The 117,795-nt window shown below is 33.0% G+C and overlaps 13 protein-coding genes and 1 non-coding gene across 32 annotated transcripts; 7 read left to right on the top strand and 7 right to left on the bottom strand.

The window, feature by feature from the left end:
- Nucleotides 1–2,945: 2,945 nt before the first annotated feature.
- Nucleotides 2,946–10,757, bottom strand: LOC140835189 (uncharacterized). Of its 5 annotated transcripts, XM_073200646.1 has the most exons (12): nucleotides 10,613–10,757; nucleotides 9,759–9,962; nucleotides 9,585–9,665; nucleotides 9,442–9,494; nucleotides 9,238–9,319; nucleotides 8,929–9,087; nucleotides 8,625–8,713; nucleotides 8,192–8,464; nucleotides 5,891–8,097; nucleotides 5,696–5,807; nucleotides 4,311–4,391; nucleotides 2,946–3,148 (listed from the first exon to the last, which is right to left on the bottom strand). In XM_073200646.1, the coding sequence occupies exons 1-12, from the start codon at nucleotides 10,656–10,658 to the stop codon at nucleotides 3,086–3,088; spliced, it is 3,450 nt and encodes a 1,149-aa protein (XP_073056747.1). In that variant the 5' UTR covers nucleotides 10,659–10,757; the 3' UTR covers nucleotides 2,946–3,085. The 5 variants fall into 5 exon arrangements, with proteins under 5 accessions (XP_073056747.1, XP_073056729.1, XP_073056738.1 ...); XM_073200628.1 differs by having other exon boundaries at nucleotides 9,442–9,665; XM_073200637.1 differs by having other exon boundaries at nucleotides 9,442–9,665; nucleotides 9,759–9,953.
- Nucleotides 10,758–11,160: 403 nt separating this feature from the next.
- LOC140835170 (uncharacterized) lies at nucleotides 11,161–15,712 on the bottom strand. 3 transcript variants are annotated; one of them, XM_073200603.1, is made up of 6 exons: nucleotides 15,553–15,711; nucleotides 15,347–15,459; nucleotides 13,409–13,660; nucleotides 13,018–13,161; nucleotides 11,807–12,496; nucleotides 11,161–11,596 (listed from the first exon to the last, which is right to left on the bottom strand). In XM_073200603.1, the coding sequence occupies exons 2-6, from the start codon at nucleotides 15,452–15,454 to the stop codon at nucleotides 11,357–11,359; spliced, it is 1,434 nt and encodes a 477-aa protein (XP_073056704.1). In that variant the 5' UTR covers nucleotides 15,455–15,459; nucleotides 15,553–15,711; the 3' UTR covers nucleotides 11,161–11,356. The 3 variants fall into 3 exon arrangements, with proteins under 3 accessions (XP_073056704.1, XP_073056713.1, XP_073056722.1); XM_073200612.1 differs by having other exon boundaries at nucleotides 13,409–13,704; nucleotides 15,347–15,712; XM_073200621.1 differs by having other exon boundaries at nucleotides 13,409–13,686; nucleotides 15,347–15,712.
- Nucleotides 15,713–16,666: 954 nt separating this feature from the next.
- On the top strand, nucleotides 16,667–19,640 carry LOC140835160 (NEDD8-specific protease 1). 2 transcript variants are annotated; one of them, XM_073200590.1, is made up of 3 exons: nucleotides 16,667–16,851; nucleotides 17,691–17,774; nucleotides 18,615–19,640. In XM_073200590.1, the coding sequence occupies exon 3, from the start codon at nucleotides 18,637–18,639 to the stop codon at nucleotides 19,306–19,308; it is 672 nt and encodes a 223-aa protein (XP_073056691.1). In that variant the 5' UTR covers nucleotides 16,667–16,851; nucleotides 17,691–17,774; nucleotides 18,615–18,636; the 3' UTR covers nucleotides 19,309–19,640. The 2 variants fall into 2 exon arrangements, with proteins under 2 accessions (XP_073056691.1, XP_073056684.1); XM_073200583.1 differs by lacking the exon at nucleotides 17,691–17,774 and having other exon boundaries at nucleotides 16,669–16,851.
- A 924-nt stretch (nucleotides 19,641–20,564) lies between these two features.
- LOC140835151 (arogenate dehydratase 2-like) lies at nucleotides 20,565–24,406 on the bottom strand. 2 transcript variants are annotated; one of them, XM_073200571.1, is made up of 12 exons: nucleotides 24,260–24,401; nucleotides 23,914–24,152; nucleotides 23,764–23,831; nucleotides 23,355–23,447; nucleotides 22,695–22,895; nucleotides 22,539–22,619; nucleotides 21,997–22,092; nucleotides 21,808–21,885; nucleotides 21,556–21,645; nucleotides 21,393–21,460; nucleotides 20,889–20,970; nucleotides 20,565–20,809 (listed from the first exon to the last, which is right to left on the bottom strand). In XM_073200571.1, exons 2-12 carry the CDS (start codon nucleotides 24,146–24,148, stop codon nucleotides 20,750–20,752), a joined length of 1,152 nt encoding a protein of 383 aa, XP_073056672.1. In that variant the 5' UTR covers nucleotides 24,149–24,152; nucleotides 24,260–24,401; the 3' UTR covers nucleotides 20,565–20,749. The 2 variants fall into 2 exon arrangements, with proteins under 2 accessions (XP_073056672.1, XP_073056663.1); XM_073200562.1 differs by having other exon boundaries at nucleotides 23,914–24,406.
- Nucleotides 24,407–35,260: 10,854 nt separating this feature from the next.
- On the bottom strand, nucleotides 35,261–35,367 carry LOC140815235 (small nucleolar RNA R71). The gene has a single exon (XR_012114306.1). It is a non-coding gene; the product is annotated as a small nucleolar RNA R71 (small nucleolar RNA).
- Nucleotides 35,368–39,815: 4,448 nt separating this feature from the next.
- Nucleotides 39,816–41,285, top strand: LOC140813256 (dof zinc finger protein DOF2.1-like). The gene is made up of 2 exons (XM_073171754.1): nucleotides 39,816–40,010; nucleotides 40,234–41,285. The coding sequence occupies exons 1-2, from the start codon at nucleotides 39,960–39,962 to the stop codon at nucleotides 41,020–41,022; spliced, it is 840 nt and encodes a 279-aa protein (XP_073027855.1). The 5' UTR covers nucleotides 39,816–39,959; the 3' UTR covers nucleotides 41,023–41,285.
- Nucleotides 41,286–50,687: 9,402 nt separating this feature from the next.
- LOC140835107 (interactor of constitutive active ROPs 3-like) lies at nucleotides 50,688–55,736 on the bottom strand. Of its 11 annotated transcripts, none has more exons than XM_073200482.1 (4): nucleotides 55,614–55,736; nucleotides 54,155–54,231; nucleotides 52,849–53,104; nucleotides 50,688–52,631 (listed from the first exon to the last, which is right to left on the bottom strand). In XM_073200482.1, exons 2-4 carry the CDS (start codon nucleotides 54,172–54,174, stop codon nucleotides 50,973–50,975), a joined length of 1,935 nt encoding a protein of 644 aa, XP_073056583.1. In that variant the 5' UTR covers nucleotides 54,175–54,231; nucleotides 55,614–55,736; the 3' UTR covers nucleotides 50,688–50,972. The 11 variants fall into 11 exon arrangements, with proteins under 11 accessions (XP_073056583.1, XP_073056640.1, XP_073056568.1 ...); XM_073200539.1 differs by having other exon boundaries at nucleotides 52,849–53,098; XM_073200467.1 differs by having other exon boundaries at nucleotides 54,155–54,282; nucleotides 55,614–55,731.
- Nucleotides 55,737–58,444: 2,708 nt separating this feature from the next.
- LOC140835099 (tetraspanin-3-like) lies at nucleotides 58,445–61,188 on the top strand. The gene is made up of 3 exons (XM_073200450.1): nucleotides 58,445–58,588; nucleotides 58,631–59,152; nucleotides 60,650–61,188. Exons 2-3 carry the CDS (start codon nucleotides 58,640–58,642, stop codon nucleotides 60,992–60,994), a joined length of 858 nt encoding a protein of 285 aa, XP_073056551.1. The 5' UTR covers nucleotides 58,445–58,588; nucleotides 58,631–58,639; the 3' UTR covers nucleotides 60,995–61,188.
- A 534-nt stretch (nucleotides 61,189–61,722) lies between these two features.
- On the top strand, nucleotides 61,723–62,841 carry LOC140835104 (LOB domain-containing protein 1-like). The gene is made up of 2 exons (XM_073200461.1): nucleotides 61,723–62,128; nucleotides 62,326–62,841. The coding sequence occupies exons 1-2, from the start codon at nucleotides 61,907–61,909 to the stop codon at nucleotides 62,680–62,682; spliced, it is 579 nt and encodes a 192-aa protein (XP_073056562.1). The 5' UTR covers nucleotides 61,723–61,906; the 3' UTR covers nucleotides 62,683–62,841.
- Nucleotides 62,842–66,611: 3,770 nt separating this feature from the next.
- LOC140835092 (ATP synthase subunit d, mitochondrial-like) lies at nucleotides 66,612–70,855 on the top strand. Its single transcript, XM_073200439.1, has 5 exons — nucleotides 66,612–66,885; nucleotides 68,705–68,786; nucleotides 69,688–69,752; nucleotides 70,240–70,326; nucleotides 70,451–70,855. Exons 1-5 carry the CDS (start codon nucleotides 66,715–66,717, stop codon nucleotides 70,550–70,552), a joined length of 507 nt encoding a protein of 168 aa, XP_073056540.1. The 5' UTR covers nucleotides 66,612–66,714; the 3' UTR covers nucleotides 70,553–70,855.
- Nucleotides 70,856–74,008: 3,153 nt separating this feature from the next.
- On the top strand, nucleotides 74,009–77,499 carry LOC140835083 (uncharacterized). The gene is made up of 6 exons (XM_073200426.1): nucleotides 74,009–74,637; nucleotides 75,396–75,584; nucleotides 75,731–75,970; nucleotides 76,113–76,330; nucleotides 76,412–76,666; nucleotides 77,015–77,499. Exons 1-6 carry the CDS (start codon nucleotides 74,301–74,303, stop codon nucleotides 77,291–77,293), a joined length of 1,518 nt encoding a protein of 505 aa, XP_073056527.1. The 5' UTR covers nucleotides 74,009–74,300; the 3' UTR covers nucleotides 77,294–77,499.
- A 2,085-nt stretch (nucleotides 77,500–79,584) lies between these two features.
- On the top strand, nucleotides 79,585–81,958 carry LOC140835076 (protein disulfide isomerase-like 5-1). The gene is made up of 4 exons (XM_073200412.1): nucleotides 79,585–79,897; nucleotides 80,390–80,448; nucleotides 80,548–80,723; nucleotides 81,606–81,958. Exons 1-4 carry the CDS (start codon nucleotides 79,772–79,774, stop codon nucleotides 81,698–81,700), a joined length of 456 nt encoding a protein of 151 aa, XP_073056513.1. The 5' UTR covers nucleotides 79,585–79,771; the 3' UTR covers nucleotides 81,701–81,958.
- Nucleotides 81,959–90,014: 8,056 nt separating this feature from the next.
- LOC140835070 (4,5-DOPA dioxygenase extradiol-like) lies at nucleotides 90,015–91,218 on the bottom strand. Its single transcript, XM_073200398.1, has one exon. It carries the CDS (start codon nucleotides 91,033–91,035, stop codon nucleotides 90,235–90,237), a length of 801 nt encoding a protein of 266 aa, XP_073056499.1. The 5' UTR covers nucleotides 91,036–91,218; the 3' UTR covers nucleotides 90,015–90,234.
- A 1,943-nt stretch (nucleotides 91,219–93,161) lies between these two features.
- Nucleotides 93,162–95,743, bottom strand: LOC140835062 (elongation factor 1-alpha-like). Its single transcript, XM_073200389.1, has 3 exons — nucleotides 95,609–95,743; nucleotides 94,506–94,983; nucleotides 93,162–94,405 (listed from the first exon to the last, which is right to left on the bottom strand). Exons 2-3 carry the CDS (start codon nucleotides 94,965–94,967, stop codon nucleotides 93,518–93,520), a joined length of 1,350 nt encoding a protein of 449 aa, XP_073056490.1. The 5' UTR covers nucleotides 94,968–94,983; nucleotides 95,609–95,743; the 3' UTR covers nucleotides 93,162–93,517.
- Between the last annotated feature and the right edge of the window lie 22,052 nt (nucleotides 95,744–117,795).

Here is a 117,795-nt window from a genome sequence, read left to right as displayed (position 1 = left end):
GTTAACCAGCATATTTCTAGGCGACCCAATTGGAATTCAAGCCACCCTTCGGTTCTGCAGGCTTTAAACGTGGACATAAACCTGTCCCGCCATTTCCAAATACCTACAGGATCCATCCTGGTCATTCCTTTGGTTTCCACTGCATGCCATGTGCTTACTTGTGTGTGATCATTATATTTGGCCTCTGTGGAAGAAGATACGGAGCAAGAATTTGACATGCGATTTATGTCGCCAGCATGGCGGTTTCCGCCCTTGTCGAGTCAAAAGAGACGTGAAGTTGCCGCCCATTCCCACCACCTACAAAGTCAGTAGTGGGAAATGGACAAGGAGGAGCCACAAAAAAAAATATTAGTAATTATAGTATATATCTAATTTTATTCGACATTAAAGTTTTGTTTAGTTAATAAAATAATTATATTTATAATTTAGTCCACTAAAATTATTTTCAATCCATTTAATTATAAAAGAAATTACTCTATCAACTGTAGTATTGTAAATAATGACCTCGAGTTGAAAAAAGTTATGAGAATGAGGATTTGAAAGGAATTTATGGTAAGAGATTTGAAAAAGCTTATGCGGCAGCGGGCCTCGATTGAGTTTGCACGAGGTGAAATGATTGTTTTTTGCTACTTAATTAGTTTATTCCGTTTATTATCTAGAAAGATTCAAACTATGACTTGGTTGAGTTTGTAGTTATTTTTCAGCTTATGTAGTGATGAAGTCATAGAAGATTAGATTTTTGGTATGTATATATAGAGTTGAGATTAACTTCTGTATGATATATATTTTTAGTGGATTTTCTGTTTTTCCTCCGCAACGTGAGTTTCAAGCAGAAAATTTCACCCGGAGCACTATGACGAGGAGAATCTTCCGCCCTAGCATGCTTGCCTCGCTGCTCCGGTAAATTTTTTTTTAAAGATTTGATTTGTCTTGTTTTAACGCTTAATGTTTTTACGGCAACAACTGAACGATCATTCTCAGCTATGAAATTTCTTAAGACCTCACTCTGGAATAAGATGAAAGAAGAGTTATTGACAGATTATATGATTATCTACATTGAAAGAAAATTTAGTGCAAGAATAGATACTGATTCAATAATCGATGAATTTTATTCGATGAAAAATCGCAGGACAATAGCTTATATTTACTTCATGTCACTATTGTTTATCGAGTGATTCCCTGGAAATGGATTAATGAATGGAGATCAAATTGACAAATGTAATTAAATGATCAATTTTATTGTTAAATTTTCGTAAGTATCGTTTTTTAATTTTTTTCGAGATATGCACGTGAATGTAATTATAAATTTTAACAAATATATTAACTATGTAGTTGTATGATTTTGATGAAAAACTAAAATCGATCAAAAGAACCTAGTTAGATGACTAAAAAATAGACATTGTCTAAGTGAAAAAATCAATATTAGAACAAAATACTCGATGTCCTATCACCAAACAATCTATTATTGTTTCAATTCTATCCATTTCTTAATGATTTTTTGACACTCTTTATGAAAGCAAAAACTAAGCGTATTTTTCTCAGTTGAAACTGGAGAAACTGTGATTTTTCATTTATCTTGATAATTTTCGAGCAAAGACCACATAAATTTATTTCAATTCTAAGAACTATCTTTTTCTAAGTTTCACATGCCAGCATTTTCTTCCAAGGATGATACGCATCGTGATGCAAGGATTAAATCCTCAACCATGCTCATCTTTATAAGTAAGCATTGAATGAAGAACGATAAGAACAGAAATTTTCAAGCCAACCACCAGCAAATTTGAAAGACGGATTCTTTTTAAAAAAATTAAAATATATGATTTTAAATAAGTAATTTATATATTTTTTAAAAAAAAACCTTAGTGTTGGTGGGGACATCAAACTTGTGTTTCTTTTGTAAACGATGATTTGGAGGGTGTGGGAAAAATAAGTGTGGGTGAATTTTATTATTTTTGTGGGTTTAATGAAGTGGATTTATGCTATCTTGATTTTTTGATCTTTATTCCAAAAAATCAAGATTCCAATTTTAAATCCTATGTCAGCACATCCTATCGAAAGCTAAGTATTTTCCAGTGGTTAGGCAGGGTTCCAACCAAAAAAAGAGAGAAATTTTTTTTTGCAAGTTAGTGCATAAATACTACAAATTTTGATATAACAAGACTGGAAATAGAAAATGTGCAATTACAGGATAAAAAATGTATTTCTTTCATTTTTTTAAAAAAAAATGACAACCATGCTAAGTTCATTAAAGTTGGGTAATGTATGGATTGTTGGTTGGGTGAGGAACATTGCATCCTGACCACCAGCAGTAATGTTAGAATGCAATAGGGTCCTCAATCGGTGCTAGCAAGGATACAAAAGGTGAACAGATTGATGTATTACACGTAAGATACCACTGTGAGATAATGGAGGCCTACGGATGGTGTCGCGCTAGTTTCCACTTGAAAAAAGTAGTGCACTACTAAAGGAGATTGAAGTAGCACTGGGTCGCATGGAAAATAGAACAAAAAAAGATATTATATCAAATTAATTTTGGCAGTATATATTTATATTAACTTAATGTTTTCCATATTTCTTTTAAATTGTAAAACGGGCGACAGATGAATCAATAGATGAGAAATTCATTTTTCACATTCACGTTCCTTCTTTTTACCTTTTGTAAAGTACCCCTCTACTGTGACTATTGGCTCTATCGAATTAATTAACTATATGTGGTGTCTGTATAGCAGTAGGAGAACCCCACAACTCATCGAGGCCTAAAGGTCCACCACGTTCTAGCTTCTAGCACCAGTTTAGAAGGGGCGCTAGAAAAACAAAATTGTAATGTCCATGAACATAACCAAATACAACACTCATATTGAGCACTAACCGAGATCACAAAGCAACAAGATATTGCATATATATCCTTTGAGTTTAATAGTGGAATCAAGCATTATTGGTAATAATTGAACAAAAGAATAGAAAGATTTCTTATTCTTTGTAAGGTAGCATATGTTGGTCGTAATTAACTGCCCTACTAAGTCAGTCTAGATTAGAACAGTAGTTACAATGAAGAACAAGGATGTTCGTAGTTGATTGTTTAGGGTCAGTGCAGATTGTTGCTGAATTTTGTGCAGTCAAATGGTCCGATCTGATTGTTCTTTTTGACCTGAAAGTCCAAAGAAGATGATTCTATATTATGGAAAATCGAGATGATGGCATGTTGAGGCCAAGTCACAGAATCAATTGCTATGTATTTCATTTTCGCCGCCTTCTTTACTTGTACAAGGAAAACTCTCCCATCACTAAAGAGTGTTCCTTTACAGATGTCATCCCAAACAAGCTAAACTTGAGTAGTGCATTTTGGTTTTAAACAAATAAATTTCACAACTAGCCCAGCTAGGCAGGGGCATAAGTAAAGATAAAAGGGAATCAAGCAGAAAGCACAACTAATTATATAACTGAGAAGCCAGAACAATATCTCCGATTATGATAAAGTTTTTGTCGACATTAACTGTAGCAGAAGGAAGGTTCTCCTCTCACTTTTAAGTTTTTTAAAAAATAATGGGAAAATGATAGCCTTGGAAAATATGCAATAATGCTATTGCAAACTAAAATAATTATTTTGGGCATTAATATCAAACTTGAAAAAAGAACTGTCAAAATAAGACATTCTATCGTAGTTGTGTTGCTTGAGGAGTGGAGATTCTAAGATAGAAAAGGAGGCCATGCATACTGCCCCTGATAGAAGAGGCAAAGGGAAAGCTAGATAGATTAGGAGAGGCAGATGGAAAAACTGTGATTCTAAGATAGAGTGTTGAAACCTTTTCTGAAAAGTGTGACAAGAATATATGAGAACACTGAGCCAAGAAAGAAAGGTAATATATCATACAGACGTAATACATGGAAGAAAGCTATGAGCTGATCCATGATTAACCAAACTAGGTTGATAAAAAAATCAATGTGCATTAGACTTGCACGGTAAGCAAAGCAAATTTGACGAACAAATATGATAAACCTTTTAGTTCAGAGAGTAAAGAGGAAAGGGAAACTGTAGGAAAAAAGATTAGCACATCTTTTCTGTCTTTTTTTTAACACCATAACATAAGGTTTCAGATCGATAATAGGGGTTCATCATCTAAATTTCCTAATCAACTACACTCACCAAGAGAGATAAAGTGATGAGCAAAAGAAAGAGAGCTAACTTCCAAATTATGATCTGATATATGACAAGTTTTTTTTTCCCTTTTACATCTACAGAAGCAGCATATATTAAGTAGCACAACATGATATACACATTCAAAACTGAGAAGATAAAGTTCAAGGCATACCGGAGACCATGGGCTTGGCTCAGGAAGAAGTTTATCGGGGGGTGAATTTTGTACAGCCCCACCCTTCTTGGTGAGGATTTGCTGTAGAAATTTCCATTTTTAGTCAATTGATAATGTCCCTCATGAATGAAGAGAAATGCATATCAAAGGAGCTTCAGTACAATTTTTTAGCAAACTTAAGTTGAGCACTGGCATTGCTCAACTGTCTTGTGATAATATATTTGATGAGTTGGTAATTAAAACCAATACAAGTGTATTCTTTTCATGTTCATATTTTCATATGCCATTCCAAAGAACATAGTCAATTGACTTAAAAATCTAACTTAGATTTCAGAAAAATATATAAAAAAAGCAAGCAGGTGAAAAAAATGCTTTAAACCAATCAGATAGACATAGACCGCAAATTTAGTGAACAATAAGAATGTAAAAGCAAAAGAAGCCCCAAAGGCAAAGAGCTCCCCATTAAGAATGTGCAAAATTGCCACGGAGTGAATAAGCATGGTAAATAAAACAAACACGAATATTTTGGCATCCTATAACCCTCGATATGTAGTGTGACTGACTAAGTCTGACACAAAATTCATACCCATCTACAAGCATAATTTTGACCGCACATGTTACTGACTATTGGGGCCTGAAGTTTTGATGGCCTGCTTAACAACCAGCCAGCTTTGTAGAAATGAAACGTGTCCATTACACTTATGAAACAACAATTGTTTTTAATTGTCAATGAAGCTTAGCGAATGAATTATCTCAGTGATAAAGAAGAAAGCAGAACTTGATAATTCTGGCCCAGTATATGCAGATGATAACTTATATCGACTTAGAATGAGTTCGATAATAGTATCCTTTAGACAATAACATACTCCCTCCAAGGCTCCATGCAACAAAAGAAGTTTGGTTTTATTTTCGTTTCTTGAAAAGTCAGTATAACCTTTTTTTTGTTATTTACTTATTACAGCCCTCGCCAAAGCCAGGCGGCAGAGTTAAACATTCAATGATAAGAAGAGAACAAAACTAGAAAGGAAAAAGGAGCTGCTACGAACAAGGATAAGATAAATCATACATTATAAATAAACTGTGAATTCGTGTAGGAAACAGGAGTTGTACTAAAGGATCTAAAGTGACAAACTGAAAACGACACCAACCGATTAAGATGTAACATGGATTTTATCTCTTAAAACGAAAATTGGATCATCATTAAAAAAACTCTCATGGATATGGTAGACAAGATTGTAAAGCAATTTAGCACAATTGAAAATAAAAAATTGCATCTAAAACCATTTCTCCAGCAGAAGGAAAAGTTGGTAACATTTTGGAGACAAAATGCATCTACTTTATGTATATCAGAAATGTCTGAAAAACAAATGACGGCATAAACTTACCTCTCCTGCTGCTTCAATGGCAGCCAACCATTCATCAGAAAATGCAATAGTACTTGGCGAAAGAATACAGGGATGACTTTTTCCACTATGTCCAACCCCATATTTATTGTTGCTGTGAAAGAGACATGATGAAAACATTTAATTGTGCAAAGAAGACGAATTTAATAAAGAAAAGAATTGGCTATTAATGCTTACTTTGTTGCTAATGCAGATTTAGCCTTATCATGGCCTGAGTTAGGACGTGATTCATGAATAGAATTAATAGTTTCTTGGTGAAATTCAATGGTATTGTCATCTGAAAAAGGTTCGATGCTTGCAGGATCTGTTATTGCATCCACAAAAGATGACCGACCACCAGTTCCATCAGAAACATTGCAACATTCAGATTTTAAGGATAATTCTTTAGCAGAAATACTGGTGTTTTTCACAGCACCGAAATGCATGACATTTGACCCAGCAACAGTCGCAAATATACTGCCCAATGAATCATCTTCAAGGGACTCATCAGAAGCAGTCCTTTGATTTTGCAAAAGATTTTTTATATGCAATCCATCATTAGTGCATGATATTTTTTCCTCTCCACTTCTAAATTTTGGCAATTCCAAATGCTCCCAACGTTCAATGCAGCATTCATTTAATTTATTCGTCTCTGGTGGCTGTGCAAGCATATTCCTTGAATCTGAGATATTTCTCTGGTTATCTATGTCAAATCCACCTTCCTGTGGTGACAAACTGGAACCTTTCCGATTCATTTGACAATCATCTTTTATCAATGGCATTGCCTTTGTCACCTCATTATACATATTTTTGGAAACTTCATGATCATTGGTTTTAGGAAATGAACTGCAAAGGTCTATCTCCAAGGTCCCATTGTCCAGATAAAGAGCCTCTGACATGTTTCCATTCGCAGGATCAAGCAACAAAACTTTTTCTGATTTACCATTCCTCAAATAGTTGCCATCATCCCCTGACCCATTCGCAGAAACCTCTGATTGCATTGTTTCCCTAGAAGGAATGTCAAGTTCAAAGTAGCTAGCTTTACACACATATATACCATCCAGATTGGAAGTTTTGTGGATTAATGTCGGGGAATTGCCAACAAAATCTACCTCCGCATCTGTAAGTGATTGTTCGATCACTTCAACTTTATCCGAATTGCAATCATGCTTTTCAACCAGAGTTTGATGGCTGTCCATATTAGTTTCATTCAGATTGTTTCTATCATTTCTGTCCAGGCCAACTGATGGATGTGTCTCGACAATTTCTTCTTGTTGAGGCTTTCGAAAATATGTTCGCTTCTCAGAAAACAATCCACCACTTGTATTATATTCATCAGTTATTGGTGAGTCCAGTTCCACTCTAAGACAATCATCTTGAATCAACGAAACTTTTCCACTCTCTTTGATGTCATCACCAACCTCGGGAACAAGATTGACCTTATTCTTGGAATCTGGAATAGGTAATGCAAATATAGTGTCCTGAATATTTGCCTCTCCAGCTTGTAATTTATCATCTATTACATCTATAGAATCGGCTTTTTTATCCTGACAGTCAGACCCAAAATCTGAACTTCTGACATTGGTTGGTCTGTGTTTCAAAGCTTCAGAGGTTGCCCCTTCATCACAGCTAGACCTCTGTAATCCCGACAATCCAACAAGCTCAATAGCTCTTTCCATTGTCTCAACACATCTCTTATCAATCTCAATGGGAGGATACTCAAGCTCATCAATCAGTGCCACAAATGGCTTACAACAATCGGGCTTACAGGTATCTTTACAGCCCCCTTGCATCATTTTAGATTTCTGCCCTTTGTAATAAGTTTCATCTTCAAGATGTGTTCCAAAATCGGCATCAGAATTTGTGGTGGAAACATCAAATGTAATTCGTTCTTGACATGCTTCATCAACAGCCTTCTTTCCATCAGATTTGTGGATCTCATTGTTATCTTCTGCAGTCGTTTCTAGATTTCTCCATCCACTTCCACGTGATAGACTTTCTACTGTACAACTGCGATTAACCACCTGAAAATTCTCATCATTTATCTCCAGTTCACAATTGTCAATTTGTGGCCGAATTTCATAATCAACCTTCAGGAAATCCACATTCTCCAGAGATATAGTTCTGTTGTTTCCTTTTTCATCAGTTTGTCCATCAACAGACTTATCACACATTTTTTCAATATTCAAAGCATCACATAAAACATCGGCAGTGGATGGCATAAAACGTCGCGATCTGGGGCATATGGATGTGCTATTGCTCTTAATGCTCTCTGTGATGTTATTAACAATTTCCGGAATTCTAATCATTTTGTCTCGCAACCTTGAATTTCCAGGTTTTTGAGACCCACGAGCATCGATGTCTGCATCTCTTGAAGACAAGCTGTTCGACGCAGAAGATTTAGGCTGCACCAGAATCAGATCCTCGAAATATTAGAAATGTGGAATCCTTCTGTATTCAACTTATAAAAGTCTACTTAATGAATCAAAATTGAGTTACCTGACAAAAGAAAGATAATGATGGTGATGGCATTCGCAAACCTGACGGTTTCATATTTTGATTCTGGGAAAGATGTGTAATCCTTCCACTACTTTGAGCAATTTGAGAGGAGGAGGCAGAAAAAGTTGCAAATTGATCCCAACTCTCAGATGAATGCAGCATTCCGGATGGATTAACATTAGCTGCAATGTTTTTTGAACCAGAATTACAAGCTTTGTCACCCAGTTGTAGACTTGTATTGGCTGACGAATATCTATTGACTGATGAGGTACCCTGTGAAATCTCAAGTTAACGGTGTAAACAATTAATGTAGGATATGATACATACTCATCACCGTCACAAGTGGTGAAAGGTCCAACGAAGTAAACTGGCTCAATGAGTTGGATATAACTAGTCAGAATCACAGAGCTGTAAGAAGCAGTTAGGTTCTTACAGAATTTAGTTCTGGATGGCAAGTTGGTTGCGAAGAACTATGTTTTGTTGCAGTTTGGTTCTTGTGACTTTTCAAGGATATCTTTGATCCTGCATTCATTAAATGTTTAAAATTGCAGAGATTATTGCAAATATGATGCTATCTGGAAAAAATATCCCAACAGCATGATATTACTAAGGGACCAATAATTCAAAACAATAAATATTACCAGAAAGAGCAATCAATATTCACTTGATCCTAACTATTTTAAGGTGAGAGAGAACAAATTCAGCTGGGAACAATTAAACTATCACTTAACAGTTACCTGGTTGAGTAATCTGGTTGTGCTTCAGATGGTTCACCCTGAGCGTGGAACTCTTAGTTGCACGAATTGAACTAAAGCATGTCACTGAACCAGGAACTTTTGGCAGCTTTAATCCCTTGGCTGCAGCTTTGCCAGCATTCACAGTTGCTGGCCTTTTTAGTGTATTATATAGTTAAGGATCGTATATTTTCAAACTACCGATTAAAAATGATAACAAACCAAGACTGATCTAAAACATACTCAGATCAGATCCACACTTCAACGTATAAAAGTACTTAAAATTTTATGTATCTAAAGAAAGATAAGGATATGATGAAGGTACAGGATGAGGAGATTCACCATATCTGGACACAGATTTGCGGCCAAAACGAGTTGAAACTTTGTGTGAAGCCTGTAAGTTCAGATGCGTTAGAATATAATTAGGGCAAATATAGTCTACACTCTTCAATAGAAAGGGACTTTGATCAAAGAAATATAGGTTCAGAGAAAAAAAACCATAGAAGTTGATATTACAAGTTTAGAGGAAGATGAATGGGCCTTTGCTGAAAAGCAATCTCTTATTCTCTCTTCACTCAAACCTTCATTTTTAAGTACTTTTAACTGATAATTTTCATGTTGTTGCAGATCTAGAGGTTCGGTAGTGGGCTGGGAACCACCTGGAGCGCCTTCATCAATGACCGGCAATTCTCTACGAGATGCACCAGTAATCATTGAGAGTTCTAGAGGATCCAAAACACCTGAGGAGATCAGTAAACTTTAAACTCCAGCTTCCAGTGAATATTACAAGTTCATAACAGTCAATTCAACAACAAACAGAGAAACATGGTCACCTTCTTCAGTGAAGAAAGCTCTATCCCATGCCAGGCTCTTCCGTAAATTATAACCCCCTCCCCTTTTTTTTCTTTTCATCTGCAATGGCTCCATATTAAGCTTCGAGGTTTCAGATTTGTTTATATTGATGTTCTCTTTGCAGCAGCTACCTTCATTAGATGCAGGACTTGGGCTTGCTAAACCGGCAACAATTTCTGATGATTCTAGCAGTAAAGAGAGTAGGGAATAGTTTCACCATCGTATTTTCTTCCAGTTTTTATTTTTCCATTTGGTGTTTTTACAGCAGTATTAATTTAAGATGGAATCAATAAAATCAACCATTGATAAATACTAAAGGCGTCAATATTTAACCACTGCCTGGTTCAGGCCCATCTCCGATTAGGACTGAAAACAAAAGAGTTTTTTGTGTTACTAAATGATTAGTTATTAGTTCAAATGCTATTACCATAAGCTAACTTTTATCTGGAATAGATGACTGTATAGTCCTTGACGTAGATAAAAACATAGTATGGGCAAAAATTTAAAATATTCGAACACAGAAATACATTCACATAACATTTCCTACCACGTATTAGAGAAATTCAATGTCTTGACTCTTTCATATGTTCCGAATTTTCTCCCAAACTCTCTACCGTGGTTCTCACAATCAGGTGAGTCCAACTCAAATCAGTTCACATACATGTGCATAAACCACGAGTACAGACAAAAAATACGAAGGTAGGATATTGAAACCATAATTGATAGAAATATTTGCATCTCCTTAACTTATCGAACCCTAAAAAAATTGTTCAAATGCAAAACGCTTTGGAATCACGAAAAAACACAGTAGAGGGATAAGAAAATGAAAACTGACTGTCAGATGGCGTGCGATTCTTCAATTCGAAAGGCATTGTTTCCATCTTTCCATGCAAATTGGATCTGAAGATGAAAATGAGGGTCTAACAGGATTCGTTATTACCCGATTTTGAAAGCACAAATCGGAGTTCCATTTATAATTGGTGTTTTTTAAATGGGTGTGAGCGGGAATATAACAGGTGCTTTAATATAGAAAACGCGACTTGAAAATGGAATAGATGGTTTTTTAATGGTTAAAAAGACAATATATTTATCTGTGAGACGAGTTGATATATACAATAAAAAATAATATTTTTGACATAAAAAAATTATTTCTTCATATGTAACCCAAATAAAATATTTGTTTCACAAAATTAACATGTAAGATCGTCTCACCAGGATTTTCTATTTAATCAATAGATGACATCCACCAAATCTCTCACCGAGATGCTTGCAAATTTAATTAAAAGGCGTTATACATTTTTTTCCTCACTTTTATATTTTTACTTAATTAATTATGATTATTTTTACTACTTTTCTAGAAATTAAATACGAAAAAAGTCGCAATTATTGTGTACAAAGATTATTAATAAGATGTCGAATGTGTATAAAACTAGTCACTCAATATATATTCTTATTCTGTGATACTGAAATTTAGTTGACATACATTGGAAGGTGACAGCACCCACCAAGAAACTCCAAACTACTTTACAAATTCATTTTCCTTGATAGTCTATTTGGCAAGTCCTGGGCGTTTGTGACTCTAGCTAATGTTGCATTCCCTGGAATTCCCACCTTCATTGGAATAATCATCGCCTGGATACCCTAAATCCAACGGTTCCATAGGGTCATCTTCATCACTTTCGTTATCCCCTCGGTTATGGCTTCTTTCAATATACACCTGCGCTTGCCTCCTATGCGCACGCAAAACACGCATGAGCACATCTGGAGTGAGTGTCACCCGTGAATTGTTCTCACGGCCTCGCCTGTTCGCCTCCATTATCTATCCGTACATACAAAATAAATAATCAGGATTTGATTTAGGGGTAGATCCATTTTAAAAGCATTGACCACGAGAGTGTCATATTTCGATCGCTGCATTTACACATCACAATTCAGCAAATTGCCCAACAAAAATAGCAGAAAATAGGATGGGTGGGGTGGGGTGGGGTGGGGTGGCTTTGGAGGTGAAAGTCTTGGTGTTATGTATTACCTCTTGAACATTATCAGGCAGAGGGCTAATAGCATTTGAAGAAGGAGCCCAAATCTTTATGTTCTTTTCTATTCCACAAGTAGCAAGAACCGGGGTTTGAGGATGAGGTTCGAGTTGATTTAGAATATGTCGATCACCAGACATCAAACGAACAAGTTGGCCACCCTTCTTCTTCCAGATAAACAAATGACCGCAATCTGATCCACTCACGACATAATCATCATCGGGACCGAAGAAATTCACACCCTTGACTGTTTGTGAGTTTCTATGACCAGAATAAACCTGTGCATCAGCTAATCCTTGAATGCGATCAGATGCTGAAGGCATAGGGTTCTGACCAAAACCCATGTTTTTTTGAAACAAATATATGAGCTCGTCATTGTACGAGACAAGTAGTTCACTTGTGTTTGAGTAAGCTAAAGCTGTAATATGAACATCATCCTTCTGAATTAGGTGGTGGCCACAAAAGGAGTTGACGGGACTTCCAGCTTCAGTCCTGGTGTTGACTTGGAATTTTCTGATGTCGTAAACACGTGCATAAGCATCGGCACCTCCTACAGCTAAGTAATTAGGATTTCTTGGGTCGATAACAATGGCATTCAGCCCAATAGGACCATACGAATTCAGAATGTTTTCTGCAAAACTGGAGCAGTAGAAAAGCTTGGTAGAGGAATTGCTTCTTAGATCATACTGAAAAAAGAAATAAAGAGCACTGAATGATACAAAACTGAAAGCAAAGGCAATTTTCACTTTTGGTCATGTAATTATGGGGGTGAGATTTAGTCATTTTCACATCAAGTTGATGATATTTTCAGAAAGATCTACCAACTCATAGATTTTTTACAAGAATAATTCAACATTACATCTGGGTAACAACATCACGGTTAAAATTGATGATAAAAATATTTCATGTTAAAATTTATGGTAAAACAATAATAAATTGGGGATTGTGATGTAATTTTCTGAAAGAAGATTTAAACTGCATTCCTACCATTATGTGATGATCAATTTTTTAGTTATTATTGACCAAACATTGTAAATTGGGAAATTTTGCCCACATTTTAAAACATACATAAACCACAGAAGAATAAATGCATGGCTAGAGTTAATGATCGGATACTAAAAATCTCCGGGCTCAACTGTTATGAAATTGAGAATAAATTCTTCCAAAAGAATTTTTTTTGAACAAGATTAAAAATTAGAAAGCTTACATGTCGGACAAAGGCATCCTCTCCACAGCTATAAAATATATAAGGGCTTCCTGGTTCAATTGCAAGCTTGTGAACACGACCCTGGTGTTTTGATAATCTTCGTGTTTCCACTGAACCATTCTCCAACAACTGGCTGAGCATTACCTGCATCAAAAAGCCAAATATGCGTTGTATATAGTAAGGAATACTGATCATTATACCGAAGACAGTGGAAGTGTAATTTATTATTACCGGGATCATTAAAAGGCGATTTGCACAGGTGTAGTGGGCTCAATATTTGACATTAATCTACTATTTATGAAGTGGCTGAGGTTTTCGGGAAATTCCGACATTTATTCATAAGTTTATATGATTAAAATTCAAATCCAGACACTTTAAATAACAACATTACCTGGCAATCAGCAGATGAAGTTACAATTTGGCGATCATCACTGAATGGCATGATTCTGGCCTGGAATATGTTGTCCATATGTCCAGATGGAAATGAAAATTTCAATTTTCTCTTCGCCCAGTCCCAGAGCATTACCTGTCTATCATCAGACCCGGACACAAGTAGCTCACCAGTAGAGTTGAAATCGATTGTATTTACACATCCACGATGGCCAGTTAGTTTGCCATACAAATCAATCTTCTCGATGAGAGTCTGTGTGAAGAAAGGAAAAAGACTCTCTTTGCATTATTCACTCTCTGAAGCATAAAAGATATCAAGATTTCAAAATTCGAGATTCTACAGCGTTTGCTCAGCCAGGAAGATATTGATTAAAATAAAAAACGATGAAAAGTGTGAGCATATCAAGTAAGCATTTTACTTCTTTAGGTTTAATCCTTAGAGATATGACTATCTAAAAGTTAAGCCTGCTGGATGAAATAGAGGAAAGCTTCTGGGAGAAATAGTAAAGAGAAAACTTCAAAAGAAAATTCAACAGGACTGCTATAGAACAACATGACCTAACTGGATCTCAATATGTGGCAGCAAAAAAACATTGAAACAAACAAAATTTTTGTGCAAGACAGGTATTAGATCTCCTCAATCACGGAAATTGACAACATTAGAGCCAAAGAAACCAAAAGGCAGAGACTGCCTCAACTAGAGTGACAAGGAAATGCTTTACTGCATGAGGTTTATTTTGGCTACATGTCACCTAATGGAGTTATGGGGAAGACGAGGATTCATCTAGCAAACTCCAAATAATTACAGTATAAGAATTTTTTTCATTCCAGCGATTTATCATTTAAAAAATTAAATGAGAAAAATAGAATGCAAAAGTTCATAACCGCCGTTGAGAAATTTTCAGATAAGGTGATTGTCCAAAGGGGTAATCCACGATGTATTACCAAGTCAATCATTTATGTACACTTGTCAACAGTGACATACAATTAATTGCTCAGTGATATGATACCAAGGGCCAAAGTGATGTATCAATTTAACAAAATGTCAATGATTTATTTCGATTGATTGTATAGAGAGGGTTTGCTCCAGGTAAAATCGCTCTGTCTGAAAATTAATCAGTGGCATTATATTACTCTTAAAGAATCAGCTAGAATGATATTTGTTAACCTCAAGAGAGCTTAACTTACTAGCCACTCTAATTAACTTAAATGTTGAAATCCTTGATGTTCATGCTTTCACTGTGATTTTACAATCAATGGAAAAATTAAATGTTCGAATTCAATAACAAATCCCACTAATGCAGCAAGAATTCACTTGTGAAAAGAGATCAACTATAATTGATAAATTTCCTTCTACATGTAGAACCAAAAATCTCTGGCTTAATAAATATGTCTGTCATTAGTGCCATTCAAAATAGTTCGTAAGATTAGAATCTGCGTGTTGTTTCCAAAGCCCTCAATCTATCAATCTATGATTGGCGAAAAATATGTAAAATATGGTTGGTTAAAGAAAAACATCATATAAATTACAATGTAAAACTCTTCTAGCTCGATATTAACGTAATGATATCTACTTTGCTGATAAAGCCTAATGTCAGGAATACAGTCTCAAGAGCATCAAGAATTCAGAAAATACCCCAATCAGCCTACTCAATCAGTTTTAATAAAATACAATATCAAACTTTACAACTTGGTGCATCTATTCAAAACCAACATTGAACACTCTAAGAACATTCATTTTCATACAATAAATAAAAACCTATTAATTGACCACAACCAAAGAACAAAAGCGTCATACCCAGATAGAAAAAAAAAACGAAAAACCAATCGTGAAAAGCAGCAAACGGAGGAATTCCACACACAAACACCCGCGCGCAGAGTATTTCATCAAACAAATGTTCCCAACACCGCACAACCACTTCAGATTAGAGGGAAGCACCTGTGAGGCCGAGATGCGGCGCGGGAAAACCCTGGGAGGGAATATACTCAGCTCTCTTTTAAAGAATTCGAGCAACCCATTTTCGGAATTCTTGTATACTCCAGCCATATCACCTGAAATTCACATAACAGAGCTGGGAAAAAAAAAACAAGAACAAGAAAAAAAGAAAACCGAAGAAAGATATCATTTTGGGTTCTCTGCGTTACCTATTTGCTAAGCACAGTAGAGGGACGGCAGAATTGAGATGAATAGTGAAAAGGGCAAGGGAATTTTGTCCGGAGCGCGTGGCATTTGTCGAAGAAGCATAAAGGCATGCCACCACATAAGAAGATTTACTGCACTGTATAAGATGATCCCCCATTCTGTGTGATTAATTTAGCTTTAAAAAGCATTGGGAAACCGTTTTGAACATGGATAACCCAACACATCTGGGCCGTCTTCTTTGGGCTTTCAACACTCAAGCCCAACACTATTTTTAAAAATAATTTGAGTCTCACAAGGAATGTTTGCGACTAAAAAAAAAAGATTATTAGTTTTTGGATTTTAAAACTCAGTTTTTCTATTTTTAAAATATTAATTTTCCGTTAGTTTTTCCTTAATTTAATTAAAATTAAAAAATAAGTCATATAGTGATTGTGATTTTCCAAAAATGATTATGATAAAATATTATTAATAAAATGAGTGAGTCTCATGTGAGATCGTCTCACGGATATTAATCTGTGAGACGAGTCAACCCTATCCATATTCACAATAAAAAGTAATACTCTTAGCATAAAAAGTAATATTTTTTTATAGATGACCCAAATAATAGATATGTCTCACAAATATGACCTGTGAGACCGTCTTACACAAGTTTTTGCCTAATAAAATTACTTATTTATGAAACACTACTTATTTGTAATTTTCAGTTTTTCATTTTTGTTTTCAAACACTATAAATTTCTGAATTTTCTCCATTTCTTTATAATATATAAATTAAATCATTTCTGCAAAACATAATCTTTTACAAACACTCCATAAATTCTATTTATTTTTTATTTACACACCCTAGCTATTCGGAATAGGGTCATATTATTATACATTCTCAATAGCCTTTGGATTGTATCTAAATAGATACTAGGTTTATATATGAATATGTTACGTTGTTCCATTCAATTTAGAAACTAAGGTTCTCTTGCCAACTTTAGATTTAGATATAAAAAAAATTATTCAATTTATTATTTGCAAAGTTTTATCATTCATAAATTAAATTTATTATGATACATTTGCAGCTATTTTTTTTTTCTTTTCTGAAAGAAAGTATATTATATATTCGGGATAGTTTCAAAAACTGAAATTGGTGAAAGGTTCATTTTTTTTACTTTGCTCCGTCACCAAATTAGCTGTTAGATCACATAATCCAGCGGTGCCACTTGGAAGCAGCGAGCTCCTTTTGCTTTTGCCACGATACCCAACTGTTGCTGGATTCCTCACTCCACAAGATAAGCCGCGGACTGGATCTTGGAGGTTATTTTATCTTCTACGAATTCTTGAATCACTTTTTTGAAACGAAAATCATTAAATCAATCGTTTTTTATATTTTGATTTGAAGTTTCTGAATTATGAGTAAATCAATGTGTGATATCACTACATTATATGCTTGATGAAATGCTTCAGTGGCTGTTAAATGTTTTGTGCCGTTGAATTCTTGTATGCTGATGGAGAAATTACTGCTCTCCTTTTTTACTATTAAACTACAGTTAAATTTGGGTGTGGAATTAGATTTCTTCTTAGTGCTGAGTTTGGTGATGAGGAGAGCGATGGAATCGGAAAGTAGAGGGGAATTTTGTTCTTTTAATTTGACTTAACGAAATTCATTTATATGGCTGCGTTTGGGGCCAATTTGGTGGAAATGAATGCTGTGATGGGACACAATCGTGAACATCAACATGCTGGAAAGACCCCGAAGGACTAATGTTTCAGTCATGAATTATGCAAAGGCTAAAGAATAAGGACTCTAGCTAGTTGCCTCATGCTTAGGACTCTAACTTACTTGATCCTCTAAGGGGTTAGTTTGTTGGGACTCTAGTTTACTAATTATCCATTTGCTTATTTGTCAAATAAAAGATCCTTGTCTATATATCGCGTCATGTGTGTTTTATTTGTAGAATTTGAGTTCATATTTACTAGTAGTCTTTGAAAGGACTCTTGAAGAAAAAAAAGCATTTTGCTAAAAGATATAGAGGTTTTATTTAACTACCCTCAAATTTCGCTAAAAGATCGAAAGGCTCTCTCTTTAACTGACCTCAATTTCCCAATAAACCATCCACTAACAAATGACATTCTATTCTTTCATCTGAAATCAGAAAGATTAATTACAATCAGCTCTAAGTCTATTGATTTCATGAGCTTGGATCATAGAAGAGGAATTTTAATGGATCTTGAAATTTGTGAGTAACTTTATTTCAGCTTTGGATTCAAAACTTCCGATTATTTTGATCTTTTGCTGTCATGATTGATGTTATTGTGATAATAGTATATTAGATTGTTTGGCATATGTATTTGTCGTTGGATATCAGAAATTTCAGCCATATGTTAGAATGACAAAGTTTCAACTATGTGATGAAAATTAATGAAATTCAATCCAAAGCTTGAATAAAATTTGTATCGATAAATCAAATTCATGTCATTAGTCTATTGAGTCAAAATTATGTGGTGGACCATTTAAAACTTTGAACGAATCATGATCAATTATATTGGGGAAGGCACACTTCAAGTATACGTGCAGAAACATTGAGTTCAACTTTCATATCTCAATGGCATCAATTATTGATTTATAAATTTTATAGGAATTTCCTCTTTTACGGATTATTTCACCCTGCCCGTGCAGGCAGTGCCTGCACGGGAGGGGAACGGCCCGGATCACTCCACATGAGTGATCCGGGCCCACCACCATGTATTAAAAAAAAAAAAAAAATTTGGCTCAAATTTTTCCGAACCGTTAGATCTACCCTGCGGGCACTGTCCGCAGGGGTAGGGTCTACTTTACCCTCTTTTACCCAGTGTACAGATTGGATGTTTTAGAATCATGCTTTATATACCTTCAAACTGTGCTTAGAAACTGTCCTGCCCTCTTCTGTAGTTGAATAAACAATTGGACTCTCGCCTGCTTCATCTGCATATATTTTTCCATGTTGTGAGATTCCTATGAAGGCTAAGATCCTATTTTTTAAATTTTTTTCTATGCAATTCTTCACGGTCATGATTTTTATTTTCTAATAAATTTCCAGGTGCTCGATCATCCTCTCAAACATGGAGAACGCAAATGTTGATGAAAAAATTCTAAGCTACAATGACGTCGTGTTGAGGCGATCTGATCTTGACATTCTAAGTGGTCCTTACTTTCTCAATGACCGCATCATTGAATTCTATTTCAGCTATCTCGCATCCTGCTATCCTTTTGAAGATGTCCTTCTTGTTCCGCCCTCTATCACTTTCTGGATAAAAGAGTGTCCAGACATCGCAAGCCTCAAAGATTTTGTAGAACCCCTTTATTTTTCCAGAAAGCAGCTGATACTCTTCCCCATCAATGATAATACTGATGTAACCATTGCAGAAGGTGGGAGTCATTGGAGCTTGCTTGCATTCGAGAGAAACGAGAACATTTTTGTACATCATGATAGCAGCGGAGGCATCAATAACACACACGCCAATAGGGTTTTTAGAGCAGTAATCTATTGTATGTCATCTGATGCTAGGTATGTTGACTGCTCCTTTACACCTAGGCAAGTGAATGGTTATGATTGTGGCCTATATGTTACAGCCGTTGCAAGAGAAATCTGTCGTTGGTATGGTAGTGATGAACGACCTAAGCATGTGAAGGATTTGTGGTTCTCTGCTGTTAAGGAGCAGATTACGCCTTTTCTTGTTTCTAAGATGCGTAATGAAATCTTGGAACTTGTGCAGAGTCTAATGGTTAAGTAGATTCTATTGAAATCTTGGAACTGGGGCAGACATAAGAATTGATGCATTGCAGATTTGTTGATCAAGTATTGTTATGAACAAGATTAGCACAGCATTGCAGGTTTCAGGTCTGTTTTTCTTTCTTCATCATCGAAGGAAATACTTATTGCCGTTTTGAGGTGCGAATGTAACATACAATTTGGCCCTGCAAGCTCGAATTGTACAGTTAATGCAACATTGTATTTGTGTTAGATTTCTATCCTTAATGTCGTGTATAAAGTTGAAACGACTAAAATGATTTAGAAGGTGTTAACAAATGAATTGTGAAGATATGCAATTTACTATTTTGGTAATTTAAATTATAAAAATATAATGTCAAATAGAGTTCGAGCTGCTAGATCCTTATTTGAATTTGACTTGTGCCTGCTCATGTTGGACAAGAGCTTCGACATACACTTCGAATCCATCAACACGTTAAACCCTCTTGTGTGTATAGACAGAGCAACGTCGGCAACGCTGCCTTTTGTTCTAAAACTGGTCAAATGAGCTGGTGACGAGTGGCACCAGTTTAGTTTTACTTGGGTTCTTTGTCAAATTTAAGCAGCTGTAGCAATGCAGTAACGAGGTGCTTATGGATTGTCAGAATACGTTGCCAACATGTTATTCCACATCTGGTGAAGATAAAAAACGGCCAAGCAACTTAGTTACGACGTGCTAACGGAATGTTCAATGATTTCCTTTCTCGGCCTCTTTTGGGTAAGATCCCATGTGGTATATTGCTTACGAGTTTAAAATTTTTGAGGTGTGAGTCCTTTAGCTGACATAATATTAAATTTATTTTCGAATGGGAAGAGTTCATCAACAGTAGCCTGCTGCTTGGGGATCGATCTCCAGTAACGCCCCGTATTGCACTACTATTGTCATGGCATGACACACCCCACCAAATTCCAGTCATAAAATTGACTCCATGTCCTCGCGTAAATCATCTATTCTTATTGATAGTTGTTGTAAGAAGTCTACATGCTTTGCATTCTGAAATTCTAAAGATATTTTTTACGTTAGAATGTCACATACATCCACACAGAGACTGGCTTATTTCAATAGAAATGATGCAATATTTTAATTTCATATAATAAAGAGGCTCGTGATCACTCATCCAACCAGTCCGCTTCTATGGTGCATCAGTCATGTCAAAGGCGCTTCATTTCCAAAAATATCTAACCGAAGAGGATTATAGGACTTTTGATATTAACAGGTGTAAACAACAAGAAAAAGGGTAAATAATGCGAAAAAATGGGTTTATTTCACAATTGTGTCAAAGTTTTTTCTTTTAGAAAAAACTTGCTGATGAACTTCCAATCGATGCCAATTGTGCAACTTCCTGCTCTGCTGAAGCTCAGTAGTCGATTCTGTTGGTATGAACAACAGTTCAGAATATTTGTGCTTACAGGGTTATGTTTGCTCAATGAAAGCTAGAGTCTGCAGGGTAACTCCCAAGCACCCTCAAAAATGTTGCAAACTCCTGCAAAAGTGAACTGTTACGGCATTCAGACAAAGAAATAGTTATGTCATGCAGGACCTTACAATAGACCATACAACACCTTTAGATGACCAAGGGCATTCTGTGCTCGGTTATCAGCCATGGATGCTTCAAAATCGATGTAGAAAAGATATGGGAAATATCTGTTCAGATATACAAATATTAGGGATATTTTAGCAAAGAATTGGAAGGTTGAAAGTGCACAAGGATGTCAGGAGCTTTGATAAGACAATATTGGTGACTGAAATAACATTGGCATTTCAACTGATACATCCAAAGATAAAACTATCGAATCATTTATATCATCGATTTACTCTAACTTTCCACTTTATGGATAATTCCTGTGATGCTAAAAATGATATCAAACTAATGAAAGTATCACTCGAGAACCAGCATTTGCCAGGTCACAAGAAAAACATGAGAATCAATCTACTTCTTGAAATAAATTAAGGCAGGTGCTCACGATACAATGATATGATAGAGTTAGAACTTAGATATTCATATGAAATATAATAAAAATATATAGAGATTTTATCAACTATAATTCGGAAATTTCTGCATTTACTTGGGAAATCCTATCGTAATATCATCGGTTGTCTGCAAAGCTTGCTTCTGCAATGGACGGCTTTCAATCTACGTCAGCAGGAAAAAACACAATTTGTAATGAGGCCACGGACAAAAAATCACAGGATATATCCTTAACAAGAGTAAGCATAAAATATTATCACCTTGGTAAGGTTGATATTCCTCATTGCAAACACAGCAAGTGCTTTAAAAAGCATTCCTGGACCTTCCTCAAGAGAGAAGACTATACTCGTCTGATAAAATGATTAATATTGATTAATGAGTTACTAGGTGCAAGGGGGCTGGGGTGAAAATCAAGGGAAACTTACTCTTCCAATAAAATCGATTTGAAATTGAGTGATAATTTATTTAGTAATCGCCAACAGTTGCATACAGCATACTTGAGGAACGCTAACCTTGAAAGGTTTGTCCGTGCCTGGTATAATAGGTTCCCTAGCCAGCATAAGGAATCGAGTGACATTGTCAGAATCATCCTGAAAGTAAAAACAGGACAAATGATAATATATCAAATTTGTAATTTATGTTTATGGCTTACGAGAACATATAAAAGTGATAATGTAACACTAAATTAACTTATAGATGACCTGTATATCTTGAGCCAGTACATTCAAACCATAGATCTTAGCAGCAGTCATGCTAGCAACTGCCCCAGCATCTTTGAGTTTATGGAAAGCAACGTACTGAATATTCAAAAATATATTATGTCAATGACTAAAATACCAATGATTAAAACTGAATGAGATGTACAAGTTCTTGAATTCAGTCACACAGTCAGGAATTCAAGAGATAGGCTTCGAATACTGGATACTGTGTTTAAAGCATAGATTTTGGATTGGAAAATACTAAAGAAAATACTTTCATCAATTCAGTTGAAAAAGAAGTAAATAGGTTATGTTTACATTGAGAGTTGTTTAGGCTTTTACTTCTTTATCTTCTGTATTATCATTTAGACTGTTATTATTTACGCTTATTTTGCCAAACCAAAAATCTGATGACCTCTGGTTTTCAATGCTATTTCTCTTGCTCTATAGCAAGAAAAATCCATGAAAAACGAATAAACCTAGCATGAGAGTCGGTACAAGAAATACTGCATATCATAAATATGTTCTACACAGCTTTCCATTACCTTAGCTGCACCAGCAGTATCATCCACAGCTTCTCTCACCAGTCCTAACTTCGTTAATGTGTTCTCACACTGTGCAAGTGCCTGAACATCAAAGGTTAAATTGCTGATTGCATGCCTCAAGGACAAACAGAATTAGTTTTATCCAAAGTGAGGGACCTGTGGATTGCTAAGAACCCTCTTTAAATCTTCAACCTTGACACCATGGTTCGCCAGTAAGCAATGCCTAACTGCAAGTTTCACTTCTCCAACAATATGCAATCTATGTCGAAGAAGAAGGTCATAGTTCCTATGGATGCTACCACCCAAAGAATTTTCTATTGGCAGTACTGCTCTATCAACGAGCCACGTTTCAACAACCTGTAAAATATCGACCCAGATGTACAAAAAAGAAATAGAGATGAACCACATATCCTTCATATAAATCTATTCAAGACAACACATTTTTACTTGAGAGAAAAGGATTCCCACCAGGTCAACGGATCAACTTTATAAGCAAACCATACCACTAAATGTATGATCTATGCTGAAAATTTCAAAGGGTGCTAAAAATGATTATGGTATAACAAAAAACAAAACTGGCATATCCCCCAACACCACCCCAACCCCCTCACTCTTTATATGTGCCCATGTGACACTGCGAAAGAGTTATGTTTTAGATGACAACCTTCCATAAACACCATCACCAATGATAGCAAATTGAAAAAGATGCAAAAGGGGAACCACTGAGATAACAGCCGTTTGTTGAATGATTCAATTACTACATGAATGACTCGCACCGATCATAAAACATACACCAAAATGCAACATATTTCTCACTTGAAAAGCAGTGTCAAATTGTTCACAGGGAACTGCTTCGCAACTCGGATACGCCTTCTCTGCTGCAGACTCGCTATTCGCACCTCGAACTCCCTGTGACATTAAAAAGTCAATTCACTCAAAAAACATTAACGGTGGAAAATTATAGGGACGCATCAACAAAATCAAGATGCAACTAAAAAACATATTGGATGAGCAAGGACGATAATAAGCCCGAGGGGAGAGTAGTCATATGTGTATCGTCCCCAAGGGACAGTAGTCATATATATGTGCGGTGACACTTGTATTCATAGAAAAATTGCACAAACAAATTAATTTGTTTTCAGCTATGGCACCTCAATGGTCATCCCTTTCCCGACACATTACAAGTACAAGCATCAAGTCTTTCCGGATAAACAGAAGGAAAAACCTGATAAGCAACACGGAGACGAGACCCTTCGGTTACAACATTGGTCAATTGCGCGGACGTCAAAGGCCCTAAAAACCCAAGAATTTCACAAATTTCACAAGATAATCCACAACAAGCTATAAAACAAAATCAAAACCAAACAAATTATACGCGGAAGGAAGGGAAGGGAATCTTGGGAATTGAATTCAAAGGGGTCGTCATCAATGAGCTTTTGCAGCTCAACTGCTCCGGTTTTCTGATTATTTTTGTCACTGGTGCTGCATGCGTGATGGCAGATTCTACGACGCCGTTTAGGGAGATTAACGGTGCTAAAGGGAGCCTGACTAGGGTTTTGGTTTTTGAATTGGAGAGCACAGATAAGGGATCGGGACACGGTGGCCGCCATTAAACTGAGATCTGAAGGTGACGAAAACGTGATACATTGATATTTATTCATCCATTAATGCATTAAATACGAATCAAATTTCAAAGAAAACTCCAAGTTTTCATGCTTTACTGCGAACCACCCCACGGAAATTCTAGGTAAGTTAATCAGGAACCTGATTATACCCCCCCATCTACACTTAAACTGAGGCTAATAGTAGAACGACCAAATAGGTGAGGTTGGAAATGGCACCTTTTTTTTCTTTTTCTTTTTCTTTCTCTCTATCTTGCCATTTATTCTTTAACCCCAAATTTCTATTTATTTTTTCTTTTCCATTCACATTTTCTTTTCTTTTTTGGTTTTTTTTTTGTCCTTTTTTTTAGCCTTGTGTTTTTTGATTATTTTTGTTCGACAAAAAATTATGTTAGACGGATCTCTTATTTTGATCATCCATGAAAAAGTATAATTTTTTATGTTAAGACATAGTTTGGTATACATAATAGGATAAACATGTGATATATAATATAAAGATAAGTTAATGATAAACGAGATATATGATATTATATTTAATGTTTGGTATGATTTTAATAAGAGTGATTAAATTTATATATTAGATTGTAATGACAAAATTAACCTTATCATAATAAATTTTATAATTTCAAATTTGTTGCTTGAGTTAATATCTCTTATCCGTTCATGCGCCGACAGTGCTTGCATGATTTATTTTTTTTTACCTAATTTTATATATTATATAATATGATAATTGAGCCCTTAATTTTGTGAGTTAAGTCAAATATAAATTTTTAAAGTTAACCGAGTGATAATAAAATTTATTGAGATTTATACAAATCATTTATATAATTATCTCGAGTTCATTTATATATTTATTATATTTATATTTATCTCTGTATATAATTATTTATCACGGGCTCATGATATTATCATGGACTTTCTAAAAAGGTACCAAACGTGGGATAAAAGAGGATTATTTATCAGTCACTCTCTTATCTCATTTACCAAATTATAACTAAGAGTATTACTTTTTATTGTGAATATCGATATGGCTGATCCGTCTCATGGATAAAGATTCGTGAGACCGTCTCACAAGAGACTTACTCTTTTGTTTCATTATAAAAAAAAAAAAAACTATTCAAATTTTTATATGACCTCAAACAAGTCTCGAGATAATGGAATTTGAGCTTTGCACAATGGATGAAACATGTTGGCTTCCAACCATCAAAGAATGTTCACTCTTTATTTGTTAAGAAGGATGATAAGGTTGTCACCACTCGAGCAATCATATTGCGTTTTTCCAAGTTCCAAAATCATATCAATTTGTAATTAAATTATTTTAGTGAGCAATGGCCAGAAATAATAATTCAGAAAAGGTACCCAAATTGCAGATGTGTTGGACCAGCCCAGTCCATTATAACCCAATATTTGACGACAGAAGTCGAATTTTGTAATGTTACACATAGATCAAAGCCCAAGTAAAAGGCACTACTTAATTGCTTTCGTTTCTACAAATGTAATATGTATATATTACTATTCAATTTTTATTTTTATTTTTACCTTAAATCCGCAGCGGCTACCCTTTGTGTATGTCGGATAAACCTTTGGACTTATGCAATAGCTTACAAACCACACTAATCAAGTAAATCACACTTGACAAATCATGTGCAACAGTTTCGTAACTATTGATCAAATGTCGATATACTCTTATATGATTTTGATCCTATGTAATGTTAGAAAGTGTTCGAAATTATATATCCTTAAAAAAATAGAGGTAAACATCCTAAAATTTAAATCTATTGCTGAAAACTTGTGTATATATTTTTCTGAAAGGTAAGATTTTATGCATTCGTCGTCAATCATCCTTTCATTTCTCTCTTATTCCGTCACACATACACTACTTAATTGCTTTCGTTTCTACAGATGTAATATGCATATATTATCATTCAATTTTTCTATGTTTCATCATATCCAATAGGTGCATGTCACCTCATCGATGATCACATAAGTGTGCACGTTAAGTATGCAGTATATCAAAAATATATATATTTGATGCATAATATAATCTATATATAAGTAGAGTTTTTGCTAAAAATAGTAATTTCCCGCCAAAATGTCATTTCTAAAAAAGAAAGATTTATTACTGCAATAAATGATCACTTCAATTATTGTTCATTGATTATATCAATTCATTTAAATTACCCTCAATAAACATGTATATTACCCTCAATAATAAAAAATGTTGACACCTAATGCATCGAGATTTTCATAATTTCAAAAATTTAATGTATGATATAATTCTTCTAAAAGCATCCAATTTATAATTTTTGTCCTTTAGGATGTCTTATTTGAATTTTAAATTATAAATAATGCAATATTATATATTATATTATAAACCAATTTTATTCTATTTATCTTACTAAATTTATATACTCCAAAATTGAATTCTGAAATGACACATCTTTCCAGCATCATATCCAAGTTGAATCTTTAATGTTCGTTTAAATTTAGATTTGTTCGTTGATATGAACTATCTACATATGGAAATAACGAAACATTAAGTTTGAAATCTGACTTTCATGATCGAGAAGTAAAAAATATTATTTTTCTATTTGTACAAAATTTTAATTATTACGTATTTACTAATGTGATAATTTTTTCTATATTACAAAGTTCACGGATACATGATAGTATAAAATGTCCCGTAATGGAAATGATTAAACCAATTCTAAAGAAAGTACGTATATTATTAGGAGACACCTTATAAAATTTATTGGCAATATTTTGGAATACACATAGTAAATGTTAATAAAAATAACTTTTCTGGCTTATACATAATTTATTTATAATCGCATATTTTATTTTTCTTTAGGAATAATAGGCTGATGTATATATTATGAATAGATTTTGTAGATAAAATCACCACCCATTTGGATAAAGCTATTGATGAAATAATTATTTTTATCATTCAAATGTGTCAAACACGTGTCATGTCACAAAATTGTTTGTAAATGTGGATTTGGATGAAATTATTGAATTTTAAAAAAAAATACTTCTCATTAATTTTATTGAAATTGATTTGAAAATATTTGCTTATCATATGTTAAAAAATAATAATATATAGCTTTTCAAAAATTAAAGAATTAAATATGTATTAAGGTTGATGATTGACATCAAAACACTAAACACAGTAAGCATCATGTCACATTGTCTTAGGCTAACACACTCAAAAATTTTGATATATGATAGTGATTGTTAGTCAAAAAAATTAATCGATATGTGTTGTATTTAAAAAAAAATTAAAATTAGCGAAAACATAGTTTTTATAATTATATTATTTTTTTCGATTTAAATGTCTATTCATTTTTCACTAATTTTTAATAATATCATCATGTGCATCGCACGGGTTAAATACTAGTATTCTTTGATATTTAAGTGTGCAGCATATCAAAAATATATATTTGATGCATAATATAATATTCTTTGATATTCTGCATCAAAGAATAGCTTAAATAAATAATTATTCTTATTTGTAACGTCCCCTACAATTCCAATCTCATACCTCGGAGTGTAGCAATTCTCAACGGAATCAATGTGTCACGACATGGCCCGTTCGAAAGAGTGGCGGCCACCAATTTCAATCATAAATACTATTTTAAATATCTTTCACACACATACGTATGTGTATTAATTACGCATATATAATTGGACGAGTTTTCGATATGCATTTAGAAGGGGACAAAACTTTTCAAATGTTTCCGACGATACGATATTTGGTTTCGTTACATGATGTGACGTTGGGGTCACATGCACAACGTTAATTATGTTAGTCAAATTCATAACCAATGTTAAATATAGCTAAGTTATTAGAAATTATACATATATTGAATAACATTATCTCTTAAGCTATTTTTTGAGTTGTGTTAAGTTTATATCTAAATCTTAACGTGATATCGGAGTCCAAATTGATCGTTATATATTGTACTGTCCTATTAGCCATCCGATGATGTGAAATTACTTGATAGTTGTATTAAATATCCTACATCGACTTGATTAATTATTTGATAGTCGTATATATAGACTTAAACAATCATCCATTTGAGATAGTTTTTTAGTTTTAGTTGGGTTCAGGTCTCAATCTTAACTCAGAATCACGATTATATATGTTTTAGATTGTCTTATGAACCACCCGATAATGTAAACTTCATGTTCTAGTCACTCATTAATGAGGGTGAAAAGAAGTGTTAAATGTCTCACATCGACTGGATTAAATCTTTGAAAGTTGAATATATTAATTTGAAAAAAAAAATTAAACTAATTTTTAGAGTTAAACTAAATTCAATTCTCAATTTTAACAAACTACTTTTATAAGATATGTCGTGGTTGGTGTGGATTTAAAACATCATTGTGACCACTACATGGACAAGTTCGTCTGAGATTAGTTCAGAAATCCCATATTAGAATAACGTTAATCAAATAGTATAATTAAAAAATATTTTCTCTTTGATAAAAAATATCAAAACATAAGATATCGACGGCCTTTTAAATTTCGTTCCGTTTTTCAAACTTTCTTACCATTTTGCAAGCTAATCGGGTTCATGATGCTTTACTTGTCTATCGGGAAATGGGTCCCACGCACTACCAACCAACGGATAAAGATGGGTGCTGATTAAGACAGTGTAGCTCCTTCCTCGTAAGTCGCAATTATTCCAAATCGAGCCCCCTACGTCTGCCACGTGTAAGGTAGATTTGGAATTGGAATTTTTCGATGGGCTCTACTCTTGAAATAGGTCTATGGTCTCACGAATCTTTATCTGTGAAACGAGTCAATTTTATCGATATTCACAATAAAAAGTAATATTTTTTCATGGATGACCCAAATAAGAGTCATGTCTCACAAAATACGACATATGAAACTGTCTGATACAAATTTTTGCCTTACCCTTGTTCGAAATAAAATTATTTCACAAATTAAAACTGCTACTCTTATTTTGGTCATCCTATCATTCTTTTGTAATTCCTAGTTTTTCTTAAACCTACTAAGTACACAATTTTTATAAGATTTTTGTAAAACAAAACCGTTTTACTTGCATTGTTTATTAATGTAGACACGATGAACTTGAGCCACAACAATTTCAAACCAAGTCGCATAAAGCTCGAATATGTGGGCGAGTAAATAACTGGGGAAGGTCTGGTGTTCACTTTGATTTTTTTGTTGCATCAATCTTTATACAAAAAATTCATGTGAGATTGTTTTACAAGTCAGAATGAGACGGATCTCCTATCCGAGTTGATTAATAAAAAAATATTTTTTTATGGGTAATGATCGAGACAATTCGTCTCATGGATATAGATTTATGATATCGTCTCACATTAGACTAATGATATTTACCACGAGAAAATAGCAAAAGCATCCATGAATTATGGTGTCTTAACCTCCTACCATATTTATTTTTTGGTGCATTATCTATCTGGAAAATATACTAAATATTTTTGAAATGTTTATTATTTTAGAAGAAATTGACTCGGTATCACGATTGTCTACACATTCTCGAGTCTCCCCGTGTTTTGTAGATGTTGAGTTCACATTACTACGGCCACCTTTTCCTTTAGTAATAATAATAATAATAATAATAATAATAATAATAATTAATCAGATTTATGACTTGGATATGTGTACGAAAGTCTTGTCCAAAATCCGACAAGAAAGGTATGAAAATCTTAGGCCTAGGATAGGTGCGGATAAGAGAAAAATCAATTATTGGATAATAAAATCACCGAGGAAAGAATACGTCGATGTGGAATTTCACTCCTTGATTTGAAATTCTGAATTCAACAAATTTGAATGGCAAGAGTCGTAAGAACAATAGTATCAGTTGTCTAATCAACTCAATTTATTCGTGTAAATTTGTTTATCTGATTAATTTTATATGATAAGTTTGAAAAGTACAAAAATAATTAAGGATAATTAATCAAGTCTTGTATATTTCATAATGAAACACTAGTTTTAGGATGCTGCTTACTCATTCTTACATACACGTCCATAAAAAAAAAATAATCAAGAATCTCATACGTGATAAATAAACTTTATACAATCTTGTTAAGATTGGAATTTGAACCTAACTCAACCCCAAAAAATTAGCTTAAGAGGGGAGGATTGTCCAAGCTCATATATACATTTTTCAGGTTATTTATCCAACTGATGTGAGAAAATTAACACATTTCTCACGTCCAAGAATGAACATATGGAGCGTGAAGTTTACAAATGACCTAATTATGGGCAAAACGGGTGGCCTAACTATAGGCAATTTAACACATAACGGTGGAACATGACTCTGATATCAAGTTAAGATTGGAACTTGGATGTAACTCAACCCCAAAAGCTAGCTCAAGAGGAGATGATTGTCTAAGCCTATATATACAACTCTCCGGTTATTTATCCAACCGATGCGAGATAATTAACAAATCTCTCGAGATAGGTTAAACTCAAATCCAGAATAAATTTTCGGGAATACCTATGCATATAATCTAATTCGATGCCAATTCATTCTATAATAAATCAATAGATCTCACAACACATTGGACTCGGAGCTCCAAATCCATGAAATTTTTCACATGATTCAATTTTTTTTTTTAAAAAAATGATGATATATAAGTTTGAACATGGAGATTGGGTAATCTTTGAGGCATGTTCCCAAAGCAGATTCTTTTCTTCAGAAAAATGACCACCGATTTCCATGTTTTCTTTCCTGGCACAGTTTTCGAACCTACTTTAGCTTTAATTTGCCTCATTTCATGTTTTGTTATGTAATGGACTGGTCCTAATTTTGACCAGTCAACCAACTGGCTTGACTGATGCTGATTGGCCAAAAGACACAATTGGCCCACGTAGTTTTGAGCAATCATCATAATAGAAATCCCCAAGACTATTTGATTACGTTTTTCATTAAAATATGTTGTAATTTATATTACTTTTATATTTTACAAAATAATCATTTTTTAATAAAAATGGTTTTTCATTAAAATATGTTGTATGATAATAAAATATGTTTTTTTTTTCAGTAAAATATGTTAATAAAAATGGTTTTTCATTCGACATGTTATATGATACAATCTTAGAAAATATAACTTCTCATAATGTTGACAAAAACTCGTGTGAGACGGTCACATGTGTCGTATTTATAAGACGGATCTCTTATTTGGGTCATCCATGAAAAAATGCTAAAAGTATTACTTTTTATTGTGAACACGGTAGGGTTGACTCATCTCACAGACAAAGATTCGTGAGACCGTCTCACAAGAGACCTACTCCATAATATTTATTCGAAACACTAAAATGTATGATGATATTGTAAGATCAAACGCTCGTCATTTAACAAAAAGATATAACTGATGAGAAATACTGTGACAAATAACAACAATATTTTAAAATGAATATCAATTTAAGTGGTATCTGTTGATCACTCTCAAACTATAAACAATTATTGTACTTCAACAATTACTCTTTCAATAATTGCAATTACTGCAACTCATGTGAATCAAACTTGTGATATGATATTATTGTATCTAACATATTCTCTTTTGTAGATTATGTATTCGGTGGAAAGAACACGATGATTTTATCATATATATATTTTACAAAAATTATATTAATAAACGAACAACTCGTAAATTAAAATCGGCCAAAAGTATGATAAATTTCTCTCCTTGTTAATTAGCTGCCAAGTTTAATTTCCTCTAGAGTTATTATTACGTCTTTTGAATTTTGATTATATATAAAGGGAGAGACAGACGACATTTTCATGGGATCCCAAGATACTAAAGAATGGAGTCAATCATTGTTCGTTTATGGCAAGCTGACAGAAGATGACATGTTAGAATATTTGTTGGGTGACATCGATTTTCTCACCAATATCAAGAATCTTGGCTTTTTTTTTTCTTTTTTTTTTTTTAAAAAATTGAGATGTTGTAAAAAGAAAAAGGAGAGGGTCGGGTATGGATTAGGGCAACGTGTCTTATATTTTTGGTTTTTTTTTTTAAAGTGGAGATATGTTGTAAGACGGTTATGGATTTTCATTCATGAGACAAACAAACATGTCATAATTACAATAAAATTAATATATTTTTTTAAAAAAATAATGAGTGAGTCTCATGTGAGACCGTCTCACGGATCATAATCTGTGAGACGGGTCAATCCTACCTATATTCACACTAAAAAGTAATACTCTTAGCATAAAAAGTGATACTTTTTCATGGGCGACCCAAATAAGAGATCCGTCTCACAAATAATACCCGTGAGACCGTCTCACACAAGTTTTTGCCAAAAATAATATTTCTTTTAACGGATGACCCAAACATAATATTTTTCTCACAAAAGTTTTTGTGTTTTTTTAATTTCTTGATTGGATGATAATTAAAGGTTCTTGATTAAAGATCGATCCGGAGAATCAATTTTCTATGTCACCCTTTCGTGATTTCGATTTGAAACTTATCATATATCTTTTTTTTAAAAAAAAAAAAAATTGAGAGATTTATTTATGATTTAATACATATCAGAAGATTGATTCTATGTATATATGTCATACATATGATATTGTAAGTCACGACAAAAACTTGTGTGAGACGGTCTTACAGGTCGTATTTTGTGAATACGAGTATCGATCCACAAGGGCTGCGTCACACTCTTTTTATTTTCAAGTAAAATTTCTTTAGCAACGATAAATTGATTTGATGATTGAACTAATGTAGAATAAACAATTCAAATAATTAAAATGCAAAGAAAATGTGTCAAGAGAGCAATGATTAATTTGGATTAAATCAAATGAGAAATGAATTTGTTGGGAATTATCAGTTCACCTACCACTCGTGTTTAAATAATTACACTCGACTTTTACTCGTGTGTTCGACAGAATTCCCTAGACTAATTAATATACTCTGTCGAGCTATATTAATACTAATCATAAACATGCAGTACTCAAGTGTCCTCAAGTATTTAACAGTTCAAGATTGCATTACATTCTATGGAATCCACTAGCTTTCATCCGGGTGAACTATCACTATCGACACGTACCCAATTCCGTATATCTACTAAAATTGTAAATTCGTGGTTTATACTATTTGATCGTATTGTTAATTATTCTATCGAAATCATTAACAACATGAAATAATCAAAGGAAGTTAGCTAGGCTTCGATTGAAATAAGAAAGAACAATAGCATAAACAAATCACTAATAAAAACGTCGAGAAATAATGTTAAACAACGAGTACGGGGTAGGATCCCCTCAAATCCCAACAAATCTAGAGTTTAGCTACTGAAATTCATGATAAAAACCAACAATCAATGTAAGAAATAAAATACTGAATAATGAAAATACTAAAGATGACGATGGATGACGACCACGACGCGTGAAAATCTCGAAGTCTTCGAAATCTCCTTTGCTCCTAGCCTCCTCTCCAAGAAAAGTGATGAAAAGTCTGATAAAGGTGTGTCAAAACGGCTGATCTCGTGTGTTAGGTTTTGGTGTAGGATAGAGTCCCTCAAAATTTGGAAACAAATCTTTCTCAATCTCGCTTCTCGCTAGGGCGGTATATTTTGACTGCCCTAGCGAGTAGTCCTCGAATAAACTTCCTCGGTCATGTCCCAGGTTTCGCTGGGGCGGTCATTTTTGACCGCCCTAGCGAGACACTCGCGCAAAAATCCTCGGCCAGACCACAATGCTCGCTGGGGCGGTCACTTTTAACCGCCCTAGCGAATCCTCTTCGACATTATGCCAAAGTTTCTCCCACTTTTTGGTTCAATTCCTACAAAATCACCACAAAATACACGAGGTCAGTCAAATGCTAAATAATGCTAAAATGATACAAAATTAAACTAAACAAACTAATATGATGCATGAATGCGACTCAAAACCAACACTAAAAACACGTAAAAACGAGTCCTATCAACCCCCTCATACTAACCTTTTGCTCGTCCTCGAGCAAAATAGGTTAAAGCACGAAATTCTAAACAAACAAAACAAACACAAAATACTCAAACAGGAAATAACCAACACAAGTAAATGTCAATGGTGAGTTAACAACTGTTATGCTCGTGCCTTAGTGAACTTTCCCACATACAAATCATAATCAAGTCAAATCCCAAACGGATACTCATTCTCATCTACACATAAATCTTGACACTAATTTGAATGTGTGTGTGTGTGTCATGATGGGTCTAGTCATTCGTACTTCAAATAGATCAATCATCCGATCATGCGAGTCACTCAATTAGCACTTCAATACAAGTCTCACTAGCATGCACCCCCGTGTCCATTTATCACTAACCATAATTTGAACTTTATTCGATTCTTAAGTGCAGAGAAGGGTGTCGAAAAGCAGGAAAATAAGCTCAAGTGGCTAACAGTCGGGAGTACACCGATCATTTTCATTGTACAATCGTCAAGACTTTCCTCGTCTCCTTACATCTCCAACTTTTAGCCCAGGAATAGAATTTCTTTCCTTTTATTTCGGCTCCCCCTCACCTTACATCTTCACAAATTTTTATTTTTCATTTAAATTCTTTAGTATTATTTATTTTATTGTTATTTGATACTCTCATTGTGTTGCAGACTTTTCTTGTGGTGCATGCGAAGATCACTCGAGTTTAAGCTTGAGCCTTTTGACCCCGAGATCGAACGCACAGCTAGACGTCGACTACAGCAGCAAAGAGCGAAGGAAAGAATGGAAGGCGATCAACAAAGAGAGGAGCCAAGGCGTATACCGATGTTGGATTATGCACAGCCGTCTCTTGATGGAGCACGTCCAAGCATCGTAAGACCAGTCATCCGAGTTAATCAGTTTGAGATCAAGCCAGCTATCATTCAGATGATTCAGAACACTGTCTAATTTGGGAGAAGTGCACTTGACGACCCTAATTCTCATATAGCTGAATTTCTTGAAATTTGTGATACTTTTAAGTTTAATGACGTATCTGATGATGTTGTTCGTTTGCGTTTATTTCCATTTTCACTGAGAGATAAAGCTAAGTCGTGGTTAAACTGTTTGCCTGTAGGGTCTATTACTACATGGGAAGATATGGCAAAGGCGTTCCTGATCAAGTACTTTCCTCCATCGAAGACTATGAAGCTTAGAGCCGACATTACTACTTTTGCCCAATATGAGCAAGAGTCACTTTACGAGGCATGGGAGCGCTACAAGGACTTGTTGAGGAGATGTCCACACCATGAGCTGCCTCTTGAGTTAGTTGTTCAAACTTTCTACTACGGTCTGCTTACTCCTAATCGTACTATGATAGATGCTGCTGCCTGTGGTAACTTACTGAGAAAGACGGCGGAGGAAGGATATGAGTTATTGGAGGAGATGGCTGCTAGTAGCTATCATCCTCAGTCTGATAGGCAGAGACGAGGTGCTGGAGTTAATCAAGTTAATGATTTGTCGGCGGTTTCAGCACAATTAGAGGCTTTGAATAGAAAGATTGATGGGATGAGCATGAGTGGGTCGGCTATGCGTCTGCAAGAAATTTTCTGTGATAAGAATGGGGGTGAGCATGATGTGCAGGATTGCCAAGATGGCAATCCATATTGTGTGATCAACATATTGTGTGATCAATATTTATTGAGAGCATCACTAATGAAGTGTTTGAATTTGTGGAATAGCTTATCACTTGACTAATGATTATGAATTGATTATGTCTACAAACATTTTCTCGGACGAAGATATCACAAAAAGTTTGTTTAATATGATTTATCTGACTAACATGATTTATATATTACTGCGTCAGTCCGAGAGTTTAGTTTATCTCATTATTTTAATGTGACCAATAATATTATTTTGTAGGGTGGCTTTTATCAAACTCGACGTTGAAAAATTTGTCGCGCTTCCTTCTCCGTTTATTTTTATTTTGAAAAATAAATTAGTTTCATTTTAAAATAGAAAAAAATTAATTACGGTTATATAACTTTCACTTGGGAGGTCAAATAAAATTTTAAAAAACCAGAGGAACAATATCATACTTATTTATACAGATATGAAATAATATCAAAATTTGTGTGACACGATAAAATAATATGAATTGTTTTTCAGAAGCAACGAAAAATTAGGAAACATCACTTTATTATTTCGAGAGACGTAATGAGAATGGAAAATATGATTTGGGTATAAAATAAAATAAATATAATGATGCTATTATTTTTTGTTTTGGCAAACAGAAACATATTCGTGGTATCTCTCTATATTATATATAATACTAGTGGATCGTGACACAAGCTATGCATAAGGTTTGTGGAAATATTAGAGAATGAAACGATTTTTTTATAATTCAAATATAATTTATTAATTTTTGAAATTGAAATTATAGTATAACAAATAAAATATAAAGAAAATTCTGGTATATATATTTAGATGATTATAAGGTGTTTTGAGCAATAATAATAAAAAAATTACCACCATAACAGAGTTAGTTAACAAATAATCTATATTATCTATACTTCTATACTATATTATTAAGTTTGAGGCCTTTAGAGTAACTAACTTTTGGTGTCATGATCTGTTTTACTAATTATATATATTAATAAAATGTTCAAAAATTTATTCAAGTTGCATTAATCTAGCGGATAGAGTCTTTGTTTCTTAGACATGAAGTTGTAGGTTCAATTCCTATTTGAGTTTTTTTATTCATTTTTTTTTCTATTTATTTCTAAATCATATATAAAAATTACAGTGTAGCCACTCACTATTTTTTATAATTACATTTTGATCCTTATTTAAATATAAACCAATTGATTATAAAATATATCGTACAAGCACGTAATGCGTGCGTCGGTATACTAGTTTTTATTAAGTTTGAGACATTAGAGTAACTAACTTTAGTGTCATGGTCGGTTTTAATAGTTATATATATTAGTAAAATGTTAAAATTTTAATGTAAGTTATATGTAGTTCATCGAATAAAGTCATTGTTTCTTGAGTTTAGGTTATAGGTTCAATTCTTATTGAGATAATTTTTTTTATTCATTTATTTTTTAATTTCTATATAAGATTACAGTGTAGTCCCTCACTATTTTTTATAATTAAATTTTGATCCTCATCTAAATATATCAAATGAATTATAAAAAATAATATAAAAGCACGCAACGTATGCGTCGGTACACTAGTATATTATTAAGTTTGAGACACCGAATAACTAACTTTTGGTGTCATGGACTGTTTTAATAATTATATATATTAATAAAATGTTAAAACTTTAATACAAGCCACAAATAGTTCAGTAGATAAAATATTGTTTTTAGGCATCAAGTTGTAAGTTCAATTCCTACTTGTGTTTTTTTATTCTTTTCTTTTTTCTATTTATTTTTTTAATTAATAATTTTTTATTCCTTTCTTTTTTCTATTAATTATTTTAATTCATATATCAAAATTGTAATGTAGTCTCTCATTATTTATTATAATTAGTTACTCTGCACACGCGATGCGTGTGTGTACAATCTTTTTATCATTATCGATGGACTAAAGTGATATTTGACAAATTATGGAGGTACTAAATTGATATTTGAATGGTTGAAAAAAATAAAATAAAAGTGTATGTTGAAATTTTAAAAAAAAACAAAAAAATAAAAGTGTAATATTAGTATCATATGAGGGTAAAATTGTAAAAAAAAAGTTGATGTCCTCTCTAGGTAGTTATTATCATGTCCTCACACTTAATAATACAATAATAATATAGATTATATTTTTATGCTCATTTAAATATAAACCAAATGAATTATAAAAGTTATTGTACAAACCTAGTATATAATTAGTAAGCAAGAGACCCTAATAAATGTAATTGTATTCTATTATGACCAAAAATGAAATTACAATTCTAACCTATTTCTAATAACTTAATTTTTACTAAAAACACCTAAAAATTTGGATGAAGAAAAAATTTCACAATATTATTATATTTTATAAAAATATTTATTTCATTTGTCTTATCAAAATCGACTCATAAAACCGTCTCACATGAATCTTGTATTTTAAATATTCATGGACGTACTTATCACGTGCCAAAAATTGCTAACACAGATAAAACGAAACAAGGCCTTAAAATAATTGAGGTGCAGCATGTTCCGAAATCAGCAAATTTGGTTAGAAGAAATCATTAACGTCACTTGGCTCACAAGAGACATGATTGAGAGTCCACAAAATTCCAAATTAAGGTGCCCAATCTTGTCAAACATTTCGTTTTCAAAAAATAAAAAAATATATATATATGAAATTAAATCACGATAAATCGATAATTCGCGACATAATTTTATTATTCGACAGTAAACAAATTTTTAAACGTAATTTTCACATTATTTATCCGCAACAAAAAAACTCAAAATGTCTATAAATCAATATGTAATTATATATTTTTCAGATGATGAAACCGGATTAATGATTTGGTATTATGAATTTAATATCTAAGTAATTTCTTTTGTACTTATTTAAAATAAAAATTAACAAATAAACCGAATTCTAAAAACAGTAAATTGATGACCAAAAGACAGATGAAGAGGGAAGCAGCCACAGCATGGTCGCTATTCGGGCGTCCGTTTCGATGGTCGCCAAGTGGGGCCCAATACCGTTACATTTTCCACGCCGCAGGGCCCACTCTACGAAACTGCCTTGATTCATTTCTCAAAATTTCCTTAGTTTCTTTTACATTGTTCCATTTCATTAGTGTTGTAAAAATTCAGCTTAAACGTGTTTAAATTTGAAGCTCGACAAAAACGTCTCGTTTCGAAGAAAAGTGGTTAAATTATAATTTGATTGAATTAAACGTAATTAAATATGCTTGAGCACGATTAATCGTATCTATTTATTTTTTATTTTATTTTGAATGTATGTCTTTTTTATTTTAAAATAATAAATTATGTTTATAATTTATATGTTTATTTTTAAATTGTAATTATGATTAAGCATGTCTGATAATGGTTTGACAAATATTTAGTATTTTTAATATGGTCTAGTTACAAAAATAAATAAAGATTGTAATTTGGAGATTTTTATGTTTTTTTTTTTATAAATATGAGATTTATATATCAGACTTAAATTTATCATATTTATGTATTATTTTATCTATTTATTGGTTTGAGACACTAAAGATAAAAAAACGTTTTTTCACGCTTAAGCTTGAAAAGCTTGGAGCTCGACATTCGCGCTTTGGAGCGTTTCACGCTTTTTATAAGAAACCTTGATTTTTATAGTAAGATTTTTGTGTGACATGAATCAACTCAATCATATTTATAATAAAATTAGAATTTTGATATAAAAAGTAATTTTTTTTTGAGTAACTAAAATAAAAGATTTATCTCACAAAATTGACATGTAATACGGTTCCACATGAGTTTAAGTTTTGATCGATGAATCGTTTAATGTAAGAGCAAGTCTTTGGAGTCACGGTCTCATATTTCTATTTTCATGAGAGAGATCAGCTCAATACATAGTTAAGATTTAAAATAATATTTTAATAAAAAATAAATTTTTTTAAAAAATCAAATCGGATTAAAATTTATCTCACAAAATCATGGTTTCAAATGAATTTAACAGTCCCAATTTGAACGATGATTGTGGCATGAGCTGTGTAGGACCCCCAACCGCTGCCCAGCTTCAGTACAATCCCCGTAATCATTACATATACAATCTCTCTCCACATTGTCTTCTCTCTCCACCAGTATATATAATTGTATTTATATATGTTGCTGCTGTTGTATGTATACCTCTGCATGATTTTCAAATACTTTCTCATCTCTTAGATTGTGCAAGAAGTTGGGTTATAATATTTTCTGAGGTACTGTGAATGGGGATGGATTCTTCGAGTCAAGCACAGCACCAACTCCAAGTACACCAGGTGGGAAATTGGGTCCTCGGCTGTATTTTTATGTGTGTTCTTTGATGTTTGACTGGAAACATACGGTGTTGAATCGGTTCCTGTTACTTTTCGGTGTTCTCGAAGTTACATGAATTGGGTTTATGTTAAAAATAATGGTTTCTGGAGGTCCCAGTTAGACTAAATTTTCTAAGATTGAGTTAATCTTTCTTAAACTGATAATCAACTCTATATATGATTACAGGAAATGGCTTCTGATCAAACACTAGAAAGCATGTTGGTTTGCGCGAAACCTCAGCATGAGAAGAAACCAAGGCCTGCGGAACAGGCTCTGAAATGCCCAAGATGCGACTCAAACAACACAAAGTTTTGTTATTACAACAATTACAGCCTCTCCCAGCCGAGGTACTTCTGTAAATCTTGCAGAAGGTATTGGACAAAAGGTGGGACTTTGAGAAATGTTCCGGTGGGTGGAGGCTGCAGGAGGAACAAAAGATCTTCGTCTTCTTCATCATCATCGGCATCATCGAAACGGTCGGGCCAAGAGCAGCCGCTGATCCCTATTCCAAGTCCTATTATTCCATGTTTGGCGAATGTGTCCTATGATTCCAATGATCTCAGCCTCGCATTTGCCAGGCTTCAAAAACAAGGGCAGATGGGCTTGGATGATTGTGACTTTTTAAACATGGGAAGCCGTCCAAACATGCCCTACACTGATCATGTTCTTGGTTTTGATGCTGTGAGGGGTGGATTTCTTGAAAACCCGTTTGGGTTTAATCACAATTTGTACAACGGAAACATGGGAATAGAAATGGGAATGGGTTTTGAGGAAATCAACAGTGGCACGGCAAGTTCCACAGCAGTAACAGCACCAGTGAAGCAAGAAATCTGCAGTGCGAAAGAAGTAAATGATAACAAGGTTTTGTGGGGATTTCCATGGCAGACTATTAATGGAGGGGAAGTGAACACAAGCTGGAATAACGCGATTGGATCGACAAATTGGCATGGGCTTTTGAATACTCCTCTGATGTAGAAATAGTTAAAACTCGGTAAAATCAAAGCATGTATGCAAAAAGAGTGGTGGGGGTGGGGGTGATTCATAGGGATTTGATGGCTATTTTGTGTTCTTTGTCATTATAACTTAAATTTTAATCTCAAGGCTATGGATTTGTCTGAAGTACGAGGGATTTGATTCATTTGAATCAGTTTCTCTGTTTATTAATTACTTTTTTGGTTGACTGTGTTGTGGTGGTTTCTTTATTGGTTGATGGCAAACTTGTGCAAGTTCAATTCTCAGTTCTTGTTTTTTCTCGCATAATCACAGCATCATAATTATGAATACTTTGATTTGGAAGGAGTTACGTCTACATAAACACTTATATATTATGTTTGAGTTGAGGGAAGTAGTTGAACCTTTAATCAATTGTCAAGAATTTAATTCTCCTTCATCAAATTTTCTCACCTGAGCCTCTCAAATAGATTATCTCCAATGTGAATTACTTGACCAGCATGCTCAGCGGACTATTACGTCATAAAAGGGTTTATCCAGTGCGTAACGCAAGATAGTGGTTACAAGTTCCATTAGAGGTGAGAAAAAATAACTAAATTCTCGGTATACTGAGATTAATGTTAAAGTAACAACAAGAAGAGTTCAGATATATGGGCAAATCCAGACCCGCCTCGCCACACATTAGACCCTTCCCCGCCCCTTGAATCTGGCAAGTCCAATCCAAGTTGGACCCATTAGACCCGTCAAATAATATTTTTTAGATAAAAAATATAAAAATTAATTAATCATTAAAATTATTTTTCAATTTTATATTAATAATATTTAGAATAAAAAAAATTATCACTATTTAAAATTTATCAATTTTTACTCAACTAATAAGAAAAGAAAATGTTTTTATATATTTTCATATCAAAAATATCATAATAGAATAAAATTATTTTAATCTTAAAATATTATAAAATAAAATTATGGATAAGGTATTTATTAATATAAGAAAAAATAATTTTATCATTAATTATATATATATATATATATATATATATATATATATATATATATATTATATATATATATATATATATATAATTGCGATTTTTCGGTATAAAACAATATACGCCAATACTATACCGAAATATCAATATACCGCAAAATTTCGGTATAATCGATATGCTAGTTTTACATACCGAAAGTTTTGGTACGATATCAACATATATTTTTTTATACTGTAATTTTCGATATGATATTTCGCATACAATTTTTGATACAATATACCACCCTTAAATTCCATTGTCATAAAAAAAAATTTGTTAGATTTGAAATTTACCTTCCTAATTTAATCTTATCAATCAGATGATTTGAAATCCATGATATCATCAAATCCCTCCATCCAAATACATCTTTAATCCACGAGTTACCAAGACTCAATTACCTAGTCTGTGAATGTAACTAATTATCGGTAACAACATGCTAGCTACGAAAAATATGAATTATGACATCGATGATTTTAAAGTAAATCGTACATTTATATTATTGATCTGGTTCCCATACGTTTTTTTTGTGTTGGTAATCTCGCGCGGGCACACACACACATATATAAATATAATACATATATAAATATAATATATATATATATATATATATATATATATATATATATATATATATATATTATATAGTTTTGATATGCTGCACACCTACCGTGCACACCTTTGTGAGCACCGATGAGGCGTCACTCACCCATTAGATGCGCAATTTTTCTATATTTCATCACATCAAATAAGTGAGTGACACCTTATCGGTGCTCAAATAAGTGTGTAGGATATCATAATTGCATATATATATATATATATATATATATATATATATATATATATATATATATATATATATATATATATGCATATATTCCTTCCATTCATGAAAAAGATCTGAATTGCGTTTGCAGGAAAAAGATCTGAATTGCGTTTGCAGGTAATTATATATATATATATATAGATATATATATATACTAGAAATATGCACGTGCGTTGCACGTGGAAACAATTTTATCTGAGATAAAATTAGTTGATATAATAAATAAAAATGAAAATTATATTTTTTATAAATTCATATTAATTACATATATGAAATTTACATGTTTTCACATGTTTATTTTAAATAATTTAATTTTCGTTATATAAATTTGTTTGTTATTTCTGTGTACATGTCGAGTTTTAATAACAAGTACGAATATCGTCCGACAAAACTTGATATATTACAAATCTACATTAAAAACAATTCTTTAATTAACTTGAACAAAAACTTGATAAATTAATAAAATAAATTGAAATTAAAATAAAAGGATGAAACAAACACAATTTAAATAATTTAAATTAAATTAATTAATAAACGACTGTACGAATATCGGTTAATGTACATATCAATTCTTAAGCAATGCCTTTGAAGGAATTCATTATTTTATCAATATACTATGTCAAATTATATTTAACTAATTCAACAATATACAATAACCAAGTGTCTTTTTGTTATTTAATAATTGAAATTGCAACAAAGAATGATGGATTTCTCTAGCTTTCGTTTTTTAGTCTATGATTATCAGCATGTACTCAATCTCATATGTTGTTAGGACCGGCTAGATGTTTAGAGGGGGGGAATGAATGAATACCCTATTAAAACTTTCGGTATGATTGGTTTGAGGTAACAAAATACAATCGCTTTATCTCAACTCAGTTGAGTTACAAGTCAACAAGGTAAAATATATGCGCAGAAAAAGAATTGTGTTCAAAGTTGAACCAAATAGATACTAACACGATAATCGGTAGATGCAGTTATCCCAATGCCAAAAATATTCATGATGTTCAGTAGTTTTTCGTTGATGAAAATATTGTTAGACAACCAATTCAAGCTGATTTTGATGTAGAAAATGGAGAAGAAATGCAGATCCTTTGGAGAATGCATAATCTGTAGAGTACAAGCAACAATCAATAATCAATCAACATATTTCAGTCAATGAGAGAGAAAATGAACAAAGATCTCAACGATTTAGAAAAAAGAGCAACATGGATGACACATCCTTTGGAGAATGCATAATCTGTAGAGTAAAAGCAACAATCAATAATCAATCAACATATTTCAGTCAATGAAACAGAAAATGAACAAAGATCTCAACGATTTAGAAGAAGACCAACATGGATGACAAATTATGAGGTAACTGATAATAACCAAATTGAAGATTAATTTGTTCATTTTGATCTATTTTCATAAATCAAATATTAAATAACCAAAAATGTATGGATGCATATTATAGATAAATATGAATGGTATAATGACAAATTTATATATTTTATTTAACTTTAAGTTAACATATTAATATGAATAATTTTTTGTTAAAAAATATAGAAATATATTGTAGGTTTAAAAAATACTAAACTTCAAATTTATATGTTCATTTAACTTGAAGTTTAAAAAATAAAGTCTGAACTATTTTTTGTTATAAAACATATATTTTTATTTAACTTGAAGTTTAAAAAATTAAGTTCGAACCGCTAACCAAAATTTATATGTTCATGTAACTTGAAGTTTAAAAAATTAAGTCTGAACCATTTTTGGTTATAAAACATAAAAAATATATTAAAAAAATAGAAAATATATTGTAGGTTTAAAAAATACTAACCACAAATTTATATGTTAAATCAACTCGAAATTTAAAAAATAAATTTTGAATTATTTTTAATTATAAAACATATATGTTTTTTTAACTTGAAGTTTAAAAAACTAAGTTCGAACCGCTAACCAAAAATTTATATTATAATGTAACTTATAAAGTTTAAAAAAGCATAGAAAATATTTGAAGTTTAAAAAATTAAGTCCGGACCGCTAAAAATAGAAAATATATTGTAGGTTTAAAAAATATTAACCACAAATTTATATGTTCATTTAACTTGAAGTTTAAAAAATAAAGTTTGAAATATTTTTAGTTATAAAACATATATGTTTTTTTAACTTGAAGTTTAAAAAATTAAGTCCGAACCGCTAACCAAAAATTTATATATTATTGTAACTTGAAGTTTAAAAAAAATTAAGTACACATTTTTGATTATAAAGCTTAGAAAATATAAAGATGTGAAATGTATTAATTAAACAAATTAGGTAATTAGATAAGAAAATTGAAAAGTCACCTAAAAAAATAAATAAGACATTAATTAAATAATAGTTGAAAAAAGGTAACCAAGTAAATTCACAATTGAAACTCATATATTTATTATAAAGCTTAGAAAATATAAAGATGTGAAATGTATTAATTAAACAAATTAGGTAATTAGATAAGAAAATTGAAAAGTCACCTAAAAAAATAAATAAGACATTAATTAAATAATAGTTGAAAAAGGGTAACCAAGTATCACAAATGAAACTCATATATTTATAATAGTATAGACATTAATTAAATAATAAACATATATGTTTTTTTAACTTGAAGTTTAAAAAATTAAGTCCGAATCGCTAACCAAAAATTTATATATTATTGTAACTTGAAGTTTTAAAAAAATTAAGTACACATTTTTGATTATAAAGCTTAGAAAATATAAAGATGTGAAATGTATTAATTAAACAAATTAGGTAATTAGATAAGAAAATTGAAAAGTCACCTAAAAAAATAAATAAGACATTAATTAAATAATAGTTGAAAAAGGGTAACCAAGTAAATTCACAATTGAAACTCATATATTTATTATAAAGCTTAAAAAATATAAAGATGTGAAATGTATTAATTAAACAAATTAGGTAATTAGATAAGAAAATTGAAAAGTCACCTAAAAAAATAAATAAGACATTAATTAAATAATAGTTGAAAAAGGGTAACCAAGTATCACAAATGAAACTCATATATTTATAATAGTATAGACATTAATTAAATAATAGTTGAAAAAGGGTAACCAAGTAAATTCACAATTGAAACTCATATATTTATAATAGTACTAGAAATATGCACGTGCGTTGCACGTGGAAACAATTTTATCTGAGATAAAATTAGTTGATATAATAAATAAAAATGAAAATTATATTTTTTATAAATTCATATTAATTACATATATGAAATTTACATGTTTTCACATGTTTATTTTAAATAATTTAATTTTCGTTATATAAATTTGTTTGTTATTTCTGTGTACATGTCGAGTTTTAATAACAAGTACGAATATCGTCCGACAAAACTTGATATATTACAAATCTACATTAAAAACAATTCTTTAATTAACTTGAACAAAAACTTGATAAATTAATAAAATAAATTGAAATTAAAATAAAAGGATGAAACAAACACAATTTAAATAATTTAAATTAAATTAATTAATAAACGACTGTACGAATATCGGTTAATGTACATATCAATTCTTAAGCAATGCCTTTGAAGGAATTCATTATTTTATCAATATACTATGTCAAATTATATTTAACTAATTCAACAATATACAATAACCAAGTGTCTTTTTGTTATTTAATAATTGAAATTGCAACAAAGAATGATGGATTTCTCTAGCTTTCGTTTTTTAGTCTATGATTATCAGCATGTACTCAATCTCATATGTTGTTAGGACCGGCTAGATGTTTAGAGGGGGGGAATGAATGAATACCCTATTAAAACTTTCGGTATGATTGGTTTGAGGTAACAAAATACAATCGCTTTATCTCAACTCAGTTGAGTTACAAGTCAACAAGGTAAAATATATGCGCAGAAAAAGAATTGTGTTCAAAGTTGAACCAAATAGATACTAACACGATAATCGGTAGATGCAGTTATCCCAATGCCAAAAATATTCATGATGTTCAGTAGTTTTTCGTTGATGAAAATATTGTTAGACAACCAATTCAAGCTGATTTTGATGTAGAAAATGGAGAAGAAATGCAGATCCTTTGGAGAATGCATAATCTGTAGAGTACAAGCAACAATCAATAATCAATCAACATATTTCAGTCAATGAGAGAGAAAATGAACAAAGATCTCAACGATTTAGAAAAAAGAGCAACATGGATGACACATCCTTTGGAGAATGCATAATCTGTAGAGTAAAAGCAACAATCAATAATCAATCAACATATTTCAGTCAATGAAACAGAAAATGAACAAAGATCTCAACGATTTAGAAGAAGACCAACATGGATGACAAATTATGAGGTAACTGATAATAACCAAATTGAAGATTAATTTGTTCATTTTGATCTATTTTCATAAATCAAATATTAAATAACCAAAAATGTATGGATGCATATTATAGATAAATATGAATGGTATAATGACAAATTTATATATTTTATTTAACTTTAAGTTAACATATTAATATGAATAATTTTTTGTTAAAAAATATAGAAATATATTGTAGGTTTAAAAAATACTAAACTTCAAATTTATATGTTCATTTAACTTGAAGTTTAAAAAATAAAGTCTGAACTATTTTTTGTTATAAAACATATATTTTTATTTAACTTGAAGTTTAAAAAATTAAGTTCGAACCGCTCACCAAAATTTATATGTTCATGTAACTTGAAGTTTAAAAAATTAAGTCTGAACCATTTTTGGTTATAAAACATAAAAAATATATTAAAAAAATAGAAAATATATTGTAGGTTTAAAAAATACTAACCACAAATTTATATGTTAAATCAACTCGAAATTTTAAAAATAAATTTTGAATTATTTTTAATTATAAAACATATATGTTTTTTTAACTTGAAGTTTAAAAAACTAAGTTCGAACCGCTAACCAAAAATTTATATTATAATGTAACTTATAAAGTTTAAAAAAGCATAGAAAATATTTGAAGTTTAAAAAATTAAGTCCGGACCGCTAAAAATAGAAAATATATTGTAGGTTTAAAAAATATTAACCACAAATTTATATGTTCATTTAACTTGAAGTTTAAAAAATAAAGTTTGAAATATTTTTAGTTATAAAACATATATGTTTTTTTAACTTGAAGTTTAAAAAATTAAGTCCGAACCGCTAACCAAAAATTTATATATTATTGTAACTTGAAGTTTAAAAAAAATTAAGTACACATTTTTGATTATAAAGCTTAGAAAATATAAAGATGTGAAATGTATTAATTAAACAAATTAGGTAATTAGATAAGAAAATTGAAAAGTCATCTAAAAAAATAAATAAGACATTAATTAAATAATAGTTGAAAAAGGGTAACCAAGTAAATTCACAATTGAAACTCATATATTTATTATAAAGCTTAGAAAATATAAAGATGTGAAATGTATTAATTAAACAAATTAGGTAATTAGATAAGAAAATTGAAAAGTCACCTAAAAAAATAAATAAGACATTAATTAAATAATAGTTGAAAAAGGGTAACCAAGTATCACAAATGAAACTCATATATTTATAATAGTATAGACATTAATTAAATAATAAACATATATGTTTTTTTAACTTGAAGTTTAAAAAATTAAGTCCGAACCGCTAACCAAAAATTTATATATTATTGTAACTTGAAGTTTAAAAAAAATTAAGTACACATTTTTGATTATAAAGCTTAGAAAATATAAAGATGTGAAATGTATTAATTAAACAAATTAGGTAATTAGATAAGAAAATTGAAAAGTCACCTAAAAAAATAAATAAGACATTAATTAAATAATAGTTGAAAAAGGGTAACCAAGTAAATTCACAATTGAAACTCATATATTTATTATAAAGCATAAGAAAATTGAAAAGTCACCTAAAAAAATAAATAAGACATTAATTAAATAATAGTTGAAAAAGGGTAACCAAGTAAATTCACAATTGAAACTCATATATTTATTATAAAGCTTAGAAAATATAAAGATGTGAAATGTATTAATTAAACAAATTAGGTAATTAGATAAGAAAATTGAAAAGTCACCTAAAAAAATAAATAAGACATTAATTAAATAATAGTTGAAAAAGGGTAACCAAGTATCACAAATGAAACTCATATATTTATAATAGTATAGACATTAATTAAATAATAAACATATATGTTTTTTTAACTTGAAGTTTAAAAAATTAAGTCCGAACCGCTAACCAAAAATTTATATATTATTGTAACTTGAAGTTTAAAAAAAATTAAGTACACATTTTTGATTATAAAGCTTAGAAGATATAAAGATGTGAAATGTATTAATTAAACAAATTAGGTAATTAGATAAGAAAATTGAAAAGTCACCTAAAAAAATAAATAAGACATTAATTAAATAATAGTTGAAAAAGGGTAACCAAGTAAATTCACAATTGAAACTCATATATTTATTATAAAGCTTAGAAAATATAAAGATGTGAAATGTATTAATTAAACAAATTAGGTAATTAGATAAGAAAATTGAAAAGTCACCTAAAAAAATAAATAAGACATTAATTAAATAATAGTTGAAAAAGGGTAACCAAGTATCACAAATGAAACTCATATATTTATAATAGTATAGACATTAATTAAATAATAGTTGAAAAAGGGTAACCAAGTAAATTCACAATTGAAACTCATATATTTATAATAGTATATATATATATATATATATATATTCCTTCCATTCATGAAAAAGATCTGAATTGCGTTTGCAGGTAATTTGTTTGCTTACGCAAAGAAAGTGACTAACAGAAGAATTTGATGTTCATAAATCTGAACAATCTGAACTAAGTACTTGGAATTGGCAGTGTTATGTTTTCAAGAATATATTCTTGTATTATTGAATAACACAGTACAGTGTCATGATATATTATATTGTTGAAGGGGTTTTCAAGATATATTCTTTCATGATTGTTTCTTATTTTTAGGTAGATGTACCTGATTATTAAATTGTGATTGGGATGCTATCATTATTAAATAACAAGGAGACAGCTATTCATTTTCCACGTTCTTGCCGGACCAAATCCTACTAAGATTTGGGCGTGAAATCAAATTTCATTTGAAATAATAAAAAAGCTTAGAATATTCCATATAATACAAAGTTGGCTATTTGCTATGGCTATTTGGATACGCGTCTACCATTTTTTTAAAAAAAATCAACGTTCTTCGATTGATAGTTATAGAAAACGGGCGATATATATATAAAAAGGCAAAAACTTATATGAGACGGTCTAACGGATCGTATTTGTGAGATGAATATCTTATTTGGGTCATCCATGAAAGAGTATTATTTTTTATGCTAAGAGTATTACTTTTGTTTGTGAATATAGGTAGGGTTGACACGTCTCACAGATTAGGATCCATGAGACGTGTCACAACCCACTCATATAAGAATCACATGGATTTGGGAGGATCATAGTTAACACATGTTCTTGTCACAGCTCACCAGAAAAATATACAAATCTTAGTTATATCACCATATATGAACAACGGTAGCCCAATTTAAATAAAATACCTACAAGATTTCAATAAGTTTTTATGTTAAAATGAACCAGAACAAATTTGAGTAATCCTCAAATTCAATTTTTCAAAAATAGTTTAAAATTTGAAGCTTTGCTCATGTTTTTATCTCCCATTATTTGAAACCCCATGGTTGTTCAGTATTCGAAAGAAAAGAATTTTAAGCAGCTCTGATTTTCCGAGATGAACTTCATAATGTGAACTCACACATCACTAATCCATCCATGGAAATGATGAAATCCCTTGCAAAATTCAAGGGTGGCCCAAAGATGATTTTTTCACATGCTAACTGATGAGTTGAAGATAAAAAGACCAAGCGACTGATAAACATAGATAACGATGTCAGAAATAGTTCTCATCACTGGTAGCAACATTGTTTGCCATAAACCAACCAAGATTTTGAATCACCGTGTCGAGAAAGTACTTAAAGAGGGGAAAGGGGAGGATGAAACTAGGCAACGAGACAACAGTGCGTCCATGAGAAGAAGAAATCATAGTAAACTGTTTTAACTAGGTAGCTAGTTCAACAAGAAAAGGCATATGATGTGGTAGATGTTGGTCATCATTAATAAATGAGACGTCCTATTTCTGTTGTTTCTTCCACAACACACCAAACCTTCTTAGCACGTTGGCATTTTTCTTCTTCAATATATCTTCACTGACATCACCTGCGTAAGGAGAATTAATATTTCCCATTCCAGGGCTGCAGTTGCTGTCCATTGATCCTGTCCTCTCCATGAAATGTCCATTGTTGTTTCCTGCTGAAAGCATTGCAGTTGCTGCCTCGGCTGCCTTCCTCCACTGATCCGACTGAACCTTTAGCCTTCTTAACTCGGTTTCCATATCTGCATTTGCTGTTTGTGCTGCCTCCAGCTGCTCAGCCATTCGTTCGGCCCTTCTGTTGCTCTTATCAACTTCCTCCGTCATGTGTGCAATCTTGATCAGAGCCCCCTTCTCGGCAGCTCCTGCTGACTCAAGATCAGAAACAACTTCATCACTAGCTTTACAGTGGTTGATGTCCTTGATTTCCATTCTCCAACTTTCATTTTCCCCAGATGCACTTAACCACTCCTTCTCTTTTTCCACTATCCGGGATTTCAAACTTTCTTCATCTGCCTTATATTTCTCGAGCTCTGACTCAAGTTCATTTTCTCTCACGCCGGATAGCATCTTCTCGAGCTTTAGTGTCAAACCCTCATTCTCCGCACTTACACCTTGTAGCTCGGTCTCTTTATCAATCAGGTTAGCCTTTAACTCTTCAATTTCAAATTTAGATTTCCTCAGTGCTTCCTCAAGTTCAGCTTCTGTCTGAATTGATGTAGATTTTATATGTTCCAGCATTTCGATTGTCTTCCTCATCTTCTCTGTGTTTTGAGCTTGTACTTCATTGTATCTTGTGTTAGCAGCTTCTAAAGCTGATCGCAATTGTTCCGCTTCAACTTTCACAGAATCAAACTCTTCTTCAATGGATTCTTCCCCAGTTTTTCTGGTTCTCGCAATTTCAGACTCGCTATATTTCTTTTGAGTTTGAGAGTCTCTGTTACAAATATCAACCTTGAGTTTGCTCACAAGTTCTTCCAAAACTTTAACCCGAGCCTTCGACTGGCCAAGCTCAGAAGCTACATCCTTATATGCTTCCGTTGTTTTATGTCCATCGCAACCAAGTGTTTCCACCATCATCTTGGCAATTTCAAGCTCAGTCAGAGTTTCTACAACTCGCATTTGCGCCTGTGTTTCAGAATCTTTGCATTCTTTTAGCTGTTTCTTCATGTCTTCGACGAGTAACTGAGCTTCCCCCAAGTTTTCTTTCAATGCATCAAAATCTTTTCGTGTAGAATCCGAATGCTTGGCCTGAGATGCTTCAGACTCAGAGACTATTTCAATTTGGAACTTAAGTTGTTTGATCTCCTTCAGAGCAGAAGCTAGTGCTGATAAATAGTGTGAATACTGCTTTTGAATGGTTTCAAGTTCGTATTTTAATGCTAGATCATGTCCTTCTAATGCCTCACGAAGCACTAGCTTATGAACTTCCTCAGTAGCCGACTGATCTAAAAGTTGATTCTGTGAATCCTTAAGCTTTTCAGACAGCGCTAAGAGCTGTTTGTTTGATTCCTCACCAGCTTTCCATGCTTCATCCTTTAATGCTTCAGTGAAGCTTAATTGATCTTTCACACTTTTAAGATCATTCTCCAGCTGACATAGCTGAAACTCGAGTTCAGAAACTTTGCCAGGATGCTTACTCTGAAAGTCGCAAAAATAAAGACCATGACTTCCAGAAAATATCTTTCAGATACATTTGCTGATCAAGAATTTCAAACAATGGCCACTGTGAAGTTGAATTGAAAATGAAAGATAAATTGATGCCGAAAATAAAAGGATTCAGACAAACACGAGCTAAACTATCATGGTCTTAACAATCACAAAGTATAACACCATCGATAAGATATACTTTGTATACCTCAGATGCTGGACTCCTAGGTGACTTATGATCGGCAACTTTAGGGCTTCTCTCTTTCGGTGCTCTACTGGTTAAGTTGGAAGATGATGCAGTGTGGTCCACATATCGAGCTGTTGGCTTGAGCTGGCTTTTGACTCCAGGAGAACTCTTTATGGATCCTTCTGAAGTCGCAGCTCGAGGGCTTGAGTTCTTTTGAAATGCTTCTGAGGAAGTAGACCGAGGAGAAGTCCTCTGAGGCCCTCCAGAGGGGCTGTTTCTGCATCCAAGAAAATTGAAAATAAATCGGAAAAGTTTTGAAGGTCAAAATGTTGCTAGAATTTAGATCCTCACTAGTTCACATGAAAACAATAATGCCCATATAAATCTTGGGATCTGTTAGCTGACCATGTACATTAGAATGACAAAGCATAACAGCAAGGAAGCACAAAATCTAGACAAATGATTATTCCAAAAAAGAACACCACTACCGTGCGTGATTGTGCATGTTAGTTACTACGGCATAATTGAGAACACTCCCTTAGGATTGAAGTCTAGACTCAAGGAAGAAACAATAGAACAAGAGATAAAAGAGCTCGTGTAGTTGATATAGAAAAGTTCTTGTCATATTAGCAGCAGAATGGAAAGGCTATTTAGACCAAGCAAGAGAATCTCAGGCTTATGAAGGGCACATATAGAAAGCGAAACTATACCGAGTAGCTAATCTTCCTAAAAACATAATATCACAAGTAACAAAACAACCTAAAATTGAAATAAATGCATAATGCAGCATAATTATCACAAATTTAAGCAAATATTGTAAATTATTTTATTAAAGTTCGTTATGATAATTTATTTATCGGTCAATATATTTATTGGGTTAAATATGGGAGCCATCTCATATTGATGAAATAAATCAAAAATAATATTTGAATTACATTAAATATCTTACCACATCTCGGATTGATATCGTCATGATTTGCCATGAGATAGTTACAATAAATAGTAGCTTATATGAGATCCCTTAACTGATGTAATTACCATTTCAACAATTCCATGAGGTTTAGATGAAACCCTGCCTTTCTGAAATTTCAACAGTTGGATGTTAGAATTTGTTCTTGTTTTTCAAATCTCCACCTTTACGTATTCTTGTTTGTGCATATGCAGGTCCAATCTCATTTTTGGATCTTACCCGAATTTTAACAAATATATAACGCATTTCAAGGAATAAAATGTGACCATTTCAACTAAATAATTCCCACAAAAGACTTGCCAGAATGACAATTAATTTAATGAAATGAACATTCTCTAAAAGCTACAAGAAAGTCACCTTGTTTTAGGAGTCTTCATAGCTCAAATAGTCTCTGGTCAGATTGTCAAACTGATTTGCGTAAAACCTGATGTTTCCTGGGAGGAAAAAACAGAAAAGAAAACTTGAATGCTCCTGTCCCACAAGATCTGCAACGTACGGTACATGAAATAGCACAAGCTAAGGGGCAGAGAAGAGATAGACAAGACTGGAATTCGATGAAATTTAATGAACTGTAAGTAGCCAAAATGGATCATTTAAGACCACCTTTGATTCAAAATGAACTAGTCACACAACTGAAAAGGAGACATTAAATCCATTCAGAAAGAATACACAGTTACACTCAAGCAACGTCATTTTAAGTATACTGCATTATTTTCTTGTCTGACCAAAATAGACTATAAAACTGTGTTTCTTTCTGCTGTACCGAATATGCACACAAGCATTCATGGGCTGCTTCATACCTAGTAATCAATGTAGTCACGAGAATGGACCATTCTAGCCCCTAGTGGACAGGCGTTTGCCTCATAACTAGTTCGAACACTCGGAAAATGTGTTAACTAATCAGGGTATTTTAACAACATAAGAAGCGAAATGCGGCTACAATTATACATAAACAGCATATTAACTATGAAACCAGTTCTCCTAAAAAAAAAAAACTATGAAACCAAAATCAACACCTAGAGTATAAACCAATAGAAGGGAGACAGGAAGAGAGAAATGGCAACATTGGCAAGTACGAGTGAAATAAAAGCAAAACGAGAAAACATTGAAAACCCGCTAGCAGCGCAAGTTCAGATAAAGCAAGACACACAAGCAAGAGTAGGAAAAAAGAGGGATTTCTTTTAAATGAACAAGGATTGATCATCAACCTTTTCTGATATTCGAAATTTGCTTTTGACAAACAAACCCTGTAAAGATGCAAATGCAGTTCCGAAGCTACCAAACTATATAGTTGACCCAACAGTAATGCTTTATAAGGGTAAAAAAGCGGGGGAAAAAAAAGCAAGAGGGACCGCCCTACACACCAAAAAGAGGCTCAAAAGGAGGCCATCTTCACATTCTATGCACAGTGCTACTCTATAACACAACAAAAAGGAGGAATCATCATCAAGAAACACTTGCTCAATTTTTATTTTTCAAAAAAGGTTAAGAACACTAAAACAAGAAATTAAGAGGTCGTGAATGATACTTGAAGACGACAAAATGCACTCAAAATGCAGCAGCATATGCATTCCATTTCCACTTTCTCCCCTCTTGTTTTCTGGAGTGTTTCAAGAGATCATTCAGTACAGTTTTTCAAGATGCATGGGGAATTGACAGGTGACAACCAAGTATGTAAACTTTTTTTTTTTGGCTCTTTTCAATGAGATGTACCACAAAATAGGCGATCGACTACGGCAAAATAAACAAGACAATGAGCATAAATGGCTGCCATTGTAATAACCCAGAAAAGAAGATAAAAGGTAGTCATTACTACCGAAAAAGAGCTCGTCTTTCGAGGGCACCTGCTGTGTTTGCTAGCCTTTGCGTTGAGCCTGGTTTTTTAAATAGTAGGTGAGAGAGTATGCGCCTGGGCGTGAGAGAAGTAATTAAGACAAAATGCAAAGAGACACGGAGATCGGTTTTCATAGGTCCATAAATGTGGACTTGGCCATTTCGATAATTTGTAAGAACCTTTTTATATTATAAGATCAGAACAAAACACACAGAAAATCTCATTTTTAATTTTTTTCTCTCTCTCATCCATTGAGCAAGTTAGCCCTCCTTATCCTAGTGGGTTATGACACCTCTCTTTTACGGAGGGCAACATGGATTCGGATTCTCCTGACTAGGATAGGGTATTACGAAAGGAAGTTGATCATGGATTACCAAGAAGCCTCAAATTGATTTTTGTTGTGTCGATGCTCGAGTGGTTAACGGGAGCGGATTGTAAATTCGTTGACAACATGCATTAGCTGGTTCAAATCCAGCTCGGGCCGGTCCTAGGTGATTGGACCCGCCAGTGATCAACGAGTTCAATCTAAAATTATGATTGTGACGTATTAAAAGTGGTCTCAATACGATTTGGGGGTCTAAAACTTAGGCCATCTCCATCCCATGCACCAAAATAGTACAGTTTCTGCACCAAATATAACATTCATATCCAACCCATTTACTTCAAATCTTACACTAAAAAGTATATTTCTAGAATATTCTTTTTGTTTACTATTTATTTATAAATTTAACAATATAATTATAATTAATGTTAATATTAGTATTATAATTATAATTTTATTTTTATTAATAGTTAAATTTATTTATTTGATTCTTATATATATTAACTCTAATATTTATAATATGAATTAATACAAATGCTTCATTATTAAAATTGACATAATTTTAATACAGATAATTTATTTTTAGAAATTAATATGAATCCAAATTCAAACATCTGAACAATTATACTCCTTCCACAAATGATCAATTAAAACATTTCGTAGTGCATAGTGAGCATACGAATTAATACAAATGCTTCATTATATAAAGTGAATTATATTGTTATATTAATTTTTTGTATTTGTATTTAATTATATTATTTATAAATCATTAAATCAAATTATTCCTTAATTATTAATAATTAACATATATAAATATTTAAAAATCAATAATTATTATTCTTTATTTTTTATTATTAAATATCTATTTATATAAATAATAAAATATATATTGTACTATCATTTAAATAATCTTGATATTTTTTTAAATATAAATAGTTATAAAAAAACAAAAAAAAAATAAAAAAATATATATAACCCTTGCGCCAAATTGGCGCAAGGGCCTTCCTCTGCGCCAAATTTGGCGCAGAGGAAGGGGGCTGCGCTATTTTAGCAAAAATAGCGCAGCCCCCGTTGGAGTGCAAAACATTGCACCAAAATGGTGCTTGCAAGGTTGGAGATGCTCTTACCCAATCTGTCAAGTTCTATCTCGCATTGAGACGACAGAAATGACCGTCTTAACGCAGACCATGCTGCTTGGATTATCCAGGCAATGCCCCTCGCACTGGGACGAACATAAATGGCTGCCCAGGCAATGCTGCCTTCGTGTAGCTCTTTTGCAAGTTTTGAGTCCAGGTTCCAGCTTCTTCTTATCGTTTTGAGTTTTTCTTAATTTTTTTACTTGGTTTTCATTCATTTAAACTACAAATTCCAACATTTTTTTTATTCTGTAAACTTAGCAATCGACTTTAAAAAAAAAAAAGACATTATGGGTGGAAGCGGACCTGTGACAAGTTCTGACCCGGCTCATGACGAGGTTTACCTAAATGTAAATATCATATACTTTTTTATCTTTAAAATATATAAATTTGTGTTTTTCACACATTAAAAGTAATTTTCATATGGGCCTACGATACATTTTTAATTATAGCGAACACACAATTAAAAATTAATATATTCATCAAAAGTTAAATCGAAACAATAATATTTTAATAATAAATTAACAACAAGATACCAAAAGATTATGAATTAAAGTTAAAGGATGGGTTTAAACATGATCCATTGGCATTTTAGGCCTCGTATTTTGGTCCACGAGTACATTAATAGCTAAAGCCCAAAAAGTGCTTTCAAAATATTTCAGACCCGCAGACCCGCCCACTACTGATATCAAAAGGCCACATTTTGGTAGTCCAAGCCCATTTCATAATTCTCCATCATTCAAATCCTGGAATTAATTTATTATCGCAATAATTAGAGAACAAATATCAAATATCATCATTTTAAATGTTTATCCTTGATAACATATAATGTATAGTAGACACAGGCTATATAGAAAAACATAAATAAATAAATATTATAGGAAACACACTCTTCCCCTCCAAAACCTCATGAAAATATCATAAGAATTAGACAAATTTATTAAAACTTTTAATTATATATTCAAAAGGCAGCAAAAAGTTACTAAAAATTTGAATTCCTTTTGTCTTTTAATTTACCCTTTTTCTTTGAATATTCACCCTTTTGAGTTTGGATTTTCTCAGAATAAATTTGGGAATCTTATTTACAAGTGAATGAAGCCTTTAATTACATCGAGTTTATATATTTTTCTTGTTCATTGTGTTTTTCCTACCTTCTAACAGGCAAGAGGGTCCTCTATTGTATTTAGAATTTTGATTTAGATTCAGTAAACGTTAAACTTATCTCTAGATCAAGTAAAAATAAAATAATCTTTCGGAATTTTATATTATTGAAAAAAGAAAGAGACGAAAAGAACACGAGAATAAAGAGGTCATCGGCGATGAAATGTAGCTCATCTGACACCAAATTTTCAAGTACGAGACGATAATAGGTAACATTATTCTCTTCTTTTTTCTTACAATATAATAGCCTTTAGACTATTATCGTTGCAATTTACTACAATCGATTAGGGTAGTTTAGACGTGCATGCCAATCTTCCACTCACAAGAGAAACACACTTGTTCTTTCAAAACCTCAAATTCGTCGAAGCTAGCTAACGAAGGCAAAAACCATGAGAAGCAGCAATCACCTAGTCGGCTTCCTCAATTTCGCAACTTTCGTCGCCTCAGTCCCGATCCTCGGAGGCGGGATATGGCTGGGCAGCCATGCAGACAACACGGATTGCATGAGATTCCTCCAGTGGCCCCTCATCATCATCGGAGTCTCCATCATGGTCGTATCGCTTGCCGGCTTCGTCGGGGCGTGCTACCGCAACACCTTCCTCATGTACCTCTACTTGTGGGCCATGTTCTTCATCATCTCCGCCCTCGTGGGCTTCATCATCTTCGCGTATGCTGTGACGGATAAGGGTTCGGGTCAGCCCGTGATGAACCGGGTCTATTTGGAGTACGACCTGAGGGACTACTCGGGTTGGCTGGAGGAGAGGGTGGCGAGTAGGAGTTACTGGAGTAAGATCAGCGCGTGTATTAGAGATTCACATGTGTGCAGAAAGATGGGGAGGAGTGTTGGGGGAGCTCCGGAACCGGCCGAGACGTTCTATCTCAGGAAACTCAGTCCTATTGAGGTTAGAAATATTATTATTTTCATTTCTAAATAATAAGTTTTTCTTAAATTATTTTCCGAAAACAATTCAAGAAACAAGCAATTAATTAGTTATCAGTGATGCATATTTTGTTCAAATAATCAACTTAAAATACATAAGTGAGAAATATGACGGAGACAATCTTGAAGAGAGAAAAAAGAAAAATTTAGAAAATTTGAGAGTAGGTCTCTTGTGAGACGCTATCACGAATCTTTAACTGTGAGACGGGTCAATCCTATCGATATTCACAGTAAAAAGTAATATTTTTTCATGGATGACCCAAATAAGAAATCTGTCTCACAAAATACTACCCGTGAAATTGTCTTACACAAGTTTTTCCAACTTTTTTCGAAATAATAGAGTCAAGTCATTATATAAGTCTACAAAATAACTCCATCCAATTCAACTTATAATCAATTAATTTAATACGAATATAAAAAAAACATTTATATTAATTTAGGACAAAAATATTATCAAAGCATTGTAAAAATATTTATTCGCTTTTTGAATGCATGCGTTCAAAACTCTTGAGAGAAGGTTTGATATAAATAAAATTGACTCGGATTCATTTCGTGGTCGCGTTTAACGAAATTATCATTACACCTAGTTACGTTTTAGAAGAAATCTATTCTGATATAATAATAATAGTAATAATAACAATAATAATGACAATGATGAAAATTTTCGATTTGGTCATATATGATATTTTTTTTAAAAAAATGATCTTTAATTTTATGCTATCAAATATTAGTTTAAGTCATTTATATATATATTTTTTAACAATTTTAGTATTTTTCATTACGAGTGTTGATATGATACTATATACATCATCATAACATTGGTGCTGTATCGGAAAATGACTACAATAATAAGATCAATTTCTAGAAAAATTTATTTCCCAAGAAGAATCTTGCGTTGTACTTAAATCCTCTGGATATATATATACACTTTATTCTAAGGAAAAAGTTTGAATTCCTTTAGCCTTTCACCTCTTTTGTTTGAATATTCACCTTTTTGTGTTTTTTCTTTTCTGGGTTTGTTCGAATATAAAAAGTATCGGTCGCAATAATGTGGAATCTTCATTTAAGCCTTTATTTTCAACAAACTTTTCTTCTTCTTTGCCAAGATATATACTTTCTTGCATCTTTATTTATTTAAAAGAGTCCAAATATCCTTTTCTTATTTTGTTATTCCTATCTTCCAAAAGCTAAGAGGACCGTACGTACCCCTTCAATATTCACGATTATCGATAGATTAGCAAGTGTTAAGTTTAAATATCAAGTTGAGTAGAGATGGTTGTCTCCCTTTCACAGTCCTTGTATTTTATTCGACGTGATTTAACTAAAAATCTATAACTTTCAATTTTGGTATCAATGTCTGTGTTCGCCACAGAGCATATTTTGTATTAATGTACAAGAAAATCAACAGTGGTATTGTTCACCTCAGTTTGTGTGTGTGTGTGTGTGTATATATATGTAGTCCGGATGCTGCAAGCCTCCTACATCTTGCGGGTTTGTGTACATCAACGAGACGTATTGGGGTTACACGGGTGGGCTCACAGGAAGTGACCAGGATTGCTTGAGATGGAACAACGACCAGCGGCAACTGTGCTACGGGTGCGACTCTTGCAAAGCTGGAGTATTGGCCAGCCTCAAGAAGAGCTGGAGAAAGGTCTCTGTCATCAACATTGTCATTTTGATTATCCTCGTGTTACTTTATGCGGTTGGCTGTATGGCGTTTAGGCACAACAAGAGGCTGGACAACGACGAACCCATCGGCGAGAGTCGAATGGAGAAGGCACGGCCTAGCAGGATGCCTTTCTAAGACATGATTTACTAAGGGAAATTAATTTTCATATTGGGTAGCAGGTCTTGTTTGAAATATGTAGTAGTACTGCTTAAATTTAGTAATTTCGAACATTTCTGACTTCTCTAGCTCAACTCGTCACTCGTCAGTTCGAGCAATAAGTAGATTCTCTGATCTTTATCAATTCGTCTATCCCAAGCATAATTTTTATGCGTGTTTGGATGTTTAATTTCATGGGAGGAAGGTCATGGAAAAATGCAACAGTCTTATTTGGTTTTAGGAGAGGGGAAATACATATTCATAATAATTAATAAGTACTAGCAGATCGTGACACACACGATCCTGATCCGAAAAAAAAAATAGAGAATGAAGTAGTTTGTGATATAAATTAAAAAAAAAAAGTTATTAATTTTTAAAATTAAAATGAAAGGAGATAATAAGAAAATTGTGGAGCATGGAGCTAACTAGATGGGTAAAAGTATTTTTTTAAAATGATAAAAAGTTTTATTGCGTACCTCAAAGAATATATTAAAAATTGATCTTGTTAATTTTTTATTAAGAAAATAAAATAAGAGCACAATTGTTTTTGGACTTTACACAAAATACTTCATATCAATAAAGATATCATTAAGTCTGATTAACTCATATTCGATGGAATCCTAAGCTGCATACTTATATACACTATAATTTTAGCACTGAAAATTTAATTCAAATACCAATGTATTTTAGTCGATTTCAACCATTTCTGGGAAAACAGACAACTCCACATGGTCCCATGCATTGTGAAAATCGAATTTCAAAGCCAAAGAAAATGGCATAGCCCTTTCCTTGGCCTATATATAATATTCAACTTGTGCAGCATGCTAGTCAAAAGAACTCCCTCCAATATCAATTCTATTTCTTGCTTAAAACCTATCTTTAGTATCAATAATGGATTTTAGTAAATCAACACAAAGAACAGTTGCTACACACTCGCCCTCGTCGTCTCCTCCGCGATCTGTGATCGTAACCCCCTGTGCTGCTTGCAAGATTTTACGTAGAAGATGCGTCGAGAAATGTATCTTGGCTCCATATTTCCCTCCGTGTGATCCGATCAAATTCGCTACGGCTCACCGAGTGTTCGGCGCGAGTAACATTATCAAGTTACTGCAGGTATATATGTAATGTAACGCATTCATATGTTTATTTAAGTCAGAGTTATATCTTCTGTATTCTTCAATTTTCTTTTGCTAATCTTTCCTTTTGTTTTGGTCAAAGTTTTGGACTCCAGCAAAAGTTCTTAAGATTAAATAGTCAACCCAATCATGAAATAATTAATAAACAGTGAAAAAATTCTTGAATTATCACAGGACCTTCCTGAGAAACAAAGAGCTGATGCAGTGAGTAGCATGGTGTATGAAGCCAATGCAAGACTCAGAGATCCTGTGTATGGATGCGCAGGCACAATCTGCCAACTCCAAAAACAAATCAATCTACTCCAAGAACAATTAGCCAAATCACAAGCACAGCTTGTCAACATGCAATGCCAATACACCAACCTCATGGCCTTCATTTGCAAGGAAATGTCACACCCGACCCGCACGATATCGTCCGACGATCAGCAATCGTTCCATGATCTCAGTGACAACCTAAATAGTTATAACCTGCAGTCCTTCCTAGATGAAAACAACAACAATGGTACTTTATGGGAGCTCCTCTCCACATGAGAGATATGTCAAGTTTCACATGAAATCAAGATTCTATGGGATATTATGTTCTTCTATCATCAATATAAAGATCAAATTATAGAATTTAATGTTTTGGATTGTGATATTATTGTGCTAAGAAAAATTTTACAGTTAGGTAAAACTAATAATTACTAATGATCGTTAATTTGCTAAAGCAAAGACATGTTCTTGCCTCCATGTTATTTTATCATTTAAAAGACGAGACATGTCATAATCTAAGTCCCATCTCTTGCTTTATTCGTTGAACTTGTATCAACTTTTTGGTTACCTACTAATTGATTTCTTCGTTATCAAAATTTAATTTTTCATTTTCTTTCCTCGAATCCTTGCTACATATCTGTTAATATCTTGCCTTTTTTGGGTATAAAATAGGCTATATAATGTTTTTTATTATATTATTTTTTAAAATTTTGTAAAAATCGATGTTCGATAATATTTTGAATATATATAATAATGTCTGTACAATTGGAATTCTTTTTTCTCAGAGTTGTTTGTTTGATTGTTTCATTTTTCTAACAACTTAAAAAGTCGATGAGGAAAATGGAATCAATTGTTTGACCAACAATCTTTCTTGCTCCCATTTCTGTAAACAACGTAGACTTGAAAACCTTGGTATGATTTCCATGACAAGTGTACTAAAAATAAATTTTGAATGAAATTTTCAATGAATTTATTTTGGACCAAATAATATGTGTGTGTTGCGTCGATTCTCCAAGATAAGAGGATTAGTGGGGAGTAGGGAGAGTAAAACACACAGACAAAAAGAAGAATCTGCGATGGCCGGACACACAACTGAATCACACAAAATCTGCAAAACTCTCAGGCAAAAATTTAGTGTTCATCTTCAAGCAACTTGTGTCTTTTTAGTCACTTCCAAATTATTTTAGGCCTTTTTCGTTACGGATTTCATCGAATTTTGATGTAATTTTCGTATTTGCGAATTTATGAAAATAAATTCATGTTATGAGTTTGTTTTATTCAATTTCGAAAGTCGTTTCTATCAATTTCTTTTATTTTGATACATATTAGTTTAAGATATTAGAATCGCCGACCAAATTTTGATATATATACGTGTGTGTACATATGTATACATGATTAACTATATATGTTTAATTGTTTTAAAATTTTCTTGTCTAGTAGAGTATCCGATATTATGATTCTTTGCAGACGCATATTCACCGGATGAGCGCTCGTTCTAAGAAAAAATAAGCAAGACAATATTTTTTCTTGGTACAAGAAAAACAAAAATAAATTAAAAGTGTCGTAAATTAAATAGAAAAAATTCTCGTGTGATAGGCTATCCTGAGAAATTATTGGTGAGGAATCGAGCTCACAATAATTTATTAAACAACCACATATTTCATCAACTTAAATATTGGACGAGATAAGATAATTATTGTAATATTTTTAATTTCAAAATAAATGTCTTGTTGTTTATTAAATTTATTTATTTATTATTTGTTTATATAGTGTATCGATGTGGAGCACATTTCAACTTTTCACACAACTTACCTTCGTTGTCCACCGAGTAGACATAAGTTAGCTACCACTCCCTCACAGGTATGAAACTGACTTTACATATATTATTATTATTATTATTAGATTTGGAAAAAAAACGATCGAGGACAACCTTAGCAAAAATAATTTTTGTCCACAAATTACAGAATTCTCCGACTTCGGAAAATGTCGAATTTAAACAGTTGTTTTTGATTTAACAACAATAGCCAATTCAATAATTTTGATGGAAACTATTTATTTAGTCATGTTCTTGAAAAAATTCACAAAATAAAGTTTTCCATAAATCATTTAAGTTAAGTAATTATACCTCGGATGAATTTGCTTTCAAAAGACAATATATTTTACAATTTTTGTACAATGTTTTAAGAGAACAACACCAAAATATAGCATATCATTATTTTTGTTTAATTATTATTATTATTATTATATGGTTATTTTTTTCTTCTGTCATCTGGGAATGAACTATGGGCTTCTTCCCTATAGAGATATGTTTATGTCATTACATCATAAGTCCACGAGTCGATTACCATGTCATTGTTTGATCGATCGATATTGTATCGTTGGTCAATAACGAATAGGTTAATGACTTGCAATATAATGCTGGAAATGAAAAAAAAAATGTTTTATTTGAAAGAGATTGAATCAAATGCTGAATTATTAGGGCATTGAAAGAGATTAGCCATCTACTTTGTTGTCAAGTTTTTATAACTTGAATCAATTGCTCCAAATGATGAAATCGCTCACCTTAGGCGCCCCTCATCCCCGGCCCGACAGGAATGTGAGAGGAGGTAAATCATGGTGACTCAGTCAACCAGCTTTTATAACTTGAATCAAGTTTGTACATGAAGTGGAGCCACTCGTATTATACTGTATTAATTCGAGAGTTTGTTTAGTGCACGTTGAAGAGCAACTGTTGTGAATTATGATATTATAAAAAAAAAAAAAATCAGATTAATCATTTTGTCAGCACACATTCTAGGTCAGATATGAAAACACCATTTACCAAATTATTGGTTATATCACTTGACTTAATTTAGAATGTGGGGATAATTTTTTATTATAATATATTACATTCACCAAATTTATTGTAAATATTGACAGAATTTGCTCGTCTGATAAATAAATATATGTGAAACTATCTCACAAGAGACCTGCTAATTAAAGATGTCGTTAAATTAAAAAAAAAAGTTTATGTAATAAATTAAATATTTAAAAATTTGGAGTGATGATAAGATATATATTTCAATGCAATTAGTCATTAAATTTGAATAAATTTCGTTTCAAGGTTGCAGCTGTCCATACTTTGAATTAATTACCTCTTTTCGTCAATCTGTATTAAGTTCTCAATATAATACTAAAATATAATGTCTGTAATAACAATTTTATGTACTAACATTTTTCGTATAACGTGTGCCCGCCAATTAATAGTGTGAAATACAGACCATATACAAATTTTAAAAAGTGTTAGATATATTGTGAGAATGTCTCACGGATTTTTATCTATGAAATGTGTCGATCATACTCATATTTAAAAAGATTCATGTTTTTTAGTTCTTTAAAATTATATTATGTTATATTATTTATTTTTTTAAAATCAAATGTTGTCATATGACCCAAAAAAATAGGAAGATAAACTAGCCTATTCAAAATTGTGGACGAAGAGACTTCTCAACATTCATCACTAATTGTAAAAATAAAATAAAATTGTGAATAAATCGATGATTTATAACTTATATGATATTAATATTTCAAGTTTGAAACAAGATTTCAAATTCCAAACTCGACTGTATTTCAACTGCTAGGAAAAATAAAATTGTCGACAAAGTGATCATGATCTGGCTTCTCAGAGTGAGCATGATCGATTTGATTCAAATTTTGGTTCGATTAATTCAAAAATCTAAATTTTCTTTTATACAAATTGAAATAATCCACTTCTTATAAAAATTCGGATAATTTTGTGTGAATATTAATTAAATTTTTTTTTAATAAAAATCTATTTTGAATTTATTTTTACAAAAATTTGGTTAATTCGAGTAAAACTGTAATAATTGATTTTAATTCAGTTTGATTTACCAAAAGTTCGATTAATCAAACATAAGTTTAAAATCAAATCTGTTATTTCGATCCTTTAAGTTTCAACCAAAATTTTGTTCATCCTAATTTTGGCAATATTATTTTTTATTATTGTTATTCTAAATTTTATTAATTTTAAAAATTCTAACACTATTGCTATAATTATCAATTATTTATTTTATATGATCTATTATTATTATTATTATTATTTTATCAATATGATTTTTTTTATTTAAATAACATAAAAAACAAATATATTGTATATTAATAAAAAAACAAATGAAATGGAAGGTGAAATTACAATTTTGGCCGGGGCAGACCAGACCGTACATTGGGGACACAACCCTCCTCTGTTTCAAACAGTCGTGAATCAGAATCGGTCTGTTTGTTGTTCGATCAATCGATAGAGCAAACAGAAAAATGAGCGGAGCGGGGAAGAAGGTGGTGGATGTGGCTTTTAAAGCGGGCAAGAACATCGACTGGGAGGGGATGGCCAAGCTTATGGTATCCGACGAAGCTCGCAAGGAGTTCGCCACCCTCCGACGTGCCTTCGACGAGGTCAACTCCCAGCTCCAGACCAAGTTCAGCCAGGTCGATTCTTGATTCATTTTTCCTCGTCTCATGTTTGTAATGTGCCTAAGATTTATTTGCGCGTTTTTTGTCTCTGTAAATTTGTTTTGTGTCACATGGGTTTTGTTTGTGTAATGGGAGTTCTTTTTATCTGTTCTCTTGTTGGGTTTTTATGTTTGATGCGGCAAGTGGTTCTGATTCGATTTATCTTTACAATTGTAAAACTTAGATGATCTGGGCAGAATGTGAAAGGAAATGAGTGAAAAAAATGGACGTTTATCTGTTGAGTGATTGTGTTTGTTTCACGGCGCCGCGGAAACTTTATTCATATACAGAATTTAATTTTATTCCTACCCCAAGCATTGGGGCTGGGTGATGTGGTGGAACAAGAGTGAGGTCTCATCCCCTGGGATTGCTAGCTTCTACAACTGGCATTGAAATCAAGGAAAGTGTAATTGTTTTGATCTAAGTCATTTTTAATCTTGAAATTTGGCTTCCAGATCAAAGCTCGTGTATGGTAAATGATTGTTTTTATGATCTTTGTGATTTCGGACTTTAGATCGACAATAGGTAAAAGAATAAAAAAGTGTATTTCTTCGTGTTAAATATGGTATACGAAGCCTACTATGCTGTGGCACATGGCATATATTTTTTATACGTGGCTAGTTGCTAGCCCTTTTTCATTGATTGCATCCACTGAAGTCACCGTAGAAACGGGAGCTTTACTTAGCTGTTGAGTATGTTTTTCATTTGATGGAAGGGAAGTCGAATAATGCATGGCATTGGAAAAAGTGTTATTGAAATCAACCTCATTACTTATCTGGAATTTCAAATTGCAATTTAGCGACGTTCTTCAAGAATAAGAAATATATGACACGGTTATACGTTGATCTTACGATGTGAAATCTTGTTGACATTTTTGGCCAAGGGATCTGGTGCAGTGACAAATGATGAAATGAAATGAATGTTTTCCTTCTCGCTGATGTAAAAGTGAAACATAAGCTTTCTTTTCTCCTCATTGGCTCGTTTGCATTGTTTTTCTAAATAATTGTATGGAACGGTTGTTGCCTCAAGCCCTCAGCTATCCTGGCTTTGTCTTTGCTTAAACCTTGTTATGCTCATGTTCCATGCACATGCGTGAAAGAATTGTTTCCTTGATAAAAATTTAAATCTTTAGTTTGTTGATTCCTTTGTTTTTTTGAAAAAAACTACTCCGTAAAATAAATAAAGAAAGTGTAACATGCCTTCTCATTGAATATCTGGCCTTAGTTGTCCATTGATCCACACACCATTTGGTATCATCATTTTGTGTTTTTTGTTCTCGAACTTCGTTACTGCTATGTTTTCTAAATATATTGGAGACTATAAAAATTATGGTGTTATGATTTCGTCGCTTTGTAATGGGTCCTACTTTTTTTGTTTTGTTTTTAAGAGGCAGTTCAGTCCTACTTCAACTGAGCAAAGGTGTTTTTGTATGACAACTGTTATAATTGTCTGCAATTTATCTGATCTTTAGACAATATGATGTACTATGTCCCATGTCAACTACTCCCTCCATCCGAACTATATAGGATTCTTTTCTTTTTTCGGTTGTCTTAAATATACAGTTCAGTTTCTACATTTATTAGCATATTTTCGTGTTTTTTTACTAATATATCCCTATTACAAAAGTCTCCGAAAACGTGCAACCATTTTTTGAATAAATTAAAGAAAAATAGCGATCAGTGTGAGAAAAAGATAAGTCTATATATGTGAGACGGGGTGAGTATTATCTGTTTCTGCCTTGTGATGCTCACATATAAATTACATTTGATTTTACTTTCAATTCTCAACTTTTCAGGAACCAGAACCTATAGACTGGGAGTATTACAGGAAAGGCATTGGCTCTCGCTTGGTTGATATGTACAAGCAAGCTTATGATGGTACACATAATATGTATCTGTTAGTTTTGCATTTCATTTACTTCCTGTTTTGTGTTAATTTTTTTATGGAGCATTTGATCTATAAATGGTGAAGTTGCCAATTACTTTCTGCATTTGTGTATTTAAACCATTTGGTTGTCTGGTGTAACGTGGGGTTGCTGTTTGCATTTTTGTATTTAAACCATTTTGTTGTCTGGTGTAACGAGGAGTTGCTGTTTTGCCCATACATTGACCAATAGTTTATTTGTATTTCAAATCTGTAGAAGGCTATTTTCTCCTAGACTGCAATTGATTCATTCATTTGTCGTTTTTCTTAATAGCATTGGGATCTTCAACAAATTGAATTTTATATTGATTCACCATTCAGTAATATTTAGAGACTGGTTATCAGATTATCATGTCTTTACTTTTGACTTGATTTACAAAGCAGCTGATAGATAGCTAGTAATAAAAATTGGAAATCTAATATCATGGTTGATTGATTATGTTTGATATTATTTGATCTAAGTGACGATAAGAAGAATAGGAGAAGGCTGAATCTTGCAAGAACATACATGTCATGTGTCTTAAAATCTGTATTAGAGCTTCTATAATTTTAGTAGTAAAGACCAAGTTCCATTCTAAATTAAGCATACTTATTTTAGCCCCCAGTTCCATAGCCTTAAAGGAATAATAAATAGAGATTAAGACATGAGACCTATGAAACATGATTAATGCCTCCAGTCTATTATCATATCTAAATTTCATCTTATGGCACTCGGAATGTTTTAAGAAGTTTCTCTCGTTTGTTAAATAATAAAGATGCAATTCTTGGTTGGCTTCCATAAGTGTTGTTGAAAAGTTCCCCAGCATTGTGGAATTTGGCTCAACTAATTGGTGTTATTACTTTCTTATTGTGCAGAAATCAAAATCCCACAGTATGTTGACAATGTCACTCCTCAATACAAGCCTAAGTTTGATGCACTGGTGAGAAGGACCAGGAGTCGTATCTATATCTGTGCCTCTTTCTAGAAATTTAGAAATATCTGAACCTTTCTGTAAACAGTATATACTATCCAATGCATAATCCTGGTATAAATTTAAGAAATATAGTTGCACCTGCTCTGGAACTATTGCTCCTTGATTCTTAAATATTTCCAGAAACTGCAAACTGAACAACCCATAACAAATATTGGAATCATCTCGTAATCCAGAGCTTTTCTTGTGTGTTCCAGATCATCATCTTTACAATGTTCTTTGTTACAGCATGTGGAAATAGTTAAATACTGAAGATAATGTAGTGTCTAAAAGTGTTCCCGTTAGTAAATTTATTTCACACTCCAGAATAAGTATCATGTTTATGACAATTTTTGTATCCTGAGGTAGGTCCAAATTCCGATCCAATATGAACTTGTTTCCTAGATTAAGTTTGGAAAGTGAAAGCATTTTATATGTGGATTATCTTGAGTTACAGTTGGTAGAGCTGAAAGAGGCCGAGGAGAAATCATTGAAGGAGTCTGAAAGATTAGAAAAAGAAATCGAGGAAGTCCAAGAGTTAAAGGTGAAGTTGTTGTGTTTCTCGCATCTTTTTTTCTTTTTTGGTGAATCCTGTCTTATCATCTTTCTGTCTCTCTTTCACACACACAAGCACACACTATTCCTCATACCTTTTTATTATGAAACAGAAGAAGCTTAGTACAATGACTGCTGATGAATACTTCGCAAAGCATCCTGAGCTTAAGAAGAAGTTTGATGATGAAATTCGAAATGACTATTGGGGCTATTAGTTTCAACTTCATGTTGATGTAGTGTTTCTTGAGGCCAGTTTCAGGTGAATACGAATGCTACTTTGAAATAAAGGGCAGGCCAGGTTTGTTTTCTCATTTCGTTTCTCCAGAGTATTCTGAAGATTAACAAGAATACTCTACCCTTTTGAAAACCTTGTTTCAGCTTCATCAAAATGTGTTATACATGGAGAGATGATTTTAATACTCGAGGCTACCGTGCACTCATATATTATCATGTTCTCCGACTTTTGTCTTGTGTCTCAAATCATGTTGAATGTTCTGCATAATTTTCTTTTTGCACAATTCTTTTGTTTGAAGGGAATACTTGTAGTCCAATAATCTCCATTGTTTTATACTCAAAACATAGACTCGATAAATAATTTCGGCCTTAAGAGGCAGACAATGGATTTCTTGAACTCTAAATCCCACTATTTCAAGTTAAGTGCTGAATTCCCTAATACGGCGACAAACAATAGACATTTTTAGTGCCAACTCTTGATTTTTGCATCGTTACTGTTCATACTTTTCGAAGATAATCCACAATCATTTCTTAAAATGCCGGCTGAGTATCGATTTATTGCGAAATTCCCAGAATTAGTGTTCGACAGTGAAACACTTTAATCGCTTCAAGTACTTGCTCTATCTGTCATTCGAAAGGTTCATAAATGGAGAAATTACCATATTTGTTGGCACTCTAATTTTGTGCCGAGCTTAATAATTGTGGGCAGCTGGAAGGTTGATTTCTATATTTCACATTTACAAGTGGTGCACAATAATGTCCCATCTTTATTTTTCATTATTTTGTGTGGCAACAGCATTAAATTGAGAAACCCAAAAAATTCATCAAGTACCCACTTTTTTAAATGAACATTCGCCACTCCAAAAATAATAATAAAAAACCATCCAAAAATATCTCATTCGAATTTGAGCCAAACTCAAAAACAAAAATCATCAAATGAAAAAACGGGTTTGTATCATAGAATCGGAAGCATATATTATATTGAATATTAGCAAGTTTTGTATTGAAAATAAGGTTATCTGATGCATACACACTGTACAATGAGTTGGAAGATGAGATAAGGTATGATGCCTACAGTCAGTGAACATGCGTGTGTGTGTCTATATATATATATATATATATATATATCAATGAAGTTTGATCTTAAACAGCATTTATGTGAATACGACTCAGATTGACACATTATAGTATTTGATGTTGTGAAATTTTATATTTAATAGATGGACGTTACATCAACGATATTCATATAGTTGTTCATGATGCATCCATTTTCAAAGATATATAAAATTATATTTATCGTTTTGATACATCCATTTTTATAAATAGAGAGGGCTATTTTTTTAATAAAAAAAAGACATAAATTTCATTTTAAGGTTTTTTTTATCATTTTAAAAAAAAAACGTTGTTTAAAAAGGGAAGTGTGGTACAATGCGACCAAAAAAACTGAAATTGTTAATCTGTTCTATGGATTTCTTTCCCATTTTTAAATTTCAAAGAGTGATAAAATAAAATCTTGATTCTTGTCAATTAAAATATTATTTTCATATATATTTCTCCATTTAAATATTATTATTTTCATATATAATAATAATAATATTTAAATGTAGAAATAAATAAGTTATTTTTTTATATTTTGTTAAGCAAACATTAAGTGGGGTGTATTCATTCTATATTTTCAAAGATTTTTAATGAATTTTTTTAAATGATGGACTTTTGTAGAGTTGATGGATTTTTATTGACTTTTAGGGAATCTCGTAGAATTGTAAAACAATTTTCATAGACTCTTATAGACATTTTTTTAAGATTTTTGTAGACTTTTGTAAACTTTTTCATAGAATTATGTGAATTTGTAGTTTATAATTGTGATTTATTTTTTATTAATTTTTTTAAAATAATTATTAGGACATATATAACCTCTTTAATTTTAAATTATTATTTTTTTTTATGAATGTAAATGAATTTTACTTACTTAAAAGTTAAATCAATTTAATTTGTGAAAAACGACAAATGAACTATCCAATTTATTGAAATCAAAATTTCAATTTTTTACGTCAATTCAACATATTAATGAATAATATTTTTATAAGTTCATAATAAAATTTTATTAAAAGAACACTCAAAATAATGAGTAGTCTTTTATAAAAAAAATTCAATCATTACTGACAATTTGATCAACATCGTTCTACATTCCATTGGCTGTGATATCCCTCCATGTATTAGCATTTGCTCGTTGTTTTTTTTATTATTAAATAAATGATCAAAGTCGTCACCTTCATAAACTTGTGCTGATGAAGACAATTGAGCTTCATTATGTAGTTCAATTTGAAATTCATCAAATTGACACTTCTTTCAAAGAAAATTGTGTAATATAGCACATGCCAATACAAGCCCTGTTAGAGGTGGGAAAAAATAACGAATTTTCGGTATACCGAGATTACCGTGACAAAAAAAATACTGAATTTACCGAATTTTAATTATACCGAAGATTTCGGTACAGTACGGTAACAATACCGAATTTTTCGGTACGGTAACGATATCCAATTTGAAAATTTTGGTATATACCGAAATACCGGAAAAATATACAAAAAGTTTAAAATATATAATATTTTAAAACAATAAATTATAAAAAATTTAAAATGTAGGTTTTTTTGGTTCGGTATACCGAAAATTTTGGTATAGTATCGATATGAATTTCCTTATACAATAATTTAAGATATATTAACTAAAATTAAAGAAAATAATTAAAAATAAATTGTTATATAATAATTAATAAAAAAATTAAATTTTAGTTTTTAAAAAGTACAAATAAAAGGAAAATAAATAGATGAGAAATGAATGAAAGTTTGAATTAAATGTACATCCAAATCTTTAGGTTGAATCAAAGATTTTTATTGGCATTTTATTGTTGTATTTTAGGCTATAATTCTTGTACTTAATAGAATTTCATAGAGTCATTAAAATTCTATTGACATTTTGAATACCTATAGACTTTTGTAGGGTTTTTAAAAGTCAAGTTTGAATACCAAATGATTTTTTAAAATTCTACAAAAGTTTATATTGAATACCACTAAATTTTTATGGAGTATATAAAAATCTAGATTGAATACCTTTAAACTTTTAAACTCCATAAAAGTCGTTAAAAGTCTATTACCAATACAAATGTAAAGCATGAAAGATTTATGTCCAATTTTTCAATACTATTTTCACTGCAATTTCTTGGGAGGAATAGGCGCAACCAGTTAACGGCCGTTAGCCCCCGTGCATGGCGGACCCCACCACGACGCCATCGCTGTCATCAACCCGCCACCCCCACAATTGCAGAGCTACTATTGGCGATGTGGCATAAATCTGGCCCTTGATTCGGTCCCAAGCTACCTACTGCCCCATGAATATTGCAGTTCGGACCCCTACCTGGCTACCTCTGTCCATTAATGGCAAAAAAAAAACAACTCATGCAAATATTGTAGACTGCATAATATATAATAATCAAGAAAACGGCGTCTGATTGTCGATAGCTTTGGCTGTCCATTTCATACATATGTATGAATACAAATACAACGGAATAGTTGCCAGAACCTACTGTAGTCGTATTCGAGTATAAGGTTTCAATATAGTGTGGGAAAGCTTGGAAGTAGACGCCGCTGTGGGATTTGTTTTTGGGACCCATTTGTGGAATTCTGTTAATGTCTGAGGTTAACGAGTCAACGGCCTGGAGACCGGAATTTACGAATGTTCTTGACGAGGGCTGTTGGACAAAATGGTTACAATTATAGCTCATCCCGAGTGGAGGGAAGAGCTCCGGTAGTGGTTGCTGGAGATTGGAGGTTTCAGGTGGCCGAGTTCGCGAAAGGGGCGGCGGAGATGAGTCTGGAGTTTGGGAAGGGAGTGAGAGATGTATTGAAGCAGAGCTTGTTGCGGGATGATTCTTTGATAATGAAAAAGTTTGAGGGACCATGTGCCAAGATTTGTGGGAAATTGAGGTTTTTGAATCGGTATCTGCCAGAGGATCGTGACCCTTTTCATGCTTGGAGCGTGATGGCTTGTGTCTGGACTCTTGCTCTTGCAGGTGATTGTTGGTACAGTGTGAATTTGCTCATGTTTTGTCGGATTTTACTGGAATGCTGTTTCTTGAATGTGACTGAGATTCTTATAAAGTGGTTTTACCACACATTTGGTTCTATGTTTGAATTATATGGAAACTAGCTTGTTTAATTTCCAGGTATTGCTGGTGTGAACTCTAAACGGGCATCACTAGTTGTGTAGTTCCTGAACATGCCTTATTTGGCTGTGAAGTTAAGAAAGAATGGTGGACAAATTGGGAGGATGAGAATATCTAAATGCATTTGTCAACTTGGCATTGATTCTTTAAAATTCGGGCCTTTTGCAAGATACTAGGGGGTAGGATGCACAAACACATGGAAGGACATGGTCTAATTATAGCAAGTGTTGTACTTTCAAAATCTTGTAGTTCCAAGATCCTAAATTGGATGTTATATCTAGCTATATGGAAGATCTTGGTATGAGAATTCAATTAAACAAAAAAAGTTATGGGAAGCCTATTCAAAGTTCTTTTGAAATATGTGACTTTCTTGTTGTTTGATTATCAATTTTCTCTTGTAAATTTTTAGATTTCCGTAGTTTCTCTCTAACTAAAAGGCAGGACGGGTGTAGTTGACTGGGGCACTGTGGTTGATAAAAACTAGACCCAAATTTGCAAAATTTTGTCCTAAATTTGTTGTTGAACATGGAATTTGCTGTGTGTGATGAAAGAATAGTTCTTTTTCCCGTTCAGATTGATACTGATAGAATGAACTTGATCTGCAGCTTTAATTGTAAATACTAATCACCCTACAACTCCTTTGGTTAAACAAATGAAGATTCACCCTACTAGCGGTAGCCTCATACTGCTTCCAGATGGGAGACGCTTAGCCTATCAGGAACAAGGTGTTCCTTCTGATCAAGCTAGATACTCAATGATTGTTCCCCATTCTTTCCTTTCATCTCGACTGGCAGGTATTTTTTTTTATATTAACCATATTTTATTTGGCTGGTAAATAGTTTGATATGCAGTAAAATAGGAAAGTTTGATATGCAGTAAAATAGGAATGCTAAAAGTTTCACTGAATTTTTTATGTGGACTCTGTTTTTTTTTAAACTAGGAATTCCTGGTATCAAAGGTTCCTTACTGCAAGAGTTTGGTATTCGGCTTGTGTCCTACGATCTTCCTGGCTTTGGGGAAAGCGATCCTCATCCCGATAGGAATCTCGAGTCATCAGCTTTGGATATGTTCCACTTGTCTTATGCTGTGAATGTTACTGATAAGTTTTGGATTGTGGGGTATTCTATAGGAAGTATGCATGCTTGGGCTGCTCTTCGGTACATTCCTGATAGGATAGCAGGTTAATTCATGTACTAATCGATGTCTTTCTGTTATTTGAGCCGAAGAATGTTACAACTGTAGCTTCGATTTATGGTGGAAACCAAATGAGTGACTCTTGCCTTCTACAAATCATTTTGACACATTTTTTGTTAATTTTTAAGGTGCTATCATGGTTGCTCCGATGATTAATCCGTATGAACCCAGACTGACCAAGGAAGAGGCACGAAAAATCTGGGGGAAATGGACAACCAAGAAGAAAATGCTGTACCATTTAGCCCAGAAATTTCCTAGATTACTTCCATACTTCTATCGTAGAAGTTTCCTTTCTGGAAACATTGGTCAGATGGAAAACTGGTTTTCCATCTCATTTGGGAAAAGGGTGAGTGATCTAAACTAAAAGCCATAAAACCAGTGAAGAATTTTATGTGTTCTTAGTTAATATGTTTGGTGAAATCTATAGGATAGAGCTTTGATAGAGAGACAGATGTTTCAAGAATTCTGGCTGAGGGATGTTGAAGAATCAATTCGACAGTTAAATGTGAAACCATTTGTTGAGGAAGCAATCTTACAGGTTTCAAACTGGGGTTTCAGCATTGGAGACCTCGAAGTACAAAACAAACACAAGGGCAAAGGGGTTCTGGTGTGGCTTAAATCAATGTACAGTTCTGCTGAAAAGAGATTTGACGGTTTTCTTGGCCCCATCCACATATGGCAGGTTAGTTAACGATTCACTTGTGTTAAATACAAAACAATTGTCGGCCCACCTTCCATTATCTAGATCCTTTTCGATGAAATGATTTCAAGAAGATATCAATGACATTAGGTTAATGCTCAAAACTTTTGGTGCACAAAGTCCCTTATATGTAAATAATTTGGTTTTGGGTGCTTGTTTCTATACCTTTATCGCCTGATGCATGAGTGTGTTGTGTTTATTATTTTTGACCAATTTTCTTATGGGCTGGACCTTTTGGGAAAAAGCAGTTGCGATGATGGATTTCAATTACCTAATTAGATGGTTTTTTATTATGTTTATTTACTGTACTTGGGATTCCTATTGAAATAGGGAGGTGAAGACAGAGTTGTCCCTCCATCAATGAGCGATTTTGTGCAACGGGTTTTACCTGATGTCATGCTGCATAAACTTCCATACGAGGGCCATTTCACATATTTCTACTTCTGTGATGAATGTCATCAACATATGTTTAGTACAGTTTTCGGGATTCCTCGAGGCCCTCTTTCCAGAGATGTGGATCATGGTCGGATAGATGATGAGGATCAAAACACGGATGTGATTTTCAGTGATACAATAATTGACAGCGAAAATGTTTCTAGTTTAGCTTAAAAATGTTGGTGCGGGAAAACACGGATTTTCTTGATTTCTACTCTTGTTTTCTTGATTGTAATTGAAGTGAGCTAACGAAAAGTATAGGATACGATACATACAGACATTTGTCGAACTGGCAAGTTTAGTATCACATGGACTGTAAGTCTGTAAAGAATGACTAAAACAACATCTTGCAAAGAAATTGAAGACCTTGTAAACTTCAATTCTGTTCATCTCTGTTACGCCCTTCTGTCTATACTATTTGATTTATTGGTTTCGTAATGCATGATGCTCTCACTTCTCATCTTCAGCAGCTTGTTTACATGCAGAATTTGTTTTACCTTTGATGTTTCATGAGAGCTTGCAATTGATGACACAAATAAATTGAAGTACTTTTATTGTGCTTGATATTCTTGATGCATTTTTTTGTGAAGCTTCTTTATTGGTTAGTGCATTTTTTTATCATTTGAGAAGAAAGGTATAATATATACTTATATTAACTCAGTTTTAGTCCATTAGTTTTGTCCCAAGGATAAAATTAAATACGTAGAAATTCGCTCTATTGTAGTTGATAATGTTCAAGTTAGTCTCATTTTTTGTCATCTTCTATTTTGTTATATTACAATCATGCGGATGAAAATCCTTCATGATAGCAAGTGATTCAAGTTTTTTGTGACGAGACTTGAAAGTTATAGCAGTTGATTTACCGATTCGTCATAAAGTCTTTTTTTTTATCAATCGTTAATGAATTTTTGGCTAGATTTGAGAATAATTTGAAAATAATTTTAGAAATCTTTTTTCTCCTTAAAATGTATGGTAGAAGAAGCGATCTTTATGTTTGGTTTCTAGTTGTTGCTCGAAAGCTATAAGATGTAAATCTGTCTTGTACATATACACATCATTTATTTGAACATTTTTTTCCTGATTTATTTTTTCGTAGTTTTCTTCTCTTTGAAGTTTTGAAATTTGTAGACTCTGTTGAATATGATGCTAATACCAAACATTCTTCGAAAAGAAAGAGGGAGGATCATTACGAGATCCTGCAATGCCCGTGCGGTAAAAGCATTGCCGGAATCAGTGATCCGAGGAAAAGGGTTCTGAGTTGTGCTTCATACTTGTAATATTACCGAAAAAACAGTGAGAGCTTATGATAATGAAGCTCAGAGGATCAGAGGCAAGAAAGCGAAGGTGAATTTTCCTAATGATGCTTCAGGCATTGCTTCAAGCTAAACATTATAGTCAATTCCAGCAAAGTGTTACTTCTCAGGGAAAACCAAGTCTCTGTTCAGCCTAACGTGGATGAAAATACAAATTTTATGAACATTTTGAATTGTTTATGACTACTATGATTCTTCTGGTTTCATGGAAAAGAGAGCACAAATGAAGCCTATGATGGCTACACTGATGCCTAAACTCTTGAGCTAAAACTACTTACCCCAGATGATGGGGCTAATATTTACTCAGCTCTGAACAAGGGAGTAATTCTTTTGTCTGCTCTGATTTTGAGGACAAACTGAACTCATATTTGAGGACAATGGTCTACCAAAGAAAGCAATGTCAACTTCAGAGGATTTAATGTCCGTTTGGATAACACTGTGAACAAGCTTGTTAAAGAACTCTTGGTTTTGGAGATGCAGTATCTTAATACCACAAATTTGGTTGCTTCGATTGAAGCCTTTCTCAATGCAGACACAACTCAAGATTATCGAATGTGACGGATCTTCGGTCTTTGGATGACGATCCTGCAATGTTGGGTGGAATCTACTAAGTGTGCTTGCTACGGGTGCCATCTTTAGTGTAAATATGGATATATTTCACTCGCTTGTTTGTAGGCTTAGGCATATATATTCTCTCTCAATTACAAATGCCAATGTGGTAGATTGTGGTTTGACGTTCTTTCTTATAATAGCCGGTCTAAGTGTGTAAACGAACCGAATCGAGCCGAATATGATGAAAATTTGAATGCTTGAGTTCGAACTCGATTCGAAATTCGAAAATTTTAAAACTTTTGGTTCGAATTCGTTTTGAAATAAAACTTGAGTTTGAGTTCGGCTCGAAAGATTCAAATTATCGTTCGAAAATAAGTACCAATCTAAAATTATTTATTTACTTATTTATTTAATATATAATTATTTATATTAATAAATATTAAGACTCGCGAGCGGATCGATAACGAGAAATCGAACAAAATAATTTGCGTTCAAGTTGGGTTTGAAAAAATTTCGAACATATTTGACCTCGACTTCGATAAACGAATCAAATATTTTTGAAATGGACTCGAAAAAACACTTTTAACTCAAATACGTATCAATTATGTTTGGAACCTACTCAAAAAACACCGGTAATCCTGGGCGTAACAGTAATCTACACCATTGTCCTTTCGATCTGGTTTGGGATTAACAAAGTCTCCAGACAGACGAATTGTGGGCTCCTCAGCTCCGGATTGCTCTCACTGGTAAGTGCCGATCGCCGATCAATTCCTCTCCGTTTCAAGCCATGATACGACACCGTTTCAGTATCCTTCAAATCTTGTTGCTGTACTGCTTGTTTGTCTTGTGCTCCAAACATGATTCTGCGGGAGCTGAAGTTATCGCCCTAACAACCGAGACTTTTAATGACAAGGTTAGAAAATTTTTAAGTTTCTATTTCTGGATTTCTATACGAGATCATACTTTGTGGCTTTGGTACTTTGGAATCATCGCATAGGGATCTGGAGCAATATGATGATTACTTGAATAATTGTTTAACGTGGTATTCCTATGAATATTATTGGAGTTTTCTGGTCACCTAATTAAAATATTGGCCCTAGTGGTTCGGTTATATCAGAAGGTTGTGAGCTTTAGCACGATCTGCTCGATGCCCATATTGTGTTGAAGTTAATGTTTTCATGTGAAATTGACTTTTAGTATGTTTTACATTTTATTTGGAAAGTTATATTTTGTTGAATTTTTCACTCATTAAATGCACATTGAATGGCACCTGATAAAAGAGGCAACGAAATGGGAGGCATGGAAATATAAGAATTGGGATGTTTATATAAAATCTAGATGATTTATGTGTTCTGGATATCTTTTTGTATCGTTATGTTTTAAAGTCTCTTTATGTATAATTTAGGTTCAAGAGAAAGACACGGCATGGTTTGTAAAGTTTTGTGTTCCTTGGTGCAAGCACTGGTAAGTTTCAATTTTGAAATCATTTTTCAACTTTAGGAACGGTTTGAAAACTTGAATACAGTTGGTATTGGCTTCACAATGGTTTAACTTATGTCCCAGTAAAAATTTGGGGACGCTATGGGAGGATTTGGGAAAGGAGATGGAAGGCGAGGATGAGATTGAGATTGGTGAAGTCAATTGTGGAACAAATAAACCAGTGTGCGCTAAAGTAGATATCCACTCATATCCTACTTTCAAGTTATTCTATAATGGAGAAGAAGTTGTGAAATATCAAGGTAATGATTTGTTTGAATTTATATTCACGGTTTTAATTTTTAGCTACTTATTGTTTGAACTTTGATGTCTATTATTCCTATTACTTCCTTCGCATGAGCTTTATCAGTGATACTGCTAAACCAGCAGGAAGACTATTTAAAGTCTGTTTGAGAAGCATGCCCCTAATATCACATGGATACCCATTTATTTTCACTTCCTTTTGTCTTAGACTTTGGAATGCTATGAAATGAGGTTAAACCACTTTCTTCGTGGAATGGCTCAGAATTATATGATTCTCTGATGGGCAAAGCATTATGCTAAACTTACGCAAATACCTAATTGAATAATGTACTCTTACTCTCCCACACCATCAAAGTATCTGCATTGCTCCATTTGTCAGGTTTCATGCCCACGAGCCTGCGCAACCATCAAGCAATGAGCTAGTGACTACATTGTAAAAGTTCTCAGTCTGTGAAAATAATTCATTTAAATTGTTGGACTGATTTATCATGCATTATCTTGATAAACTTTTTCAAATTTCTTGAATAGTCCCATAAAATCATTCAGAGAAATGAAATCGCAATATTAAAGTTTTCTTCCCAGCTTTAAACATCCTTTCTTGAATTTTGAAATGCTTTCTCAGGACATAAAGTTGATTGGGAATAAAGCATATGTAAAAATATTACAAAAGTAGCTTATAATTCGCAAGATCAATAGCCCTTATGCGTTTTATCTGGAGATTCTCTTATATTTACGTTTCTTGTCATTGCTCTTTTTATAGTGAATTTGTGATGCATTTGCCCTCATAAAAAGTTGCAAAATGAATAAAGTTTGTTGCTAGAGCTGAAGAATTTCAGCTATTACTAGTTCTAACTTGTAGATTCAAAAACTGAATGTTTCAGGAGCCAGGAATGTGGAATCACTTAAAACTTTTGCTCTGGAAGAAACAGAAAAGGCAGCTACAAAATCACAATTCAACGATGATGGCGAATTGTAAACTTTCTCGACGAAGTTGATTTCGACCTATCTTTTTCTTTTACCCTCTTCGGTAGTGAGTGGATGCATGAGTTTTCTAGCATGCCAGTGTAGATTACTTTATTTATATCTCGTAAATTCAGAATTTTCTCATAGTTGAGAACTTTTGGTGTCGCAAATTTTTGAAGATATTAACTACGTATATGTAAAAGCTTTGACAATTGGGTTGTGCTCCAAGAATTTATCGAATTTAGATGCAGTGATGGGTTGTTTTTCTGGATATTGACACCACCTCTGACAATCCACGATGGTTACCCTGGTAATGGATGTCATTTCGAGGATCCTAGCATATATACAACCGCAATGTTCTTTGCTAGCTTTGAGCTGCATGACACAAATTGTTGAAAGACATTAAAATGGAATGAATTTTATTGTTCTGGAAGAGTTTCTTGTAAAGATATTTTGTGCCGGAAGTTTTATTCCTGATAAACCAATTTGATGAGAATATCTTTTGATTCCGAGATTCATGATCTCGATCCTTAGTGTTAGTTTGCCATCTCACTCACGGGTTTCTTTTGTTATTTTGTAACCTTTTTACAAGGTTTGTCAATGCACCACCACGCTTTTGATTATTTGACAGCAACTCTCCATTTCGGCGTAAAGTTCAACGTAATCCTTAAACCAAAATTTTGCGACTCCTGTAATCTTATATGCCGATAACATCTTTGGGTTTCAGGTTTAAGGGTTGCGTTTGTGTTATTTTGCTTTTGCGGACTTTATTTGAAAGGTGTTGAAAAATAATTTAAAATGTGTGTATTGAATATTTGAATGTTGAAAATAAGAGTTGTAAATATTGAAAATTAGTGTGTGATGATGTAGGTGATGATGAATTTTATTTTTGGATTATGTGTAAAGAAACTCTATAAATAGATCTCTCATTTGTGAAGAAAATCACAATTGAGTAGAGAGAAAAATATTATAAAGTGTGTAGTTTGGTAAATTTTGAGAGTTTGAGATTTTTACTTTTTACCATAAATTTTTACTTTTTCACAACACGTTATCAGCACGAAGCTCTAAAAGTCCTACATACTTTTCCAAGCTCCAAACAGAAGAAAAAGGTAACAAAAGTAATAATATTTATTTTACTGTTATTTATTTATTGTGTATTTATTTAATATACAATATAATGTTATTATTAGAAACAATAAAAATAAATTTTTCATAAACTTGTTATAAATCCTGGGAGGATGTTAAGACGACATCTCACACTCCCGGTAAGGGATACGACAAGTATAAAAGCCTATAAGATTTTTAAACAAAATAAATTATGACACTCATTATAATATTATGATATGATATACATAATTATTTAAACATGTCTAATATTATATACACCATATTATTACCATAAAATTATACAAATACATACCTTTATTTTTTTTTGTACACCAACTGTCATAAATGGTAAAAAACGGCTAGTTTTTGCCCTATAAATATAATCTCACAAACACATTCAATCATTCCAACTTTCTCTTGTTCTCTAAAAATTATTCTTCATCAAATTTTTCGAAGAAAAAAGAAGATGGCTTTCTCAAGGTTATTTTTAATTATTTTGGTTATCATACTCATGAATCTTGTATTTATCGGAGAATATCTTACTCGTGCGTTTTCTTTATTTTTACAAATGTTTGTACTTGTTGTTTATCCGTTAATTTGTATTGCAATATTTATTAACTAATAAAATGCATCGTAATTTTTTTTAGTACCACCATGTCAAATTTAACAAAGCTCAAATTTGTTGCGCTCGACATCACGGGAAAGATTATATGCCATGGACTTTCGATGTAGAAATGCATCTTGAGTCATTGGGTCTAAGCAAGATTATTAAAGAAAATGACATATGTACATCACAAGAAAAGGCAAGAGCCATGATATTTTTGCGTCGACATCTCGACGAGGGATCAAAATGTGAATATCTGACTGAAAAAAAATCTCATAGCTTTGTGGAAAGGATTGAAAGAAAGATTTGAACATATAAGGGAAGTTATACTTCCGACCGCCCATGATGAATGGAATATGTTAAGATTCTAAGATTTTAAGAAAGTCAGTGATTATAATTCAGCGATGTATCGAATAATCTCGCAGCTAAAATTTTGTGGACATGAGGTCACAGAATCTGAGATGCTTGAAAAAACATTTTCCACGTTTCATGCATCAAATATTACTCTACAGCAACAATATAGAGTACGTGGATTTGCGAGATATTCTGAGCTTATCGCCTGTCTTCTTGTGGCGGAAAAAAACAACGAGCTATTAATGAGAAATCATCAGTCCCGACCCACTGGATCAACAGCATTTCCAGAAGTAAATGTTGTAAGTAAAAATGAATTTAAACCTCGGAACCAAAATCGAATTCAAAGACAAGATTTTGGTCGAGGTCGAGGTCGAGGTCGAGGTCGTGGTCGTGGACGTGGACGTGGAATTGGTCGTGGACGCGGCCGTGGTTTTGAAAATAATAGAGATAGTTATTTTTATAACTCATCTCAAAAGAGCGTCCCAAACCATCCACAGAAAAGGCATCATGAGAATACAAGTGTTAATGAGAATCAGTCAAAAAGATATGAAAGTTCTTGTTACAGATGTGGTACTCCAGGACATTGATCCAAAGTTTGTCGAGCCCCTGAGCACCTTTGTAAACTTTATAAAGAATCATTAAAGAGGAAAGAAAAGGAGACCAACTTCACTTAACGCAGTGACCGTTTGAGTGATTCAACTCATTTTGATGCTGGTGATTTTATGAACGATTTCTCTGGAAACGATCAATATGTTGGTGGGATAGAAATGAACAATATTGATGCTGTAGATTTTCTTAACGATTTCTCTGAAAATGAACAATATAATGGTAGAATATAAATGTACAATAATTTATTTTTCATGTATTCATAGAATAATATTTTATTGTATAATTATGATATGTGTTATATTTAAATATATATTGCCAGTAATTTATTTCATTGCATATTTTTTTGAAGTTCAAATATGGAAAATGCTATGAGCAAAGCTGAAGTTTGCATACCCGATAGTGGTACAACGCACACTATCCTCCGAGATAAAAGATATTTCGTGGAACTAAAACCAACAAAAACAACGGTGAATACAATATCAGGTCCTGTAGACTTGATTAAAGGATGTGAAGCACAATTTTTGTTACCTAATGGTACAAAATTTTTGATCAATGATGCTTTATATTCACCACAATCGAAAAGAAATTTGTTGAGTTTTAATGATATATATTCTCATGGGTATGATACTCAAACAATGAATGAAGGGAATGAAAAATATATGTGTCTTATCACATATAAATCAGGAAAGAAATATGTGATTGAAAAGCTACCAATGCTCCCTACTGGATTGCATTATACACATATAAGTCTCATTGAATCAAACATGGTAGTTGATAATTCTTCAATATTAACCAATTGGCATGATCGATTGGGACATCCTGGTTCAACAATGATGCGAAGAATTATAGAAAATACACATGGTCATCCACTGAAAGACCAGAAGATCTTTCAGAATAATAAGTTTCAATGTAAAGCATGTTCTCTTAGAAAACTTATTATAAGACCATCACCAGTCAAAATTCAAACTGAATCACCAATGTTTTTTGAACGTATTCAGGGTGATATTTGTGGACCAATCCATCCACCATGTGGACCATTCAGATACTTTATGGTATTGATTGATGCCTCCAGCAGATGGTCCCATGTATGTTTATTGTCAACTCGAAATGTTGCATTTGCAAGATTACTTGCTCAAATAATAAAATTGAAGAATCAATTTCTCGATTATACAATCAAGAAAATTAGACTTGATAATGCTGGTGAATTTACTTCCCAAACTTTCAATGATTATTGTATGTCTATGGGAATCATTGTTGAGCATCATGTTGCTCATGTAAATACACAGAATGGATTGGCTGAATCATTAATTAAACGTCTGCAAATGATTGCTAGACCAATGATTATGAAAACAAAGCTCCCTATTTCTATATGGGGACATGCAATTTTACATGCTGCTTCATTAATTCGCATCAGACCAAGTGCATATCATAAATATTACCCATTGCAGCTTGCATTTGGTAAAGAACCAGACATTTCTTATTTGAGAATTTTTGGATGTATGGTGTATGTGTCTATGGCACCACCACAACGAAAGAAAATGGGACCTCAAAGAAAGGTTGGAATTTATATCGGTTATGATAGTCCATCAATCATTCGATATCTTGAACCTCAGACAGGAGATGTGTTCACAGCACGTTTTGCTGATTGTCATTTTAATGAGGAAATATTCCCAATGTTAGGAGGAGAACAGAAACATACCGAAAAAGAAATTACATGGTATGTATCATCATTGTTACATCTGGATCCAAGAACAAAACAATGTGAAAAAGATGTACAACAAATTGTACACTTGCAAAGAATAGCAAATCAAATACCAGATGCATTTGCAGACACAAAAAGGGTAACTATATCATATATACATGCTGCAAATGCCCCTGCTCGAGTTGAAATTCCAAAGAAACAAATTGAAGATACTCATGATGTCATTAAACGCTTGAAGCGTGGAAGGCCAGTCGGTTCCAAGGATAAAAATCCTCGAAAAGAAAAATTCATAGAGAAACACGATGATCACAAAATAAAGAATGATGTTTCTGAAGAAACACATGATGATCACAAAATAGAGAATGGTGTTCCTGAAGAAACACATGATGATGAAAATGTTCTGTCAGAACCACAAACTGACGAGAATCATGAAATCTCTATCAATTATATTAATACTGGAAAAATATGGAACCGAAAAGATATAGAAAAAATTGATGATTTATTTTCTTATAATGTGGCAATCGACATCATAAATGATAATGAAGATCATGAACCAAAATCTTTTGGTGAATGTAAAAATCGCCAGGATTGGATAAAATGGAAAGAAGTCATCCAGGTTGAATTGGATTCGCTAAATAAACGTAATGTTTTTGGACCTATAGTCCTTACACCTAAAGGTGTAAAACCTGTTGGATACAAATGAGTTTTTATTCGAAAGCGAAATGAGAAAAATGAAATAGTAAGATATAAAGCTCGACTTGTTGCACAAAGTTTTTCTCAAAGACCTGGAATAGATCATGAAGAAACGTATTCTCCCGTGATAGATGCAATTACGTTTTGGTATTTGATTAGCTTGGCGGTATCTGAAAATTTAGAAATGCGTCTTATGGATGTTGTTACAGCTTACTTATATGGATCACTTGATAGTAATATATATATATGAAAATCCCTGAAGAATTTAAGATGCCTGAAGCACAAAGTTCAAAACCCAGAGAATGTTATTCTGTGAAATTACAAAGATCGTTATATGGGTTAAAGCAATCAGGTCGAATGTGGTATAATCGACTAAGTGATCACTGAATGAAAAAAGGGATATGTAAATAATTCAATATGCCCTTGTGTTTTCATTAAGAAAACAACATCCGGATGCGTAATTATTGCTGTATATGTTGATGATTTAAACATCATTGGAACGAAAAAGGAAATTCAAGAAGTTGTGTCATACTTGAAGGAAGAATTTGAAATGAAGGATCTTGGAAAAACCAAGTATTGTCTGGGTTTACAAATTGAACAAAAAGAATGCGGAATGTTTGTTCACCAGACAAATTATACAGAAAAGATCTTTAAACGTTTTAATATGGATAAATCAAATCCTTTAAGTACTCCAATGGTTGTTAGATCATTAAACATAGAAAAGGATCCATTCCGTCCATGTGAAGATGATGAAGATATTCTTGGTCCAGAAGTACCATATCTAAGTGCCATCGGTGCCCTTATGTACCTTACAAATTGTACAAGACCTGATATATCTTTTGTCGTGAATCTGTTGGCAAGATTTAGCACATATCCAACAAAGAGACACTAGAACGGAATTAAACATATATTCCGTTATATACGAGGAACGACAGACTTGGGACTTTTGTATTCAAAAGTTGCTAATCCAAGTATAATTGGTTATGCCGATGATGGATACTTATCTGATCCACACAAGGCAGGTTCCCAAACTGGATATGTATTTACTCGTGGAGGCACTGCAATATCTTGGCGTTCACAGAAACAAACGCTCGTAACAACTTCATCAAATCATGCCGAAATTATTGCACTACATGAAGCAAGTCGTGAATGTGTGTGGTTAAAATCAATGACCCAACATATCCAAATCTCATGCTGATTATCATTCGATGAGAAACATGTGATACTATATGAAGATAATGCTGCATGTGTTGCTCAAATGAAAGAAGGATACATAAAAAACGACAGAACTAAACATATTCCTCCTAAGTCCTTCGCATTCACCAAGGAGCTTGAGAAGAATAAATGTATTGATGTTCGTCACATTCAATCAAGTGAAAACCCATCAGATCTCTTCACAAAGGCACTTCCTACGTCAATATTCAGAAAGCACATATATAATATTGGGATGCGCAATCTACGAAATTTGTAAAGAATTGTTCGTGTCAACATGAGGGGGAGTTTACGTAGGGGTGGATTTTCGGTATACCGTGGCAAAAATATCGATATCAAAAAATTCATACCGGTACCGATACCGAAATTCCGAAATTTTTCTATGGAAAAAATTCACACCAATACCATAATGATACCGAAAAAAAATTCGATATACCGAAAAAATGTGGTATACCTAAAAAAATGTCGGTACGGTATGATTATTTTTCGGTAATTTCGGTATTTTTCCCACCCCTAAGTTTACGTGACTGCACTCTTTTTCCCTTACTATGGTTTGTATCCCAATGGGTTTTTCCTAGTAAGGTTTTTAACGAGGCAGTACAAAAACACGTAATGAAGACATCATCGTATCATGATCATCATCACAAGGGAGAGTGTTGAAAAATAATTTAAAATGTGTGTATTGAATATTTGAATGTTGAAAATAAGAGTTGTAAATATTGAAAATTAGTGTGTGATGATGTAGGTGATGATGAATTTTATTTTTGGATTATGTGTAAAGAAACTCTATAAATAGATCTCTCATTTGTGAAGAAAATCACAATTGAGTAGAGAGAAAAATATTATAAAGTGTGTAGTTTGGTAAATTTTGAGAGTTTGAGATTTTTACTTTTTACCATAAATTTTTACTTTTTCACGACAAAAAGCAAGGTTATCTGAATTTAATAAAAAGAATTATTGTAATCAATCTTTTGATACTCGTAAAAATATAATAAATGCATAAGTGTTGATATATTACATTTGCTTTTCATAGTTCAACGAAAGGCTTCGAGTTTTATATGCAGGAATAGTTGAGCCTAAATATATTAACGTTTCTTAAGCCAGCAAAACTTTTTAGTGCATCAGATCAGAAGAATTTCTCCCCATGTCTACTTGGCTGAGCTGATTATCATGGCTCTCTCTATCTGACTTGATAGGACAAGCACATACAACATATCATATCTATATAATCGCAAAAACTTGTGTGAGACGATCTCACGTGTCGTATTTGTGAGACGGATCTCTTATTTGGGTCATCCATGAAAAAGTATTTCTTTTTATGCTAAGAATATTACTTATTATTGTGAATATGAGTAGGGTTGACCCGTCTCACATATTATGATACGGTCTCATGAGACTCACTCCTATATAATAAGGTAATTAAACTTAAGATACGATATAAATAGATGTCAACAATATTGTTAGTCTTTCTGCATAATATTGAAACTACATACAGGCTTCCTATCATAGTTATAAGTACTACTCATTATAACTTACTAGGTGGTATTTAGACACACAAACTTCTCCTGCCTGCCTTGGTTGCCCAAGGTGGAAGTTGCAGAAAAGCAACAATCCAGGTCCTATAGCCTCATACACCATGCAAATGTCAAGCATAGAGGATTGATGTAGCTTTGCTTAAGACTCATTTTTGCAATAGTTTGTCTTTCCAGATGATCTAGATACACCGTATGATTTTTTTTCTCTCACTAGTATGATTAGAGCATTTTCTCAAGAACCAGGTAAGGTACAACGGCGAATTGCCTGTGATTAGTTTGCGTTGTTTACTCATGAACGAAGTGCTTTTCGCAATTTTCGAAGTTGAAATTGTGTTAGCCCGCTCCTCATCAGCTCCTCATGGATGGATGATGGATCATATAATCACAATTCAGATTTCTCCGTACAATTAAATAAAGGGAAGGCACAGATCCTTCTAACGTAGAAGGAAATGGGATTCGTGGGGAAGAGAGAAATATTGCCCAAGTACCGAGCTCTTGTATGACCAAACAATTCAAATGTTGCATAATTTCTGAACATTAAGTTGAACAAGGACTACAGAGACAAATTTTCAGTTCTCTTGAAGAAAAATTCTTGATTCTACATCACGACAACCTTTACAAGAGGAATTATTACAAATTACAGAGAATAAATCAAACAGATGCACACGCTACATTTCGTTCAGACTTTAATATCACAAACAACAAAAGTATATGAACAACAATCAATCATTTCAAGATTTTGCAGTGAACTTGTAGGATGAATAAGAAAGTGTACCACCGCTCCAGCTGCTGTGAATAAGCTCACCTCTCGTATTCCCTCCAGCCGCACCCATCGCCACGTGCAGCGGATAAAAATGTTCAGGCCTAGGATGCGCTGCCTTGGCATACGGCGCCTTGGCTTCATAATCATTCACATCTTCATATCTCCCATCGTAAAGAGCTTCCTTGATCCAATTATCGAACTCATAAGCCCACGGTGTCACCGAATTTCCAGCCTGGCGGTCCATCGACCGCAGATTATGGGTAGCGGAGCCTGACCCGACAATCAAAACACCTTCGTCTTTCAGCGGCACCAGCGCCTTCCCCATATTAAAATGGTGGTACGCATCCTTCTCCGTCTGCACGGAGAGCTGGCACACGGGGATGTCCGCCTCCGGGTACATCAGCATCAGCGGTACCCATGCGCCGTGATCCAGTCCACGTTTCTTGTCCACGTGCACGCGCTTGAATCCCGATTCGGAAAGCACCTCCTTCACCCTGCTCGCCAATTTCGGAGCGCCGGGAGCCGGGTACTTGAGCTTGTACATCTTCTCCGGGAAGTTGTAGAAATCGTAGATGGTTTCACTGGGACCCTCCACGGCGTTAACCTCAGGATCGTCCGTCTCCCAGTGGCCCGATATTATCAAAATCGCTTTGGGTTTCTCCGGAAACACCTTCTGCTGGAATGCTTTGAGGAACCCACGCGCCGGGAGGGAATCGTCAATGGAAAGCGTTGGCGAGCCATGGGAAATGTAAAAGGTCTCTGTCATCATCTTGTTCTTCGTCGATAGATATATTACCAACTTTCAGCGAAAACACAAACACCCGATTGCGTATATATACAAGAGAGATTTTGCGTTCGTTCCGTGGGAGGTTCCTACCATTCTCATGTTGACTTTTTCTTCACGTCCCAAACTTTGCTTCTCCAACCAACCAGCCTTTTCCGTAACGCTATGTTTGGATAAGAAAAAAATGAGATTTGGATTTCGATTTAAAATTCTATTTTGGTGTTAAAGTAAAAATTTTAAATGTAATTAAAATTAAGTGGATCTCATGTGACATCGTTTCACGGATCTTAATCTGTGAGACGGCCTAACCCTACTCATATTCACAATAAAAAGTAATACTCTTAGCATAAAAAGTAATACATTTTTATGGATGACCCAAATAAGAGACTCGTCTCACAAATACGACCCGTGAGACCGTCTCACACAAGTTTTTGCCATTAAAATTTAATTATTTTACATTAAATAAATCTTGTATTGTTATTTTAATATTTATATAAATATTTCTATTTTTTTATGATGAAAAAAAATTATTTTCAAACATATAAACAATATTTAAAATTAAATTTATCAAATGTTGATAAATTAAGTTTTTACTATTAAAATAATAAATATTTTGTATTATTTATAGATTTTTTAATATAAAAATATTTAAAATTTATTTTGAAATAATTTTCTCAAAAATATATATGTTATAAATGTTTGTGAGTTTATAATATGTATTTTTGGATAAATGGTATTATATAAAATTTGAGAAGAAAATTTATAAAAAGTTATAAAAATGTATTAGTAAAAATACTTTTATTTCTTTTTATCACTCAAGTTCCATGAAATCTCATTAAATCTTACATATTTTTCAAAGATTTCATCTAGTTAAATAAAATCTCGTCAAATTCTACCAAATACAAATCTCATTTTGAAATTTCATCTATCGAAATATTAAATTGATATTTTCAATTTTAAATCCTCTTGAATTCCATGATTCCAAACACATTCTAACTGCATCTTTATTGTATTATTTTAATATTAAGAAGTTTTCTATTACGTCTGCCATTGCGCATTTGAACTTAGCGCTATTAACACGAAACTTCTAAAAGAATAGAGCACACTATCTTAAGTTAATTAACTTGCAGAAGATAAGGAAAATGATAGAGGCACCCTATCAAATCTTCAACGAGACTTTGTTACGACGGTGGTAGGATTGTAGAGTAGTTTATGTTTCTCTTTGATTTTGATTGTAATTCGTCAAGAGATGTCTTGTCTGGTTGAGTGATATATTTTATTCACGGAATAAAGAAAAAACTTGATACATTGTCATATATTTGTCATACATGTCCTGCTGCCGACTGGACTGGTTGCTGGCTACATGTTCCCTTCCCGGTTAGTAACTTCGATCCCAAGTCCATATTTAGCCATTGGACACATGCTTTCTATGACTTATAATAATGGATTAAACATGTCTATTTGCAACATAACAGACTATCATGTCAAGAAAACGGAAAAACAGACTACCGAATTTAGCAAGTCATTTACAGCAGTATAAATACAATAAAAAAAGATTATGTTCTCCTCAAAAGTGGAGGCTGATGGGGGAAGTCAGATAACTTCGGTAAATATAAAAAATTATATTCAGGCTAACGGACTTTTGCTGTACTTTTCAATTTCATTTTGCATAAAACTTTTAGTGTTGTAATGTTTTAGGAACTTGAAATATCGACCTGTTTGATATGTTTAATCTCGAGACTATTATTTTGCGGGAAGAGTCGAGCGACACTATACCTACAAATATCTTAGAAGCGCAAATTAAGGATTCTAAAAGATTCGCCGAGAGTGATAAGAGTAGAAAAGGCAAAATCTAAAACATAAATTTTACCCCAAAAGAAATTTAATGGAGTAAAAGGAAACGGTGACCTATTTCAATTTCAAATGTGGAACGTACCCTCATTTTTTGAGGCAGCTTGGAGACAAACCAATGAACCGAAGAGCATCACTTGCAAAAGTTGTCACCTCCTAATATACTTCAACATGGTATCAGTGAATCGCACAAACTACAATATCTACTATAGAACGTCACAAAGCTCAAACAAACCATCGTGGATCACGAGAACAAGGAATAACACAGCCAAGCTAAAATAATATGACTCAAAGTTTAGAATTCATATGATCATTGATATCCAACTGAAACAAAAGCAAAACTCTTGGGCCACCTTGGCAGAACCAAAGCACCCCAGACCATAAAACACACAAGAAAAACACAAATTTAACAATGAGTATGCTGTGAACTCTGCCACCGCCTATCGAGTACCCAAGTCTGGGATATAATTCTCGATTGACAAGGTACAGAACTACAACGTAACCACCAGAAGACTTCACCTAATAAAGCCATACATATAAGAGCAAAGTTTTTAGGTGAGATTTTATTGAAATAAAGTTTTGTTGCCCTAGAAATAAAATCAATAACCTGCACGGTTCACTTCCCACCCTTCTTAGCAGCAGACTTGGTCACCTTGGCACCTGTAGGATCCTTTTTCTCCACACTCTTAATAACACCAACAGCAACCGTCTGACGCATGTCACGGACAGCAAAACGGCCAAGAGGAGGGTACTCAGAAAAAGTTTCCACCACCATGGGTTTGGTAGGAATCATCTTAACGAAACCAGCATCGCCATTCTTCAAGAATTTGGGTTCCTTTTCGAGCTCTTTACCTGAACGTCTGTCGATCTTTGTTAAGAGTTCAGCAAACTTAACCGCAATGTGGGAGGTGTGACAGTCGAGCACTGGAGCATATCCATTTCCAATCTGGCCAGGGTGGTTCATGATGATGACCTGGGCGGTGAAGTTCGCAGCTTCCTTTGCAGGATCATCCTTGGAGTTTGATGCAACATAGCCACGCTTAAGATCCTTGACAGCAACATTCTTCACGTTGAACCCAACATTGTCACCAGGAAGAGCCTCAGGAAGGGATTCGTGGTGCATCTCAACTGACTTGACCTCAGTGGTCAAACCAGTAGGGGCAAATGTGACGACCATACTAGGCTTCAAAACACCTGTCTCGACACGGCCCACAGGGACAGTACCAATTCCACCGATTTTGTAAACATCCTGAAGTGGGAGACGGAGGGGCTTGTCTGATGGCCTTTTGGGCTCCGTGATCAAGTCCAGTGCATCAAGGAGGGTTGGGCCCTTGTACCAATCGAGGTTTGTCGACCTCTCAATCATGTTATCTCCCTCAAAACCAGAAATGGGGACGAATGGAATCTTGTCAGGATTGTAGCCAACTTTCTTGAGGTAGGAAGACACCTCCTTCACAATTTCATCGTATCTAGCTTTTGAGTATTTTGGTGTGGTGGCGTCCATCTGTACAATCGTTGACATCAACAGTTTAGAGAACATAACTATTAAAAATAAAGACATTATTCACATGGTTAAGTAAATAAAAATGAGGAAATTGTCTCACTTTGTTGCAGCAACAAATCATTTGCTTGACCCCGAGAGTGAAGGCAAGCAATGCATGCTCACGGGTCTGACCATCCTTCGAGATACCAGCTTCGAAACCACCAGTGGTAGAGTCAATAATCAGAACAGCACAATCAGCCTGGGAAGTACCAGTAATCATATTCTTGATAAAGTCACGGTGTCCAGGAGCATCGATGACAGTGCAATAATACTTGGTGGTCTCAAACTTCCATAGAGCGATATCAATTGTGATTCCACGCTCACGTTCAGCCTTAAGCTTGTCAAGAACCCAGGCATACTTGAATGACCTCTTGTTCATCTCAGCGGCCTCCTTCTCAAACCTTTCAATAACACGCTTGTCAATACCACCAAGCTTGTAGATTAGGTGACCAGTGGTGGTTGACTTCCCAGAGTCGACATGGCCAATAACCACAATGCTAATGTGAACCTTTTCCTTACCCATAGTGAATGTCTACAAGCTGCAAATATATCAAAATAAGTATAACTGGAACCAAGATTTCTCTCATACAGAGGATCATAAAATTGATTCATTTCGGAATTATTACAAATAACAATCTCATAAGCACGATTTCATAAAAAATATACAAAAAATCATAGAATTTCAATTGGTACATCTAATGGGTCAGATTTTGTACCAACGAAAAGGAATCTAGAGTACCAGATGGATCTTGTAGTTAAAATCTTTATGAAACTTGAAAATAGCATTTGCAATTCCGGAGCCACAAAGCAAGTTTTCTGGGTAACAGTCTTTTATTTTTTAATAACTTTTTCTAAAACCTTCTTAGCCTAACTCACCATTTAGAAGGGGGAAAACCCCTCGTGTTAATCAGTGGATTGCTGAAACATTAACACACAACAAACACAGAAAATCCATGATAGATAAAAATCTGCAACACCTTTCAACAAAACACGTGCAACAAGATAATACGAATAAATTAATCTATCTAAATATTACATATCATCAAATCTGAGAACCCCGATTGCATAGACAACATTTGAGAATAAAATCACTATCGAATGAATTTAAAAGCGAAAAACCGAAAAATTGTTATCCTGGGAGAAAAAATGGAAAAGATGTCCAACCTTTTCTGAAGAGATCGATGGATATCGAAACCGAGGCCGACGATAAAGAAATGAACTGCAGAGGGTTTCTGACGAGGCTTCTGATGGTTTATATACCCGCCAGGCACAAGGTGCTAGGGCTTCTAAAAAAGCTGGATTCATTGACATTTACTAGAATGCCCTTTCATACTTAACAATTAACTAGAGAGATAATATTATTTTTTAAATTTATTACGCTTTTTATTTTTAATTTTAACAATATATATAAATTAATTACATATACCACCCCGAAGTTTATCATAATTGAACAATACCCAACTACTTTGAAAATCATATAGATCTACTAGGGTTTGTATCAAACTTATATTTACAGCCTTTAACTTTAAAAATTATATATATAATCTCCGAAATATATGTCAATCATACAATTATTTATCATATGTGATAGACAAAAATTTGTGTCAGACGGTCTTACAGGTCATATTTTGTGAGACAGATATCTTATTTGGGTCATCCATTTAAAAAAAATTATTTTTTGTGTAAAGAATATTACTTTTATTGTGAAGATCGATAGTGTTGACCCGTCTCATAGATGAAAATTCGTGAGACCGTCTCACAAGATATCTATTCTATATGATATTCTAAAAATGAGTTCAATCTAGTTTTATTTTAAATATTTTAAAATGAAAATTAACAAAAACAATTAAAATGAAAAAAAACAAAACAATTAAATTTCAAATTATAATTATATTTTTTTGATTTTATCGATGTCAATTTTAAAATACATCGAGTAAAATATCATGTTTTGATTTTTAACATTTACAACCAAAATTAAAAAAATTGGTTACATTTTATTTTTATATTTATATTTTGTACTTTTTACCATCATGGACCCGATTTGCAGTGGAAAAAAAGGCTTGACTTGTATGCAAGCGTACGAGCGCGACCTGTACGCGTCGAATGTCGGACCGATCAAGGCAAAAATCGCCTAGCAGTCTATGCCATTTTTTGTTACATTTTTCAGATGAGACCTTTCACATGCCCTTGAGACCTTTCGCATGGCATAACTGTTGGTGCTTCATCTCCCCAACTGGGGGAGCAAATCATGGGCCCGATTTGCAGTGGAAAAAAAGGCTTGACTTGTGTGCAAGCGTACGAGCGCGACCTGTATGCGTCGAATGTCAGACCGATCAAGGCAAAAATCGTCTAGCAGTCTATGTCATTTTTTGTTACTTTTTTCAGATGAGACCTTTCACATGCCCTTGAGACCTTTCGCATGGCATAACTGTTGGTGCTTCATCTCCCCAACTGTTGAGCCTAGCCTAAAATGCTACCGAAAATCCACTTTCTCTCACTATACTTCTGCGTTCTGTTGAACTTCTGTTCTGCTACAGTAGTTCTGTTCTGCTACAGTACTGCTTCTGCTGCTCTGCTTCTGCTCTCTTCACTGATAAAGTTCAGGTACTGATTTTGTTCGCTAGCATAGTGCTTTGTGTTGCAACTCTGTTGGTTTGCCCGTTGTATCCTGGGAAACAGACGTCCGTTGAATCCTCGAAGCACATACCGGAGAGAGCGAATCTGTTTTAAAGAAACTGTACAAGCTACAGGCCTCGGTTTGATTAAATTAAGCATTATACTATTGTTTTCTTCAAGATACTGATTTGCTGGTTTATACATTAGTCTTTCTCTACTGTGAATAGTACGCTTGTTTGGATTGTTGCATATCTGTACTGTTTTTTCATATATTTTGAACAACAATGACATCCGTCTATTAAAATATTAATCATGTCATCTATTGAATTTGCAGTTCCATCATATCTAATATTTATATGCCAACTCAACGGTGATTATATAAATATCAATATTAAACATATATATAGGCAAGAACAATATATATTAAAGTACTGTTTGAATTGATACGTTGTTGTGTGTTTTGTTATTTTTATTAGACAATAATTCTAGGAATTTCATATTAAAGAATTCAATTAAAAGTTAAAGAAAAACCTAGATATTTTTTTAAGAAAACTTTAAAATTATAATTAAATACCTTAATTTTTATATACACTAGCTATTATGGCACGCACTTTGTATGTGTTTAAATTAATATTATATGATGAGTCTGTGTAATGTATTTTTTCAAAAAAAAAATTTACGTTTTAGTGATGTTATAAATTGAGCGTCAATTCGAGCGAGTCATATTGAAAAATGAGTTTTGTAAAAAAATTAACAAGTCGAACCTGACCAGAAACAACGCGATCAATCTGACCAACTCGATTTGATTTATTATTATATAATATAAATATATTATTCTTTTATTTTTAATAATATAATTAAAAAAAATTAAAATAAAATAAAATATCAAAATATCAAATGACATAACAATAATAATATTTTAATTTAAATACATAATAACAAAATTTAGCCTAAATCTGGTACTAATTATATTCCATATATGTACATATTTAAGTTTAAGAGCATAATAATAATTTTCTAAACTATTAATTAATGATTAGGTCTCTTGTAAGAATGTCTCACGAATCTTTATCTGTGAGACAGGTCAACCCTACCGATATTCACAATAAAAAATAATACTTTTAGCATAAAAAGTAATATTTTTAATGAATTGCCCAAATAAAAGATATTTCTCACAAAATATGACCCGTGAGTCCTCAGTCGCATAAGTAGCAACCTGCACGCTGAGCCCCTTTTCTCCTCGACCCACAGAGACAAAATGAATGCAGGCTCTTTTGAACCTTGCTCCAGCCGGGATGGTAAATAAAAAGGGTAAGAGGCTAAGGCCTTTAGTCTTTTGATTATAGCAGGGGTCGCGAGCCTTCTTAACCACCTAGAGGATGGGCTAGGGGGAAACTAAATCACTAAATCGAAGTTTGCTTCAATCGGATAATTTTTTCTCACACAATTTTTTGTCATAATTAATACATAAAAGAAACAATTATTTAGAAAAACTTGAAACATCACGGTACAAAATTATGATATGAGTGTAGTAAAAAGTCTTCGAGCCACAAAGTAACTTTCAAGTTTCAAATTTCATATATTTATTGTTTTTTGCATTTTTTTTTTCTGAACCAAATTATGAAACAACATGAGAAATTAAAAAATATATAAGAATTTTTTTTAAAAAAATAGTAATTTGCAAATTTTAACTAACTTGCTTTTCAATGTCATGTGTCAATAGTAACATTAGAAATATCAATATTTCGTTGTCACGTCAAACTTGTACTTTATTGTTTCTAATTCAATTCAAAATCTAAATAATTTTTAAAATGATCAATAATCGACTATGAAATAAAATGGTGAGATAAAAATAGAACAAACGACGGTATGGGTTTGACCTAATATCACCCGAAGCCAAATCATCCGAACCCTAACTCGGTATTTTTAGGGCCGGTTGGATAGTCGATGTAATTCTTTACACACCTAGATGTTATTTTAATTTTTCATTCAATTACTTATAATTCCTAATAGATATGAAAAAAAAATCGTAAATGTTTTAATCTTAATAGATATTGTCCTTTTTAAAATTCGATATTATCTTTGAATACAGTTTTATATCATTTCGCAATCAAATAATAAAATTTAAATACCATCGATCAAATTGGGAAAAAAATAGTTTAAAGCCAATAAAAAAAGTCAAATAATTGAAATATGACTTTGATAATTGCAAAATTTGAGAAAGATAATCAATAAAAAAATCGATCAAGACTTAGATTAAATAATCACAATTTCTCTAATTTTGAAATAAGAGGTCATAAAATACGAAGAGTGGAATCAAATGGTCGAGAAGTGGAAGTTGTGGGATTTGACATCTTTGTCCTCTGACGAAAGATATAAATTTGTATTTTTGGGTTAAATAAATTATTATAGATATTTCAACTTTAATATATAATAAAATATATCTGACAAAATTGGAGTTGTGGCGTGTGGGGACTGGATAGGGCTGCAAACGAATCGAACATGTTCGCGAGTTTTTCAAGCCGGCTCGATAAATATTCGATTCGTATACGAACTTATCGAATTTGAGCCGAACTCGAACACGTTCGAACTTTTTTTCGAGCCGAACTCGAGCCCAAATTATTTTGTTCGATAGCTCGCGAATAGTTCGCGAGCCTTAATATTTTATTAATATAATATAATTATATATATATATATACATTTCGAATATTTCGAGCATTTCGAGCTTTCAAACATTAATATCCGAGCAATAATTCGAATAGTTCACGAATATATTCGAATATTTCGAGCCGAACTCGAACTTCATTTCGAGCCGAGCTCAAGCCCAAATATTTGAAATTATCGAACTTCGAATCGAGCTCGAACTCGAATATACCTATTTCGAGCCGAATTCGAGCCTGACTTTTTTACTATTATTCGGCTCGATTCGGTTCGTTTGCACCCCTAGGACTGGAGATAACCGTAGGATTGTTTGATCCAGCTCGTTGGGCATAACGTCACTGTCCATTCAACATGACCGACCCAAAGCTTAAGTATGAAGCTATTGTTGAAAATATAATATTAAAATATGTATGTTGAATGTTGAAAATTAGGTAAAATTAGGTGTTGAATATTGAAAATTAGTGTGTGATGATGTATGTAATGAGGTAATTTATTTTGGAATATTTGTATATGAAACTCTATAAATAGAGCACTCATTTGTGAATGAAATAACAATTGAGTTGAGAGAAAAATATTATAAAGTGTGTAGTTTGATAATTTTGAGAGTTTGAGATTTTTACTTTTTACCGTAAATTTTTACTTTTTCACAACACGTTATCAGCACGAAGCTCTAAAAGTCCTACATATTTTCCAAGCTCCAAACAGAAGAAAAAGGTAACAAAAGTAATTATATTTATTTTACTGTTATTTGTTTATTGTGTATTTATTTAATATACAATATAATGTTATTATTAGAAATAATAAAAATAAATTTTTCATAAACTTGTTATAAATCCTGGGAGGATGTTAAGACGACATCCCACACTCCCGGCAAGGGATACGACAAGTATAAAAGCCTATAAGGCTTTTAAACAAAATAAATTATGACATTCGTTATAATATTATGATATGATATATATAATTATTTAAACATGTCTCATATTATATATACCATATTATTACCATAAAATTATACAAATACATACATTTATTCTTTTATTCACCAACGGTAACAAAACGGCTAGTTTTTGCCCTATAAATATGATCTCTCAAACTCATTCAATCACCCCAACTTTCTCTTCTTCTCTAAAAATTATTCTTCATCAAATTTTCGGAGAAAAAAAGAAGATGGCTTTCGCAAGGTTATTTTTAATTATTTTAGTTATCATACTCACGAGTCTTGTATTTATCGGAGAATATCCTCCTCGTGTGTTTTCTTTATTTTTACTGAATACTTGTACTTGTTGTTTATCCATTACTTTGTATTGCAATATTCATTAACTAATAAAATGCATCGTGATTTTTAGTACCACCATGGCAAACTTGACAAAGCTCGAATTCATCGCTCTTGACATTACTGGGAAAAATTATATGCCATGGACTCTAGATGTAGAAATGCATCTTGAGTCATTGGGTCTAAGCGAGACCATTAAAGAAAATGGCATATGCACGTCACAAGAAAAGGCAAGAGCCATAATATTTTTACGTCGACATCTCGACGATGGATTGAAATGTGAATATCTGACTGAAAAAAATCACATGGCTTTGTGGAAGGGATTAAAAGAAAGATTTGAACATATAAGAGAAGTTATACTTCCGACCGCCCGGGATGAATGGAATACATTAAGATTCCAAGACTTTAAAAAAGTCAGTGATTACAATTCGGCGATGTATAGAATAATCTCGCAATTGAAATTTTGTGGCCATGAGATTACTGAATCTGAGATGCTTGAAAAAACATTTTCCACATTTCATGCATCAAATATTACTCTACAGCAACAATATAGAGTACGTGGATTTGCCAGATATTCTGAACTCATCGCCTGTCTTCTTGTGGCGGAAAAGAACAACGAGCTTCTAGTGAGAAATCATCAGTCCCGACCCACTGAATCAACAGCATTTCCCGAAGTAAATGCTGTAAATAAAAATGAATTTAAACCTCGAAACCAAAATCAAATTCAAAGACAAGATTTTGGTCGAGGTCGAGGTCGAGGTCGTGGACGTGGACGTGGACGTGGACGTGGATTTGGTCGTGGTCGTGGTCGAGGCCGTGGTTTTGAAAATAATAGAGATAGTTATTTTTATAACTCATCTCAAAAGAGCGTCCCAAACCATCCACAGAAAAGGCATCATGAGAATACAAGTGTTAATGAGGATCACTCAAAAAGATATGAAAGTTCTTGTTACAGATGTGGTACTCCAGGACATTGGTCCAAAGTTTGTCGAGCTCCTGAGCACCTTTGTAAACTTTATAAAGAATCATTAAAGGGGAAAGAAAAGGAGACCAACTTCACTGAACGCAGTGACCGTTTGAGTGATTCAACTCATCTTGATGCTGGTGATTTTATGAATGATTTCTCTGGAAATGATCAACATGTTGGTGGGATAGAATTGAACAATTTTGATGCTGCAGATTTTCTAAATGATTTTTCTGAAAATGAACAATATAGTGGTAGAATATAAATGTACAATAATTTGTTTTTCATGTATTCATAGAATAATGTTTTATATTATAATTATGATATGTGTTATATTTAAATATATATTGCCAGTAATTTATTTCATTGCATATTTTTTTTGAAGTTCAAATATGGAAAATGCAATGAGCAAAACTGAAGTTTGCATACCCGATAGTGGTACAACGCACACTATCCTCCGAGATAAAAGATATTTCTTGGAACTAAAACCAACAAAAACAACGGTGAATACAATATCAGGTCCTGTAGACTTGATTAAAGGATGTGGTAAAACACAATTTTTGTTACCTAATGGTACAAAATTTTTGATCAATGATGCTTTATATTCACCACAATCGAAAAGAAATTTGTTGAGTTTTAATGATATATATTCCCATGGGTATGATACTCAAACAATGAATGAAGGGAATGAGAAATATATGTGTCTTATCACATATAAATCAGGAAAGAAATATGTGATTGAAAAATTACCAATGCTCCCTACTGGATTGCATTATACACATATAAGTCCCATTGAATCAAACATGGTAGTTGATAATTCTTCGATATTAACCAATTGGCATGATCGATTGGGACATCCTGGTTCAACAATGATGCGAAGAATTATAGAAAATACACATGGTCATCCGTTGAAAGACCAGAAGATCTTTCAGAATAATAAGTTTCAATGTAAAGCTTGTTCTCTCGGAAAACTTATTATAAGACCATCACCAGGCAAAATCCAAACTGAATCACCAATGTTTCTTGAACGTATTCAGGGTGATATTTGTGGACCAATCCATCCACCATGTGGACCATTCAGATACTTTATGGTATTGATTGATGCCTCCAGCAGATGGTCACATGTATGTTTATTATCAACTCGAAATGTTGCATTTGCAAGATTACTTGCTCAAATAATAAAATTGAGAAATCAATTTCCCGATTATACAATCAAGAAAATTAGACTTGATAATGCTGGTGAATTTACTTCCCAGACTTTCAATGATTATTGTATGTCTATGGGAATCATTGTTGAGTATCCTGTTGCTCATGTACATACACAGAATGGATTGGCTGAATCATTGATTAAACGTCTGCAAATGATTGCTAGACCAATGATTATGAAAACAAAACTCCCTATTTCTATATGGGGACATGCAATTTTACATGCCGCTGCATTATTCGGCTCGATTCGGTTCGTTTGCACCCCTAGGACTGGAGATAACCGTAGATTGTTTGATCCAGCTCGTTGGGCATAACGTCACTGTCCATTCAACATGACCGACCCAAAGCTTAAGTATGAAGCTATTGTTGAAAATATAATATTAAAATATGTATGTTGAATGTTGAAAATTAGGTAAAATTAGGTGTTGAATATTGAAAATTAGTGTGTGATGATGTATGTAATGAGGTAATTTGTTTTGGAATATTTGTATATGAAACTCTATAAATAGAGCACTCATTTGTGAATGAAATAACAATTGAGTTGAGAGAAAAATATTATAAAGTGTGTAGTTTGATAATTTTGAGAGTTTGAGATTTTTACTTTTTACCGTAAATTTTTACTTTTTCACAACACGTTATCAGCACGAAGCTCTAAAAGTCCTACATATTTTCCAAGCTCCAAACAGAAGAAAAAGGTAACAAAAGTAATTATATTTATTTTACTGTTATTTGTTTATTGTGTATTTATTTAATATACAATATAATGTTATTATTAGAAATAATAAAAATAAATTTTTCATAAACTTGTTATAAATCCTGGGAGGATGTTAAGACGACATCCCACACTCCCGGCAAGGGATACGACAAGTATAAAAGCCTATAAGGTTTTTAAACAAAATAAATTATGACATTCGTTATAATATTATGATATGATATATATAATTATTTAAACATGTCTCATATTATATATACCATATTATTACCATAAAATTATACAAATACATACATTTATTCTTTTATTCACCAACGGTAACAAAACGGCTAGTTTTTGCCCTATAAATATGATCTCTCAAACTCATTCAATCACCCCAACTTTCTCTTCTTCTCTAAAAATTATTCTTCATCAAATTTTCGGAGAAAAAAAGAAGATGGCTTTCGCAAGGTTATTTTTAATTATTTTAGTTATCATACTCACGAGTCTTGTATTTATCGGAGAATATCCTCCTCGTGTGTTTTCTTTATTTTTATGAATACTTGTACTTGTTGTTTATCCATTACTTTGTATTGCAATATTCATTAACTAATAAAATGCATCGTGATTTTTAGTACCACCATGGCAAACTTGACAAAGCTCGAATTCATCGCTCTTGACATTACTGGGAAAAATTATATGCCATGGACTCTAGATGTAGAAATGCATCTTGAGTCATTGGGTCTAAGCGAGACCATTAAAGAAAATGGCATATGCACGTCACAAGAAAAGGCAAGAGCCATAATATTTTTACGTCGACATCTCGACGATGGATTGAAATGTGAATATCTGACTGAAAAAAATCACATGGCTTTGTGGAAGGGATTAAAAGAAAGATTTGAACATATAAGAGAAGTTATACTTCCGACCGCCCGGGATGAATGGAATACATTAAGATTCCAAGACTTTAAAAAAGTCAGTGATTACAATTCGGCGATGTATAGAATAATCTCGCAATTGAAATTTTGTGGCCATGAGATTACTGAATCTGAGATGCTTGAAAAAACATTTTCCACATTTCATGCATCAAATATTACTCTACAGCAACAATATAGAGTACGTGGATTTGCCAGATATTCTGAACTCATCGCCTGTCTTCTTGTGGCGGAAAAGAACAACGAGCTTCTAGTGAGAAATCATCAGTCCCGACCCACTGAATCAACAGCATTTCCCGAAGTAAATGCTGTAAATAAAAATGAATTTAAACCTCGAAACCAAAATCAAATTCAAAGACAAGATTTTGGTCGAGGTCGAGGTCGAGGTCGTGGACGTGGACGTGGACGTGGACGTGGATTTGGTCGTGGTCGTGGTCGAGGCCGTGGTTTTGAAAATAATAGAGATAGTTATTTTTATAACTCATCTCAAAAGAGCGTCCCAAACCATCCACAGAAAAGGCATCATGAGAATACAAGTGTTAATGAGGATCACTCAAAAAGATATGAAAGTTCTTGTTACAGATGTGGTACTCCAGGACATTGGTCCAAAGTTTGTCGAGCTCCTGAGCACCTTTGTAAACTTTATAAAGAATCATTAAAGGGGAAAGAAAAGGAGACCAACTTCACTGAACGCAGTGACCGTTTGAGTGATTCAACTCATCTTGATGCTGGTGATTTTATGAATGATTTCTCTGGAAATGATCAACATGTTGGTGGGATAGAATTGAACAATTTTGATGCTGCAGATTTTCTAAATGATTTTTCTGAAAATGAACAATATAGTGGTAGAATATAAATGTACAATAATTTGTTTTTCATGTATTCATAGAATAATGTTTTATATTATAATTATGATATGTGTTATATTTAAATATATATTGCCAGTAATTTATTTCATTGCATATTTTTTTTTGAAGTTCAAATATGGAAAATGCAATGAGCAAAACTGAAGTTTGCATACCCGATAGTGGTACAACGCACACTATCCTCCGAGATAAAAGATATTTCTTGGAACTAAAACCAACAAAAACAACGGTGAATACAATATCAGGTCCTGTAGACTTGATTAAAGGATGTGGTAAAACACAATTTTTGTTACCTAATGGTACAAAATTTTTGATCAATGATGCTTTATATTCACCACAATCGAAAAGAAATTTGTTGAGTTTTAATGATATATATTCCCATGGGTATGATACTCAAACAATGAATGAAGGGAATGAGAAATATATGTGTCTTATCACATATAAATCAGGAAAGAAATATGTGATTGAAAAATTACCAATGCTCCCTACTGGATTGCATTATACACATATAAGTCCCATTGAATCAAACATGGTAGTTGATAATTCTTCGATATTAACCAATTGGCATGATCGATTGGGACATCCTGGTTCAACAATGATGCGAAGAATTATAGAAAATACACATGGTCATCCGTTGAAAGACCAGAAGATCTTTCAGAATAATAAGTTTCAATGTAAAGCTTGTTCTCTCGGAAAACTTATTATAAGACCATCACCAGGCAAAATCCAAACTGAATCACCAATGTTTCTTGAACGTATTCAGGGTGATATTTGTGGACCAATCCATCCACCATGTGGACCATTCAGATACTTTATGGTATTGATTGATGCCTCCAGCAGATGGTCACATGTATGTTTATTATCAACTCGAAATGTTGCATTTGCAAGATTACTTGCTCAAATAATAAAATTGAGAAATCAATTTCCCGATTATACAATCAAGAAAATTAGACTTGATAATGCTGGTGAATTTACTTCCCAGACTTTCAATGATTATTGTATGTCTATGGGAATCATTGTTGAGTATCCTGTTGCTCATGTACATACACAGAATGGATTGGCTGAATCATTGATTAAACGTCTGCAAATGATTGCTAGACCAATGATTATGAAAACAAAACTCCCTATTTCTATATGGGGACATGCAATTTTACATGCCGCTGCATTATTCGGCTCGATTCGGTTCGTTTGCACCCCTAGGACTGGAGATAACCGTAGATTGTTTGATCCAGCTCGTTGGGCATAACGTCACTGTCCATTCAACATGACCGACCCAAAGCTTAAGTATGAAGCTATTGTTGAAAATATAATATTAAAATATGTATGTTGAATGTTGAAAATTAGGTAAAATTAGGTGTTGAATATTGAAAATTAGTGTGTGATGATGTATGTAATGAGGTAATTTATTTTGGAATATTTGTATATGAAACTCTATAAATAGAGCACTCATTTGTGAATGAAATAACAATTGAGTTGAGAGAAAAATATTATAAAGTGTGTAGTTTGATAATTTTGAGAGTTTGAGATTTTTACTTTTTACCGTAAATTTTTACTTTTTCACAACACGTTATCAGCACGAAGCTCTAAAAGTCCTACATATTTTCCAAGCTCCAAACAGAAGAAAAAGGTAACAAAAGTAATTATATTTATTTTACTGTTATTTGTTTATTGTGTATTTATTTAATATACAATATAATGTTATTATTAGAAATAATAAAAATAAATTTTTCATAAACTTGTTATAAATCCTGGGAGGATGTTAAGACGACATCCCACACTCCCGGCAAGGGATACGACAAGTATAAAAGCCTATAAGGTTTTTAAACAAAATAAATTATGACATTCGTTATAATATTATGATATGATATATATAATTATTTAAACATGTCTCATATTATATATACCATATTATTACCATAAAATTATACAAATACATACATTTATTCTTTTATTCACCAACGGTAACAAAACGGCTAGTTTTTGCCCTATAAATATGATCTCTCAAACTCATTCAATCACCCCAACTTTCTCTTCTTCTCTAAAAATTATTCTTCATCAAATTTTCGGAGAAAAAAAGAAGATGGCTTTCGCAAGGTTATTTTTAATTATTTTAGTTATCATACTCACGAGTCTTGTATTTATCGGAGAATATCCTCCTCGTGTGTTTTCTTTATTTTTATGAATACTTGTACTTGTTGTTTATCCATTACTTTGTATTGCAATATTCATTAACTAATAAAATGCATCGTGATTTTTAGTACCACCATGGCAAACTTGACAAAGCTCGAATTCATCGCTCTTGACATTACTGGGAAAAATTATATGCCATGGACTCTAGATGTAGAAATGCATCTTGAGTCATTGGGTCTAAGCGAGACCATTAAAGAAAATGGCATATGCACGTCACAAGAAAAGGCAAGAGCCATAATATTTTTACGTCGACATCTCGACGATGGATTGAAATGTGAATATCTGACTGAAAAAAATCACATGGCTTTGTGGAAGGGATTAAAAGAAAGATTTGAACATATAAGAGAAGTTATACTTCCGACCGCCCGGGATGAATGGAATACATTAAGATTCCAAGACTTTAAAAAAGTCAGTGATTACAATTCGGCGATGTATAGAATAATCTCGCAATTGAAATTTTGTGGCCATGAGATTACTGAATCTGAGATGCTTGAAAAAACATTTTCCACATTTCATGCATCAAATATTACTCTACAGCAACAATATAGAGTACGTGGATTTGCCAGATATTCTGAACTCATCGCCTGTCTTCTTGTGGCGGAAAAGAACAACGAGCTTCTAGTGAGAAATCATCAGTCCCGACCCACTGAATCAACAGCATTTCCCGAAGTAAATGCTGTAAATAAAAATGAATTTAAACCTCGAAACCAAAATCAAATTCAAAGACAAGATTTTGGTCGAGGTCGAGGTCGAGGTCGTGGACGTGGACGTGGACGTGGACGTGGATTTGGTCGTGGTCGTGGTCGAGGCCGTGGTTTTGAAAATAATAGAGATAGTTATTTTTATAACTCATCTCAAAAGAGCGTCCCAAACCATCCACAGAAAAGGCATCATGAGAATACAAGTGTTAATGAGGATCACTCAAAAAGATATGAAAGTTCTTGTTACAGATGTGGTACTCCAGGACATTGGTCCAAAGTTTGTCGAGCTCCTGAGCACCTTTGTAAACTTTATAAAGAATCATTAAAGGGGAAAGAAAAGGAGACCAACTTCACTGAACGCAGTGACCGTTTGAGTGATTCAACTCATCTTGATGCTGGTGATTTTATGAATGATTTCTCTGGAAATGATCAACATGTTGGTGGGATAGAATTGAACAATTTTGATGCTGCAGATTTTCTAAATGATTTTTCTGAAAATGAACAATATAGTGGTAGAATATAAATGTACAATAATTTGTTTTTCATGTATTCATAGAATAATGTTTTATATTATAATTATGATATGTGTTATATTTAAATATATATTGCCAGTAATTTATTTCATTGCATATTTTTTTTTGAAGTTCAAATATGGAAAATGCAATGAGCAAAACTGAAGTTTGCATACCCGATAGTGGTACAACGCACACTATCCTCCGAGATAAAAGATATTTCTTGGAACTAAAACCAACAAAAACAACGGTGAATACAATATCAGGTCCTGTAGACTTGATTAAAGGATGTGGTAAAACACAATTTTTGTTACCTAATGGTACAAAATTTTTGATCAATGATGCTTTATATTCACCACAATCGAAAAGAAATTTGTTGAGTTTTAATGATATATATTCCCATGGGTATGATACTCAAACAATGAATGAAGGGAATGAGAAATATATGTGTCTTATCACATATAAATCAGGAAAGAAATATGTGATTGAAAAATTACCAATGCTCCCTACTGGATTGCATTATACACATATAAGTCCCATTGAATCAAACATGGTAGTTGATAATTCTTCGATATTAACCAATTGGCATGATCGATTGGGACATCCTGGTTCAACAATGATGCGAAGAATTATAGAAAATACACATGGTCATCCGTTGAAAGACCAGAAGATCTTTCAGAATAATAAGTTTCAATGTAAAGCTTGTTCTCTCGGAAAACTTATTATAAGACCATCACCAGGCAAAATCCAAACTGAATCACCAATGTTTCTTGAACGTATTCAGGGTGATATTTGTGGACCAATCCATCCACCATGTGGACCATTCAGATACTTTATGGTATTGATTGATGCCTCCAGCAGATGGTCACATGTATGTTTATTATCAACTCGAAATGTTGCATTTGCAAGATTACTTGCTCAAATAATAAAATTGAGAAATCAATTTCCCGATTATACAATCAAGAAAATTAGACTTGATAATGCTGGTGAATTTACTTCCCAGACTTTCAATGATTATTGTATGTCTATGGGAATCATTGTTGAGTATCCTGTTGCTCATGTACATACACAGAATGGATTGGCTGAATCATTGATTAAACGTCTGCAAATGATTGCTAGACCAATGATTATGAAAACAAAACTCCCTATTTCTATATGGGGACATGCAATTTTACATGCCGCTGCATTATTCGGCTCGATTCGGTTCGTTTGCACCCCTAGGACTGGAGATAACCGTAGATTGTTTGATCCAGCTCGTTGGGCATAACGTCACTGTCCATTCAACATGACCGACCCAAAGCTTAAGTATGAAGCTATTGTTGAAAATATAATATTAAAATATGTATGTTGAATGTTGAAAATTAGGTAAAATTAGGTGTTGAATATTGAAAATTAGTGTGTGATGATGTATGTAATGAGGTAATTTATTTTGGAATATTTGTATATGAAACTCTATAAATAGAGCACTCATTTGTGAATGAAATAACAATTGAGTTGAGAGAAAAATATTATAAAGTGTGTAGTTTGATAATTTTGAGAGTTTGAGATTTTTACTTTTTACCGTAAATTTTTACTTTTTCACAACACGTTATCAGCACGAAGCTCTAAAAGTCCTACATATTTTCCAAGCTCCAAACAGAAGAAAAAGGTAACAAAAGTAATTATATTTATTTTACTGTTATTTGTTTATTGTGTATTTATTTAATATACAATATAATGTTATTATTAGAAATAATAAAAATAAATTTTTCATAAACTTGTTATAAATCCTGGGAGGATGTTAAGACGACATCCCACACTCCCGGCAAGGGATACGACAAGTATAAAAGCCTATAAGGTTTTTAAACAAAATAAATTATGACATTCGTTATAATATTATGATATGATATATATAATTATTTAAACATGTCTCATATTATATATACCATATTATTACCATAAAATTATACAAATACATACATTTATTCTTTTATTCACCAACGGTAACAAAACGGCTAGTTTTTGCCCTATAAATATGATCTCTCAAACTCATTCAATCACCCCAACTTTCTCTTCTTCTCTAAAAATTATTCTTCATCAAATTTTCGGAGAAAAAAAGAAGATGGCTTTCGCAAGGTTATTTTTAATTATTTTAGTTATCATACTCACGAGTCTTGTATTTATCGGAGAATATCCTCCTCGTGTGTTTTCTTTATTTTTATGAATACTTGTACTTGTTGTTTATCCATTACTTTGTATTGCAATATTCATTAACTAATAAAATGCATCGTGATTTTTAGTACCACCATGGCAAACTTGACAAAGCTCGAATTCATCGCTCTTGACATTACTGGGAAAAATTATATGCCATGGACTCTAGATGTAGAAATGCATCTTGAGTCATTGGGTCTAAGCGAGACCATTAAAGAAAATGGCATATGCACGTCACAAGAAAAGGCAAGAGCCATAATATTTTTACGTCGACATCTCGACGATGGATTGAAATGTGAATATCTGACTGAAAAAAATCACATGGCTTTGTGGAAGGGATTAAAAGAAAGATTTGAACATATAAGAGAAGTTATACTTCCGACCGCCCGGGATGAATGGAATACATTAAGATTCCAAGACTTTAAAAAAGTCAGTGATTACAATTCGGCGATGTATAGAATAATCTCGCAATTGAAATTTTGTGGCCATGAGATTACTGAATCTGAGATGCTTGAAAAAACATTTTCCACATTTCATGCATCAAATATTACTCTACAGCAACAATATAGAGTACGTGGATTTGCCAGATATTCTGAACTCATCGCCTGTCTTCTTGTGGCGGAAAAGAACAACGAGCTTCTAGTGAGAAATCATCAGTCCCGACCCACTGAATCAACAGCATTTCCCGAAGTAAATGCTGTAAATAAAAATGAATTTAAACCTCGAAACCAAAATCAAATTCAAAGACAAGATTTTGGTCGAGGTCGAGGTCGAGGTCGTGGACGTGGACGTGGACGTGGACGTGGATTTGGTCGTGGTCGTGGTCGAGGCCGTGGTTTTGAAAATAATAGAGATAGTTATTTTTATAACTCATCTCAAAAGAGCGTCCCAAACCATCCACAGAAAAGGCATCATGAGAATACAAGTGTTAATGAGGATCACTCAAAAAGATATGAAAGTTCTTGTTACAGATGTGGTACTCCAGGACATTGGTCCAAAGTTTGTCGAGCTCCTGAGCACCTTTGTAAACTTTATAAAGAATCATTAAAGGGGAAAGAAAAGGAGACCAACTTCACTGAACGCAGTGACCGTTTGAGTGATTCAACTCATCTTGATGCTGGTGATTTTATGAATGATTTCTCTGGAAATGATCAACATGTTGGTGGGATAGAATTGAACAATTTTGATGCTGCAGATTTTCTAAATGATTTTTCTGAAAATGAACAATATAGTGGTAGAATATAAATGTACAATAATTTGTTTTTCATGTATTCATAGAATAATGTTTTATATTATAATTATGATATGTGTTATATTTAAATATATATTGCCAGTAATTTATTTCATTGCATATTTTTTTTTGAAGTTCAAATATGGAAAATGCAATGAGCAAAACTGAAGTTTGCATACCCGATAGTGGTACAACGCACACTATCCTCCGAGATAAAAGATATTTCTTGGAACTAAAACCAACAAAAACAACGGTGAATACAATATCAGGTCCTGTAGACTTGATTAAAGGATGTGGTAAAACACAATTTTTGTTACCTAATGGTACAAAATTTTTGATCAATGATGCTTTATATTCACCACAATCGAAAAGAAATTTGTTGAGTTTTAATGATATATATTCCCATGGGTATGATACTCAAACAATGAATGAAGGGAATGAGAAATATATGTGTCTTATCACATATAAATCAGGAAAGAAATATGTGATTGAAAAATTACCAATGCTCCCTACTGGATTGCATTATACACATATAAGTCCCATTGAATCAAACATGGTAGTTGATAATTCTTCGATATTAACCAATTGGCATGATCGATTGGGACATCCTGGTTCAACAATGATGCGAAGAATTATAGAAAATACACATGGTCATCCGTTGAAAGACCAGAAGATCTTTCAGAATAATAAGTTTCAATGTAAAGCTTGTTCTCTCGGAAAACTTATTATAAGACCATCACCAGGCAAAATCCAAACTGAATCACCAATGTTTCTTGAACGTATTCAGGGTGATATTTGTGGACCAATCCATCCACCATGTGGACCATTCAGATACTTTATGGTATTGATTGATGCCTCCAGCAGATGGTCACATGTATGTTTATTATCAACTCGAAATGTTGCATTTGCAAGATTACTTGCTCAAATAATAAAATTGAGAAATCAATTTCCCGATTATACAATCAAGAAAATTAGACTTGATAATGCTGGTGAATTTACTTCCCAGACTTTCAATGATTATTGTATGTCTATGGGAATCATTGTTGAGTATCCTGTTGCTCATGTACATACACAGAATGGATTGGCTGAATCATTGATTAAACGTCTGCAAATGATTGCTAGACCAATGATTATGAAAACAAAACTCCCTATTTCTATATGGGGACATGCAATTTTACATGCCGCTGCATTAATTCGCATCAGACCAAGTGCATATCATAAATACTCCCCAATACAGCTTGCATTTGGTAAAGAACCAGACATTTCTCATCTGAGAATTTTTGGATGTATGGTGTATGTGCCTATTGCACCACCGCAACGAAAGAAAATGGGACCTCAAAGAAAGGTTGGAATTTATATCGGTTATGATAGTCCATCAATCATTCGATATCTTGAACCTCAGACAGGAGACGTGTTCACAGCACGTTTTGCTGATTGTCATTTTAATGAGGAAATCTTCCCAATGTTAGGGGGAGAACAGAAACATACCGAAAAGGAAATTACGTGGTATGTATCATCATTGTTACATATGGATCCAAGAACAAAACAATGTGAAAAGGATGTACAGCAGATTGTGCACTTGCAAAGAATAGCAAATCAAATACCAGATGCATTTGCAGACACAAAAGGGGTAACTAAATCATATATACATGCTGCAAATGCCCCTGCTCGAATTGAAATTCCAAAGAAACAAATGGAAGATACTCATGATGTCATTAAACGCCTGAAGCGTGGAAGGCCAGTCGGTTCCAAGGATAAAAATCCTCGAAAAAGAAAATTCATAGAGAAACACGATGATCACAAAATAAAGAATGATGTTTCTGAAGAAACACATGATGATCACAAAATAGAGAATGATGTTCCTGAAGAAACACATGATGATGAAAATGTTCTGTCAGAACCACAAACTGACGAGAATCATGAAATCTCTATCAATTACATTAATACTGGAAAAATATGGAACCGAAAAGATATAGAAGAAATTGATGATATATTTTCTTATAATGTGGCAATCGACATCATAAATGATAACGAAGATCATGAACCAAAATCTTTTGGTGAATGTAAAAATCGGCAGGATTGGATAAAATGGAAAGATGCCATCCAGGTTGAATTGGATTCGCTAAATAAACGTAATGTTTTTGGACCTATAGTCCTTACACCTGAAGGTGTAAAACCTGTTGGATACAAATGGGTTTTTATTCGAAAGCGAAATGAGAAAAATGAAATAGTAAGATATAAAGCTCGACTTGTTGCATAAGGTTTTTCTCAAAGGCCTGGAATTGATTATGAAGAAACGTATTCTCCTGTGATGGATGCAATTACGTTTCGGTATTTGATTAGCTTGGCGGTATCTGAAAATTTAGAAATGCATCTTATGGATGTTGTTACAGCTTACTTATATGGATCACTTGATAGTAATATATATATGAAAATCCCTGAAGGATTTAAGATGCCTGAAGCACAAAGTTCAAAACCCAGAGAATGCTATTCTGTGAAATTACAAAGATCATTATATGGGTTAAAGCAATCCGGCCGAATGTGGTATAATCGGCTAAGTGATCACTTGATGAAGAAGGGATATGTAAATAATTCAATATGCCCTTGTGTTTTCATTAAGAAAACAACATCCGGATGCGTAATTATTGCTGTATATGTTGACGATTTAAACATCATTGGAACGAGTAAGGAAATTCAAGAAGTTGTGTCATACTTGAAGGAAGAATTTGAAATGAAGGATCTTGGAAAAACCAAGTATTGTCTGGGTTTGCAAATTGAACAAAAAGAATGTGGAATGTTTGTTCACCAGACAAATTATACAGAAAAGATCCTTAAACGTTTTAATATGGATAAATCAAATCCTTTAAGTATTCCAATGGTTGTTAGATCATTAAACATAGAAAAGGATCCATTCCGTCCATGTGAAGATGATGAAGATATTCTTGGTCCAGAAGTACCATATCTAAGTGCCATCGGTGCCCTTATGTACCTTACAAATTGTACAAGGCCTGATATATCTTTTGCCGTGAATCTGTTGGCAAGATTTAGCACATATCCAACAAAGAGACACTGGAATGGAATTAAACATATATTTCGTTATCTACGAGGAACGACAGACTTGGGACTTTTGTATTCAAAAGATGCTAATCCAAGTATAATTGGTTATGCTGATGCTGGATACTTATCTGATCCACACAAGGCACGTTCCCAAACTGGATATGTATTTACTCGTGGAGGCACTGCAATTTCTTGGCGTTCACAGAAACAAACACTAGTAACAACTTCATCAAATCATGCCGAGATTATTGCACTACATGAAGCAAGCCGTGAATGTGTGTGGTTAAAATCAATGACCCAACATATCCAAATCTCATGCGGATTATCATTCGACGAGAAACCTGTGATACTATATGAAGATAATGCTGCATGTGTTGCTCAAATGAAAGAAGGATACATAAAAAGCGACAGAACTAAACATATTCCTCCTAAGTTCTTCGCATTCACCAAGGAGCTTGAGAAGAATAAATGTATTGATGTTCGTCACATTCGATCAAGTGAAAACTCATCAGATCTCTTCACAAAGGCACTTCCTACGTCAATATTCAGAAAGCACATATATAATATTGGGATGCGCAATCTACGAAATTTGTGAAGGACTGTTCATGTCAACATCAGGGGGAGTTTACGTGACTGCACTCTTTTTCCCTTACTATGGTTTTTATCCCAATGAGTTTTTCCAAGTAAGGTTTTTAACGAGGCAGTATAAAAACACTTAATGAAGACAATCATTATGATCATCATCACAAGGGGGAGTGTTGAAAATATGATATTAAAATATGTATGTTGAATGTTGAATGTTGAAAATTAGGTAAAATTAGGTGTTGAATATTGAAAATTAGTGTGTGATGATGTATGTAATGAGATAATTTATTTTGGAATATTTGTATATGAAACTCTATAAATAGAGCACTCATTTGTGAATGAAATAACAATTGAGTTGAGAGAAAAATATTATAAAGTGTGTAGTTTGATAATTTTGAGAGTTTGAGATTTTTACTTTTTACCGTAAATTTTTACTTTTTCACAACAGCTATGATATTTTGGCTTTTTTCAGCAAAGACACCTTTTCTTTTCTTTCTTTCTTTTATGAAGTAATGACACTTCTTGGACGGTAAGACAATATTAATATGAGTGGGTCTCACGTTAGACCGACTCACTGATCTTAATCTATGAGACAGGTCAACCTTACCCATCTTCATAATTAAAAATAATACTCTTAACATAAAAAGTAATATTTTTCATGAATGACCCAAATAAAAGATCCGTCTCACAAATACGACCCGTGAGACCGTCTTACACAACTTTTTGCCTATTAATATTGATCTACGTTCTGTGAGACGGGTCAACCCTACCCATATTCACAATAAAAAGTAATACTCTTAACATAAAAAAGTAATATTTTTTCATGGGTGACCAAAATAAGATACTCGTTTCACAAATACGACCCGTAAGACCGTCTCACACAATTTTTTACCTAATAAAATATATAAAAATGATAATTAATATAATATTTGATTTGATTGATTAATTTGATATTACAGTTTTGTCTTTTCGAAAATATTAATAAAATATTTATTATATTATTTATTAAGAGGATATTGTATTTTAAATTTAATGATTTGATTGATATGGGATAAATGGTCGATAATTTGATTGATATAAGATAAATGATTCGTAAATAGATAAATAATATAACGTATCAAACGATACCATAGACCACACTACGAAAAATATGCACACACAAAACAATTGAATATAGATTATATTTGGCTGTAAGAATAAATGGATTTCGAATTACTAAATTAGAAAATTGATTTGCAATTGAAGCTACAAAATATATTTGGACAACACAAGATATTTCAAATAATTTATTTTGATTTGTAGTCAAATACATACAACGGATATGCGACGTTGATTTCAAATCGAATCCATTCGTAGGTTTCAATCCAAATAAAAGCAGAGAGAATATGTTGAAATTTAAATTGATTTTGATACACATTTCAAATTGGATCCAATCGTACACGTGATTAAATAAAAAAACTTATTCAAGAGTGTCTCATAAATTAATTTTGTAGGCAAAAACTTGTGTGAGACGTTCTCACGGGTCATATTTGTGAGACGGATCTCTTATTTGGGTCACCCATGAAAAAATATTACTTTTCATGCTAAGAGTATTACTTTTTATTGTGAATATGGGTAGATTTGACCCGTCTCACATGAGACTCACTCAATTTTGTAATACTCCGATCTCCAAC

The sequence above is a fragment of the Primulina eburnea genome, chromosome 1 (assembly GCF_022965805.1).
Source record: "Primulina eburnea isolate SZY01 chromosome 1, ASM2296580v1, whole genome shotgun sequence".
Taxonomy (NCBI): domain Eukaryota; kingdom Viridiplantae; phylum Streptophyta; class Magnoliopsida; order Lamiales; family Gesneriaceae; genus Primulina; species Primulina eburnea.
Note: the sequence above shows the minus strand (reverse complement) of the source record. Positions and strands in the feature narration are given on the sequence as shown.

Bases quoted from the DNA above. Each gene is read 5' to 3' on its own strand.
- LOC140835151 (XM_073200562.1), bottom strand. From the start codon at position 24,199: ATGAATAAATATCAATGTATCACGTTTTCGTCACCTTCAGATCTCAGT. The intron at 23,448-23,763 runs GTTTTTCCTTCT...TTAATGTCACAG, and splicing joins GTCTCCGTGTTGCTTATCAG to GGAGTTCGAGGTGCGAATAG. The intron at 20,971-21,392 runs GTAAATGCAGAA...ATATCTGAACAG, and splicing joins ATTACGATAGGATTTCCCAA to ATATTTCCCATATCTTTTCT.
- LOC140835170 (XM_073200603.1), bottom strand. From the start codon at position 15,454: ATGGCTGGAGTATACAAGAATTCCGAAAATGGGTTGCTCGAATTCTTT. The intron at 13,162-13,408 runs GTAATGTTGTTA...TTTTTGATGCAG, and splicing joins CTTCATCTGCTGATTGCCAG to GTAATGCTCAGCCAGTTGTT. The intron at 11,597-11,806 runs GTAATACATAAC...ATGTACGGATAG, and splicing joins TGCCTGATAATGTTCAAGAG to ATAATGGAGGCGAACAGGCG.
- LOC140835160 (XM_073200590.1), top strand. From the start codon at position 18,637: ATGGAGAACGCAAATGTTGATGAAAAAATTCTAAGCTACAATGACGTC.
- LOC140835189 (XM_073200628.1), bottom strand. From the start codon at position 10,658: ATGGAAACAATGCCTTTCGAATTGAAGAATCGCACGCCATCTGACA. The intron at 9,963-10,612 runs GTCAGTTTTCAT...CTTTACTGCTAG, and splicing joins GAATCGCACGCCATCTGACA to AATCATCAGAAATTGTTGCC. The intron at 4,392-5,695 runs GTAAGTTTATGC...AAATTTCTACAG, and splicing joins CCATTGAAGCAGCAGGAGAG to CAAATCCTCACCAAGAAGGG.
- LOC140813256 (XM_073171754.1), top strand. From the start codon at position 39,960: ATGGGGATGGATTCTTCGAGTCAAGCACAGCACCAACTCCAAGTACAC. The intron at 40,011-40,233 runs GTGGGAAATTGG...ATATGATTACAG, and splicing joins ACCAACTCCAAGTACACCAG to GAAATGGCTTCTGATCAAAC.
- LOC140835070 (XM_073200398.1), bottom strand. From the start codon at position 91,035: ATGATGACAGAGACCTTTTACATTTCCCATGGCTCGCCAACGCTTTCC.
- LOC140835083 (XM_073200426.1), top strand. From the start codon at position 74,301: ATGTTCTTGACGAGGGCTGTTGGACAAAATGGTTACAATTATAGCTCA. The intron at 75,585-75,730 runs GTATTTTTTTTT...TTTTTAAACTAG, and splicing joins CCTTTCATCTCGACTGGCAG to GAATTCCTGGTATCAAAGGT. The intron at 76,667-77,014 runs GTTAGTTAACGA...CTATTGAAATAG, and splicing joins GCCCCATCCACATATGGCAG to GGAGGTGAAGACAGAGTTGT.
- LOC140835104 (XM_073200461.1), top strand. From the start codon at position 61,907: ATGGATTTTAGTAAATCAACACAAAGAACAGTTGCTACACACTCGCCC. The intron at 62,129-62,325 runs GTATATATGTAA...GAATTATCACAG, and splicing joins ACATTATCAAGTTACTGCAG to GACCTTCCTGAGAAACAAAG.
- LOC140835062 (XM_073200389.1), bottom strand. From the start codon at position 94,967: ATGGGTAAGGAAAAGGTTCACATTAGCATTGTGGTTATTGGCCATGTC. The intron at 94,406-94,505 runs GTGAGACAATTT...ACGATTGTACAG, and splicing joins TGATTTGTTGCTGCAACAAA to ATGGACGCCACCACACCAAA.
- LOC140835092 (XM_073200439.1), top strand. From the start codon at position 66,715: ATGAGCGGAGCGGGGAAGAAGGTGGTGGATGTGGCTTTTAAAGCGGGC. The intron at 66,886-68,704 runs GTCGATTCTTGA...TCAACTTTTCAG, and splicing joins TCCAGACCAAGTTCAGCCAG to GAACCAGAACCTATAGACTG. The intron at 70,327-70,450 runs GTGAAGTTGTTG...ATTATGAAACAG, and splicing joins AGGAAGTCCAAGAGTTAAAG to AAGAAGCTTAGTACAATGAC.
- LOC140835076 (XM_073200412.1), top strand. From the start codon at position 79,772: ATGATACGACACCGTTTCAGTATCCTTCAAATCTTGTTGCTGTACTGC. The intron at 80,449-80,547 runs GTAAGTTTCAAT...CTTATGTCCCAG, and splicing joins GTTCCTTGGTGCAAGCACTG to TAAAAATTTGGGGACGCTAT. The intron at 80,724-81,605 runs GTAATGATTTGT...TGAATGTTTCAG, and splicing joins AGAAGTTGTGAAATATCAAG to GAGCCAGGAATGTGGAATCA.
- LOC140835099 (XM_073200450.1), top strand. From the start codon at position 58,640: ATGAGAAGCAGCAATCACCTAGTCGGCTTCCTCAATTTCGCAACTTTC. The intron at 59,153-60,649 runs GTTAGAAATATT...ATATATATGTAG, and splicing joins GGAAACTCAGTCCTATTGAG to TCCGGATGCTGCAAGCCTCC.
- LOC140835107 (XM_073200482.1), bottom strand. From the start codon at position 54,174: ATGAAGACTCCTAAAACAAG. The intron at 53,105-54,154 runs GTGACTTTCTTG...TCTTGGATGCAG, and splicing joins ATGAAGACTCCTAAAACAAG to AAACAGCCCCTCTGGAGGGC. The intron at 52,632-52,848 runs GTATACAAAGTA...TGCGACTTTCAG, and splicing joins CTAGGAGTCCAGCATCTGAG to AGTAAGCATCCTGGCAAAGT.